At 39.2% G+C, this 144,179-nt stretch overlaps 1 protein-coding gene and 1 long non-coding RNA gene across 2 annotated transcripts; one reads left to right on the top strand and one right to left on the bottom strand.

Annotated features, from left to right (window-relative positions):
* Positions 1–75,414: 75,414 nt before the first annotated feature.
* Positions 75,415–89,635, bottom strand: LOC112976735. Its single transcript, XR_003257121.1, has 3 exons — positions 89,546–89,635; positions 87,836–87,915; positions 75,415–75,494 (listed from the first exon to the last, which is right to left on the bottom strand). It is a non-coding gene; the product is annotated as an uncharacterized LOC112976735 (long non-coding RNA).
* Positions 89,636–89,833: 198 nt separating this feature from the next.
* On the top strand, positions 89,834–134,376 carry GATB (glutamyl-tRNA amidotransferase subunit B). Its single transcript, XM_026088247.1, has 13 exons — positions 89,834–89,976; positions 92,712–92,862; positions 106,664–106,777; positions 109,883–110,081; positions 111,042–111,164; positions 114,409–114,522; positions 115,626–115,710; positions 116,459–116,503; positions 118,462–118,651; positions 124,901–125,034; positions 125,455–125,533; positions 131,161–131,295; positions 133,877–134,376. The coding sequence occupies exons 1-13, from the start codon at positions 89,834–89,836 to the stop codon at positions 134,003–134,005; spliced, it is 1,641 nt and encodes a 546-aa protein (XP_025944032.1). The 3' UTR covers positions 134,006–134,376.
* Positions 134,377–144,179: the final 9,803 nt, after the last annotated feature.

The raw sequence follows: 144,179 nt of genomic DNA, 5'->3' as shown, positions 1-144,179 counted from the left end.
TTTTCAGCTCAGAACGCTATTTATATTTAAAAGCCTCTGCTGCAATGGCATGTGCAAATAAAAAACAAGGTGAGGCTTGGCAGGTGAGATTCACTTTGGCTGTTATGTAATAAATAGCTACTCTGCTCTCAGTTATGCTGCTTGAAAACCAGATCAACTCAATAGACCAACAATGCTTCAGGCCAGTACATGCATCCTGGCATGTACTGGTACAACAGGAACGGGGAGGAGAAAGAGCAAAAAGAGATACAGAGAGATGGCCAAATGACATCAAATGACTCAATGCCAGTTCTGTCCCTCCTCCACTGAGCAAATTGCTAGCAGGAAGCCAACTGCACAAGTTGTCTTAGCCAATTTCTCTAGCATAGTGTTCRTTATAGTTAAGAGTTTCTTGAAATACAAAATGGAAGACATTTAAGCCCCTTTTTCTATAGGAAGCAGCTCTGTCAAACATATCACAAGGAAAACCCTGCCCTGAGTACTCCAGAATGACTTATTCCAAGTTTGCCTACCCCAATCTTACATATCATTTATTCCATCTGTATTTCAAGGAGTGAGACAAAAAAAACCAAAACCCAAAAACCTAAAAAGTGGACCAAAAACCCTTCAGAGGTTACCACCCCTTCCCATATCCTTTTTAAGAGGATGAAACATATCTGTCAGTTTTATTACCGCTTCCTTTAAATATAATACAGTTCTACATTTTGAGTTACATTATCCTTGATTTCAAGGGTGAGGACGTCAGGGTTTCTTTTTACATTTTAAAATCTACACATGGACATCTCTGTGAATCCAGCTAACATAAAGATGGATTTTCGGGGAAGAGAAATCAATCTTATACTTTTAAAAATCTTAGAGATTCACCAAATATTTTGCAGCACAACATTCTCATTTACATCCGAGACATAATACATAAGCAGGATCCAAAAAAACATTGAGGCCTTATATGTGATCTTCTTCTCTTGAGCAGAGGCCATTTTTTCACGGTATTTTTGTACCCTTGAAGGTTACCTTTTACAGATGCTAAAAGGTAGGGAAAAGGAGAAGGGTTTCCTCCCCCCCCCCCCAAAAAAAAACCAAAAAACCCTTACACCTCTTGCCTCTGTTCCCTGAAGGGTGTGAATAAGAAAAAAGTCCAATAACAAGAAGGAGCAGAATTTACAGAGAGGATGTAATGACAATGAAGAGGCTGCTAAGAGGGTCAAAGGTTATGTGCACAGCAACCCTTAAAAATAATGGGTATTAAAATCTTCAGATATTAATCCAACCTGTGACCCTTGTCACCAGTTAAAATATCAGAAGGTATTGCAACATTAACCACCAGACATTTCAGAACAGTTCAAACAGCCCATGCGAGTCTCATTAAACCTGCCCCCAAATCTGTCACCCAGTACAGAAAAATAAGATGGGAAAATTCAGCATGACTCAAAAGTAAAAGGTAGGTGGGATGAGAATACTTACACTGGCATTTATTATGGAAGAAGATTATTATAATCAGACCCAGCAAACAATCATCTCTCAATCTGTATAGGGATGAGCTTTCATTTTCAGCATGCTAAACTTCTACTGCCAAGAAAGCCTCACAGCCTGAAGGGTATTTCATGGCCATTTTGTTTCAAGTGCCATCAGCAATGGGTGTACGTATGCACTCTCCCCTGTGATTTGGTTCTAGCTGCTTTGTGTTTTGTTGTTCTCCTTGTCTAAACTGAAGGTCTCAGACTGTTTGTATAAAGAAACGAACATCAACAAAGAGCTAGTTAATTTGAACAGAAACCATCAAACACCTGTGCTTATTTACAGTTACACAGGCAGAGTACACAGCCCTTGCATTGCTTTACTCATGAGTCATTCGGAGAAAGATTGTAAGAAGTGAGAACAATACTGGCATAAATTAGACACCAATGTATTAAACAGGGCCAGTGTCAGCAGTTTTTTTAGAATTCAAAGCAGTAATCCCAGCCAGAAGCAGATACTACAAGACCATGCCCTGCACTGAGTTGCAAGCTGATTATCAGACTTCCAACATGATAAGCAGAATACTTGAACTACACTAAAGAAGGTGCCACAGCCCTACCCAATTCACACAGATACTATAGAAATACTGACCTGCTGAAAGAGAAAGAAAGCAAATAAGCTGCAGGTTATGCTAGCCTTCCTCCCAGCGCTCCTATACTTTCTTTTTTTTTATTAGTCTCCTCCTCTTACACAGCTACCTTCGTGCTAGCTTTGTAGTACTGAATACTGATGACACAATATCCAGTGCATCTCCAATCTTTCCCTTTTATTTGGGTACTTAATGTCTGATACATACCCTTCCAAGATTAGTTCATTTTTGGACAAACTAGGTATTTCAGCCTTGGCTTTGCTCTTCTCTGATATTAAATAATAATGTGTGCAGTTCCATTTGGGAGTACAAAGATGTTAGCAGCTATACTTTACCATTCAGAGTTCATGAATGCAGAAAAATAATATAACAAATGACTGAAACTGGACAAGTTGCTCCAAAAGGCTCCAAAAGTTATAATGAATGTGTTACAGAACAAGTTTTGCAACAAAACTAGTCTTCAAATTACAGCATTTGTCTTGAAAATTGTATTTCTTTGATGGGAGAAAATTATTCCAAAAATTACTCTTCTAAAAGTATGATGTTTAAAAAAAAAAAAAAAAGTGGCACTTAAATATTTTTCCTTGTAAATCCTGGCCCCGTTCAATTTCCTAATGGATAGTATCTTTGTGTCATTGGTTTCAATGACAGCAGCAGGCCATTACAGTGCTAAAAGAAAATGCCTATAGTCCTCATACTGACCTTCAGCACTTATCTTCTTCACTCATGCTTATGAGCTCTTACAGGCTAGAACATCTTCTTTTAAAGATGAACATTTCTTTAAGTCAGGAAATACTGTTAACTACTACCTCTTGACTTTCTCCCTTTGAGGAAGACAAAATTAAATCTCTCCAAATGCACGGAACTGTCCTTCCTGTTAAGTTTATTTGATTACTAGGAAACCTTAGATCCAAAGGATGTAAAAGAGATGAAAAGCAACATTAGCTGATGTGTATCAAATCCACTCCACTTATATCAAGCAGTTCTGAAAAGTTATTAGTGCTCTGCTGTGGAAAGAATACAGGCTGCTTCTACAACATCCTTTCATTATTCACTGACAAAATTCATGCCTTTACAGTGTAATATAGTCCAGGCACAGACAAAACAAATATTGGGGGGGTAGATATTTTTTAGACAGAATGTAATTTAAGCAGTGACACCAATTTAGTATTGACTGCTTCTGATTGAACTTAGTCACTTCATTACTAAAATAAAGGAGCTACTATACTTAAAAAAAAACAGATATATTTCACAAGAAAAATGTGAAAAAACTTACCGAGACTGGCTCTTCTAACGAGATTTTAAAATGCGACAGGAAATTCATTTAAATTAAGATATAATGATTCTGAAGCTGCCACTGCTCCATAAAAGAGACATCTATCATAAGGAAGGGATCTTTTTGGTTAACTAATGCAATCTCAGAGTCTAGCATCAGGGAGTCCACATAATACTTTCCATACTGCTAAATTTTGACACCTGCTGAGCTTGCCACAGTACCTCATTAGATAAACTCTGCTACTGTCTGACTGTCCATAATATCAAAAAGTATTTCCTAAGCTGAACTTGATCTCTTTTAAACTCAACCAATGGTTCCTCAGTGTATTTTTAGTATCAGGTTTAACATACTTTTGTCGTTTGTTAGGTTTTTGCCTTCCAGTTGTTTTTATGCAGATATATAAGTCCCTCCTTTACAAAACTGAAGGGCACTTCCAGCTTTCAGCCAGAGATGAGAAGTGCTGCGTTCTCACCTCCTGGCCTAATCGGAAGTGGAACTGGTAGGCACACAAGATTGGCTGTAAGTGCCTATATATCGTGCACCATCTTTATCCATGCTTCTCCTCAATACTCCCATCAGTCAGATCAGTTAGCAGTTCTGCTATACTTTGGCCTACAAATACACATAGCAATCCCTTAGAAAATTTTAAGGGAACATTGATTCGACTGAAGGAATTCACTGTGCCACTTACTGTAAGTTCTCCTTCTGGCACACGCCCTTGCAACTTTTCCCTCATATGCTCCTTTCTGCACCATTCAGCAAAGAAGCTCCAACTGAGACTGTGCCAGGTGATGCAATACCTATAGTGGAAGAAGCAGGTAGCTGTATGACTGTATCTTAGGAACTCTCAGCTATGCAGGGACCAAGACAGTCCTGGCAAAGATTTAAACAGTCCAGGAAGCTGTCTCTGATGGGCAGCTCCTCAATCCACATCCCAGAAGGTTCCAGTGATGGAGCACAAACTCCACTGAGCACACAGCACCAGTGCATTTCAGATCCCAATACTCATGAAGTGTCATGGATGAGGCACCGCACTCTGCTGCCTTTGCAGTGCTAGTCCTAGCATGGGCTCATCTCGCAATGGATTGAAAAAATGCTCCTGCTACCTAAAATGTTACCCTGTTCAGATGAACACCTTCATGGGTTTCTCTGCACTTTATATCACAAAATATACTACATGTCTTCTGCTAACTGCCAGATCTACACATCCAGCCTAGGATTTGAAAGTCAAAGCATGTTAATCGGCAATACTAAGGTACTTTAAATAGGGCTAGACTGCCACCTGGAAACCTGACTGCTTTCAATGGCAACCCTGAAGAGACTAGTAAATGTTCAGTTGATCATGTGTGACACAGAACCAAATCCAAGTCCCCTCCTCACCTCCGCCCCAAGCCAGGACTCCAAACACTCCCCAGAAAAAGTACTATTGAACCACCATGCAAATTTCATAGTTCACTTCTACATGCTCTCTAAATACTGCTGAGACTCAAGTTACCGTGTCGCTTAATGAACCCTGTACTTGAAGCACTGACTGTGCTACAGAGCATGCTCTCTGCACCAACACCTGATCACGTCAGTCAGCGCCCGACCTGGGCCAAACCGCCACGTGCCAGCGCCYGGGTAATTCCTGCATTTCACCACATCCACTAACAGCTGAGAGGTACAATTCTAATTTCTAAAACTGCTACTAAGCTTTAATTAACAGAAAATTGGAGTCTTCATATTTCAGGTGCTATGGAAATGTCTAAAAGGTCAAGTAAAAGCTTYTCCTCTTCATTTGCTTGGATGAAATCTAAGCAAGAAAAAGGATTATCAAATTAAAAAATTAGTGACTATCAAAATAGTGTTATTTTCTATAGACTAGGGACTCAATTTTTTTTTTTATGGTGGCAGATAAAACACATACAAGATTGGTTTACTATGCTATCTGGTAATATATGGAAATTTAATTCATCTGTTGTAATTGCTCTTTCACTTTACTATATATTTAGCTGTCCTATTCATTTATAAGCTGATGAAATATTATCCAAACATAGAATGCTACTTTGGTAGATGTTTTGGCTAAATAGCTAAGGATATTGTAGCACAGAAACATATCATATATCCTGTTTACTACAGCAGAAAGACAAAATTACTGGTCCTGGAATTTCAGTTAGCTGGAATTCCTGTGTTCAGGAATTTTCCCATGGCTGTTTCTAACACGGAGGGAGGTTTGAAAGACAGCCTTCAGCAAGCTAGCCATACGTTCTTCTGCTCTTTGTTCCTCTCAAGTCTGAGACTTTGGCACAAGAGGTTAAAGTATCTCCACAGTACTACTGCAAAGATGAAACTTGAAGGGAAATGCAAGAATCAAAAATAGAACACACTGATTTCACGAATTTGAGAAAATGCAAATTCTTCACTGACTTGCCCAGTATTTAGTTGGCAGTTCTATGCCTTCAGCCATGTTCTTTAAGAACAGCTGTTAATGGCATGCACACAGGGATACTGCAGAAAATTAATAAGAATCAACCAAAGAAGCAAATGTGAAGTGGCAAAGTGGCTTTTTTTTTTTTCTAAATGGCATCAAACTAATGTGTGAACTCTCTCATTCAGAATTAAAGTAGCTTTAATCCACTTCCAAATTTCAACTAAATTCTGAGGAAAGTGCATGCACATGAATTTATTAGAAGTTTAATAACCCAATTGCACCCTCACACTATTTGGTAATTTGCCTAAGCAAATTAATGCAGTCAAGACCAACGATTCGCAATCTTCCCTCACTTGCTGGATATGGCATTCTTCAAGCTCTCGCAAACTCAGGTTCAAATACATTCAGTGCTGTGCTCAAAGTTACACACTGCAGGCAGAAGCCAAAGTCTGTTCTGAGACACTCCAGACAGAATAGTATCAATTCTTTGTAATAACAATTCTCTGAAACCACAAATAAGACTTAGCCAGGCAAGAAGATGGCACTTCTTTAACATATTTTTCTCCCTTGCATGCTTTCATTATGGACCAGCTGTGGTGCRTGATCTTTCTGAAGTATTTCATACATGCAATGTAGTTCACCTTTTTCAGGAACTGTACAGCTATTAATGCTGAGGCCAGCAACAGAGAAATAGAAATCAGGTGCGCACTTCACCCTGTGGGTCAAGCCAAATCTAGAGCATGCAGAGTCCGCAAAACAACAGTTTCATTGATTCTAAATTATCTGTATTCTAGAATTTCAAACACAGTTGTCTAATTCTAAAGTAAAATAGTCATTCTTAGAATAAAACAAATCTTAGTTGCTTAGCTTATGCACTATACATTGATTTTGAAACCAAATAATAGCATATTTTGAGTCATACTCTCTAAAAACAGGACTGAATATGAGGTCATAATTCTTAAAAAGATTCATAATTTGCAATCTGCATATTCAGATCAGATACTACAACACTGAAATGGGCAAGAAAACTGGAAATAGTTAGGGATCTAAAGACACAGCATCAACTGTTTCGCCCACAAAGTAATGGTGAATGCAACATCTATTCAGCTCAAAATTTAGTTACTCTGTAAGTCATATAATAAATGACTCTGTTCTTTAAGAAAGCAACAAACTAAAAGATCTAAGGTGAACCAAGTCCCATTCCTAACTACCTAGCTATACAGTTTGGTACTTCCCACAGGATAAGTTTGGGATCATGATACATCCAAGCCTCACAAGGAGCTGTGCATTGACACACAACCTGAAGCAGGGAACATTGTAGAAAACTGGACTATTTTCAGTCTGTTATATTCTTATACTGCTAAGGAACTCTGTTCATGGACAAAGAGCCCAATATGCTAGATATTGCACAAACAAGATTTTTATTTTTATTTTTTTAAGAAAGTACAATCTAAGAGAAGACAAGAAGCAGATGATCAGGGGAGATCAGTAAGACAACTAAATGCTTAGTTTAATAAGCAGCGCTCTCAGCTCACTAAGAAAATGGTGCTTTTTTTTGTAGGCATCCTGACAGAGAACTTAAGATTGGATTTAAAGTGTGATAATGAGGTAGCTTTGCAGCTAATTATAGGGAGTATCTTCCAAGCATAAGAGGCACCCTGGGAGAAAACATAAAGGTGCTTGTTTAAAAATGAAGTGAAAATAGAAACTAGCAGCACCAGCCAACAGGATCATTCAAAACTGAATGAAATATGGTAGGCAGAAAAGTAGACAGCCTGAAGGGCCTTCAAAGGGACAACTAACTTGTATGCAATGAAATTCAGCTGGGGGAGGGAATCAGGAAGAAGATTCAGGAAGGTTGGTACCACCAAGAAAATAAAGGAATTGTTTCAGCTGTGCAAAATTCCCCCAAAGTACTGTGTAACTTTTCCCTCCACATGTATCTCTTCTTAAAGAAGCTTACAAAGGAGAGAGAATCATGAGTCACTCACTCTATCTGAGTCAAATCTTTATGATATAAGATAGAGATAAACGGATGAAGGTAGAAAGCAAAGAATTCTCTTCCTGCCGCTAATGATGTTTGTTAGGATCCTGGAACAGTTCATGGAGCTGCAGACTCCAAAACGCACTTCTACACTCTCCTGGTTTGACAGGATATGTTTAAAAGAAGAAAAAAAAAAAAGTGAGAAAACTTAGTCAGACATTAATTCCTCCAAATTTCTATAGCAGCTGAAAGCCAAGACAATAGCAATAGCCGTAGTTTTCATTCCTGTAGCACTTCTGTTGCAACAAGAACAATATATCGATATATTGTAGTAGAAAATTTGTGTGTTGAGTTGCAATGTGGACTGCAAGAGTAAGGAACCTGAGCTAAAGGCATGTGGTAAAGAGCTCCTTACAAAAGAAGTGCTACAAGCTGAGACCTTAACAATTAATACCTTATCCAAATTCCAACTAAGGTGTAGCCTAAGTCTACACTGGGACAATATCTAGCACTCAAAATCTTCAAAAACACCAAATTGTCCTCAAGTAATCAATTAACTTACTTAGGGCTTGGGGGAAGGTTGTTGAGTTTGTGTGGGGGGGGGGTTGGTTTTTTTTTTTTTTTGCATCATTCAAATTAATTGAAACTACTATTTTAATTAGTTTCCATTACTATTTTAATGTTTTGCTTTCCCCAAGCCCTGTGGAACTGATGTAAGAAATACTCAGGGTACCAAGGGCAGACACAACCCTGATCCACATGAAGGGGTAGAGGGCAGAGATTACATCTGCAATCACATCATGGGACAGGGCAGTCTGCGCCCACTTCCCAAGAAATTCATGTCTGAGGAAAAATATTTAAAAAACAACAACAAAAAACACTATTCTCTCTGGATCTTGCCTCTGCAAGAATGATTGCTCAGATTACCTTTGGTTTTTCCAGCCAAGAAACTGGACACGGACTACCTAAAAACTTTCAATGGATGGACAGTGATAAGATAAGGAAAAATAACACCAAAACAAACTACATTAACAATCATATTTTACATTACCCTTGGCAAATCGTCTAGGAGCCATGCCTCCAGATGAGAAAAAACAAAAAAGTCTTATTAATTAATGTTATCAGTAGAACATTCTTATCTTAATGCCAGAAGATTTCAGGACATGATATTTTTAAAAGAAATTAATTACTCCTTAAGCACCCAGAGGAAATTAAGAGGTACCAAGAATTTCAGTCCTGCCAGCCTGGTGAAAAATCAATGGCCACAGTATTATCTCTAGCTTATCAACTCTCAGGAAAACACTCACAGGGGTACTTTTTTCTCATATGTTGATCCACAGTTTCTAAATGTAACCAGTCTGAAAGTACCTATGCTGGAGTCTTAATTGCTTTGCTTCAAAACTGACAAAAGATCTGGAAGCTTCCTGTTCCTAAAATTTTGCCAGAAATTCTTTGGCAGTGATGGGCTGGACGAGAAGTGAATGACTGATCGCCATTATTGCTAAAATAAAAAAGTGCTATTTTTATATTTAAGCTAATTTTTAACCTAATCTCTCTTTGGTGGACTTCCAAATTCTTAACAATTTCATTTTGGATTTTATATTCAGTTTATTCTCATGATGCTTTATTTTACTCTCAACTTTCTAGAAGAAGAGCTAAAAACCACAAACACCCTGAAACTTTGGAAAATACACATTCAAATACATGTGCAATTATTAATCCATGAAGTAAATGTGTAATCAGGGTTGTGCTTTGTTAAACTCTATCCATTTTAACAGGGTAACGAGGACACTTGCAAGTGAAAAGCCCAAAATAGAGAAAGGGAGCTTTTAGAAGGTATTTACTCTCTAGGGTTTAGCTAGTTAAGCCTATAGGGAATAATCCCAAACACTCAAGATAGTGCTAAACTGCCCTCTGGAACAGCCTCCTTCTCTCAACACTGATTACAGATGCTTATAGAGTGGGGCAGGTGAATAATCCCAACTGTGCCAATTTTTCCATACGTATTTCCTGAGCCAGAGGTGTTTTGAGTTGGACATTCACATTTCTCTATTTCCATGTTGAAGATATGCTTCTATGACTAAAATAATTTGGATTTAATGAGAGCATCTAAATTCACCTCCTATCTGTGCTGGAAGTGATTATCTTCAAACACATGTAATAAACCATAACTAAACATAGAGAGACTGACTTATAGCTTTGTTGACATTCCTTTTCTTTGTCACCCAAGATGAAGATGAAGGCATGGCCCATCTTTGTGTGGTTCTTTGCACAGTTTTCTGCTACTTCTGCATTGCTGCAAAATGCACACTATGAGTTTCAAATATCTTTGTTTTCTCCATTATAGAATCTCAGCAGTTAGGAAAATACAACAGAACCACTGAATACTTCCCATTCTGCTTCTTGGACACATTCTAGCTGCTTTGCATTGTTGTAACTTGCAACTCATAACGGGACCGCCTGAAATTTCCTCTTTTGTAGGGAGAATCTTTCAGTGGTAGAAAGTTACTGTTGGCAATAGACATCTAGGGTTGCGCAAATAATGGATTTTTCATTTCACAGCCAGTGGGGAAACATATATAAAGTAGATATCCACATATTTCATTCTTCTAGATTCCAGCTGGGTCCCACTTAATACATGTTTCTGTGAAGCAGCATGACTTGGGAGCCTCCACTGATGCAATTACCTTATTGCCTGGGGATAGGGCATTTTCCACAGCAGTAAAGGATGTAAACACAAATTCTCTCAAGACAGATGAAAGAATTCAACTTGTTTTCTGGCTGCATGTTTTATCCGCTGGATACACAAAGGGCAGCACTGTCATTGGGCACTTTCTCCAAGGACTGTTGTCGCGTGAAAGGGAGGGACGGAAGGCCCTTCCTTATCTTTATAATTTACATTTGCCTGCCAGAGCCCCCCTGTTTGAGGACTTACCCTGAGACAGTTTCGCAAAGTAAAAAGAATAAGATTTTATCAAAGCGACAGATACAACAGTTTCGGAATTGCCATTGATAAATGCACTTGCTGCTACAAATTTTCTTTCTATGAGCTCAAACTAACAATTAAGCGCTTTCAATAATAATATATTTTCCCGGGTAATGTCCRACGTTTGTCGGAGGCRCAAGTCTTACCAAAGAGGCRTCCCTGTTTGGGGGAGGGGAGAAGGAGGCTYGYTCGTCAGCAATCTCCAGTGAACAGGTCGGCGGTTCAATTTTCTTCCCTTCCAAAAACTTTAGTGAGCTGTCCTCTCTTTTCTAGTTGCTGAAGGTGGGATGTGGAAGTGCRGCAGTCATACTTCATTGGCCAGATTGCCATTTGCGCAGTTGTTGGGGGTATGCCCCCCCCCTTATTTACATATTGTTATGCAGCAAAGGGCATGATTTTTAATATGGTAAGCAGGGATAATGAGGCTAGGGGTACTACAGGTCAACAGTTAGTCTGTGAGCAGCAATTATTTTTTGGGATGCAACCCTTTGTGGTCATGGGTGGACCGTGATACCTCCATACCGTTCCCTCCTCCGCYGTGCAGCTGGAACAAACTGTCTGGCCTTCACCAGCTAGTTCGTTACYCATGTTGCAAAAGGGTGGTGTGCTCTGGCTGCCACGTACTGTTTTTCCCTTGTGCCCCCTTATCTTTCTCCCTGAATTCTCTCTTGTTCCCACAACTGTCCACTGAAGCTCTTCAGGTTTGCAAACAAATGGCCTACCCTGAACATACAGCTGTACTAGTACAATAGTACAAGACAACAACATGAGAAACAGCCAAATCTTCCTCATAKCAAAGAGAAAGTAACATCCATGCAGAAGGTCAGCCCTGACCTGCGGCTACACTAGCGAGATAACCTGAGAAATGGTGGAAGAAAGAAACATTATATAAAAAACAGAAGAACAGTACTAGCTTAATGGAATTGTTGGCCATGGTAAAAATTACCTGGGCAATCATTTCACAACACCAAATAAAGGTGTAAAATCATTATTTTGGAGGGGGTGAGGGCAGTAAAGGGGAAGAACTTGGGAGGGGAAAAAGTGAATATAATGGGTAGTAAATTCACACAGCCAGAATTGATCAGGATACCTGTCAAACAGTCGTGTGCTTGATCACCATGGCTTGGACAGGTCAATAAACTCGCTGCTTCCACCATACCTGCCTTTGACTTACTTCCATGGTCACAAGTGACCTGGCATGTTTTCCCCAGCATCAATGAGGGAATACTTGAAGCACTCTAACATCAACATGAGAATGCCTGGAGGGAACTACTTAATAACATAACCATCACCTCACCTTTCCTCTCTTAACAGAAAGTATTTGCAAAATTTGACAAAACCAGGTCAAATTCACCATGCTGCAAAAATTCCAGACCATGTTTTTAGCAAGCTTACTGTTCAACAGAAATAAAAACTGAACTGCTCTTCATACACTGGTCCTTTTATAATCCTCAGTGCATGGACCTTCTACTGGAAATACATAAGCTCTGTTATATAGAAAGTTCAGAAAGCTTACAAAAAGGATATTGTTTGCTACATTCCATAAAAAGAGAAGTACTTATGATGAGGGAGAAGAAATGGAGTGCCAATTACATGCTTAGCAGCAGGCCTGTCACAGACAACAGCACTGTTCTCAAAATATTGACACCAACTCCATCTCAAAAGGAAACATTTTCTACTAGGATAAGCACTCAGAAAAACCTAGAGACTTATCTAAATGTGACTATAACATTCAAAATGCCTGGGATCCACAAAAAGCAGGCTTTTAAATCTCAACTTGCTCTCCCATATGACCTTATCGCTTTCTTGGTTGGAGAAAATCTTTTGTCAAAATGATTTGATCTTTGCTGATTCTATATCTTTCTGATTTTAGCTAATAATTCTTTTTTTTTTCCTTCCAACAAGATAGTTTCCAGTTTGATGCACACTTTAGACTCATGTAAGTTTTGAAGTGCTTAAGTCAACGCTGTCAGCAAAAGCACTACCCGCAGCCTTTTGCATCTCCCTGTACAACTCCCTCTCTTCTTCTGGCACAAGCACTCAGAGAACAGGATCTAGAAGCTATTCTGGGGTAGTCTAAGTCAGTTAAGACATTCACCAGGTTATTTTTTAAATTCAGATCCATTGCTAGATCTCATCCATTGCACAGCCACACAAGTTCGTTCTTTATGCACAACAGAGGCGGCAGCACAGAGGTCCTTCTACTGCAGTGCCAGTTTATTATGTCAATCTGTGGGACATGAGAAGTTAAGAACTGAGAACTGCCCTAACTGCAAGACATTAGAAAAACAACAACAACAACCACCAACTGAATTGCTCTCAGAATTACACTCTATTTGAAACCTACTTTTATAGATTAAAGTGGTTTGTAGTAGTGATGCTTGGACAAAAGATTGAACTGCTTGTGACTGTTTGCTTAGTCTGCAGTTCTCTCTCCATTATAAAAGCCTTTTTTGCATGCAGATTTGCACAAAAGTCAGCAATGGCAAGTTTGCACCAATTCATTGCTGGTTACTTCTGACTGAGTAGCTGAATTTACTCCACTTTCAAGCTGAAATAATCTTAACTAAGGACAAATAGAAGCTTTCACTGCCTATATTAAAGTTTTGCATTAGTATAGCTACACCAGTGGCCAAAGCCAAAGCAAAGGGATGTTCAAGACATACACTTTAACTCAAACTGAAATCTGTTTTCTCTGTTAATCAAAGGCATTTCCGGCTTTTCTATTTATATTGCATCTAGGGATCTTTTCGACCTGATTTTTAAAGGTTTGGCAGGTGCAGTTTTACAGGGAAAAAGTGAACAGTACTTCAGGGGAAAGAACCAATCCTTGGAAACTCAGTTTCTTTCTAGAGATCTAAGTTTCACCTCAACTGTATCATCCTCACTTAGGAATAGTTTACAATAGAACCACTTTTAAAATTAAAAAAAAAATACAGCTTGGTTACATAATCAAACCAGAGGCTAAGCATTTTCTCAKCAAAGACGATGCAATTTGAATATATGACCTACTTCTTTATTTCAAATAGCTTAATCATATAGCGTACAAAAGAAAACACACACACAAAAAAGAATCCTCATAGCAGACTAAAACTCCAAAAGAATTTTTAAATGCTTTTATATTTTCTACTGTATCATGAAGAATATTACATGGAGAGACCATAAATGGTAGATTTCAGTTTATACAAACTTGCTCCAAAAGCTACAGATGATAACATTTTAAATGATCACAGATGAACAGAAGACCTCACCACTGGAATGTGTGTCAGGAAATATGGGAAGAATGCACAAGAATTTCCCATAGTACCTCTCTCTGGAAGATATGCTTCCTTACCTGATAAATATGTCTTAACAGTAGGGTAAACTTAATGAAATGCAATGCCATTTGCACAAACGAGTCTAGAAATCTCACTCCAAATGTGTGGGGTGAGTTTCCAGATCCCAGGCTTTGTGCAGCCTTTGCCATAAATCACAGCAGACCTGCAACCACGCTCATGTATGCACAGCTGCTATGTATACTTTGCACATGCTATGTGGACCTTTGGCTTTTTTCCTCTTTCAGTTGCTAGATACCATCTACAAGAACACTTATTTGAAAAGGAAATCGTTGTTCTTCAGATTCAGAGGCCTTATGGCTTCTTTCTCAGAGAAACAAAAAGGGTCCATCTCTCTGAACAGAAATAACAGTAACACTGCTCTGAGTAGGAGATGTCAACAGAGGAAAGACTTAAAATAAAAGGACAATTACTCAAGGGTGTAAAGAGAGGTGAGGGAAATATTCAATTAAATCCTGAGAGAGGACTTGGAACAGGCCGAATGTTAAGCACCTTAGTACTCCTCATCTGTGGTGGATCATGACACATTCATAAGAGTAGCCTCCCTTTTTATCACTGTACAAGATACACAGTCACAGGCATTTTCGTGCTCTACCACTACATCAGCAAAAATTCAAAGTATATGACTCCTTATGGAAGTATTAAAAATACAAAATCCCTCAAACACAACACTCCTTCTGTACTGTCAAACCACAGTTAAAACAAAGCTTATTCATCTGATTTTTTACAACAAAATAACTTTACAGAAAAAGATGCTATTTCATATATAGTGAAAAGGTTACTTTCCAATACCTTTAACTAAGGCATCATCTCTTCTAAGGCACCAACAGCATTGTGTATTAGAGCAGTGCAATGCCCCTCTTAACTTTTCGTCAAAAATGGTTATTAAATTTCTATTTTCAATCAAATACAGTTTTGACAGGTTTTTAGAATTTGCTTGTAGGCACTAACCTAAAGGAAGAAGTTTGCCTCCCACTCGAAGCAAATGCTGCAGCCTTTTACTAGCACGAATAAATGTTCTACTGAATAATGTCAACCATGACTCAGACTTGCTTCCTCCAAACAGAGATTTTAAGATTTGGTATTTGGGAAGCCAAGCTTTTCTCTGCAGTCATTAAGTTGGAAATTTCCTTCTTTTCCCCCTTCTTTCTTCCCCTCTGTTTGAAAGTTGAAAACTAATACTCTCACATCATCATTTCAGAAGGAGCTGGGCCTTTAAGAAAAAGATCAACTAAGACATACAATAAAGAAAAAAGGAAAAAAGAAAGAGAAACACTAGCTGGCAGAAAACAAACCACAAGCTAGACAGCATTGTTTCTGTGACTAATATTTAAGCTCTGTTGCAGCTTTACAAAGCACAGTAACAACAAACCTGCAAGAATTACAGTATTAGTAACCTCAAAGAAGACATTGTTCATTGTGGAAGCCTTACAGCAAGCTCTAGCCTTCGCAGCAAAACACTGCCAGTTCTGCCACGCTGAGCTGAAAGGGATTTCCATATTTTAAAAGACCCACGYGTGGAAAGTAAGCTATAATATTTGTTTGCCCTTTAAAGAACAAACATGCACACAGAAGAACAGGTTACATTAACACAGAAATAACCCAAAGGTTTACTTCCTAATTTTGGAATGCTTACTGGTCACACTTTTCCAACTGGAAACTAAAGTAGGGAAAGACACCTAAGAATCTGCCTAGAAAAGAAAAAAAGCCAATTTTCAGTCCTAGAGTTAGGAGTTCAAGTAGAGATAAGATATCAGTAATTCTAACTACTTGTTCAGTGCAAATCACATAAAAAGTCCACTGATTAGCTTTAGTTAGAATTAAAGCACCTTGCAGATGCAAAAATAAATACAGAAGAGCCCTTTTTTGCAGGTTCAGAATGCTGTTCCTCCAGGTGGGCTGGACTCAGCCCAGCTGACAGTATTGCTCAGTGTCATTAAAGAGATTATTTTCATTGGATCTTGGAAATGTAGGACAATCCACATAGTAGTGTCAGCTCTCTTAATCAAGGCCTTTCCAGAGAGTTGTCTGACACTATATATTTGCATCAGGTCAAAGCTCTCTCATATGCATGTTAGACAAAGTAAAGAGCATGCTGCACTTTCCCATCTTCTCTCAAAGTTTGAAAGGAAGCATTAAGAACCAGCCTAAGAGCCCTTTATCTGTCAAATAAAGATCAAAGATAGTTAAGGGCCTCTGGCACATAAAGATCAAGAATAGATAAGGTTCCCTGGCAAGGCTGATGGTGCTGTCTGTCCCCATCCAGCTCTAAAAAGGACTGCTATTAAAAAAAAAAAAAACTTGGAAAAGTTTGAATTCATTCCCTTTAAGATCCAGGAAGTTCACTATCTGTTTTTCCTGTCAATGATAACTTCTGCTCTTTCTTTTCTCTTATATTCTCTAATACTTGAATGAAAACATCCCTGCTGACTGTTCAGTAGCAGGCTACCAGCTTACATTAATAACAACGCTGCTCCCTCTGAAATTGTTGTATTCCTGTTAATTAAAAAACAAGCAGCTAAATGAAATAAGCAGGCAGACAAAACTCTAAATTATGTTTGCAGCCTGATCAAAACTCAGACTCACAGTCTGAATGTGTTTAGAGCTGATGTTTGAATCCATCTCCATGTGCGTGGATAACTGAGACCTGATCATAAATAAAGGAGTTGATCATAGGGAAACAAACAAACAAACAAAAGGCCCAACAAAAACAAAACCAGAAAACTTTAATTTCTACTGAACATTTGGACGACACTAGGAAAGAAACTGGAATGTCTCTAGAGACTGCAGTTTGCGGACTCTCTATTATAGTCTGCGATACCTAAACAGATGACATTGCTAGGCTGATTAGAAGTTACCCAGCTGAACATTTTGCTGTCAGAAAATGTGATTAGTGAAAAGTGAAATACAGTATAATTGACAATTTTTTTTCTAGGAAAAAATACTAGAAAAATGTTTTGTTTCATGCTAGAAAACGAGATTTATAAATGAAGTATTTAAGAGTAAAACATTTTGATTAACCCCCAGAAGTATGTTTAAGAATTGCATTCACAGAATTTTTTTTTCTATTATTCTATTTCAGAATAGAAAAAAAAMCATGCGTTTTGATTATAAGGAAAAGTTTCATTCCTTCCCATACAAATACATCTCTCAATAACTAATATAGTATCCTCCTGTTTCTCATCCTTTAACAGGTGTTTTGGGAATCCCCAGATTCGCTGCCTCTTAAGAGATGTAGCTCCATGGAGCAATGAGAACTACTGAGCCTGCCAAGCCTCCAACAAGGACTGTATTTCAGATCTAAGACTCTCCATTTCAATGAATATTTTAAGTGGGGGGAAAAAAATAATCCATCAGTATCCAGACACTTGTGAAATACCTCATTTCACCATTTTTATGCTAATGAAAAGCACAGAGCAATTTCAGATCAGACTTGTTTCTTTATATAGAGCCAAGCACAAAATACAGGTGGTCTCCACCTAACTACATTTGGACAATTCTTCATTCCAAAACAGGAAAGTCACCTTCATTTGAAAGTATTATAGCTGTTGCTCAAAAAATGGATTAAAACCCACTCAACAACCAGTCTATATCAAAGTTGTGACTAACAGTGGTCCTCAGCACAGTGAAACAGTGCACAGAACTGATGATACCAGGCTAGGGGAGAAGAAAATTTAACTCCATTAATGAATTCCATTAAAGCTGATTGTAGTATCTGTTACTAACATCACCAAGACATCTACCACTGCTTTTCACTAAAGATGTTTCCTCGTTAAGTTTTAGCACTTCTAGCAAAAACTGTCTCTCACAGTACACTGAATGTTTGTCATTCCTCGAAGTTTCTTCTTTGGAAATAAATCATAGAAATCATTATATACTGCAAGACACATTGGCATCTGGACAACTTCTCTCTCTTCCTTTAGACTCACTGAAGCCCATTCAAAATTTCCTAAAAGCCACCGTTTTAGAGAGAATGTACTGAGAACTGTGGCTGAGGTACCCACATTTGAGTAAGAGGGTGCATATCAATAAAGGGCAGGATTGTACCAAAGTCAAGTAGAGAATACAAACCACACAGCAACGTTATGCTTTACACAGATTCAATGCCACTGGTTGTCACGGGCCTGTAATGGCACACCAGTTCAATTAGTGACACTCCAAATTTTCACTGTATATGCATTTCTTACGAAAAGGCTCTGTATTCATTTGAAATTTTTCCTCCTTTGTTTTTTCATCTCTCCCACTCTTGGTCATTCCCTTCTACTTCCATTCTAGAGCAGTGTTCAGAAGAAGACTCACTGAACATGGCTCGGAATTCAGATTTAAAAAGCTGGACTCTGTAAGATCCACTAGAGAAGCAGACACCGTCTTTATGGCCAAAACCTTGGGAGTCAAATTTGGGCATGAGTTATAGAATTCTCAAGTATGCTGCAGTGTACTTTAACCATCACAATTCAAATTATTCATATGCTAATGCATTGTAAATTATTACAAAAACTAATTTACAGAGCAGATAAAGGTCATGCAACTATAGAGAAAATAGAAGCAAATGAGGAACATTTCATTCATTCTCAAAGACAAGAAAACTGCACAATATGGACTGTTCTTCAGAGATTAAGGTAAACATGTTTTCATTAAGCAGGTAAATACAGCAAAAAATGAAAATCAAACCTATTGTCTTGCCAGTTTTAAATGGTTTTCTTTTTTAATATCTTTTTTAATAAGGTCTTATTTAGACCTTATGAGCCTTTATTTATCTATCTATAGTTGAACTAATCACACAGTTCTCGGAAATGCTCATTTTTAGAAGTTTGGCACTTGGTGCCAGAATTACAAAGCTTTTTAGGTGTCTAAAAATACAGACGGGTACCTAGGTTTTGGTTTTCAATTCCTATCTAAAAAATAAAAAGTGAGAGCCCTTCTCAACTCTTTGGAATAAAATAAAACCAAGTAATTGACTTAGGCACCCATTTGTAAAAGATTATTCTAGTTTGTGGATAACAAACGGTGAAGCACCTTACTTGGAGCTGCCAGCAGGCAGCTAGGCTCTAGGAGAAAGTGGAGATTAAGATGAGATAACAGCCATCGTTCTTTGCTCTGCATGGCTCTGTACTCAGCATGTGGGTTTCTTTGCRCCGCCTTTCGGAGGTACCTTGTTCCTTCCTTTTCCCTGCATACTTTTTAGGAGTTTTAAGAACCTCCTTCTAAATTCTGGATTCCGGTCCCCAAGCCAGATGGCTAAAAATCAGGCCCTGCAGTACCTAAGCTCTTATCAAACAATTCTTATTTCACAAAAACATCCTTTAACATGTCATCAGGGGATCTATATTTAGAAAGATAGAGAGGAAAGATCTGGCAACAAAAGAGACAGTACACATCAACATTTTGTGCATTAGAAGTGAAGCTACATCCTTCTTCATCACAAAAAGATCAGAGTCAATGATTTAACTATTTGTCCACAGGCAAAAATGATTAAATCATTGATGTGGACACTTCCTGTGTAAAATGATGGAACAGTTCACGTGGAGAGCATATGTATTTATCATGACTCAGTCAGGTTCCAAAAAAGGTATGTGGTGACATACACACCGCTACCAATGTCAAACAGTGAAGAACTTCTATAGCTTCTTCGGCAAAGCAAAAGAACAAAACAAACCAAGAAACCATGAGATAGCTAAAATACACTGAATAATAAATGTGAAAGGTTCACTTTATGCCTGTGAGATGCCATTTTGATGGATCTAACAAATCTTAAGTTTCAGAGGTGAACTGAAATGAACAGAAACACTGTACATGCCTGCAACATTGTTAGATTTTAAATGTTTCAAAGTGTTTTAGGGAATCACAAATGCTTAGGTTGCAGTGTCCAAATAAACTGAGCTTGAGAGGAAGTGAATCAAAACTGTTTTATAACATGTCTAGAGAACTCTCAAAGAGCCAGCAGTATACATAAAATTCAAATCACATTAACTCCTCTTAAAAACAGGGCTACACAACTGCAGCAAGATCCGTCTCCTAATCCAGTAACGAAGCTGCTGCCACAACGCCGCTGTTGCTTGCGAGGCAAGTGATGCCGCTGGAACAGGACGGCTTTCCTATCTGCAAGCCGACCTCTTGCACAAGCGCCCTCCCACCCACCTCTCCCGGGCCATGTATAGGCACATGGGCCATTTGCTGGTGACGGTCCACACGATAGCCCTCCCAAAGCTTTCAAATTACCATGTTCAATGCAATAATAAAAGAGGATGTTTCCAGTTAGTTCAAATTTAATATACTTATAGTATTCTGCTCCTGTAAAATTTAGAAGCATATAAATAACAAGCCATTATAGTGACAACTACAGAGTTTCTATGTTTACAGAAAACTGGCAGTTCATAAATATTAAAACGTGCTGTTAGCTACAAACTACAACATATAGATGCTATTTTTCCCTAAAGATAGGAGAATACTAACCATCACTGAAATAATTCATTATTTATAGACCTTTGAATTTTAAAGCCACATGACTGCGCTACAGTTTTTTCATTAAAATTCAAAAATGTATCTGTTTGTTATCCCTTTGATGAATGTGCTGAAGGCAATGGATCCTGTTAACTACTGCCGAGAGATTTCCCAATGATGTAGTGGTATTTGCCACTTTATCATCAATACAGTTTTTTAAATAAGCCCTAATATTGCCAAATAACCATCATGTAGCTTCATTAAAGTCAAAACATAGGGATCACAATTGGACATGGCAATTATGTATCTGTAATTTGCATCCAGCAAGTGTTACAATGGGGAGAAATATACTCTAAGGCAAACTACCCTTAAGGCTCATTATAGGGAACGTCTAATGTTTCCAGAATTAAAAAGGAACCCAGTCAAATTTGATATCTAGTCAAACTATGCTTTGAAAGTATTCTGACAGCTCCCAGAGTCCTTCAGCTAGTTTATATGACTTTTGCAGTCAGATTCTTTGCCCTTTCAATCTCACTGGGTACCACCCACCTTAAAAAAACAAAACAAAACAAAAAAAACTTTGTTTTCCTTCTTGTGATGCCATCTATCAGAAAGATCCTGATCACAAACACAAATAGACTAATAACAAATTACTGAAAGTAATCAAAACACCAAACTGAAAAATCAGGAATATTTTCTATAGTCAATCTCCCTGTGCTATAGTAAGTTTGGGTGTTATAACAGCAGCAGTGTGACTGTCCAGGAGTCTATTTTCTATCCAAGTTTTAGATGATTCTGACATGAGGTTTTTAAAATAGGAAGCTCGGGAGGAAAAAGTTGTTCTATCAAGGTTTGTTCAAAAAAGAATTTGTGATCTTATCTCAAAAATGGCTTCTCCATCAAACTCCAAGCAGAGTTTTCTTGAAAGATTTAATGGAGATCTAGAGATCAGGACCAGACTGGGAAAGACATGCTTCGAAAGTTTTATTGACTAGTAAATTATACACATCAGATCAGTCTAGCAGGCTTAAGCCGACTTCAAAGAGTTGCTAAATGACTAGCAGGGAGCTAAGCTACTAGATCCAAATTTTCCTCTCAGTAGATTCCCACTGCGCCTTCCCCTTTCCTCCTGTGTACAGAGGAACTTCTGAGGATTTTAACAAGCTGCATCTACGCTGTCCTGTTACAGTGCCCAGGTGTATCTTTCAAAGCCCAAATTTCCTGCCTGCCCACCCATGCTGTGCTGGCCTTGAACCTCACTCAGGGCATCATAAAAGCAGCCTTGTTAAAATACTGCAGAGGAGAAAGAAAGAGGGTGACCTCAGGAGCCTCTGGCACACAACCTCCATCAACCTGGATTCCTTAACATGCACTGCCCATATCCTTGGGCCTTGCTGTCCCCCCACTCCAATATGCGTCACCCTTCTTCAAATAGGCATGCCTGGCTGACCTGATGTTGCCACATCAGGAACAAAGCAGCTAGGAAGTCCACTGTATCCTATAAGAAACCTTGAAATTCAGTGCAAGCAGGTTATACATAAAGAGCTAGAGCCTGCCTCATTTCTACAGTGATGAGAGAGAGGTGCTTAGGTAATCTGGCCCCAGTGTCCAATTCCACGTCCTCCTGCTCACCAGCTTTCACACATGGCACCCCACTAGGCTGCAGCACTTCATCCAGCACTTAGCCAAGGGCTAACGCTATTGCGAAAACTGCCAAATAATCCAAGTCTGCCTAGCAACCAGCAGCATCCCACTGAACTGCCAGTTCAGCACATCTACTACCATTTTGTCTTTTATCAGCCTCTGAAACAGGATGCTCCGGCACTGCCCCTCTCTCTGGTCATTTCTGAACAGGCACCAATGTAGTCCACAGCCACTGTGCACAGCACTCAAGCACACAGTTTGGAATAAGCCTAACAGAAATAGGTATTATCCACATTATACAAATATTTCCTGTGATGGCCAGAACATATGTGCCAGCTCAGACCCATGAGATGACAAAAGCTCAAAGGGGATTCAAGAAGTAGATCAGTGGTTGGTGGGAACTGAGTACCCACCTGTTAAGGATGGAGCACTTCTGTGTATACGAATAGAAGGAACTTCAGGCTATTTGGGAAGTTTCAAGCAGAAAATAAGAAACTAGTGAGCTTAGGTGCCTCTAGCACTAAGCTTTTTTTGAGCAGGGTGTTTTAGTTGACAGATTTGGGTTTGCGTATCTAATGACCTCTGAAATTTTGGGGGGGAATCTGGCCCCACTGCTCCACAGGGTTCCTAAATCCCAAGAGCAGTATACTTCCCAGGTGGTCCTGTTCCTCATTACCAGGCCAAACATTTAGAAAATATAGTATGTTTTTTAGCACTAAGGATTTTCATAGACCAAATTCTAGAAAGAGTCAGAGTAGGTATAAAGGAAAGGGTAACAAGTTTCATGAGAATGMTGAGTTTGAATCTGAGCATTCCACATTATTCCTGTCACTCACTGTAATTCCTTCTTCGCTTTTCTTAACAAACAGACGTACCAATGATCCACCAAACAAAGGAAACTTCAAATGTACAGTGTTGTGCTGTCTCCTGATACACTTCCATAAAAYGCACAAATTCCCATCTGAACAGAAAGTATTCTGAAGGCACTCATTCCCCATGTGCTCAATTATGCCATTAAACACTGAACTATCACGTTTACAGGTGAAAGTTTCCAAAGCCTAACTCTTATAATTACAGCATTATGAAGAAAAGAAGGAAAGTTTCTATTGGTAAAATGCCACATTCAGTATCAGACACAAGTACAATCCGTGTAAAAACAATTACAAAGCCACTGCTCCGTAGCGAACATTTCTGAGGCCTTAACAGCCCACTGTTCAAAATAACTATCATCTCCATAAAAATACATGGCAAGACAGTTCCTAAAAATGAGGCAAAGGCGGCTGGGGAATGAAGATGGCATTGTCAGTGAACAGTGTAGACTTCCCTTTCCACTCCAAATGAGATTTTTTTCATAATAGGCTTTTAACACTTTTAAACATCCTTTTAAAATATACCGATCCAAGAACGGCACATTGATTGAAATATATTATCAAAGATACAGAAAGGAAACTAGAGCAATCACCAAAAAAGCCAAATAGAATGCTTTGCTGGTACATTACTGTGAGTATCAGATGGTTGAAGGAATGTCCATTTAATCTTAAATTTAAATTTCTTGGACACAGAAAGGTGAATTTTGTTTTTTTGGGTGACATTTCTTTTTCACTGAAGTTTTTGTCGGAAAATGAAAACGATTGTGCTTCCCTCTTGCATGGAAAGCACAACCTTAGCATGGAGAGAAGTGAAATGGCAGTGACAGCTGCACAGAGTCGTGCTGCTAAGTGTTGTGTCACACGCGGCATCCAGGAAACACCTCCACTACACAGCATGCATCCATGCCACGTAGCTTCCACTGTATTAACAATATCTACTTCCCTGTACACACTAGGAAAAGAGTGGGGAGAAAGGGAGCTCTTCAGGCTAAACAACAGGGAATCTTTCCTCCATATACAATTAGGATGAAGATAAAAGGATAGCATCAGCATACTGTCACCAGCAGTTACTCCCCTGTTTCTTCACCTAGTATTTTTGTTAATTTAAAAAGGGTACCAGCAATGTTCTGTTACAAAGGAAAATCAGTTAGCTTCTGGCAAACAAATATGCCTGCCACAGAGGTGAAAATGCTTATTACTCCCTCAGCACATAGCTGAAACTTGGAAAATACTGCTTATAGAGAAACTCCTTTGTGGCAATATCTGAAGTATGGGTATCTTCAGAACTGCTTAGAATGGTCTTATCAAACCATCACCTTGTCAAAACTTGAATAGTTTCAGATTTTATAACAATCTTGAATCCGAGCCCAGGTTGTCAACAATTTTTTAACTCAATTGTGAGAGAATCTATACTTTGTTCAAATCTGGGCTGATTTCTGGAAATTTAGAGTTGAACCCAAAATTCAATGTCATTCAAAAAAAAAGAAACACCTTTAGAAATACCAGAGAATCCATTACAGGGATCTGGAGGCAAAATCAGGAAGTTGAGGTGTATTCTAAAAGTACTTTGGGGGGAATTATCTCTAGCAAAATCTCTAGAATTCTGCATTATTTGAACCTATTACAGAAATATCACATGAACTAAAGCATTTTTAGTAGAGTTTTTTCACAACTCAAAATTCCAAGTGATCATGAAGCAATCGAGAAGAATTTGATCTTTTCTTCTTTTGGATTTTTCCAGAAATTAGCAGGAGTAAGGACAACTCATTTGAGGATGCACTAACTTCCACTAGATTAACTGCTCTACGTTAATTTCCCAAGATAACGCCATCCTGCAGTACAGAGACTTGAGCTATTCCATCACATTAGCTTCAATAGGATGCACTTCTCTCACTAGAGAGGAGGAGAGTGGAAGAGAGGCAGAACTAATGTAGACTAAGAGTGCTTCTTTCACATCATCCACTTTTAAGCACGTTAGAATTCCACAGATCCACATAGACCTCAAGAGAGCTACACATTCAGCGAACGCATTCTCTACCTTTCCAAAAGAAGGGGCTGCATGGGAAAAAGCCTCCATGTCCTAAGCGTTTTCATGTAATTCTGCTCATTACAGTTGGTGAAGTTCTCCTCCCTTTTACTTCTGCACAGGAGATAATGAGGCCCTTCAATAATGAGCATGGAGGAATCTGCCAGAATCTGAATTTGCATCGAACTGCAGCCAATAAAAAGATTTTCTTGCATAAAGGGCAACTGCTATAGAAAAATGTGTATATTACCAATGGCAATTGGTAATATACAAAGTTCCAAACAACAGTTCAGAGCACATTATCATTTAAAACTTTCAAAGGAATTTTGAGAATCAAAAGCAAGATCAGCCTGTAGAGCATGCCCAAGAGCCTGCAGTCAGTTAATGAAACATAGAGGAACCTCCGAATTACACTGCAGGATGAACCTGATGGCCTCAGCATCCTGTGGAAAAAAGGGTGCAACACATGCACTGCTCCACTGTTTTCTGGAGAGAAATACTCAAGATATTGAGTTAAATTCATAGCATATAAAATGCATTATATCAGGAAAATACTATTTTAGCAAGAAAGATCAAGTTATCTTCATATGAATTTATCCTTGCTAACTGTTTAGATCAGCAGCTGATTAAATCATAAGTCCATTTCCTCTAAATCAGATGCAAAGACAAAAACATGAGGACTGCAGAGTCTTTTCCCCTAACTGTGTGTCACCTCCTTTTAAGATCTCACAACATCTTGTAGTAGGATTCAGCACAAAATGGCTTAAGAATACACAAGCTGACATAACACTGACACAAGCTGAAACAGCACATTATATTAGATTTTCCTTTTTTTCTCCCTTATTTCTTGCAGATGTAGGCTTGAGCAAAGTAAGTTTCAATGTGTGCCTCCTCAATTGAGCTTTCTTAAGTTCAAGAACATTCAGAACAAGGATAGCAATCCTGAAGTCACCTCTGCTTTATTTAATTTCTAATTTATGCAGAACAAATAATTGGTTCTCTCAATCTCTCCATGCTAGCTAAAACAAAAAAATGTTGAGTTTTGCAAATCCTTACCAATTCCCACAATAAACTGTGACAACAGCAGAACTACAAACCTCAGATGCCAGAGATCAGTTAATATCAGTACAGACACCACAGTCTTCCCAAGGTTTTCCTAAGCATTTTTCCTAAGCATTTACCAGCATTTAATGAATGGTACCTGTATCCCCTGCACTCTGTGTCAGGTGCCCATATAGAATCCCAGACTCCAAGGATAGCTAACTTCTGGATTATAAAATGAGAGAGGAGGGCTGGGGAGGTACTAGCTACTCATTCTTGCCAAACATAGGAATTAATAATACTTTTCAAAAATAAAATTCTACCTGTACAACCACAGTGTAAATTTGCCAGCTTCTTATATCAGCTATTCATGCCTTCTCCTTGTGCTCAATTCTTTCACTCCTATTAGTTTGGTTTTTTTAAGTCTACTGAGACTATTACACTGAAAAAAGGAGAATCATCTTATAATTTAAGACATGTAAGTTGCTATGTTTTTGGAAATTGAATAGAATTTATTAGGGACATACATTTACCATTAGCTTCTGATCTTTCTGGAATTACCTATTTTTCAGAATACCATAATGAGAGTTTTAACAAAAACTGGTTCCTGTATGCTTAGGCATTAATTCTTGTGAAATGGAAATCATCTTATCTAAAAGAGGATGAATAGCATGTAAGACATAATGAATTACCTTTGGTAGAAAAAGTTTCTTTCAAAAATATCAGGCAACCAAGATGCTTGCAATAGCATCTGCTCTCGCTTTTATGAATGGACTTTTCTATTGGGTTCATTTTTCTTTTTGCATTTCCTTTTTAGCACAGAGCCCAATCCAATACGGAAGTGACAGATCTCCTGCAGGATGATGAACATACTTCAACTTCCATTAAAACAAACATGAATTGAGGGGCTCCAGCACATCTTAGAGCCCATTCACATTCTTGCAGGATGAGTCCCATGCATATTATCAGCATTTCACTGCAAAAAATAATTGTGTAAAACGTTAAAAAGTTAAAAATAAGAGAGAAGTCTCAATGAAAAGCCTACATCTGATTTCTCTCAAGTCTGCACACAAGTCCAAATTTTGCAAATAGTCATGTCCTTCCAATGAATCTAAACAAACCCTTGACTAAATTCATGATATTTCAAAATCACTAGAAGTGGGGGTGGGGGAAGGCAACGTGATGCACGTATACTGTGCTTTTTGTTTTCAGAGGACAAACAACAGGGGCTTTCTGAAAACTGGATCCTTTCAAAGTAAGTCAAATAGGACATGCAAAACCGATGCATGCAAGAAATAATAGGCACTATTGATATTTTTTCTTCTGGAGCTCAGGAAAAGAGCTTCAAAACCCAGAAAACTGAGTTGTACAATTGTACATCATCATTAAAAGCCAGTAAAGAACTCTAAGCTGGATACATGCATGCAAAACTAAAAGTARAGCCAAGAAATGTTCCATAAAGAAAGCTGCATACTTCCTCAGCCCTTGTGAATGAAGGTAGCTTACAGTCTGCTTTGTAGCACAACGTAGTAGAATTGTAGCACAATCTAGTGAGCGCAATGCCTCTTTGGAGTTCAAAGTTATGGGTGTTCAGAAGCATAATTTTCAAAGTCACATTGCTTTGACTGTTCATATGTCTAAAGACTAATCAACTGTGTCAAGCTGACCATTAGGAAAAAACATTCATACAGATGACAAGATGACAGATGTTTTAACACAAATACAATGTCATCTTAAAAAAAAAAGAGATATGACAGGTTTATGTTTCAATTAATTAGAGAAGTTTTAGAATACAATAATCATTTTCAAACCAATGAAGCCTGTTAGACTAGGAGTACAGTATTTCTTGTTTTAAACAGCCATTCTACTCTCAAAAGCAAATGATCTAATAAGAAAGTATTACTTTTAAGCATTGCAATCTGTTCCCTTTCTGTATTCAACCTCTACTTACTGAAGTAAGGGTTTACTTCTATTACTATCATTTACTTTGAAAAGTCAGAGACTATAGGAAAGGGAGAACACAGAATTTCATTTCAAGTATTTTCGCAATCAGCAAAGTAAAATAATCTCCAACCATATAATCCTTAATACTAATGATACATAAAAAAGGAAGAGCTCAGCCTTTGAGATTCAAAACTGAATCGGCAAGTCTAACAAAAAGCTGAGCTAGTTACAATGTCAAAACCACAAATTCTATCTTAGAGCATAAGAACTGATACATTTGAGGGGAGAAAAACCTAGCAAGCAAGACTCCATATTTCCATTTCTTTTGCATCTTTTATCTAAAGGCTCAAGGCTTCACTTTCAGTAGTATTCACCTATTCCATATTTCACAAGTGTACCACATTTCACAAATGTAACTTGCCCCAAGGTCTAAGCTATGGCTTTAGAGAGTTTCAGGACAGCCCAGCAAGTGTGAGATTAAGCTGCTTCTCACTTGGTATTTAGAGTTTGGCACCATACTAGCATAAATTCATGCCATAAATTCCAGTGGTCTTCTAAGGATACATTATGGCACCAAGCAATTATCATAAGAAAGCCCTAGCTGCATCTTTTTCTTTGAATGCAGGAGCTAAGCCAATGTCCAGAAACCATTGGCATGGCTGAATAAAAGTCACGAGTACCTCAGGCAACTTTACACTGCTGTAAAGATGCAAGGGGAGAAGTATGCTATGGCTAGTGAAGTGCTAAATACATAACACAAAATTCCTAATATTGAGCACATTCTGTTTGGATTTTGTTACAAAAATGGATTAAATGTTTTTGCAGGCAATGAAACTGCAGTTTTCCAGCATGAAAAACTGCCATCACCTTTTGCCTGGGCAGGGAACATAAAACATAACAATTAAGTTTCATTTGTCGAAACTGATATAGAAGTCCCAGTATCGGTCTGTTGCAATACGTTAGAACGTAGCCTGAATCTATCAGCAGAACTAACTTCCTGATTAGTGTTTATTCACAGCTATCCAAAGTCACAGGAGCCTTGGAAGCGTAAGCATTCTGTCAGAAGCCTACTCAGAAGTTTGCACTGTTAAAGTCAAATTTGGTAAAGCTTTCCTTTTTCGGTTTGTCTTTATTTAACAATATGAGCTCCCAACAACCACACAAATGCAAAAAAAGAGCTGGGGTGGGCACGTCCTTTCTCTTACATCCTCACACAATAGCAGGACACAAATTGAATTTCAGCACTACCTAATGGAATTTTTTCTTAAAAAAAAAAAAAATAAACCTGAGATGTGATCCCAGCATCACCTCTCTCATGAACCAATGCACAAACTTGCAGAGCAGGAGAGTATAATCTGCACTATGTGAAGAGTGATGCAGTTTAAGTTTACTCCCACAGATCACCGGTGATCTACAAGAGTAATTCTTCATATTGACTTGTCACATACAGATGAGCCTAAGACAAAGGAAACAGTTTTTCCTTAATTAATCTACCAAAAATGTCCACCTTGTTTACTACAGTTGTTCCTGATTTTCCCCCACTAAGATTAGACTCTACCATACAAAGTTCATATCCATATATATGTATTACTCAAAGTTTGGGATATTTGTTCAGGTCTTAAGCCTGTACCTAAAAGAAAGAGAGACAAAGATATAGGATACAGCTTAGCTAGTACAAGTTTGTCTTGTGGTACTTAATGTTGTCATTTTAATCCTTCTGAAAAATGTTATATATTTCAGGGTCTGGAAAAGCCAACTGTAGAATCAATGTAAGTGATACTATTGCTAACTATGATTTTGCTAGTTCCCTAAATATATGTTTTCTCTGTGGAGTCTGGTATCCATGTAATAAACATATATTACTCAAGCACCATACAACAGAATATGTGAATATAATACACAATAATAATGACAATAACAACTACTTACATAGGTGTGTGTATATACATATATATATATATATATATATATAAATCTTTAAAACCCTGTTTGCATTGTATAGTAGTTTCAAATAGTGGAAAGCAAAGATAACTTGATAACTTCCGCATACTGCAGCAGACCTGTGCTGAGACTCTCAGAAGGTCTCTTCTGAGAAATACAGAAGCAGAATATAGATGGAACACAATCAGAATATAAGAGATGATACCTTGTATAAGATGAAAAGTTCATAAAACTTCATATTGTGTCATCAATGAAAGCTTAGTGCTACAGAAAGAGTATAAGAAACAGTGCAAGCATAGTGTAATATTTCCTCTGAAGTATTTATTATCATTAGCAGTTATAGGACTTTCCTAAGTATAACATTTCCTCCAGATCATCATGTTTAATAATGCCCAACAGCTGTTCCTTCCTAAAATTCTCTAAACCCTTTAAACACATTTACAGCTTTTGGAATTTAGAACATCCTATGCCATTTGATGAATTCTAAAATTTAATTATGTACTGCATTAAAAAAAACTTCAAGTATTCAACTTGATAATTTCATAATTTTTGTGCTATGGAAAATAGTTAGCAATCTTTCCCTAGTCACTTTTTCTATGCTATTCACAATTTTACAGGTCTGTCACACAAATTCTTAGGTTCCCCCTTTTCTAGGCAGGGCAGCCTTAGTCTGTTCAGTCTCTGCTCAAGTAAAAACTATTCTGTACATCCCTTTGTCTAGTCTAGTTCTACTGTATGTTTTTTGGAGTTAAGTATAGTAAAGTATGGGGTCATACCATCTCCTTTCCAGCTCATTTATAAATATGTTAAGTAGCAAAAACTGAAGTATAAATGCATTAGAAGATTCTACTAGTTACCTCTATCCGCAGTGAAAGCTGACAATTTTTACCTCAGCTTCACTTCCTCTCTTTAAGTAACTATTCATCAATTTGAGAGCTGTCCACAACGGTTTGTGAAAAGATTTTTGAAGCATCTCAGCACACTGTAGCCAGCATACCGCTCTTACACACAGGCCAATCATGCTCATTAACACATCTGAAAAACTCTAGAAAAAAATCTATTAGATTGGTGAGGTATAGTTTTTCTTCAAAGGGGAAAAAAATCAAAATACCTTTTATAAACATGTTTATCCATGTTCATAATACATAATTATAATTCATTTTTTTCTACTACTATGCCCAGGGCAGAGTCAAACCTTCTGGTTTGTCCTTCCCTAGAGGTCTTTAAAAATGTACATCACTTTCATTTCTTAATTCTGAGACCACTGTAAGTAATAGATTTCACATTTTAGCTCAGTAATTTCATAACTGAGAGATACTTTAAGCTCTTGAGTGGACAGCCTTTGCCCTGGAGATCTGTAAATATTAATTTTAACTTTTTTTATTTTTTTGTGCATTACCTCTAAAATCTCTTTCAGTTACAGTTCAAAAGGAGTAGATCCTCAGACCCATCTCCTGTAAACAAAAGTTCCAATGCTGAGAACATACCCACACTGTCCTGTACCACAGGAGTGAATGTTAATGAGTCTAAATTTGGCTAGAATCACTGGAAAGAAAATAAGATCACGCTGCACCTTAGATTAGTACAGACTACACTTCAGCATCACATTACTTATCGGCTTGCAGTCTGTTCTCACAGATCCAACTGCTGGAGTATGCTATTAGATATTTAGACCTTCTGTAGGATTTTGGGGGGAAGAGACAGTATCTTCCYGTGTATCTACAGAAAGCACATTGCATCCCAGTGAGGCAAGCAAAATGACAAGAAGAATAATGTAACCAAAGCTTTTGTCCTCAGTTACAATATAATTTCAGTTTAATATTAACTCACTCCAGTGGACTTTCTCTGAATTTTTATTGGTATAATTAAGACCAGTGTAGTAGCACTAAAAAAAAAAATAATAAAAGATGGTCGCATTATGAATTCCAAATACTATGTATCTCAATAAATATATCTTTGTATTAAGATGATCATCACATATTTAAAATCAAAAGGACAAATAAACCCTGTATGCCAACTATCCATCCATCCATGTAAAATAATCTAGGCACTGCTTTAAAACCTAAATGCCTCTTCTTAATCCTGTAGTTAAAGTCACAACCAACTCTATAAATTACTCAGTATGTGCCATTGTTGGAAAGGTACTTGACTCTCAAGTTCTGCAAGAGTGTTTTCAAGATGCAGCTTTTGAAGCTTACAAGATAGAAATTATTCTTCGGCATTATGGGTTCCAAGATCTGCATCACAGAACCAGGGATGCAAGTGAAATTTAAGGTTTTCATTGGCTAATAAATACTAAATGTAGTATTTAGGCTCTACAGAAGAGAAAAAGAGCATTCAAAAAGATCTAACCCTTTATAAAGGAGAGGAAATACCTGTTTCCCCATCTGTAAATGAGGACATAAACACGTTAAAAGTGGGCTGTGTCTGTATKGGACACATACTGGTTTGGAGCAGTGTTGAAGCAAATCCCCTAATCATCCCCAATTTACCACTCAGTGACTTTGTCCACAGAGTGGATTTGGGTTGTACAAACAAGATACTTTTCAGAGGAAACTAAAGTGAGAGATTCTTCCAACCCCAATGAGATTGAAACAAACGACTGGCTCTTAGACAGCCTGGAACTACATACATGGTGAGGACACTTGGTCCAAAGGACAAGACTAAAATCTAGTCTGAAATAGAAATCCCCAGAGGCAATAAAGTGGAGATGTAGGAGCCTCAGCACCTACTTCTTTTCTTACCATTCTTATTGTACCAAATGACTTGCCAACATAGACAAAGCCTTACACAATCAGAGAGGTAGAGCTATGTAGAACTAACAAATTTCTGTACCAGTGCCTCATTCGAGCCATTATACTGCTGAAGATGTCAGTTAAAATACATTCTATTTTGCACAGAACCAGGGATAAGGAGGAAAGAAGGTGTCACGTGGAAGCTAATCCTTGAATGACCAATATAAATAAAATTTATAAACCTAATAGTAGTTGCAGTCTTTCTCCCTCCCAAGACCAAATTTTAAGGACAGATAGGAGATAGAGCTAGAATTTTGGCTGTGGCAAGAAGGTGAGGATAATCTATGAAGTATATGTGCTACTTCCTTCTTCTCCTAATCCTTTGCATAGCAAGCAGTGCTAGCAGAGTGTTGTGCCCTCAGAGCATAATTATGTCAATACTCCTTTTGAATCACTACAGTTATACATCTTATACTACACAGAGCTCCACATAAACATTCAGCTGTTGCCTTTGCATAGACTCTGCAGTATGATCAAGATTCTTTGCTAGGAATTATTTTAAGGTACATCTGAAATTAATTTCAGCATTCAAAACAGACTGTTCCACAAATTTCTGAATCATTGCATTGAAAAACTGCATCCTTGTTCATGTTTGTGGGGTTTTTGCCATTACTGTTTATACTTTCCAATTCTGCCAATTAGATGTACTAAAAAAAGTCCTAATTTAAAATCCAATTGCTTTAATTCAATTGCATCAACAGTCAAAAGATGTCTCAAAATTCTGGAGTCAGAGTTAACCAAGTTTAAGTATTTTTCAGACAACTGGCAGTGAATTAAGTAAATGTTCAACATTTTTATTTGCTTGTTTTGAACCCMGATAATCTTTTGTTCTTTTCAGTTGACTTGTCCTCTAGCACTCACAAATTGAAAAATAGGGATCAACATCATTAATATTCTTTGTACCTCAACTATATATTAACACATTTTTCTTACTGGGAGTACAGAATTTCTATATAAATCTTAAAGAGGATTATAAATATAGTAGCACATAATATTTCTGCAAGAGTTTTATCAGCCCTACAGGTGAATAAGGTGGAGTGAACGTGAATGACTTTTCAATTTTATTGTTGCATGGTATCATTGGCAATTTTTTAAAACTTTTTCTCCCTGCTACATTTTATTATGGAAATAGGTAATTAGAGTCAGATCTATGTCCCACTGTAGCATAAGCAAATTTTCCCACTAATATCAACAGGAATTGAACTGAGCCCTTCAAGAATAAGTTTGTATAAGAACAGTCTTTTTAAAGATTCTTCTAAATATCCTTCTGAACCATTCCTTATGTATTTATACTTAAATTCAGGGCTGAATCTGAAACCCTATTATCTTTTGTTAATTAGCATTTTAACCTCTGGGTGGCTTTTCTGAGTTGAATTATTTGGAACTTTCTTTCAGATTGGTACCTTTCACTAATTTTACAGCATTTAAAATGTTAAACCTATCTTGCCATGCTAGCTATAAATATGGTACTCTGACCACTGTACCAACTGTGAGCACTCAGGAATAGGACAGCAAGAACGAGAGGCAGAGTTTACACTCTCCCTACTCCTCTCTGGTTAAGAAATGTATCTAACACTGTATTTCCAGAGTTGTTTGTGCTTCTCAGCCTTAAAGTGTGAAATCTCCTTTTTACTGTCCTGAGAAACAGAAACAAATTCTCAACACTACAGTACTGTTCGACCTTCATGATGCTTCTCAGGAGCTGTTTTATGAATACATACAACAGAGAGAAGCTCTTTTTTTCCCTTTTCTTTCCTCCCCTACCTCCAATGGGTCAGATGTTAAAAGGCAATTCTGAATGACTCTTCCTATTGTACAGCTATGCTTTTTAGCGAAAGGAAAAGCATAAGCAGCTCACATAACAAAATCTATAAGGTTGGTGTCTCACTGACTTGCTTTACCACTAAATAGTGACAAAGGCTCTCCCTGTAGTTTTCTTGGACATTAAATTGACATCCAATACTTATATATAAATATGGAGAGACCAGAAATTAATGTAGAAAGAACAGTGAGCTGGAATGTCAGGAAGAATATATAAACTACATATAATGTGTGTCCCGAGTACTCCAGCACAATATAAACACAGGGTTAGTRGAAATAAAGACAACAGTCTTCAAAAGTTTTCCCTAGAGATCAATAATTTGTGAGCACAAAGGATATTAGTGTTCAGTGGATGCTGAGTTTGAGATTTATCATGCTCCAATGGGCAAAACAGACAAGGTTAACTCTTGGGATCTGGTCCAGAACATAAGAACTCTATGCTCCCTCTGCAATATACTGCCTTAACCAACAGTGTTTATGAGTGCGTTTCTTGTTAGTGTGTGAGCTCGACTCCTTTAACCTGAGAGCTAGAGGAATTGCCTCTGCCCACAATGCTGAGGCATGGCTATTTCAATGCTCTAAATATTAAAATCTACTGCTAAAATTACTCTGATATTTGTGAAGACAAAGCATCCTTGGAAGTGGTTGGCTCCATGCAGAGATCGAAGGATGGAGTTAGTAAAGACATCTGCAAAAGAACTTAACCTGAACATGAAGCCTCCCCCTCCACCAATAAGATTGCTAAGCACGGGGGCTATACAGATGCGACAGCTACTGTCCTTAAAATGCCATTCTTTATACCAACATTTATAGTATTTACTATTTGACATCACAGTGCTGTAAAACCCCTTCTGTTCATTAGAGACAGAAAGTGGAAGTTACACCACAGACAAAAAAGGATAACTTTCATGACAACAAGAGGAATCAGCATCTCAAAAGATATTTACAAGATTCGTTTCATCGTGGTGTGTGAGAATTCGTAACAAAATTAGTATTTCAGCATGTTTCCTGAAGACATGGGATGTCAGAAAACTGAGCAACTCTCCTCCCCTTTCCCCTTCTCTCCAAGGGCGGGGTGGGGAACAGGATAGGCTAAATGCATGCAGGAAGTGTGTCAGTCAGGAATTAAAACAACCCTCTTGAACACCTCAGTTGAAGCATTGTCCTTCCGAACTCAGTAAGTCCTGAATTGCAAGACAGTCCTTTACTACATGGCCTTCTCTTTATCAAGCGGAACAAAAGCAAAACTCACTTTGTTGCTGGTGTCGGAAATAGCAGCTCCTGTCAGTCATTAACAGGAGGCGCAGATACTAAAGAATAGGAACATGGCAAAGAAATAACACCAGGTCACAAATTGGAATGCCCTCTGCAAATCCTATTCAACTGATCAAGAGTGAAAAGGGTTAAAAGGAAAACTAATATTGTATAATGTCAGGACATTTTGTACTCTGAGTTCTTCCAGTATATTTGTGGCCATAGTTAAACTAAGAGTGCCTTTGTAAGTATTCTTCATTGCTGATAGTGTCCTTTTCTAGTGCTATTCAAATCCTTTAAGTTTTCATGGTTTGGCTAATCCTATTTCTTTTTAAATTGCATTAAGACCATTAAGACCCTTCATATGTATTATGGATAGTGAAAAGAATGAACACACACCTTGCAAAGACAGCAGAATGAGTCTCCCACATGAGGGGAGACAAGCTGGCTAGAATCCAGCACAGCAACATTTAACTTTGGTACACTGGTGAAAGACATGGTTAAAGGACTGGGTAGCCTCCAAAATACTTTCTAATGCCATTACTGCAGCTCTGGTTATACTAGGTTCCATCACCTGTCTAGGCAACAGACAATACCATTTTTCCAGTGTTTTGACATCAGGCATTATAAAAGTGCTTTACCAGCAAGAATACAAAACCTATCACACATTATTCTTGCTGATGACTAAAAATACTATAAAACACAGACTACTTGGTTTTATGGTGGATGTGCTAACAGGCTTCAACTACAGACATTTTTGCTTGCATTACCATAGTATCCAAATGCCATATACTGTTGCAAGTCGAATAGCTCTAATTCATTATTTTTATACCTAACAGTTTGTGTGACCAGAAAATCACTAGAGTTTGAAAGTAGGTATGCTGCATTCCACATTACAAGTTAAATTTTTAAATTACATTCAATGAACTTGAAATTATGTTTAACAACTTGTATAAGGTAGCTCACTGATAGCCCTGAAATCCTTTGCTCAGCTACAGGTCGGTACAACTGTTCTCCATAGTGACGTATCAAAACTTCTGAACCCTCATCTACATGCACTGCCTTCAGGACTTAATAGGTGCATCAGTCAGTGACCAGCTTGTTCTTGACAATTCTGCTGGGGCTGAAAAGAAGGACTGGAATTAGCACCATTTGGGATGATAAGCTTTTATAGTGAAGACATCTCTTCACCAAGAAATGGTCTGGTATCACTAACCCACTTCACAGTGGCCATTGAAGTTAACGTTCTCCACCTGCTAACATGTTAATTTATGGCCACTACTAGGACTGAATTTAATTGAGGAGTCTAACAATAAAAATAGCCACACTCCATTTCCAATCCTTAAACTGTCTAAATTACCCCTAGTACCTTTTCAGATGCAGTCTTTACTTCTGATAGGGCAAGTGGTGCATGTTGTTACTAAAACACACAACTGAATGATGTCAGTTCTTTCATATACACAGCTCTCTTGAATGCTCTGAAGTTTGAAGTTTCACCTGCTGAAAAATGCTAGCCTGTGTATACACAATTCGTGTACATAGTCCAACATGCTATTAAATTTTCAAGTACTGTGGAAAACTAGTTTTCCTAGAGATTGTTTTTCCCTCCCAGACCATGAAATTCTTGTGCGTAAATGTGTCCTCAGCATTTTCTGAGCCATGTAATGGATAGGTTTCTCACAGCTCTATTCAAAGCAATGTAACTTTTGTAGTTTTCAAGATTATAAACCTCTCCTTTGTACCACAAATCATCACAGAAAAGTTTAGTGTGATAGGCTGTGACAGACCTATGCTATTATCTCCTAAATCAGCAGCACTATTGCTTTCACTGTATAGCGCTATGCCTGCTAAGTTCAAATGATGATGACAAGATAAAGCGAGTTCTATCAATGGCATGCTTCATATCCCCCCCAGAAGAAACATCGTTAATACTTCACTAACACAAAAATAGAGTGCTTTTGGTATTTAAAAAAAAATACATTTTTCTTTTTTTTTCTTGCTTATGTTGCTTATAATTACTGCACAGGAAGACGTATTAGCTAAGAAAACAGCATCTGAAGTCACACTTGAAGTCACCACAGTTGTGTTCCTTCAATTTTAGAGATTATGATCCTCGAAATTACAGACAAGAATAATATAATAAGAATTGTAACATGGATAGTAAAACCACCCTGTATTCTAGTTCTCCATGGGTCCAACTCTTAGAGTGAAATAAATATTATTAATACAAAGAACAGTAAATCTTCAGAAGGCTTGGACTGGATCTTTTAAGCCAATTCCTGAACACTTAATTAAACAGAGAGTTAAGACATTCAGCACCTTGCAGAAGACATTCCATTTTTATCCTAAAAAGGTCAAACATTTTATTTCTAAACCAAAGCTAAAAATTTCTGGTGTTGAAAATTCTGGGGTTATGCATACATACTATAAACAAGCTTCTGAAGAAGAGAGATACAGTTACATGCAGAATAAACTGAATTTAGATTAACTAATGAAGACTATCCAGAAAAGACTGCCCCCAACTAGTAGATACAGTAATGACTGGGATTTGGATAACATGCAAAGCAATCAGTCCTCTAATTTACATGATCAATGCAACACAGATGAAACTGGAATTAGTTTATGGAACGATTACTTTCACCATCCTTTGAATTCAGCATGTCTGGAAAATGCTCACAATTTCAGGGTTCCTGGAAGAAACTATCGGTGAGACTTATAAATACCACTCATGGAATAAATTTTGCTGGCCTGGACATTAATTGTTTAGGATTTACAGGATCTGACTTTTCTCCTGAGAAACAGTGATGTGACTAAGTAGGCAAACAAACCAATGTGCTAATTAATGATCATATGTGTTGTTAATTTATAGCCTGATACCCAGTGTCGGGCTCTCACTGTAGGTAACAGAACACCTATCTCCTCTCCAAATTCAGGTTGCATAGTTGCATCTTATTTTTCCCAACCTTTACCATTTTAATAGTCTCCTGAAAGGAGAGAAAGCCCTACCTTCTAAAACAAAGTGAAGAGAGTGAGTTCTCTATTATTTTAAGTATACAACATAGTATGTATTTCAGTTTTACTTCCTTGTTATTGACTTGCTGGTCTAGAGTGAAGTGCGACAAAATAAATGAAATAGTCAGAAGTAGGGCATTCCTTGCAACAAAAAATCTCCACAGGAGGAAGACAGCAAGAACTGGGCCAACAGTTGAGAAGATGGTTTTCTTCAGAGGCAGGCAGAGTTACACTGCTGCCTTGAAAAAGTCTAGACACTAAAAATACATCTTGAAAAAAAGGAAGGAGGAGAGAGTGATCAAAACATGGGTCTTTGACAGAGTGACCACTGAAAGTCTCAGGAGTACAGCTGACTTTCTCCCTCATGCACAGATGGTTACTGGGCTGACTGGAATTAGCTAAGAATTAAGATTAAGGTGTAAGTAAATAAAAGCATGCTAACAGCAATCAGAAATAGGGGTTAAATAATAAAGTCTGGTATAACCTCAGTGAATAAATAATATTTGCTTTGAAGATGTTTCAGTCACTTTAATCAGCTACTGGTCACCGGCTCCCAAAGGGGAAGGACATACAAATGCCTACCACTTTCATTAGCACAAAAGGCCAAATTGGAGGGTTATTTTCTAAACCTAACTTTAGTCCAAGAGGAATTATATTGTTTCACCTACAGAGATGAGATGGTGGCTAACCTGTCACCTGAAGGTTGCAATTAAGAAGAGGTGAAAAGGGAAGGGCACCGGCACTGTCATCGCAACAGCAACCTGCGTTAGCCTAGTAATCCAATCTAAAATGTACTGAACTAGAGGGTTACTTTATGAGAAAAATGCAGCTGAGTGTTGGAGAGAGTCCCCTGGTGAACAGAGGGGAGAGATAGCAGGTGCAATATGTACTCATATCACCAAGATAATGCAATCTTAATACAGCTAAGCTTCAAACTTCTCACCACAAAATTATTCTTTCAGGGCTTTCAATCCTTCAAGGATACTGTCTCACATCTTAAACAAATTGAATTGGCTATATTATTACTAAACCATCCAATGAGTTTACCTACTTCTACTGGCTGGCTGTAGGTACAGCTATCCCACCCATCCTTCCTTGATGCAATAGAAAGTCTGATGCATTACTGATCCCCTAGTATCTTTAATGCGCTTGTTGAAAAACAAACTATGAAGTGTATACTCAGGTAGGGCCTTACACCCACTCATCTCTTCAATTATATGAGCAATTACATATATAATCATCATATAATTGTCATTAAATTCCTTCTTACAAATTCCCAGTGACACAAAAGTGCTTCAGTTAGTAAAAATGAAGGAGAACTACACAAAAGTACAAACAGATCTGAACATTTCTGGGGCTGGGGCAACAGGATGGCAACTGCAATTTAACTTGGGTAAATTAAGGCAATCACACAGGCAAAAGTGATCTAAACTGCTCATTTTCACCAATGGAATCTGACTTGGTAGAGCATTTGGAGGAAAAGACTTCCAGTAGTTTGTATCGATAGCAGTGAAAATACCCAACACAGAAATTAGAGTCATTGAGGCTTAACTATCACTCCTAAAAAGCTCGTAAGATCTAAAACCAAGGCAAAAGCTTATCGGACTACTAGTTGTGGGTGAGCTCAATGCAGGAGAGTTGTAAATTTTTGGCCACTGCAATTTATTTACTCCTAGAGCATTACAAAATGGGATACAGTATATAGACAATGTTTACTTCTTAAGCTACAACACCAAGTAGAAGCCTGATATGATTAGTACCTTGCTCTATAAAAATTTCACTTCATTTATTTGAATTGCTGGAAACTGATTTATGGATGGTCTTGGTTCTCAGGAAAACAAAATGAAGCTGTCTAATCTAGATCTCCAAATACCTATGCCAAACAGAATAAAAGCGTGTGTCAAGCTTTTGTAGTCTGAATCACAAAAAACTAAGATCTCTACTCAGTGAAGAAAAAAAGACACATAGAAAAATGAGAAATTTATTTCAACCAAGAAAGTTCACGAAAAACCCTCACAAAGAACAAGACCCTAAGCAAAACAGCAAATTTATTACCATTTACTATGTAATGGATGGTTGGGCATGTAAAAACCTAGCAAACAAAAAAACATGTCTCAGTTATTACAACCATGAGGGGTGATTTAAAACCAAAGAATTTAAAGAATGGAGATGGTACAGGTTAGATCTCTGCACAGAGATGCAAGAGAAGGAAATTTGGTTATTTTTAAGTACCTTTTGCATCGCAGTTCTGTTGTCATCTTTCATGTTTCCCCATCTTTCCTGTCACTTATATCTGCTTGTATGTATAGGAATTAACGCACTTTAATACGTGCTCAAACATCATCTCCCTTTTTATTAATATGGGAAATGAAGTGGAATGACAGTGATGTTCTTTGCACACATATGTAAATATAGTTAATTTTTCCACCTTTTTTTTTCACCTATATACTGATAAGACTCATCTGCTGCACTCTATTAAAGGAAATATATTAAGACTTCATGAAGATTTACTAATGCAACAGAAGTTTGTCCATAGAGACACGTCATTTTCTCAAAAACTGAAACACAGTTCATCTTTAGTATTTTTCTGTCAGCATAATTTCATTTATCTCAGCAATTACCACAAGTCACAGTAGTGAAAATGAATAAAACCAGTACTACCCTGTATCAAGCTGAAATTCAGAGATGGAAAGCGGGGTGGGGGGAAAGGAAGAAGGGAATTTGTTCTAGAGATGATGAGTGCACTACTAGTCAAGTGTACAATTTTTTTTTTTATCTGAAATTTATGGTTTCCATCTAACAATTTAAAAATTATTTTGTCTGCAAATCTAATTAAAAATGAGAATAAAATATTTCAAAGTACCTTGAATATGTTAAAGAACAAACAATACTCCAACAGGAACATACAAGATTCCAAAAAGCAGAGTTCATATTCCACATATTCCATCATCATATTATAGTGACGCGACTTTACAAGTTTTTATGAAAAAAGGGTTTTTTTTTCATTTTTTTTCCTAAACTTTCAAGTATATGTATTAGCTTAAGAGTGGTTTAGACATAAAACAATAAAAAAAATGTTGAGAATGAAGTTTTGAAAGGCAGGAAGCTCCATTCAAGTCTTTGAAAAGTTTGTGTTAAACAGTAAGTTTTACAAACATTTTATGGTAATGATAGGCAGGCATAATTCCACAATGAATATATGGTATACACATGTCTAGGTATCACCTCTTAAAAAGGCAGCTCCTTTTCAACAGTGGCAACTTTGCAAACTCCATCTTACTGAAACAAACCAAGTCTGACACACCTTCACTTACCTCTGAAGGAACTTTTATTACTACGGAATAAGAGAGAGATTTCAGCCACATCTGACAAAAGTCACTAACAATGCTACTTCCATTTAAAGCAGCAGATGGTGATACCATAGATGAGAACACATTTGGCAGGACAAAGAGGCATCTGCCCAGCTGTTGAAGCCACATCATTTAGTGGCCTGCAAAATTCAGTTTGATTATGGGAAGTGAAATCAAAACAACTAAGGCCAGGGAACGTTCTGACTGCTGCACTTAATAAGTATGACAGCAATTCTGCCTGCCCAGAATTCTCACCCGTCTCCTAGAAGCTCCGTTTCCCCCCCCCCCAAGACACTGCTGCTTCTTTTGCAGTTTGCTTTGTAAAAGATGGGCTCAGTTGTTCATTCTGTCCTTTTATTTCCATTGCAGTAGTTTATGAAGGCTTCACTTTATAAGACCAACTTTGTTCCATATAGGCACCATGCTTGTACAGAGCTTCACTGKGCAACTTCTTCTGTAATCTGTTGCCAGTATCGTCATCATGCCTGTGGCACTATGATATATAATTTTTCATTTAAGAGCTAGATTCAAAGCTCCATGAAATCAACAGAAGAGTTTTCTTATAGGACAGTAAAGCACGACCAAGTAACAGGATCAACGATCAAATTTCAGGAGTAACAGAAATAATTCCATACCTCCAGAGTTCCTTTATGCAGCATGTGAAATATTGCCTTTGACTAAGCTGTGGTTAATTTAATACAAAAATCATTACTTTTGTAAACAACAATTATCATTTAAAAGTAAAATTCAAACCTGTCCTATTTGCATACAATTATTACATGCATTCTAAAATGCCTTCTCTACATTAAAGAGGAAATACAGTTCTCACTGAGAGTATTTGCAGTTCTGTGAATACAAACCTAATGGAAGTTATAAGCACCACAACTCCAAACCTACATAAAAATGAACAGAAAGCCTCTGAAATCAGCAGTAAGATTTATTCACATGGAAGTTTGCCCCAAGAATCTCTCTTCAATAACAGCACCTTCCCTCTGATTGCCTGCCATCTCCCTCTCTTCCCTGCCCCTGCAAATAGCTCCTTTACTCCCCCCTAAACCTAAACCACTCCCTCTGCTCCAACAGGCTACCTGCTTCTGATAGTCTCCCTGGGTTGCTTGAAGATGAGGGTATGACAATACAGTACTAATAAAAAGTATCTTTAAGTACAGCTCTCCTTTGGTAAACAGCAAATCTTTTGCATGGTCATACACGTAGGGTCAAGTCCAAGCCCATTCCTGAAATGCAAAGTATGGACAGGAAATTATAAATTCCCAGACATCATGCAGTTTTTATACTTTCAGATCTGTGTTAAAGTCCAATCTAGAAAAGACAACCACTGAGGGATTTACTTTTTATAGGCTAGACTGCTGCCTTTCCTTGTCAAAATCTCCTCGGCATACTTCATGAAGAAAGAATATAAGAATATCTTGCAATACTATTATGATTATGGCACATGCCTCAGTCTTCCTACTTTTTTGGTAACATTTTTAAGACAAATAACTGAGTTAACATTCTTATGCTAAGATTAAGATAAACATGTGGACATTTGCATGTCTTGTCTGATGTGATTTGCAGTCAGTCTTTAGAAACAGAATGAAACTCTCCCACTCATAAAAGCATACCTTGGCAGGGAATGAAACATTCCCCTCTTCCCACACAGGCACAACTGTACATTAACTTTTAAAATCAGGAACACTCCCTGCAACAAGGATCAAAGGAACCATGTGAAGAAAAGCGCAGAAAATGGAATGGAAGATATTCTTCATGGACTTCAGAGAGAAACATGGGTGTTTCATCAGTCAGACTTTACTTGGGCACTCCGCACAAACAATTCTGACTTTCTGTGATCCAGAACTGTAATTGCTGGTTTGGTTTTAGAAAAACTACTTTGCCTAGCTTTAATTCATCACTAGCTCTCTGACCTTCCTTAAGAAGTAGTCTCCACTGACCACTAGCAAAATCTATGTCGTCTGAAATGGAGACAAGCAAGGGTACTGACCTACAGACCCAGTCTCACAGCCGAAGGAGCCAGGGTAACGGAGGCTTCCTAAGAAGCTCTGCTAACACTGACTTCAGGAAATACTTGGAGAGGCTACATGAACGGCAGAAAATCCTCAGCAGAAATCTGCCACTCACAGATGGTCATATAATGACAAAACCTGAACCAGCGGCCAAATCAAATGGAGCTGAAGGTTCAGGCCATGCACACTTAACCTGATTTATCAGGCTTCCAAATCATAGATTTTTTCTGCTTCATCTTACACTACAGAATCTTAAAGTACCCAGCCAACTAAAAAAAAAAAAAAAAAAAAAAAAGTCAAAACAGAAACAAAAAAACCAAAAGAAATCAACACACCCGGAAAACCAAACTACTAATCCATTCTATATTTTTCAGTTTTTGGAAAGCAGAAATAACTTAATTGCACAATCTACCAAACTGCATGATTTACTGGACACTTCATTATTTCATATAGATGCCTTTTCCCTTTTGTTCATGGGGTGCCTAAAATGCATAAATCCTCAGTGCCTATATGCATTCATTAGATAATGTAATACTAATCAGCCTTCTCACAAGCAACTAGAAACCTAGCTGCATTTCCAGGGTGAACACCCAATACTACGAAGTGAGAAATCAACACAGCTCACTAGAATATTCTGCAAGACAAATGCTGCTTCTACTCCTGCCTCCATGCACCTAGCTTAACACAAAGTAAGACATACCACCCTAGTGGAGAATGTCTCACCCAGAGTTGCAGCAGAGAACATACTGTACAAGCAGGCTAAAATGTCAACCCAGTCAGATATTTGATTGCATGTACTTGATAGAAGGAGCTCAATTTCCTGTGCAGCAAACAAGATATTCTCGACAAAGTTGAATATGCATTACAGTTGGCACAGATATGATAGCTTATTAAAATGAATCATAGTTTTACAATTTAAAATAGGAATATTCATAATTTGAATGCCAAAAACAGTATTGTACAGTTCTAGAAGAAATACTTCTTGAAAATAGCATGGCTAGAAATAGAATTATATAATATTTAGATTATATATAAAAGACAGACTTGATCAAAGACTGTTTCTGCACAAAATAATTTGTATCACACAGAAGAGGATCACAGTGCTGTGAAGCTAATGGTTTTAGTTGAAATTCTTTTCCTTAGCCTATACTAACAATGTGATAAGCTCTTCCTGGGATTCAAAGTGCCATGTATCAGGGAACCCCAAAAATTGAGCCATGCCTCACCTCCAGTCCAGGTGATGGAAGGCCTTTATCACCCATTTCACAAATCATGGCAGCTATCTCCTGCTACTCTGTACTGAATCCCAGCCTCCCAAGCTAGAGAAAYTAGAAAAAAAGCTCATCTCAGGACTGAACACACAGCATGTGGATTCGGAGGTTTTCCTGCCTTAACACAGGACTGTGGGAAGAGAACAGAGTGGCTCCCTCATAAGCTAGACTCTTTCCAAAAATACAAGACCATTACAAAATAATAGGCCTTTAAAAATAACTTCTATTTTCGGTTTGTCTAAAGTTCTTTTTACAATTCCCCCTGCTCGTCCAGAGCATGTGAAACAATGATGGTACCATAACAGCTATATACTGAGCAATAAAATTTTGGTCTCCCATTGCAGGCATCTTGATGAGAGTCTTGAAAGAGATGAAAGTACATGCATTTGTATGAAGTGTATACACCTACTCGTAGTTTTCCCCAAAATCCCCACTGCTTGCTTTTCTGTCCTAAGCCAATAATATATGTGGGTCCCAATTCAACAGCAATGTATGCATACTCTATAGCCATATAAACTCCACATTCTTGTATCAGTTAATTTTTGTCTCAACCATCATCTGCAGCTCAATCAGCGAGCCAACATCAACCCTACCACTTCCCCTGCCTCTCGCCATTCCGTGTGAGAATACTTGCTTTTCCCTTACATTCTGCCCCATAGAGGTTTTTCATCCAGTTTTCATGCACTCATCTTACTCTTCTAGGTCTGACAAAAGGCAGCTTCAGGGTGTCTTTTACTATCCTGGGGTTTTCATGGGGAGGAACTTCAAAGTACTTACTTTCTCAGAGCTGTTACATGCCTAGAAGAAAGGGCTGGAGAAGAGTAAGGATTTGAAGGACAGACAGGAAGGAGAGAGAAAGGAGAACCGAAATTTTCAGAGCTGCTAAACCATTCCTGCTCTGGTCCAACAAAAGCTCTGGCACCTTCAGAGAAGAGAATCAAAGAACAGTTCCAGCTTTCTCAGTAGCTTGGATGAATGACTTCTCTTTCCCAATGGGCAGCTAGGTGAGGAATGCAGCCTCCTACAGCTTCAGACCCCTGCAAGAATCCTATGTTAAAGGCTACATCACGTTAATAAATTGGGATAGCTTGCCAAGTTCCCCTTCAAAGCACAAAGACAGGGAGCAAACTCAGCAGATGAAGATCCCAAATTATAAAGATTGGCTAACCCACTTGCTCAAAAAGCTCTAGTAGTCAGGAATTTAGCAATATCTAAATTGTAATGCCCCTTTTGTGATATACCATACGGGTGGAAGAATACAACCCCAACCTAACAAACTAGTTGATTTTTTTATTGAGGTTTTCCACCACATTTTTGCTTCTGAGGCCTACTCCATTCCTCAAGGAGTTAACACTGAGCAGTTCATTCAGAAAAAGAGGCACACAGACATGCAAGCAGTATAAGTATTTCTCCACATTGAAGGTGGAAGATTCTTTCAGGTTAGAGCTTCAATACTCCAAACTCAGACTCCTCCTGATACAGGGTCACAAGCCAAAGCTCTGCAGTTTGCCACCAGGCAATGTTCACCATTCAGTGCCTAATGCCTTGAATACTTCAAGGAATCTATAACGAGGCAGAAAAGGGAGATGACAGACAGAGGGTCATCTTCAGCCACAAAGTATGTTCGTGTTGTAAGCACATGTCTGGAACCTGAGCTTAAATAATAACTTAAAGTTCTGTCCAGCCCCTAGAACAGCTTCRCCCTGACTTTCACAGATTCTCTGACTGCAAAGTAATTTTCATCTACTACTCAGTGATCCTAGGATGAAATTTGAATTGGAATATGTCTGTCCGTTGGGTACTTTTTGTTTGGAGGAGTTTTTTTGTTGTTTAGAGTTTTCTTCAAATAGCAAATATTTTTACTAAAATAATAAAGGCAAATACAAATATTAACTATATATAACATATAACGTATGAAATAATCAGTCGTATTTGACCTTTGTGGCACAGATTTACTTTCCATGTCCTTTTAAGGCTATTTCAATATGACCCTAGGGCAAATAACAATGAAAAGCTGGCCAGCAGGAAAATGCTTTCAGTGTCTGTCTTAGCATCACAGTCAAGAAATAGCTACACTGGCATCCTTGCCAACTAGATTCATATGTCAGCTGCTACTTGGATTATTGAGAAGCAACAGTCCAAAGAAGCCGTCCTAGAAAGGATTGCAAATTAGTGGATCCCCATTCTTCATTTCAAAAATACTTTGGAGTACAGCATGAAGGATCAACTGCAATTGAACTTGGGATATACCACTGCTCTACAGGCTTGGAGCAATGCAGCATCCACTTAGGTTTAATAGATAGCTCTCTTTAAAGAGTTAATCTGAATACCAAACACAGAAAAGCTTACTACTTATTACAGTTGTAGCGGCATTTCTGTATGAAGAAAGAGTGAAAACTACAAGATCTGTCCCACAGCTACAAATCCTCTTCCTAGTTCCAGCATACACAGGTAGCTCAGTTAATAGAGAAAAAGGAGGTGCAGGTTTCATTTCCGAACATGTTTACAACAACAGTTATAGGTCCATGTAAGCTCTTCCACTATGTCCTCAAAAGGCTGTTTAAGAGACAGGGCATGTTAGTTTTAAACCAAAACCAGCTTATGTTTGGTCAGTTTTGAGCACAGGCAGAGCAAGTCTGAGGACATCCATACGTTATACCTCTCATAGAGGATGGCAAAGAAAGGATTAGAGGAAGCAGTGCCGGCTCCTCTAGTCTTGCAACTCCCATCTCAATTCACTGCTTTTCTCCAGTCCTTTTTAGGTTCCCAAAGATGTTATTTCAGACCTGAGTTCTTACTAACAAGTGATATGTACAACCCTCACCTGATCTCTTCAGATTTTAACTTTCACTTCCTGTCCTCCTCCACATCCCGTTTCTACATAGTGAAATCATGTCAATTCCACTGCAGAAGACTTTTGCACTCCTACAGTCCAGAAGCTAGGATGTACACCTTATAAAGGTTAAGATACTTATTTGAGACGAACTGATCTTACTACCACTAACACGTATACAGTATTCCAAATCAGGTTTACTGAAATTGTTGCGAATAAACGAAAAACAGCTCCACTCCACGCTGGAAAGTGAGAGTGAACGTTCTGGGACAAAATCCAGCAAAGGCACCTTCTAAACTAATAGTGTYATAACACAATGTATTAGAGAGTTGCACAGAAAAGTAAATACTCTACACAATTAAGACACAAAATATTCAGACAGCATTTGTCTCAGTATTTAAAGATCAAAGATAAAATTATTTCAGACAGGATGATTCTTTTCCAAACAACGTGCTTAAGACTGTAAAAATGTCCATTTCAGTTAAGATACTGGTACTGGCTTTTGAACATCACAAGTTTGTTAATTTTATGTAAAGCAAAATAAAATTATATTCTCAATGGACTCCAGCAAATTAAATGAAAAGATTTCCAGCAGCTAATTTGAAAAGGGATATCATTAAAGCACTGTGTTGAATCTTATCTGTAGCTACCACTTAAACTTCTAGTCACGACACATTCATTCAAAACAAAATAGCAGATTGTAATGTGGGCTGATATCTGAAGGCATTTCATAAGCATATTCATGTTGAAGTCTAAATTTTACATGATCATTAGAGAGATTACCTTTGAACTAGTTACAAAACCGTTTTTTCTTCTTTGTTCTGTCTCTGAACAAGCACATGGCATTTCAAAGTTTAGTATGATTTTTCTTCCCTTTACTTCATTGACTCGTTAGCTAAAATAAGACACAACACAAAACTGGAGATCATTTTCTCTTCTAATGGGGGGTGGGGGTCAAACCACTCAAATTACACAGCTTTCAAATTCACTGCCCCAAAAGCCAGGTTATTATCATAACAATTACTTCCACCCTTTTTTTGTTGCGCTAGGACTATGATTTTCCTCTGCCTGGTTGTATCCTGGATTGATGCTTCAATATGTTGTTAGATGAAAAATTTGCTTTGACACTGTCACTACATCTTAAGCTAGAAAATGAATGTGGTTCTTAATCAGAACAGACAAAAGTACTGTACCGTTTGATGAAAATTACGATTTCTAACTGGCTCTGTGTAAACCGTTCTAACCTAATGCCAAGCCCTTGATGATAAGTGCTGCTAGGAAACATTATTGGGCAGCTCTATGCATGCAGACGGTTAATTATGACTTCAGTGGAGAACAGTTCACGAGATTATGTACAGTTACATTGCAATTAACTCTTGTTTATCATTTCTTACATATCTGCAATGTTAGCCTATGTGTGGAGCATAGATACTTTGCAAATCATTTTTAGCTTCTCTGCTCAGATGGGCCAAAACCTATGAGGATTTGTATGCCTTTTCTTTTTAATAGGAAAAAGGAAATAAATCATGTTCAGTTTACAACCAAGCCTCCCTCTGTCTCTGGTGCTTGCTTTCATGATTCCATATATAAAAATCAGCTAGATCTCTGCATACTATAGCCACCTGCTGAAATTTCAACACCAAAATAAGATCTATAATTGGATATACAAAAACAGAAGCTCTGAAATTACAGCACAACGGGCCCAAAATTTGCAGCAGGGATAGTGGAATTCTGCAGCAGTGTTTATAAGAGGCTGTCAGCAGTTGTACACCCACAGAATCTACTATTAGCAGTAAAAAAAAAGAAAGAAAAAAAAAGCCCACGTACACAGCCTCCTACTTTCAGCAGCTCTAATTTTCATCGCCCTTGTGTGAGCTCTTCCCTGTCTTCTCCCACAAAAGGAGTGTGTAGGCTCCGTGCTGTACAGAGGGAATGCACAGGGCATCACCATTTTTTCATAGCATATGCAGGAGTTTAGAAGGAAGGAGAGACAAGAACATTTAATTCTTCACAGCTTCCTTAAAATAAGGCTGAAAAATACTGTGACTTCTAGAGTGAAAACATCATTTTTAGTTAACTTCTTTTTAATTAAAACATTTACATTTATTAATGTTTTGAATTCTCATATAATTCTATGGCAATTAAAATCTACAAGCAAGGCACAGATAGAACATTCTAGTCTATTCTTCATGCACAATCTTAGTCTGTAGCTTTATTTACACCTGAGCACATTAGCATTTTGTTTCATATCTCCCACTGAAGTAGCAACCCTGACATAGCTCCTGGTACAGAAATAACAGCAGAAGTGCAAGGACAGAGTCCTAGGACTGTATCCACTCATCAACTAGGTTCAGCCAAATCAGGGTTCAACGATACAACGGTTAGAATATTAGCGGCTACTTTGCTTTAGTGATCCCCAGTTGCCACAACATACAGGAGCTTTAAACCCACTGGGAAACAAAAGGAAATACTCTCATTGCTAAGGTATCTCATGGCACGGAGCTGGCATGTCATGGCACACTGCTTTTGATGCTGGGGAGGTGTCCAAAGCTCAGCTGTGTCCTAGTCCTTCTCCAGGGCTGCTCCAGGTGGCCTCCAGATTCTACATGTGAGAGCAAACTTGACAATGCACCAGCATATATTGGGAATCCAGTCCAAGATCTCAGAGAAAACTTTGCTTTCCTCTACTCCAAATGCTGATGCTGAGCAGAGAATTGAGACTGCAGCATCTACAGAGTAGTACATTGACCATGAAGATCTTGATCCAACTCAGAATAGGGATACAAAACTAATCCAGACTCTCTTGAACTTAAAGCCCTAATAGAGAACACTGCATATAGATTTTCTTTATTCTCTTTGCTCTTTGAGAAAAAGGTGCTAGAGTTTTCCTTCACTTGCTGTTCACCAAAAAGATTTCACAAGTCAGAGACCTTGACTTGTTCTGCTAAAAGTAATTGGCAACAGGCTTCTGTCATGAACCCTCACACTTTATTTGCAGAGGTGGGCCAGCAAGACATCAGCTACCAAGCTGCCAGCTTTAACCAACTGACAGCAACTGTGCCAGCAGCCCCAGACACCCACGCGAGTTTTCAGCTGACCTAGAGTACAACCTCCTTTTCTCATTGGCTGCCTTTCCTCAGGAGGCAGAAAAAACAGCCAAAAACAGTCTGCTGATCAAGTGAGGTAGATCTGGGCATCGTATGAATGCTTCCCCTTGGACTCACCAGGAGGTGCTGGCCACCATTTTCACAAGGACTGACAGTAGCTCTGACCTCTAGAAAACAGACAATGCTCTGGGCTTCTTGCCCTTTATCTCTGGCCTCCAAGAGAAGTAATGGCCTGTAGTTCCATATGTCTTTTCCTATAGGACAAGGAACATACAAGATCAGGAAGGCCAGCTAAATTGAGGGAGGATTGGGAGAATAAAGGCAGACAATAGAGGCAAGGAAAAAGAATTAATTACATTTTCAGGACCTGAATGAAGCTGTAAGATGCACACTGCAAGGCAACATGTCATACGAGCCTCTGTCTTATCACTTCAGCTGTGTGGTCCAGAGAGGGCTCCTAAAACAAGGGTCAAGAGCACTTCACAGTGTGAACCTGACAGCAATGCTAGCTAACACTCAGACACAGTAACACTCATTCACAAAATGAAGAAACTCAGAGTTCAAAAATGGATGAAACCCCATTTTACATTGTAAGCATATACAACTTAAGTATGAAGTCCATAATGTTCTGTCTTTGAATTCAGGGGTTGACAATGCTATCATTAACATTGGCTTGCGAGTCTTTCAGAGTGTTGTGGTACTGAACGTCATTTTAACTCGGGATTTGTAGCACAGCAGGTGTGTTCTAGGACAAGAAAGTGGAACTTCCATATAAAAAGAATGGCTGTTTGGGGCCCAGGCAAGAGAATATTTACTTCCTACACCACATTCTTCGAAAGAATCTGGTCCTCTGCTTCTGCGGCCTGCTTTCTGAATGCCACAATACTTTCCTCAAATCTTAAGTTGGACAAAACATAGAAAAGTCAGCTCTAACAAGCTTATCAAATTACCATTTTTTTGTTCACTTAGTAGCACTTAGTATATTTCTCACACATCTTCAGCCATGGTAGCTTTTATATTATTTATATGGAAGTTTGAGCCTGTACTGTTTCCTTACCTTTGCATCAACCAGAGAGCACATGCTGTCAGTTACCACAGCTCACAGAGTACTTTTTAAGTTACAGCAGCTGTCTGAATAATTTATGAATCCTAATATCTTAGCAGTAGTGATTAAACTTAAAAAATGTCCTTTTTTCCAATTCTATGCAAACCAAAGTATTATCACCCCCATGTATCAAAAAAAGATAAATTGGCTTAGAGATCTATTACATTGTATCTTTATGCTTTCTCTTGTTTTGGCTCTCATTCTACCCATTCAGTATGTCAGAGGGACAACCACCATTGCTCACTAGGCAGGGCTGATTGAGAAAGGTGAATTTGCTACCAGCACAATTTCCAACACATGCATGCCCAGCTTTGGCCCACCTGTTCTCCCTCCCCTTCCACCCTCCAAACTTGTGACACAGTACTGTCCATTCCCCAGCAGTGTGCCCACCATGATATTTGTGCTTCCCAGCCCCACCTGAGCACTCCTCCTTTCCACCCCTCTGTGGCCCAGTTGTTCAGTCCTCAACCTGTTTCACCTAGCTAATCTTACCTTCGTTCTTCATAAATGCCCTAGCCATGGGCATGGCATAAATATGATGGCATAAATGCCATCAGACCAATTAGCCCAGAACCCTGTCCTTCAGAGTGACATTAGGAGATGCTATTTAGAAARAACATGCAAGCCTGCCATTTTCTGCAATCCACCCCAGCATCTGCAAGTGTTGTATGAAGGATGTGAGAGGATACAACGCTGCCTAATTCTTCAGTATCCATTTATGGACCTGTCTCTACTTGAGCTAATCTAATCCCTTTTCAAATCTGCTGATACTGTCACAATCTCCTTACAGCAGCAAATTATTTCAGAAAATTCTCAACCGATTCCAAGACATTCTTGTGTTGTAATTGCTTGTTCCGAGTTTGGCACTATGTAGGGATAGTGTAATTATTTTTTACATAGATACATTAACTCACATTTATCTATTCTGAAGCTCGATCTACCACCTTCCTCCTCCTYCTTACCTCCCACCCCTGAGTTTTGTAAGGTCCTTCTAGAGTTCCTCACCATCAGCATATCATTTGACTTCCCAAACAAGTTTAGCATTATCTGCAACCATTGGAGGTTTCACTGTTTACTCCTTCTCTGAGTCACTGACAGTGATGTTACATAAAATTGATTCCAGCATTGATCCCTGAAGATCCCTCTCCTGTTTCTTTTTCAACTTGAAAAGTGACTACTGTTACAGTCTACCACTTGCTTCTTGGCCTTTAAGCAACTTTCATTTCACAAAATAACCTTTTCCCCAGCCCTGCGACAACTTACTTTCTGTAATAATCTTTGTTGTGAAACCCGTTCACATGAGTCTTTGCTGTTTCTTTCATCCTGGAAAATGGGATGGGGAACTGCTACAGACTTTCTTCTCCTCACTTAGAATGACTACGATACTCAGGTTTCCTCTGCATCCCCTCTGTCACTCAACTTCCTTGACCAAGTGAAGCATGGAGGAACAAAGTAACCAGGCTGTTGCTTCCAAGGGAACAGTGATATTCGTAAGGGCAGGAAACCAAACTCTTAAGATACTTGCCTCTATCTGCTCTTGTGGGAATGTTACAATGTTGCTAGGAATAGGTGTCATCTTTCTCTCATAGCAACTTTGATCATTGGCTCCATTTCAGGAGATGCAAATAGCACAGGCAGACAAACTGAAACATTTATTCCCAGTGTGATTGGAACCTCTTCTCCTATTATGATAAAACTAGCATCAACTAGTACTGATGTACCAGAAAGTACTTATAAGAGCTGGCAACACAACCTACAGATGAAATCAGTGTCACCCTGTGAGGGCACACATGACCATCGCACAGACTGCTCAAGGAGTCCTGTCAAAAAGTTCTGTTCTTTCAGGGAGTAATTTTTAGGAAGATTAGCCAGGCAGGTGCAGCTCTGCACCACATGCAACAGAACTGAATGCTGTAGTGCCCTGTGGAAAAATGACTCATAGAAAAGGAAAAAGGCATTTGGGTCAGCATTTATTGAAAACTAGTAGGTGGAGAACTTGTTTGTACTGAGAACTTGTTAAGCTGGAGGAGCAGCAAACAAGGTTTTTTTCCCCATAATCCTGTGCCTATAAGGACATATTCCACTCCTATCTGATCCCTTTCAGAGAGGAATGGTCCGGCTTTGTCAAGAGGAAGTGCATAYGTCATTGAGACAAATATATTTCTTTATTAAATGAATTCCTGTATGTAAGACCTATTCCATTTAAGCTCAGAGGGAACCATACTATGCCAATGGCATTTGTTTACTTTTTGATCTACTAAAGAAAAACTATATGCACACTATCCTGAATGCATCTGATTATTCTTGATAGTGTTATCAGTGAGATGATGAAATGGCAGAATTCTTTGTAAAACAAACGCTTGGAAAAAAAAATGTAAAAGTGAAAGAACCATGATGTTTACTTTCTTAAAGAAATTATGTTAGAGCCTTGTGAATAGTGGTTCTTTTCTTCACTGCTCCTTTCTTATCAGTCATTTCACCCCTTTGTTGTGTTTGTCTGTTAACCCCAGCTGTGATGTGCACTTGCTGCTTGACTAGCTAAATGACCTCAGTTATAATAGCTATGGATGGGGGAAAAAAGGTCAGGAGTTTACAGCACGTGGCCCTCTTTCTGAAATGACAGCTTCAGTTTGCCTGGAGCCAGTGGTTCACATACATACAACATATGATTACTCTTTAAAGAATTAAAACATTATCCTTGAGAAACAAGAAAAAAGAATACATTTAAAACTGGGAAGGAGCTATTTCTATGAGACAATCGCTGCTTTCAGGTCCCACTGGGAAACAAGAGAAGTTTCACCTCCCCATAACTGGAATCGCTCAGAGAAGCGGATGCTAAGCACCTTGTACACTAAGTCCTACTTGTCCAGTCTGCTATACTATATTCTAGTCCAGTGTCTTCAGCTTACCTCACTGCGCCCAGCCCCTACAGCACCTGAAACTGCCCGACTACCAGGCCAATGTTATACTACATCTCATTTCCTTTGAGTCATATTTTTTATATCTCTAATAATGCCCATTTGGGTGAAAGGTGCTTTGTACTCCAGCAGTTCAATGAAATTTAAGATTGTAACAAAACTTGCTACGATGCATCAGATTTGATATTCATAACAAAGTGTTTAACAGGAACATTATTATTTATGGAGAAAAATGGTTCTGAAAATAAACTCCTACGCATGTTTAATGTCTTCTTCCCTTTATTTTTACTCTAGGTAGCAGGAAGGACTTAGAAAAACAACACAACCCAAAACAACGAAAAATGACTTGATATTTTCTAATGACTAACTCCATGCAAAACTGCTTTTTTTTCCATTTTCAGTTCAAGAGTTCTTCAACCTACTGTATATCAATAGATAAAACACGACAAAAATGTTCATTCAGAAGGAATCTTAAATTAAATTCCAATCTAATAAAGGCCATTTGTCTTCTCTATGACTCACATCCAAGAATGAAGAAAATACAATGTAGATTCTCTTTGTCACAACCCCTTTTTCATTTCTTATTTGCTAACGTATATCAGATTATTGAATTTTGGAAAATGATGATGAGAAGATTTGGTAAGTGCTTCACCCTCAAAGCTTTAATTATTATTTTTTTAATTATTATATTTGAATATGCTTGAGTTTCAAATAAAGTTGAAGTATTTAAGAGGTGAAACGGCATAATTAAAGTTAACTGAAAGATGCCTGCACAGCCCAGTTGAGGCCGTTTTTCACTTTATACCCCCAAACAGTAATGATGTGCCTACAGGTTACCACAGGAACTACAGAAAATTCTCTCACTTAGAACAAGGCAGATTTGGAGGGATACGGAGTATCACATTGCTTTTAAGAGGAGATCCACACCCAGATCATGAGCCTTGATCCCTAGTCCACCACAGAGAAATGCCCCCCAACACTTTAGGACACAGTGGAACTGTGGAGCATGAGCTCCTTGGATTTGGGACAGGCAATACTTTCTTTGGCTGTGAATCAACATGGGAACCAGAGTTCATTTCACATACATGTTGCTGATTTTTAGGACCACAGAACGAGCATCATGTTGGAACTCAGAACTTTTCTACATTAACAGGAGTGTCAGCAGAGTCATACTTATGAGTGGCACCTCTATTGCTGCTGGTGCACATTAATGCTTTCTGTTTACATGAGAAAAACCAGGCTTGTTCAGACATCCTGTTTACAATCTGTAAAAGCCCACAGCCATCCTTTAGAAACTAACATCTGGTAACAACTGCTAACTTCTTTCTGCTGTTCAACCTAAGTGCAGCCTGCAATGCACTGAGTAGAGATTTTAAACTATATATTTTCATGATAAGTAAAAGGAAAAAGCAAACAACTAGTGTGACACACTAGAAAATGCCACACTTCAAACTCCTCAAACATGATTAGACAACATTTAAAAGCTAAGAGTTAGATTTAGGTCCGTGTGACAATGGCTTCTGCTCTCTAAATCCATAGGTTATTACTCTAGTGGATGGACTGGATTTTGCTAAGGGAATTCCCTCAGTCAGTAAGTACCTCTTCAAATATAGGCACTAGCAGTCAAGAGCAAAACCTGCATGAGTTATTCTAGCCAGACACATCAGCTCAATTTTGGTTGATCCTCACCTGTAATTTACAGCTACTCTCCTTTTTTAAAAGTCTTGAAAGGAATAAGCAGGATAAGTGTGACTTCCCTTCCCCACAATGTAAATAAGCAGATTAAAAAAGACTTCAATAAGTTTTTTTTTTTCTTCCCCCCTCAGAAGCAGAGAGGTTAGCAATTAATTGTGGAAATGCCTCACAAAACACTGCACTGTCACCAAAGAAAAACAAAACACTTGTATTTATCACAGATGTTATCATAAAGTTTGACGATGTATTTTGGGTTATTCTTGACTAGGCCCAATGCTGATTTCTAGAGTTCACACCACCATGGTACTCATTTAGCTAGATAAACATGCCAGCTTTGATCAGTGTATACACATGTTTATATATATTCATGTACTCACACATTCACACACATGTATGTGCCCTCATGTGCATGTTATACAAGAAAAACATGAGGAATTGGTAGGGGGAAGCTCAGTACAATCATTCACTTCGGTATGGAAACTACCATGTAAAAGGACTGTCTCAATCAGTTGGGAGCATGACTTCTTTGGTTTGTAAACAAGGTATTTACAAAAACTAATACAGTTTACAAAAGCAAATATCGTTGGCATATTAGAAATATGTCACTTAAGAATAATTACTTAATTTGTGAGATACCTTAATGTATACAAGGTGTCTTCAGTTAATTTAACTTGGAAAACTGAGAAGTGCAGTTAGGCCTAGCACAAAGTTTTCAAAATCAACTCAGTAATGAAACATGGATAAATTTACACATTTATCAATATGGAACTTAACCCACTCAACACTTATATTAGTTAAACACGCAGCTGACATGTGCCTTTCCTATGAATATTGGTGGATCAGAGGGGAAACACTGTTATGGTCAATACTACGGCAGATGACTTTGACCGGCAAATCAAGTTCTAGACATGAGCTCTACCTGCAGTACTGCTTTCTGCTGCATCCTGTGACATATCACATATCTTTTTGCCACAGTGTCCCCAGAAGGTAAACACTCACTCACCTCAAAGTATTGTGACAATCAGTTTATAAGCCTCATATACCTAGACAGCATCAATGTAGAGGAAGACATTCAGCACTTTGCAATTATGTGGTGATCCTTGCAGGATCAAACCTAACTGTAAAGCTCTTTGAAGACCATATACTTACTGACTAAATGTAGTCTACTTGAGGGCAAAATTTCCCTTTAAAAGCTTTAAAAAAACCCCAAAACTATTTCATATATTTATTAGTCAAATCATCATCTGTGCCACTCATTTACAGACTAGCAATGAAGATCTGACCTCCAGATTTTCAAACTATACTAAAACTAGAGTCAGAGCAAATAATGAAGAATAATACAATTGGATTCCAAAGGATTTGGATCATTTAGGTAATTAGGCCAGCAGATGGCAAATGCAGTTCAGTGCTGAAAAATGTAAAATAATTGGTCTGGGAATATGTGCTAAATGGAACAGTCATATAGCATGCTGATTAAGAAAAAGGATTATTTGTGGAGAAAAAAAAATTAAACCATGCAGGCTTGCATACAAAAAAAAGAAAAAGGAGACAGAGAGAAAAGCTATGACAACATATCAGCAAATGAATAAAATATAAAAAGAAAATGATAGAAGGTATTGGTTAGCTCCTATGAGGCATAATATATGTGAACTATTTTTATGATCAAGAGATTCAAGCAGGAAGTGATTTAATTAGGTAACAAGAACAACTACTATGAAAATGCAAGTATAAGCAGAAGCATTCAGCACCTTACAGGATGTGTTTGGCATCACACAGCATCAAATCCAAAGTCAGTAAAGTTGTCTGAAGATCAAGTACACTAGGATAAAACTAAGGCCTTTTGAAGTTTAAAACCAAAAGCCAAAACAAGCCTGGATAAAGCAAGAAACACTAACCTACCTGATTAATAATCAATGTCTCAATGTAGAAGTGACTCAGGGAGACTTCTTAGTCTCCCTGTTGGAATTACTGGGTTTTGTGTATGAGAACAAAATGCAAGTTCCTGGTCTGAACTAGGCAGACCAAGGACTTGGGACTTTAGTCTCTCTAAACACAACTCTAATCACTGCATTATTAGCTATTCTAGAGCAAGCCTCTCAAATCTGTCCTAAAGTTAAGGTCCCTTTTCTAATACAAATTTCATCAAAACTAATATGATCTTATAAAAGGTTGAAAATGTTGTTTTTGTAAAGACTGCAACAAGAAATTGATCCTTTGAAAAATTCACAACCAGCTACACTAATTATATACATCATAGGTGACCATGGCACATTATTTTTTATGTAGATGTAGATGTACTGGTTCTAAGTACTGTATTATCCAAATAAGATAAAACACAGCAAATGGTGACAATAACAAAGAGTAGGCGGTAATTGGATAAGGGATGCAGCTGTGAAAAATCATTGCAGGGTTGTCATTTCTGGTACAAACCGTTACTTTTAAGAAGTAATACAATACAGATGTGAAGACTAAGCTAAAAGAAAGATTTGTGGAGCACTGAGTAGTAGGCACTGGTACACTTAAAGGATGTTATCACATACAACCAACGACATTCTAGGACAATGTGAGTTATGAGGAAAAATGCAGGCAGCCAGGGCCCATTTTCATTGAAAAAGATGACAGAGAGATGTGACAAAATGGAGRTTTTTGGAACTACCTACTGTTGTTACAGAGTTATATTTTTCACACTGGCAAAAAGAAAAATTTTTAATAAAATCAATCCTGTTTGTGCCATCAGATTTATTTGGAGCTCCATACAATGGGAGCAGGATTCATGTCCAAAACTTCAAAGTTACAAAACAAGAACCAAAACTTAAAAATTACAATATAACAAGTGATGTGCAAAGTTCCTGCATATACTAGGAAATAAATACTGATATACATCACTGAAAGTCTCAAAAAAACCATAGCTTATCAAAGGCTGTAGTGAATTCTTCATCAATGGAAAAATTGATGAGTATGACAAGATATCTGCGAATCTACACAGGGTGATTTGATTGCTGTTTTTTTAAGTGTGCTTATTTAAAACAGAAGAAAACAACAGAAGGGCTATAAAGAGCAGACAGGTGGGATTAAGATAACAATAAATATTAAAAAGCACATTCCTAATCCTAAAGTATCTTTTGTTCTTATAAAAGAACTCCAACATTCTTCCCTTACACTAATAATTCCCGTTTTCATCTTAACCCGGTAACTTTATTTTGTACTTGAGCTATCATATGAAAGTGCTTTGAGTGCTTTTCTCTGATTGCACTGGCAGAGTTATATGAACCATTACCTATCATTACCTTTATTTCAAACCTGTCACTTCTTCCTCTTTGTAGCCAACAAGCTGTAAGGGGAAAAAATGCAGTCCCTATCAGAGAATAAAATCACCCACACAAAAATGAGCTGAAAGGAACATGTGAACAAAGAAGGAGGAAGGATGAAGAAAGGGAGAGATGAGAGTCTTGACAAATCTGCTCTCTCTGTGCAAAGGACATTCTACACTCCTGTTATAAAAAATAATAATAATCAAAAAACCCCTAAAACACAATGCACACTGGAGCTGGCTTCTGCCCATGATTCTCCTTTCTCCTGCCATGCCTTGTACTTAAAATACCTCAAACATTCCACAAATATTATGCAAATAAAAATAATATTGATACCACTGCCTCACGCATGGAAAAACGTACATAACTGGAGCTTAAGTGCACAAGACAAGGTGCATTTCCCTGAAAGCTGTGCATCTCTTATGAGGTGCTTTTCAGTAAACCCTTCATGAGCCACACAATGGGTTGTGAGCCATTAATGTTAATTAGATGGCCCCTCTAACTCTAGTGCTGCCAGTGACACGTTAATGACCTCAAAATACACTTGTATTTGGAACTTTTTTCCCCCCCGKGTGCGTGCTAGGCTGCCTTACCTCTGTAAAGCTGTGGCATGCTCCAGCTGCTGCTGCACATGTATGGAATGCCATTCCCACATGCAGTAACATGCACTGTTAGCCAAACACTGAAGGAAATTAACCATTATACAGAGCACTGCAGATAAAGCTCAGAGGCTAAAACATGCCAGTAAGCCTTGCTGTGTCCGCTTGAAACGCTCAAAGAAGCTGTGTGCATTTGCAGATTGATGGGGGTACTGACAGACAGACCATCATGAAGGCGGCCAACTTAATGCAGCAGAAACTTTCCAGAAGCTTGTTTAATCACATTCAATGCATAAGGTTAGCAAGTCTATTCCTTAACATCTAAAACAAAACAAAACAAAAACAAAAGCAAAACAAAAAAACAGTCAAATTCACCCCAGTGTAACACCCTAGAGCTAATGCCACAAACCATGGTATTCCACCATCTCTCAGTAAGCACTTTATTAGGAGGTGAAGAAATACAAAGGATCGGTTATCCATGTACTCTAGCAGTGTAATGGAAGCCACCAGAAATAACCAGAGGAAATAATGTAATGAACTGGCAAACAGACAGTTGAATTCACTATTATTCCTCATTTGGCCATTAAACCTCTACAGACCAATCTGAGAACTCACATACTTTTTCCACCCTAGCATATAAATGTAAGAAAAAGAAATCCAGCAAAGGCAAAGAATAACATGCAAGTAGCCTTTGAAAGCCAATGCCTCTTGAAAATACTAGAGTATTCAATTGAATTGATTGACAACAAACGCCCAAGTTTAGTAGAGAGTCTGACAACTTTTATCTCCAAAGCTATCCAAAACAAAGAAGATGAAAATATTGGGGATGTGTGTTAAGAATGAAGCCAGAGCGTCTGCCCTGATAGGCATGTTATTGGGCAGCTGTAGGGAACTGTAAAGAGTTGGTTGAAGGAACCTGTTAAAGAACATGAACAGAGGGAAACCTTACAAGACTTAGCAACAAAGAGGATATGCAAACAGTGGCAGAACACAGACAGGGATAGCTGAGTCCAGCTGATACCTTAAAGACCCTCTGATGGCACAGAAAAAGAGTTCAGATTCAGAAGCAGATTTCCCATCTTGTTTTGAAAAGATTTATACCCATGCTTTACAGTCCACATACATGCTGCTTCTGGGCTATGACTTATTAATACCTCAAATAGCAAAACATAATCTGCAAACCTACAAAAATCTTTTTCCTCAAGGTTGCTTGTTGCTTATAGGATCTCTTCTGTCCTGCCATTTCCTTTGAATGATCTAGTGCAGTTAAAATACAAGGTTCAAATCAGTTTAAACTTGTCCTTTTAGTGTGGTTTTAGTAGAGGTAAAGAAGTTTCCACTTTTTTCCCCCCCAGGATCTAGCTAATGGCAGTCAACAGTGCTAGGATGTGGGGAGATTTCCGTGACAAGGATAGGGAGAAGCTCAAAGATAAGATGTTCCAAGAGCACAGATGGTGCTCTTGAGAGAGATGGTGCAAGAAAAATCCTGAAGGATTAGAGAAAATAGTAGCTAAAAGCAGAGAAAAGTTATGATGATGGCAGTATATATTTCTAGGAGCTAATATGCAGCTTGTCACACACCCCTAAAAAATCACAGGTTAGTATGAGAACTAGAATGCAATAATGACATTGTGCATTTCACCCAAAACAGAATTCAAATTTGAATTTTATTTTCATTTCAATACATGAATATGTTCATTGAAGGCTACAGGACTCTGCTCTGACTACAAAAGATGCATATAAGTTGCATAAAGATGCATATAAGATGCATTAAAAAAACCCAACACACCTATTTCAGTGCTTGGATCCAAAAGTAATCAGTGAGAGTCAGAGAAAAATACACCCACTCAGGCAGGAAGGAAAAGACCTTGAAGAAAAGAGAATGAGGAAAGAGGAGAGGGAGAGAAAGCAGATCCCAAAAGCAGGAAGAAGTCTGCAAACTGCACTACAATGACAACATTGTAATTTGCTCATATTGGCTTTGTTACAACATGTGAAACACTGTTCAGATACAGTTATAGCAAAATGCATCCTGCTATAAATAAAGGAAATCTTTAATTTCCACAGGAAAAGGTCAAAACACAGCAAACACATCAAGCCATTGTCTGTTGGACTACATACAGTCAGAATATATCAAGTCTTATTACCACTATTACTTCATTTGAATTACAACAGCACCTATAGCCCAGTGGGCAACTTCCAATGATTCCATCAGTGCTTCAGAGGATTCCGAACCTAAGGCAGTGCACACAAGAGGGATGGAAGAATATTAAAGCTCGCCCTTTCAAAAAGCGAGTATCGGCTTTCTCCACTAGCACTCCAACTAGCCAAAAAATAAGAAATACCTAGTCCATGATTTATATTATTCCAACCTTGGGGAAAATCTATTATCTATTCATAAATGCTTCCCTCTAAAGAGCAGCATATGGGGGAATGAGAACTGACTCAAATTCTAATAAGGTCCCACTGAATAGATTTGCACTCCCGTCATGTGCAGTACCATGAGTGGTCATGGAACTTAAACATCTGATACACACATATCTAATGTGCTCAGACTAAAGAAGAGCAAGAGACTAATCAGCAGGCAGGGAATATGCTTTCCAGAAGGGCTCCATTTCATGGGGCTCCACTAAGTGGACATCTGCAGCTGCAACACACACTTGCACGTTCTCTTGTAGTCTGCAAAATGGGAAAGATAATGCTGGCTGACAGATAGCAATCACACTGACTAACTGCTTCTGGCATTTGTGCTCATACAGAAGGAGAGATGTTAAAATACTGCCCTGCAAATGAAATTGAAAGCCCAAAATGTGCTGGGATGCAAGCAAGTTTTATGAGCATTTCCTTCAGTGCACAACATTTGAGAATTATGTACTAAGCCTTTCCAAATTTGACTTGAGAGTTGGACAGGACCAAAAATCCTGAAAATGTGTATAAAGAACCTGAACTCTTTAGAGGAGAGGAGTCCAACTGTCATGGCATTCCTTTCCTTCTTTCTTTMACTTTAATGGCCTTTATATGCATATCATTTAAAGACACTACTTTAGCAGAGTTCCTAGTGAGGGCAGGGAGCACAAGTTATGCACATGATGCTTCTCTGCTACACCATGAATTTACAGCTGGAACGCTAGGTGAGAATAAACATCAGTCAGATGGAATTAACTTCTCTTCTGCAGTCTCTGTTCTCTGGGAGCTTTTCAGAGGCAGTATGCAAACAAGCAGCTTATGGATGGAAAAGAAAGCCATAGTCATAAATATTGTCCCTGGTATTGTTTGTGTTACCACGGTGCCTGAGCAACACAAGCCATTCTGTTAAGCACTATACGAACAAAGGAAAAAAAAAAAAAAAAAGTCCAGTGCACCACAAAGCACTATCACAACTTAAATACAAGACAGCAGATGGCAAAAGAGAGGAAAATACAAGAAAATAATGGGATAATATTGGCCAGAACAAAGAGTGGTGATCTCAGCATAAGAGCAGCCTATCTGTCAATAAACTTTTGTAAACACCACCGTAGAAGAAAGTTTTTAGAAGGGATTTGAAGGAGGATGATTGGCAGCTCTGTGCCTGTTAATGAGAAAAAGCATAAAAGAAAAGCGTTTAAAATTTTAAATGGGTTATGGCGTTTGGCAACTGGAGGCAGGAATAAACATTTTAATAATGCTAGAGATGCGATAGGTGGGAGAGAATAAAGAGCCTTGAAAACAGATACCTTACATTTAATGTGACAGATTAGATGGAGCTAGCTGATGGAGTCAAGGAAAAGTCACAATGGTCAAAATGAGAGCTAAGGAAATCGTATTTAGAGTAGCAATTATCATTGACATGAATGGGTCAAAATTGCATTGCCAAAGCTAGGAAAAAGGATGCTGGCATAATCAAGGGATATGAGAGAAAGAAGTATGAGAATGGCTGGCAGGGAAAGCTAAGGGTTCTATTTTAGCTATTTTGAGCTTCAGCAGGTGCACAGACAGACCCAAGGAGATAGCAGATAGACCAAGATCTTAGTTTGATCACAGAAGCAGTAAAAGACTTCTGGATCTCATCAGCATAGGGAAGGCATACGCACTTATCTTTACAAATTAGATCTTCAGAAGATGAGATTCTGAGAGAGAACAGAAGGCCAGAAAGAGCGAAGCCTTTACAGACTATGGATGTGATCTGGGATGATCAAACAGACCGAAGTAGCACTAAGATTCAGGAAGCCCAAGAAAAAGAGTTCAGCGTATTCTATGTACTACATAAAAGCTATGACAACAAACATGGGAAACAAAATACCAGTTGTTGATCCTGAGCCTTATCATTTCTGTGTGTGTGTGTGTGTGTGTGTGTGTGTGTATATACACATGTGAGCACATATGCATGTGTGTTAAAATTTAGAGAGAAACTAGAACCTCAACTAACAGATTGCTAACTCTTGACTGACAAGGGAATCTAGTAACCATATGGGGAAAGAGCACAAGCCTGACCAAACCAAAGACTGGAGACAATGCACACAGCTTGTCAATATTTAAACTACATTTTCTAAATAGATTAGTAAAGAAAAACAAACACAGGAAAGTCTCTAGTGTCACTTGCCAGCTTCCTACATCCTAGATCTCTTAGCTGGGCTTTATGCCAAGACAGTTTTTAGTAGATTGATTCCTCTAGACAAAAGAAATAAATTCATGCTTATCCTATTGGACCTCACAATGACATTTACTACCAGCCATCACTACTCTCATATCTTCTAGAAAACTGCAGGGCTGAATGGAGATGCCTGAAATATTTTGAGATCTTTCAATTCACATGAACCCAGGCATCCACCATGAGCTGCTGCTTCTCCACTTCTAACACCCTCACCTGAAGGGTATCACAAAGTTTACTCCTTTCCCACACCCTGTTAAGAATCTGTGTTAAACCCTACCGAACAATTGTCTTTTATGCTAAAGGCTAGTGACATGGTATAACTCAAAACCCTACCAACCTGCAGACATCATCAGTTTTTTTTTCATATTTTTTCTGTCATAAAAATGAATCTGTTTTCAAATTTTTAAATGACTGATGAAAATCATCACATAGATGAAGATGATGGGGAGAGATACAAGACACAGCAATGATGAAAAAAAAAATCTGTTTTCTTTGGAAGTTCCCAGAATACTGAGTACCTCAGTTGTCAGATAATTAAAATCTCTCAGGCAATCTCATGGACTTTGCATTACAAACCCAATATAACTGGACAATACAGAAAAGGCTGAAGACTTGATGCTTTTTTCCCCTTAGTCTTCACAGGCAGACTCTGCTCACAGATCTCTTTTTGTATCAGAATAGTTTGGGAAGGAGAAGTGTAGCCAGCAGTGGTGGAGCAACAAGTTATGACTTCTTATAGAAGTCGGATGTTTTCAAGCTCACAGGACTAAGTGGAACACACCTAAAGGGGCTGAAAGACTCAGCTGATTGATAGTAGTAATACCAGTGTTACCATTAATGAAAATTCAGTGTGATCAGGTCACAGATGACTCAGAAAAGGCAAGCATCAGGCTGATCTTAAGAAAAATAAGGAGGAGGACCCAAAGAACAGTCTCATTTGAAGCCATGGAAATCACGGAGCACATTGTCTTGGAATCCRTTTCCAAACACACAAAGAACAAGAAAGTAATGAGGAAAAATCAGCTCTGAATTATTAAGGGTAAAACATGCTTAGCCAACCCGATTGTCTGCTATGATCAAATGACTTGCTAGGTGGAGAAGGAGAGAGTGGTGAATGTAATCTATCTAGATTTTAGTACTGTTTTTGAAAGATGAGAAAGTATGGGCTGGAAGAACAGACTGCTAGGTAGGCTGAAAATAGGCTGGACTGCTGGGCTCAGAGTACTGTTCAATGTACCAGACCAGCTCAGCATCTGGCTGGATGTCAGAAATGAGCAGGGTATGCCAAGGATTCACACTGGATCCATAGTATTCAACAACACTTGGGCAATAACAGTGAGAATCCAGAAAAGTTTTTCACCTGGAGTGGAATAAACCATGCACCAGTACACGCTGGAAACTAACTGGGCTGAGTTTCAGCCCTGCTAAAAAGAACTYGATGGACATAGCAGACACCAAGCTGAACACGAGCCAAAAGCATTCACTCACTATGAGTAAGGTAAACTACACACTGGAGTGCACTAGAAGGAGCAAGGCCAGCAGACCAAGGGGAGTTCTCATCCCCTTCTACTTGGTGCTGGTGAAGCATCAGGCATCTCTGCCCAGTTCCAGTTCAAGGCTAATATGGAGAATTTGAGAACATCCAGTGGATGAGCCACAGTGGAGGGCCACAGATATAGTCATGGGCTTAGAGCACATGATTTACAGGGAGTGGCTGAGGGAACTGGGCTTCTGTAGTTAGTGAAGAGGAGGCTAAAGGATGTTAGAAGGGATACAAACATAACAATCCACACTCTTCTTGGTAGTAACTGATGATATAACAAGCTTCTGTGGCTTCAGAGCTTCCAACATGACATTAGGAGAAAACTTTCTGACTATGAAGGTAGGTAGTGCAGCACAGTAACAGGTTACCCAGAGAGTATGTGGAATCTCCATTGCTGGCAAAGTTTCAAGAGTAGGCCCAACAAAGCCATGGTCGATCTGTTCAAGTGTTGGTAATAGCTCCTCTTCCGGCAGAATGTTGTACTAGAGGATGTCCCAAGATCCCTTCCAACCAACACTTCTACATTTCTGTGAAATAGATGTCAAATAATCATGCCAATAAAGCACAAATCTGCTTGTGCCACTCAAGAGCTTTTTGTAGTTCAAGCAGCTTCTTTGGAGTTCTTGACAGCACATTGCAAATTAGTGTCTTAAAGATGCTTAATTTATGCCAGAGGATCAACACATTCCCCAGGCAACCCTCCCTGCACCCAACAAAGTGTAGACAGCTAATATAAAAGTCACTTTTGCCTCCCTCCTTTTTGTCGATGCAGAACTTTGCCCTGCTGAATCTAACGAACAGGCAAAATATCTCCAATTGTTTACAAAGAAATTAACAGGAAATACAGTATAAACTCCATCTGCACAAGGCCTCCAAAAATTTGTGCTGACTTACCCTGAAGACTTTTTTGTGTAGGTGATGATAGGAAACAGGGGTAGAGATCAAAGTAGAGAGTGTATGTTTCCCTTTCTATATATCTAGTACCCTGTGAAGTTGCCACAAAAGGGGTTTTGCAGTCCTGAATAGACATTGCACAGCATTTGAAAGCCAGGCTCTTCATTCTGTGCTTCCTTCCAGCCCAGACCTATAAGTTCACCACTCAGAGAAGAAAAAAGCCAAGACCCTCTACATGCAGCTGCTCTATATGTCTGTAGTAAAACTGCCAACATCTTAACTCTCATGTAAACAGCTGTGTATTTCAGTTCTTTCTCCCATAGGCATAATAAGTATTATTAAGACTAGGGCAGGCAGCAGATTTTTAGAAGGCACTAGATATATCAATGGTAAGTTTGAATAGATTTTTAGCTTGCCGCAGTAAGGCACTAAAATATAACAGCCTCTTAACTGACACATTGTTATCAGTCTTATTATGACTTTCTTCATGCCTGTCAGTGGATTATGGTAATTTTTTTTTAGTCACAGATCTAATCAAAGTAGAAGACTGAGCTACTGACAGACCAGGAGAGATATAACTGCTCACATACTATCACAAAATTTTAACACAGACAGGAACTTCAGCATCTCTCCTCCCCCTCTCTCTTCTTAGCAAAACTAAGCAACTTTTGGAACAACAGGTTCCCTTTCTACATCAAACAAAGGAAACAAAGCCCAGTGCTTTCCCTCAAATAAATACAGCATTCAGTATAGGCAACATTCTTCTAGAAAGCTGGTACGGTAAGAGGACCTTACAGGTTTGCTTGATATTGCCTACTGCCATTTAGAAACGGTCTTGTGATCACTACTGTAAACTAATCTTAAAATCTACCTGTCCAAAACACTTGCTCTGTTTATTTCTGAGGATTTGGTCAAATCAAACCATTACATACCATAGCAAAAAGCTCAAAGTAAGGTTGAAATACCACTTTTTCATTCAAGCAAGCAAGCTGCGTTTACCGCAGTCTCCAAAGTCCCAATGGACAGCTTTGTGCAGGCATTACACAGTGGCTCAGAGCAGCCAGGACTGCAAACACGTGCTCAGTGTGTGCAGTGTGTGTGAACAGGCATACATCACATGCAATGGATACAATCACACTGCAGTTCTTTGGCTGTATCACACCTGGGTGAATTTTCTGTTTTCCTCAAGCTTTGTGGGGTCCTATAAAAGTAGATAAAAGTACACAGAAGAGTCCAGCATGCTACAGCTATATCTTACAGAGCATAAAACGGTAGCATTTTAAAACAGGAGTTCTATTGTAATTCCTACTGAACCTGTAAGGGGGGCAGATTAACCACTGTGAAAGCTGAATTTATGCATTGAGCTTGACAGTAGACAAAACATTACATTAAAGCAGTTCACATCAGCTCTCCTATAAGACTGAGAAAGTGGAGGAACTTTCGCTTTCCATTCTGTTCGGGACCACCTTGTGTGCCAGCTGCAGTGGTGGTCAGTGTCCCAATGCATCTCTTATAAAGTGCACTGTGACCAGTAACATGTTTCATATTGGCTACTGAAAAACGAGATCATATTAATCACAGCTGATTAATCACCCCTAGAAAAAAAGGACTGAATGAAGAATGTAAGACTGAAATACTGCCTACCAGACTACCTACTGAACACTAACCTGATAGATGGTAAAGAAACCAAATGAACCCAGATAGCAGACCGGTAGCCATGTATTATCTCACCAGCATTCACTGTCACCAATAGCGCAAGAGAAAAAGTGAGCAAATTAAACAGCAATACAGGAAAATAACATGCCCTACTGCCTAAGACAACAACAGCAAGTTCTTGATGAAGTTAGTAGGAATGTTGCCRTAGCATGGACTTTGATCATATGCCCTTTTTGTATAAAAATATGTTGTTAATGTCCTGAAGCCTGATCTGATGGTGAGGGACATTTCTTCAATAAAATAATTTATTTTGTTCTAATGAATAGGTAGGATATCAGAATGCTCAGAAGTACACTATCTAGCATTGTAAAAGTGTATCTAATAAAGAACATATGCACGAAGCAAGAGCAGCCTTTCCTGAACACAGCAGTATCATAGCCTGTGAAGTTGTCTCTTACATTTGACTATTCGAAGACTTTTGCTTCTCCTTTCCCCACTTGTTTTTATTCTGCATCAGTTAGACTGCTACAAAGGCTGTGTTCACAAACAAGTCTGGGCAAGTGAGCTAAGGATTTAATCTTGACATAAAATAATATAAACATGTACTACATGTAGACATGTAGTTTAAGTGCTGCCTGATAGCATATTCACATTATTTGCAATGGTGCAAATCATACCCAAAGAATTTCTTTATACAGGAAGGAAAACATTTAAAAATCCAAACTTGTTTTCTATGGTGTGCAAGATGAGAAAAGTTTCATTTTTTCAAAATCTGTTTAAATTCTTGGCTACTTAAATGACCATTGTATTATTAGTCAAGTGCAAAAGCAACAATAAGAATTCCCAGTGCTTCATGGGTCACAATATTGGATCCAAAGCCTATTAATGCAAAGGTGAAGTATTATCTTCTCATTGACTTCAAAGGATTTTGGCTCAAGACCATAGCAAAGGGCATGAAGTGAAACATTGCAAAAACGCTTGATATAAACTAAAACACTTCAAGATTAAAGAGAAATTATTATGACACTGGATGTTCAGCAATTACTGGTTATCAATCTAACACTGTAGGATTTAATGCTATTTTCTACAGCTCCTATTCTACAATGAACTGGGGTTATCTGTAATAAAAATTCCAGTAAGACATTTCACCCTGTTTTTGCAAAGCCTTAATCTTTCCTCTGTTTTTGTTGGTCTTCCCCATCATCCCTCCTTTTTAACAGCATAACAATTTTGGAATCTGCTGAATCAAGCTTAGACACAAGCAAGTCAAAAGGTAACTTGAGGGCAGAAAGCACTGAATCAAGTGGAATCTGAACTATTTTCCAAATAAGAGTGATATGCTGTTGACTTTTGCAGCTCAGTGAAAGGCACTGCTAACAGTACAACAATGGGATTTGAATTACACAGATAAACAAGTACCTTCTATTAAAATCTGTCCATTTATGAGTCTCAGAATTTATGCTATTCTCTGGACCTGACCTGTTAATTTCATTTACATATCCTGAAGCACATACTGGGGGCAAAAAGGGTTTTTAACAAATTATAAAAGTGGGAATTCTTCAAACCTTCAAAACAATGTTTAAATGAAACTTTTACAGGCATTATTAGTATTTCACTAATTATTATCATGTAGAAACTTTCACCTGATCTTTGTTCCTACCTGCTGAGAAAGGCAATAAAAAARGAACCATAGAAAACTTCTGTAAAGACAGGTCTTACAAAGAAGGTAGACTCTCATCTCTAGATGCGCTTCTCTGGAGTTAAGATGTGTGTTGTTCAACAACCACTTATCACTAAAGTATCTGCTTCATTCAGGAACCAAATTCTAACTTATCAGCACTACATAACATGAATTCTAAGTAGTGTTAATGAAAGTCTCTTAAAAGTACAATTTCCAATAAGTCAGCGATAGGCTCTGGTGGTTTTTTGTTTGTTTTTTTAATGTTCCTTGTAAATAGGAAAACCTATTCCAACTGGAAGATACATCTTCGAAACTCATATCAATACTCACCTTTTGTTAATGCAATAAAACTCCATCTAATTAATGTATGATAGTAATAAATTTGTGTTATTGATACTAGAGATTAGTAGATGCACAGCAGTGATGGGTAAGGTATCAATATAAGAAAGCATTACTCTTCTAAACAAAAGCCATGCCAAATGCCAAAATTATGAAGTACTGAGATCTGGGATTGCCAGGGATGCTCTAGTCTTATGTGCCACACTAAACCACATACTGCTTGTATGTTCTGTTCTGGTCACACTGTCCCCACATCTTTTAATGACCTTCTTCAGCCACGCACTTCAATCCATTTGTTTTCATGGGCTAAAGTACAATGGGATGCCAGCCAGACTGACTGGCAAGGAAGTACTACTACTGCTTAACAATGCAGTAAAAATAACAATATTTTAAATCCACTTTCCCTGTGAGGTATTCTCTTCCTTCCTAGAGGTAGGCTTCCTGCAGGCATCTGCTCATTTATGTCCTGGAAGGTTTAGCTGACTGCATAGCATATACTTCTGGATGATATTTCTCATCATTACAGCAAGAAAAACTTCTGAGTGAAAAACTCATTGTAAACTGTCCCCTTTAAGGATAAATGGTCACATTTTAACATCTTTTAAATTCCCTGAAACAGAAACTTACTTTGCCCTCTCCTCTGCTGCTATCCCATAGTATTCTGCTTGTAAAACTGGCACAGAATAGGCAATCCACTTTATGCTGATTTGGGTCCAGTAAAGGAATAAAAGCTAACAGAAGGAGCTGAGTGGTGAGAGGCCTATGAATGAAATCTGGATTCCCTGATATCAAGTGTGGTTTCACTGATGCCTTCAGGGGATCCAGGATTCACTCTTAAGGTTTTTTTGGGGGCTTTTTTCAAGATTCAAGAACACGGATTATTCAGCTTTGAAGGCCACAAGACAGAAATGGCACTAGAGAGAGGTTTTTCTTTCTATTGTTTTCCCTGTACAATGCACCTAAAATAACAAGTATCATATGCTACTTATTGGAATTGAATCAATTATATCAGATTGCTATGTTGTGTTCAAATACATGAAGCCCAATAATGAGCATTTGCTTTATTGTTCATCCTTTTCAGAAAACAGAGTCTTGCGGGAAAGAGATGATCAAAATAGAACACTATGTTACAGCCTGTGTGAAGGGCTTCTGCTCCAAAAACAGTAAGTACAACTGTCTCTCATTGTGGGGGAATCCCTTGCCAACATAGGCTACTGCTGATTAGTGAGCAAATACAGAATGAACCACCTGTATACCACACAACAAAATTCTGTACATTATCACTTTTAAAGATCCCAGTGTATCAGGCCACAGATAGTGCTTAAAAAACACAAACCCACACACTAGGGCAACTTATTGCATTTCACCTCAATTATGCAACAATATATGCAAATCACAGTCACTGAATCTCATGACAGCAATAGTTCTTTTACACCAAATCCACAGGATTGCAGTAACAGTAAAAGTAAATATTAATTCATGTCATAGTCTCATGACCCTGCATCACCATCTCTGAGCTGAGGAGCAGCTGAACAGTAAGAAGCCAAGATATCACACATCTTAGTCCCTAGGGAGTAGGTCTCAACAGCTTTTTGGAGGCCAAGGATGCTGATAGAAATGCCTACATCACTGAAAAAGCCTCTTAAGTCTTGGGCAGTTCCAAGACTCCTGTGACAGCTGGCACAACTTCAGCCTCTTAAGGTTCTTTAAAACYCCATACTTCAAAAGAAGAGCAAGTCTTCAATCCCTTCTTTCCAAAGCTGATCCCCTGTACAAACAATGTCTATGCTATGGCCTGGCAGGAGATCACCTTCTTTCCAACTATATTTACTAGGCTGCACCAAGATGGTTTCTCAGTAATTTTGGGTAGAGGAGGTCATACAGCTATTTATCATATGCAGATTAAGTGCCCCAGACAGACAGACAGATCTTGCTTTCCTACACAAATTCCAACCCATTACAGAGTCTTCTTCCCTAGTCATTTCCATCTGTTTGTTGCTGTTTTCAAATACAAAGGATTGATCCTCCCTAAAGCAACTCCTTACACACATGCATATTCTGATGTTCAAATTTATACTCAGATTTGAATCCTACAAGGAATCATTACAAAAATGAAATGTCAGAAAAATTATTATCTAGAAAAGAACAAAATTCTAACAGACTAGTTTGGCACCTACAGGAATAAACGATTGACCCATATTGTGGAAATTTTGTGATCACCACCTCTGACTGCAAGACCAGTGCAAATTTGCAAAGGCAGATTTTCAAAACAAATCTCCTCTTCCAACTTAATTCAGAGGAGGAAAAAAGAAAAAACACTGTTCTGAAAAAAAACCACAATCATCTTAATGTGCCACGGAGGAGTCAAATGGACTAAGAAAAGCATTAAATTTCAGAAAATCCTCTAGAGAAGACTGAGATCCCATCTGATTTTTTAATTCTTGTCATTAAAAAAAATTGTTTCTGTATTGAAACCATTTTCTCTAACAGCCAAGGGACTGGAAACTTTCTTCTCTCAAACAGAACTGTTAGCCTGTTAAAAAAGACTGTATGTAATTTCAAATAGTAATTGAAACACATTAGGATCACAAGCTCCCACACTTACGCAGGAATAATCAACTGCTCAAGTACACAATGGAGAACAGCTGGCTAGATATCAGTTCTGCAGGAAGAATCTAGTGATTACATTGGATCACAAACATGAATGCAGTAATATATTTGTTTCAATACCATTAGAAATGCAGATGTTCTGTTTGTAGGCATAAACATAAATATAGGCTGAAAAGTCAGTGAAGGCACTTCTGCTCTGTTCTGCACAGTCAGCATGTGAGGCCTCAGCCAAGTTATGGATTCACATCTGGGCACCACATTTCACAAAAAACACAGACCATCTGGAGAGAGTCCACAGAAGAATGACAAGAATGATCAGGGATCTCAAAAATATCAGGTATAAGGAAAGACAGAAACAGGACAGTTTAGCTTAAAGAGAAGACCACCAAATGGAAATGTAGTAAGAGTCTTGCTGGATTATAAAGGGCTGCTGCAAAGAGGAAGGGAGTAATTTGTTCTGCCTGTCCACTGGGGACTTGCTGCCTTACCTGCAGCAAGAAAGATTTGTGTTAGATATTAGGAAAAATTTTCCATTAGTAAAGATAGCAAAGGACTGAAATAAGTTGCCTGTGATATAGGAAATCTCTACTGTTGGAGGTGCTTAAGAATGTTAGACCTGTCAGGAACAACATCAGTGTAAGTTGATCCTGTTTTAGAACACAGCACAGACTCAGAGAACTTCTTGTGATCCAAGAGTATTTCTTGATACTCTCCATATTCTCTTTCTTTTCAAAATTTTTTGTAGCACGTAACTGTTGTTCTTTTCAGTCCATCTCCACTTGCTGATCTAGGATAGCCTAAGTGCTCATTCACACGCTACAACTAGTGTGTGCAGAACTGTGAGGCTTGAGAAATACCGAAAAACAATGCTTAATATTAAATTGAAAAACCTTTAAAAATCCTATAGAAAATACATGAATTTGTGGGAAGAAAGTAGTCTAAAGGAATAAAGTAATAACTTACGAAGTGTGATCCACTGTAAGACTTCTTTGGGGCTGGTAAAGGCTTGAGAAGCTTCTTGTTAAACCAAAACTACGCATTATTGCAGCTGAAAAGCAATACATCAAAGTTGTCAAGTTATCCAGTGTACTGCGCTTCATTTCTCGCTTTCAAAAAATTTGAAAGCCTATGTATATTCTAGAAAGACATACTATCATCTGGCACCTGACACACATTCATGCACATACTAATTGTGTTTAGGAGCTGAAATAAAGGTAATTAAGAAACAAAGTTCAAAAATGACAAAGAAAGAACACAGTAATATTTGCCTGCCTTATCCTTCTCTGTGTTCACTTGCTGAGTAATCACAGCGCACTAAACAAAAAAATCTTATTCTCTCTTCTCAGAAACATTTAAGAATCTTTTTTCCATCCCTTACACATGGATTAGCAACAACTGTATTATTTGTGGGAGAAGGAGGTGGTAGATAAAAGGGAGTTAACRAAAAGGGGTTATTAATGGACAGCATAGCAGCATTCATGAGTATGAGGCAAATGGGGCAGATACTTTGCTAATGGATAAAAGAATTATTCAAAGTGTTGCACACTGGTAGGAAGTCTCTGGGGTTTTTCTCTTTATAAAAATAGCTGTTGTAGCACTGTACTGATTAAACTCTTAGCTTCATTCTGTTATTTATTTGCCAGTAGAAACGGACAACCAACAGGATGCCTACAGGCTCCAGTAGGTATGACCATAATGAAATTTGATGCAACTACACAGGACAAAGTTAATCAATATTATAGTTAGATTGCCACTTACGATTATTTTACTTAAAAACCTTGCAACACTATATTTTAAGCTTTTCTTATCTTTTTAATATTGGAAGATGTATGTGTGCAGTTGAGTGAACAGTCCCAATTAATATGAAATCTTACAGGCCTATTTGTGCAAGCATGGAATTACCCAGGTTAGAAAAGGCTGCAGGTTTAGGACTGAAATATTCTTGCTCAAACTTTGAGATAAATTCTGCAATGAGATAACAATTCACAATGAACTGTGCTACCAGCATTTGGGACTTCATCTACTCTTGTTGGGAAAGAGTCAAACATATCCATAAGGAACAGTAATTTACATCTCAATCTCACTGAATTCAAAGGATGAGCGTGCCATTTGTTTTGCCTGCCTGTGCCAACCCACAGTAGAAGCAATTAGCTTATTCCACCGCTGGAGCAAACATACAAGCAGCACAAGTGGAATCCTACACAGGATAGCAAAATCATGCCTATACCTCAGCTAGCCCTTCTCAATTCCAGCATACTAGCACAAACCTGCTCTCTGTGTTAAAACGCCAGAGCATGAATACACGCCTCAATTTCTTCTGCAGACGACCTGATGGTACCTCTGGTTTATGGGTGAGAAAACAGCTATGGTAAAAGTTGTCTGGCCCCAAGACTTGGTAGCAGAGGTGACAGAGAATAGAACACATGCCCATACCTCAGTTGCCCTAGTTCAGACTATTGTTTGGTGACAGTATTCAGACTGGGTCAGACTGTATGAGGTCATTTACTTCCCTCTGGCATAATTATGCAAGAATGGGTAGGGCACTCACTTTCCTTACGCTAAGGAGTTCCCAAATTCACAAAGTTGTGGTTGAATAAACCACATCCCTCTGCTGCTTGCATTTGCCCTCCATTACCATTCCAACCCAGTTGAATGGCTTGCAATCCACTGTTAGGCTAGCACTGAACTGTCCAAATACATAAATTATATCCCCCCMCACACACTTAAAAACCCTAGAGAATTTTTTTTTCCTGCATTTAAATCAATGTACCACCCATTACATGGGCAGTGAATCCAGCCCAGAGTGTTTGCCTATGGTAGTGAGTATATAACTAATGAACTGAAGATTAGGTCGTTAAATAGTAGCACAATGACATGAGATATAAAGTACTATGAGAGTACTAACCTCTACTAATGATACATTCAAGAAATTTGGGAATGAGCTCTGAAACTGAAGGTCAAAACATCTTTGAATCTAGATATCAAAACAAATATGCAATTCATTCATCACTAGCATGCAATACACAATTACTGTACTAAATCTCCAGTAAGTGCTGTGACAAGTCAGTAGTCCAGCAAGACCCAGCCTAAAGACCCAGGCAAAAGACATCAGGTGTTGCATTTGCCCATTTGCTACTAGATAGGAAAGCAGGTGCAATCCACTCATGAAAACCTCTACCCACTGAACAGACTTTCTGGACAGGATACCAGACTAAATTGCATCAGTTTTATACAGCTGAAATGCCACTGACCTCATTAGACTGTTCTTTGATTTAAACCAGCATCGATGAAAACCAAGGTGTTAGAGCTTTGATTGTACCAGAATTTTGCTGGCTGCCTCTGATTTTTGGAAGGAAAACATTCAGCCACTTTGCTGACATGTAGGACTGTTGAGAAGCAGTTTGACTTTTGCTATAATTTAGAATAGCACCAGACTGGCTTTAAATTACATTTTGATGTAATGGTACTTAACCAGTTTTTCCCGAAGCCATGCATTGCCAACACTTGGTGAAACACTAGCAATACTTTATTTCTTCAGTCAAACCCTTACTTGCCTCTTCAGCTTTCTCACACCAACTGTGAGACAATCTGCCTAAGACTGAACTAGCTGAATATTCTTTTCTATCTGGAAAATCCTCAGAGGTTTAATGTTCTTTTAAAGGCCCCCAAAATACTGCCTTGTGCATCTTTAACGCTGCTGTCATTGAGATGCAAACCAAGCGGGGTTTTGTTTGTTTGTTTTGCTTTTCTCAGAATGAAGTTTAGGGAGCTTTCCTGCTTCAGCTATGGGTAATTATGCTAAAGCTGTAAGGTTTTTTGTTTTTGTTTTTGTTTTTTTAATCAAGAGTCAGGAACACCATGCCTCTCCTGAGTGAGCTGTCATGTTATCTGCACCAAACCAGATGTTAACTTAGAGGTGTACCCTGGAACACTGTGCTTACTGCAGATATTTTCTCACATACAGAAGCATAAGATAGTGATATGATGCAAGAGGGAACAATATGAATTTATAATGATCTAAACCCAGACCTACTGTAACTGTGCTGAAAAAAGTGGAAACAATGCTGTAAAATCCAGGTGGAAGATTTATATTACTATTATCCTCTAGATGATTCCTACAGTTGGATAAAGAAAGCAAATATATAAAGTGATTTTCAGCCATCGCTTACTAAAATTAATTTCAGAGACCTAGCACAGAGGACAAATACTGAAGGTCAGATTTTTTTGGTTTAATGAGTAGGTAGATAAATAGCATTTGTCAAGTCATGTTCACAAAGGCACTTAAATAGCAGTATGCGAGATGGACATAAGAAACTTAGCAGGAGCCATAGGTGAGACTGGGTTTCTTGACCTCCTCAGCCACTTGACAAGTTACAGTGGAGGGTCTTTCTCTAGCCTGCAGAGCTTCTGGGCAAGTCAAGCTGAACAGAGTCTGGCAAAGAGAAGCACTGCTGCTTACACCTCAGTTTCTAGGAGGCACTTGCTGCAACTTGGTGATAAAGCTGCTGGGCTTACCTGCCTATCCTAGAAGTCAGAGTCATGTTCAAAACTCCCAGTTGTCTTTCCCAACACGTGCTTTTCTGGTCTGGACTGCCTCCTTCTTTCATGTTAGTGACTCCCTGCCATGCCATGCAAGGAGAGCTGGGCATTTGCTGGGTTCAAACAGGTGCCACTGAGGTCAATGGAAGATTTCTAGGATAGATATGAAATTAATCCAACTATGTGTGGTGGATGATACAGTCCAGTATCTCAGTCCCTGTCTAAAACCTGCTGTCAAGATGCATTTATAGTTTAAGTTTCAAAACAGACAAAGGAAGTGAGAGAACTCAGGAGTACTTTGAGTCTTGGCCAGAAACAGTCAATCAGTACCATAGACTGTACGTGCGTCTACATGTATTTGAGCAGAATGAGTAGGGGCTAAACCAATGTCTCTCTCAAGCCGGGGAGGTAGGCTTGCAAGAAAAAAAAAAATCTAAAATCATTAGTCTAGGTTTTCTGTCACGTCTGTGCTCAACATGTTTCTTTCCCTCCTCAGAGGAATTTAGAACAGCAACCTACAAACTTTTGTGTCAGTGGCAAACAATTATAAAGGTTCAGCTAGGTTCTGACCTGGTCCCATTACCATAAGAGACATTTCTGTGCAAGAGAAAAAGAGGACAGATGATAAAGAGGAAACTCTAGCTGCCATCACTGTTGTTTATCTTGTTGAACTCATCTCACTAACATCAGGGCAGATCACATAAATTACCTGCCCTGGGCCTAGTGAGTTTGGCCCCTTGAGTTTTCATGTTTGGTATAATCACCAACTTGATAAATTGTGTGGCAGTCACTCATGCACTGCTCATTCAGAGGATAAATACAGGATAGTTAGGTTTTTTATTTATTTATTTTGCTCCTAGAGGCCAAAGTCTATGTATATTATTAGTTCATTCCTAAAACCAACACCGGACTGACTGAGGCAAGTTACAGGTGCCCTGGAACCTTTTGAATAGTCATGGTATGCTCCTGACCTGGTTTATTTCCACTTCTTTCAGCAATGGTGAATCAACAAGTTTCATTATCAACTGCAAATACTGGTGCCATCCTCTGATCTCAAAGATTGGACAGTCCATACTTCCTTCATAATCATTTACTTTATAACATTTCTGCAAAGTTTGTGTTAGTTTGTAGTTCTGTCTCTTCTGATTCTAAGGTACATTTTGATATTTGGTAATCCATTTAAAGTCCCAGCTTTGCAAGTCAGGCGATTTCATGAGAAAACACTACTCCTTAACGTAATTTTAAATGTTAACTTTTCACGTTAAAGTGAATTTAAAGAAAAGTTGAGAATATGAATTTTAATGGCTTAAAAAATAAAAGCCAGGTAATTAATAAACCATTAGTTACTATTTCTAAAAAGAAAAAAAAACAAAAACAAAAAAACCCACACAAATCAGTTTTGTGATCTGGAGTGGGTGCAGGGGGTTTGAATTGTCAACACTGAGAACTATTTCAATTAATTCACTTTGCATTGATTTGGATCAGTACTTAAGTGTGTAACAGAAAAATCAAGACTGGACATCTAAGTGAATACAGCAAGCTTGTGAAAAGAAGCTTTGAATGAATAGCTTAACTGGACACCTGCAAAATTAACTTGTCAGAAGTAATTACTCTATATGTGATAAACCTGGAAATGTTTCATATCAACCACAATTTAAAATAGTATTTATGCTATTTCTTGGCATTTAAAGATATATTCATAATGTGCTATTTACTATGCTACTACTGTGCATTTTCAAGTCTCTCAAGAACCCTTTGGTCCAAGGAGACAACAGATTCATTTTGTGTTCAGTTCACAAGAGGTTTAGCAGATACAATCTACACTTTTCATTGGAATTTTCTCATTATTCTTTCTCATATTTCTTCTCCATAAGTCTGAGTAAAATCTTCCTGACTAAATGTATGTCTTTGCTTTCTGCGTATAACAAAATGAATTTTAAAAATAAATGACTATTAAAACTGGAACACATTCAGTGAATGGGAAAGATCAAGTATATGTGACCACAAACTGGGGAAGCAAGACTGTGTAATTACAAGTCATCAGAATTTGCACAGTAACTACCACAGAACACAGATGGTAGATTACCCCTTTTTCATTGAGGGAGTAAACTACTTCGCATTACCTAATGCTATACACACACATACAGATATTTACAACGGAGTATGTCCAGACCTAAACACCTCAGAGCACATCTTGTTGTACTGCTCCTATCCTTTGTCTTTTCTTGTCACTGAAAGATTTTCAGTAGTAGTATTTAATTTCTGTCCATTTGTTTTGTGTCCCCCCCCCCCCAATTAATGCTCAATTCCACGTTTCAGAACAATTTAAGAAAGCAGACATGATTCAGGGAACAGGGCTCCAAGAGGAGGTTAAATCTTTTCCTCTCAGGACCTAAGAGAAATAGTAAGCTTTGTGTGATTCTTACAGTGGTATTAAAATGCTTCCTGACCTAGACAGTTCCTGTCTAATACCATGAGATAGTAGATCTAAATTGGGAAAAGGAAATCTCTTGATACACAGATGTATGTCTTTCATCCATGCATAAGAGAGCTGCATATCTATTCAAAATAGTGTCTCACTGAATTTCCATCTCAGTAACACAGGAAGTAGTAATCCAAAGCATGCCCTTGATGCCAGATACACCACAGAGCCTTCCAATACACAGTTGCTACTGCACTCCTGGCCTAGCATGAAGGTTCTTCTGTACATCCATTATCACAAAAACATATGAATTGTCTAGTGACTGGTAAAGTACCACTTCTCACAGTGATACTGCCCTGATGAAAAATTGCTTTCTATGCAATCACCTCACTTACATGTGCTCTAATCTACACAGTAGCAGAAAAAGATAGAAAAGAGAGATCAAAAGTATTGCTAGAACAAAAGCCAGCAATGCCATCTCATCATTACTACTACTCAGGCTACTATGGTGAGCATCAGGAGGAGAAAGAGAGAAAATATTACTGGAATAGATAGAAAGTGGTGCTACCATACTACATGTGCCAATAGTTAGAGAAGAAAGAGGAAAAGAAGGCCAAGTCAGAAAGGTTGGTCTTTAGAATCCCGAAGGCAAAGACATTATCTCAATTATCTAACACACGCTAACTCTTTAGATTTTGCTTTAGCAGCAGTTTTGGGATCAATCCCACACACTTTATTCATGCAAACACTTGCTGAGGTCTTGAAAGTTTTGTTTGAACAAGGCCTGCAGAATCAGCCTTCTGACACAGTGCAACTACACTGTGTTGTTGCTGGCTTGCACTGAATTCCTTGTACATATTGCTACACTGGACAAAACAAAGGAAATATAAACTTCAAGGATTATTCAGTTTATTAAAACTTAATGAGCCATTGCTCCAGAATGTGCAAAGCAAGCAATATCTTTTACATTCTGGCTTCAGACTGCGATTTACTAATCAGTTACTGAAGATGAAGCACCTCAGTCCCACAGCAGTTATTGATTGATAGGTTAATAAAAGCTTCTACAGAGAGAATCTCACTTCCATAATTGGAAGTTTAGGGGCAAATCTGAGATGATGTAAACAAACAAATAAACAAAAAGCACATTCTTCTCTTTCCTTTTAAAATAATAATAAAAGAGGCATTCTACTGTCAATATATTTTATACACTGGCATACAGCTTTAACATTGCTGCTGTTCACAAGACGGTACAATAATTTATACTTTTTGTAAAGATTAAAAATGAAAAACAGATGCACTTTTATGCAGTATGTACAAAACACCACCCCAACAGTATTTAATGAAGTCAAATTATCACACAGAAAACCTGGCACCTAAGTCATCAGTTCAAAACAAAATAAAAGGAGTTCTGGGCAGAATGTTTTTGTCATCTCTTTTACTAGTCAGCAGTGTATATAGATCCCTTACTAGTGGGCAGCAGTTCACATCAGTCAGAATGAACTGGTGGTGTTGTGGAATGCCCGAGGACAGAATAAACTACACAAGACAAAATACTTGATTCAATTTTGGAAACAACCATTTCCGTTAGGACACTACACACGCAAGTAACAAAGCAAGAAAGCTTGTGCTGCTTTTGTGTGTTCCGAGCTGTTTCTTACTTAAATGCACTCATTCCTCCAGGTTGTCCCAACATGACTCTGTTCACAAGCACTCAGTTCATGCAAGTAAACAACATCTTTACTGCATTTACAAGGCCCATGAAGAAGTCATGATCAGAATTCAAAAGCAACGAGCCATTTTGAATCTGCAAAAAAACCCCGTGTCCCTCCACCTAAGCTACTAAATAGTGCTACTGAATTTCTTCTGCATTTCATTTATCACTTTGGTATGATAATATTCAGGTTTTAYACAGGAATAAGATTTATTCCTATATAAATATATTCAAGTTGTGAAATGAATGAGTAATTTCAAGGGCATTCTCTTTTCATTCTCAGGAGGAAGCCCAGTACACATTTTTTGATTTCAATATCAGAAAAGTTACCAAACACATAGGTATGGCATAAGTAGAGTACAGAGGAGGAAGGGGGTGGCGGGGGGGGAACACAACAACATTCTTGCTGCCTACTAGAAAGAAAAGAAAAAAAAAGGAGAACATAAATCGGATATTGTTTCAGCTGCCAGAGGCACTATGAAGAGCTGAGGAGAGAAGTGCTACTATATAAGTAATAAAAGTAAAATTTTTAAAGGATGTCCAAGAGTAAAGACATCTATATCCAGCAGGATAAGGGTTTCAACCAGAGTTCTTTGAGTCCACTTGGGCAATGCATAAGGCAACATATAGCTGTTTACATTTGAGGGCAAAGAAAATACAGAGTCCTGAAAAAAAATAAAGCCCTTAAAAAATAAAAATCACACCTGAGCAAGTGAAACAGAGGTCCATGTTGCTGCATGGAAAAATGGTGAGACAGAGCTGTCTCGCTTCAGGATCTGGAACTTTATTCAAACTGTTTGAGCATTTATCTTTAGTATTTTCCCTCTTTTTCCTTCATTTACATTATTGCAGTAAAAGCACAACAAAGATTAATCAGAAAGTTTCACCTGGTCTTCAGAAAATTAAAAGCAATTCTTGCTGCTAAAACAAGAAAGGCAGCCCAAAGCAGCACTGTGACAAGTCTCTGGAGTATCATTTTCTTTTAAAATGTAACCTCTTCAACTTGTCTGCAACCTATAAATAATCCACATTTTAAAAAGAAATCCCTCTCTGAAAAGCAGCACCCTGATGGGATTTAACACTTGAGACTATTTTTAAAGTGTTTTTGATTAAAAAATTAATTTTAGACTAAACTAATGTCATTATTATAAACGGGCTTACTCTGAGTATTATGTTGCTTGACAACTCCTTCAAACAGTTCCTTGACTTATTTCATGACAGAGAAAGTCAATAATAATTGAAGGTTTTGTTGATTATTAATGTCATCTCTTAGTCAGGGAAAACACTTTGATGTGCATTCATGATTTGAATGTTTGACTAAAATTTTTGCTCTTTAACAAACTTAGCACCRTCTTTGTGTCTATTTTTTTGCTGGGGTGGGGTTGTCAGCTGGAATCTTATAACTGCGTACATGTAACTGAAGCCATAAATATTTTAAAAGGATACCAGAATGGACAATCTATATTTCAAGTGCTGTTTGGAAGGTATGGTTTGTCTAAAACTAAATACTTTCAAGAAGCTGCAAGATTATGTCATGCTACCTTCAGAAACCAAAAGAGATTAGGATTTAGTCTTGTGCCTTGTACAACAGCTTTTAGCTCCTTCCATTACATCCAGGGGTCAAGGGAGAAAGTTCTTGACTAGTATTGCGTTATGTGAAACCATACGCTGCTGAAATCTTATATCCCTGACCTTATATATAAAGTCATAGATAGTCTGAAACAAGAGTTGTAACAAGAGTTGTTGCGCTTAATTTAGGAAATAACAGGCCTCAGACATAACAGCTCTTTGAAACTTCAGCGAAAACTGCAAAACAGAATACACAAAAATGAAATGCAAAAAAAAAAAAAGAGAGAGAGACAGGAATAAGTTAGTCTCTTCCACCTCTGCATATTTTTTCCTCTACTCCACCTAATAAAGAACAAGGAAGAATAAAGCGAAAACAGAGGTTGAGAAGACATTTTTAAATGTCATCGTTTTTACGCAGATGCCAAAACAATTAAAGCAAATATACCAGTAAATTTTAAGATCAGCTGAAAGGCTATCAATCATTTTCTTCTGTGTGCTCCATCATAGGCAGTACATATGCAAGATCTGTAAAATAAATTTATATTTTTTTCTCTAATTTGGACACTTTAGCCAAGTCTCTGCTGTTTCCAAATGTAGCTCCCATTGCTTGAAAAAGATAGCATTAAAATCCCCAAACAATACAACATATTCCCTACAAAACTGAATAGCACCTAAACATAAACCTGATACATTTCCTGAATTACAGCTCAGATATTTAGAAAACTGAGTACATTGTAATGGGACCAAAACAAAGGGAGCAATCATCCCAGAAGTAAATGACAGATTTCCAACCAAAGGAAATGAATGGCTGGGTGGCTAGAAACTACCAAAGGTAGTACAGGCTCACAATGTGAAATTTCTAATAACATAGTCAAGAAAGGACACCAATAGAGCACAGGGATACTGGAAAAAACTCTTACACCTACAGTATCTGAGTATCACTTCAGAAAAAGAAGAGTTTAATTGACTGGACACTAGGATTAGCAGTAGCACCTACCATAAGGCAAAACCCGTAGTGCTGAATTCCCTCAAACAAATGCTGCCTTTGCTTCAGAGTCCCCCCGTCATAGTAAGCCCAGTAGCTACTCTGCCCCCAGCTCACTGCCCATAAACACAAGGTGGGCACTCTCTCCCAAGCGAGGCACTAGGTTCCAAGATTGCCAGCACCTGATTCAGATCACAGGTGCAGACACCAACTCATTGCAGCACTACAGGGCAATTACCAAGGGTGAGAATGAGTCTACTCTGAAAAGGTAAGGCTCAAGTACAAAATACACTACTTCTCCTTATCTGAAGATCAATACAGTACAGCCTTAGTACAAGTGGTTTTAATGGCTGAACCAAAGACTTAGATACTCTCCTACAATATGGCCTCAGAGGAATAGCGAATTCACTTTCTACATTTTTTTAGTATCTCTATATTATTATGTATTTCTGTTACTGTAGAATAGAATTTGATTACACATATATATTTATTGTGGTGTTCTTTTCCTAGTTGAGTCTGATCCTTTTTTGTAAATCACGAGTAATACTACTTTTATGGAATAAAATAAAATGTCATTACCTATCCGACAATAGAAATTGATGCCATTTTGTACATTAACATACTTCAGTGCAAAAGTCTGCAARCCATGAGGCCTTTCATATCACTCATCTATCACAGAATGAAGGCAAGCATACACATGGTCAGCAGATCATACAAGGCAGCTATATTATCTCCCCAAATGCTTCCTCCTGTGTTCAAGAAAAATATCCTTTTTCTTTCTGCAAAATCAGAGGCTTTTTTTTTTTTTTTTTTTGCCATCTCCCACAGCTGGTAGCTACATGAGTTGGACCATCAGTCCAGGCTGACATAGAAAATCATTGCCCTTATTAGTTGAAAGTTGCAGAAAAAAAAAAGTATTTCCCTCTTTACACCTGTAGAGGAAAAAAGGCTTTCATGGTGTACAGGTGATGCTAGGGACCTAGAAGTTTGAAAACATCCTTTACCACAGTTTGTTTCCAAACTTAATAATCCTCTTCATTACTCTTTCCTGGAGGTCAATAATAATAATAATTTGATAGACTACAGATCTACTCTTCTAAAAGCCACACCCTCCATTTCAAAATCTAACCAAGGTTCCTGCCTGCTCCTTATTTCACATGCTGAAATAAGACACTGCAGGCAGCCTGAGAGATATCTAACAAACACCTCGGTCTGAATACCCCATTCCCTGCTATACCAAAAGGAGATCTCACAGTCCACAAAAGGACTAAGTATGCATGCTAAACATAGCTTGCAAGAAAGCAGAATTTAGAGCTCAAGCCCTATAAATTGAAATTCAGATAGATCTTCTTTCAAATAAGTGGGACAGATCGCATGTTTATGGCTTAAACAATATGTTGTTGGGCTTTTGTCCTCTACAAAGTTCCAATTTCCTCTCAGACATTGATTAAATTCCTATAGTAATAAGAAACTCAGACTCACAGCAAACTGTCCCCTGGGTCTACCCTCTCTAAGACAGAAGTCTACATAGTTAGTACTGAACTACCATTGTGCAAGTCTTCATACAGTACTGGAGATATTTTGCTATTTCAAGCCACAGCAGGATCTATAAACACACTAGAAAGTGGATGCTGCTGCCCAGGGTACATAAGGAACAAATAAGCAGCCTTTTCTATCTCAAAGTAAGCTGCTGGGAAAGGCAATTATTCCCTGCTTGTCTGTGATTGATCAGCTTCCTGTATATGGATGTGCAAGCTTTCATTTATTACCTACTTGGTCACCAGCACACAGCTGCAAAGAAAAGGGGCTTTTTAATGGAATTTTTTCTGGGAAGGGTATTAAAATAGTGTGGAAATGATTTAAATCACAAGCAATGTCACTTTTCAATCTTCTTCTGTAAGTAAGACAGGACCCATACAGCTGAAAGTTCCTGGGGAATAGCGTGGGATGTGGAAAGGGGCTTTCAACCCTTCTATGCCTTCTGCTCCATTTTTAAATAGTATGCACAAAGGGCAGAAGCCTATGCAACCAAGGCAGAGTAAGACTTTAAGTAACATGATTTTAATATTCATAAGGTGTTAACTTCTTAGTGATTATTTATGAAATCTTCTATTACATCAGGATAACAGGCCTAGAAAAAAAGTACTATAATCCAAAACTTACCATTTTTACACCAGTACAAACATTTTAGAGTCATATTCAGAAGCCATCCTCACAGCTGGGCTGATATGATCTGCCGATCCCTACAAATTATCAAATAATAATTAAAGCCAGCATTCATGGTTGGCAATTATTAAAGGAATTAATTTGTTGCAGAAATAACAATAATATACTAAAGTTTCAGCCTGAAATGCATTCTTCTTAGCAATACATTGCATGGGCCTAAGTCCAAAAGACCACAGGGTTTTCCTCATATCAGAATTATCACAAAATCATACACCCACTCCATTGGGTTAAAGATTGCTATACAGGCTTTTCACTAGGGTGTTTGATTAGTCTGAGAGCTCCCTGATAGGAGAGGAAAAGAGACACACTGATGTTCTTTCATTCTCCAAAGAGCGTCTCAGATGGACCTATGGCCAGTTCTTCTTTACAACAAAGAAATTTTGTCCTGATCATCCTCTTAGGTACAGGAAGGGGTATTCTGCAGGGAAGGGAATACCATAAACTGCAATCCTTAAATTACATTGTTCAAGTAACTGCAGATCAGTATCTGCTACAAATATCTCTCAACTGGTTCTTCTTACAGAGGAACCTCTCGTTACTTTAACTCATTTAAAATATAAATATATGTTAGAAAATTAAAAGTATGAAACAAGTGTTACAGAACATTTTCTTAATTGGGTAAATTACCTTCTACACGATTCTGAACCCCTCAGCATCCCACATTTGAGTTTGAGACAAGAGGGTATAAAGGTTGTAAGACAGTGCTTATGTGCACCACTGTCCTCTGCTGGAAGAAATCAGTCTTACTCATATGTTTGTGACTGATTAGCTTCTATTAGTAGTAGCTGACATAAAGCAAAGATGACATAAGCAACAGCAAACGTACATTCCCATTTAAGCTCCACAGGCCTGTGGTTTAGGACAGAAGGTTGTTAATTCTATTGTCTGTGCAATGTAGCTGTGTAAACAGCATCTGAGATGTTTGCATATATCCTGGACAGTGATCTTTATTACCATGTATTTGTACTGCAGTAACACCTCCGGGCCCTGCAGAGATTAGACCTCACTGCTCTATGTACACAGAGTTAAGATCCAAGACTGCAACTGAACAGTACCATGTTAGTAGCAGAAAACAAGACAGACAAAGACAGGTGATTTTAGATGCCCAAGACTGGCAAAACACCATCTACAAAATACAAGCTGGTTTTGTATCAGTGTGACACCAACAGAAAACCATAGAGAACCCCTTGGAGAACCTGAGGCTAAGGCATTTTAAACAACAGCTAATGCAGAGACACAAAATCAGCATCTCTCACTCCAGTGCTTCTAGGATGACCATTAATGTTCTCAGGACAGGCACAGAACCTGTAGAAACAAGTATCACAGGCTCCTGAAACCCCTTCAAACTACAGCGCAGCAGCTTTGCCTGTGACACTGCCACATCCTTCTGTACAAGGGGAAGCTCTGCCCCAGAGGGAGCTAAGCAAGGGAGCCGGGCCTGCGCCCGCCCAGCCACGGGCCACCGCGGCACAGCGCCGAGAGGGCAGGAACGACTTTTCCACAGCGACGGCAGGGCACAAACCCCCCACGTTCACCACAGGCTGGGCAGAGCTGCTCCTCACCCAGCCCCTGGAGAAGGAGGRGAGGCGCGAGCCTACGGCTGGCTCCGCGCCTCTACCCTGCGGAGCGGCAACGCCGTTCACCCACCCTTCGCCTCGCCAGCAACTACTGCGCCATRAGCAAGGCCCTCCGCACGCGCCCGCCGCCGCCATCAGCCGGCGCGAGGAGGTTCGGTTCGCCCCGCCCCTCCCCACCAACGGCTGGCTCGCGCCGGGGAGGGGCGGAGCCAAGGCGAGCAGCACCACCACCCCGGCCCTCCCTCGGTCTGGCGGGACTTGTAGTTTTCCTTCCCGTGCCTCCGCGCAGCGTTCCCGCGTGCCGGACTACATTTCCCAGGGGGCGCTGCGGCAGCGGCTCGGCTGGTAGCGAGGCAAAATGGCGGCGGCGGCGGCGGCGCGGGGGTGTGAGCGGGTCTGGCGCCGGGCGTGGTGGCGCGGCGCCGCGGATGCCTTCCCCGCCCCTGCTCGGGCCGTCGCCTGTAACGCGAGAGGCGGGGCGGCGCCGGCGGGGGAGAGCGGGTACGGTGCCGGGACGGTGCGGGGAGAGGGGCTGCCGGCCGCTGGTGGGGAGGCTCCCGCCCGCAGCGCGGAGCCGGGCGGCGGCGGCCGTTTGGGGCCTGCAGGGTCGGTTACTGTGTCACAAGCACGTCCCGGGGCGGGAGCGGCCGGGGCCCGTTTTAAATAACCCCCTTGTGAAGGGAATGAGGCTTGAGGGTAGCCGGCAACACGCTCTCAGCGTGCATATATCTCCCTCCCCCCCCCAAAAAAAAAAAAAAAAAAAGATTAAATGGTAGTAGTGTATTCACAGTGCGGCTGTGTGCCTTTGGACACGTTTGTCTCTGATAAGGTTCCCGTACAGTGCAAGCGATTTAAAAAGTGTTAGCATTCATGTATAAGGAATATAAACAGCCCTTGCACCAAGGACTGCACAAATGCTCGTAAATATTTTTTCGAGGGCAATTCTGGCTTAAAGGAAACTTTCTTATCTAGCGGAGAAATGTGAAACTTTGACAACGCTGCCTAGAACTGAGCATTTTATTCCCGCTGCAGCTGAAAAAGAGTTATGGCCTGTGCCGAGTTCTCATGTTCTCCATTTGTCAAGATTCAGGTTTCTCTGCACAATTGATCATCAAAGTAAAATTATGTAGACACCAGCAGAAGTTTGCTTCTTTAGATTGATTCTTGGAGAYAGAAATAAAAATAAACTTTAAGCAAGCATGGCAAGAAACTCTAGGTTTCTCATCAGGCCTGCAAGTGGAACTCAGGGACGGTTTGAGGTACATACCTTAGTATGTGAATGTAAGTCAGCACACTGATGAAGTGAAGCTTGATGCAATTCTTAAAGCCAAGGTGTGAGGGGGGTGCATTTCTAAAGAATGTAAGAAAGAATGGGAGGAATGGGCCTGCAAAATTAAAAAAAAATAAAATCCTGAGATACCTTTATGAATAACTGAAAATACCAGAGAAAATAATGGGATTTGTAAACTGAATATTGTACTAAGCAAAATTAAATACAGAATAATCTGATGTGTTTTATTGTCACTCTTAACTAAGATCAGAAATCAAAATGTTAAATAGGTGGTTTAAATATCCACTATCTTGCTCTAGCGCTAAAAAGAGATACTGCAAACAGAAGGTTGTGCAAGAACTTATGGGTTGTTCTCTTTTCTACCTTCTTGAGTGCTTTGATCGTTGATGAAGTGCTATAACACTGACATCATACTTGTTTCAGATTTAGTTTACTATTTAGAGAAGTGTGAGCTTTTTACATTGGTCAGAGTTGTTTCAGGCCTATTGCAGGGAAAAAACACTGAGTTTGCACTTCATTTTACACTTCAAAGTTTTTTTTCCCAGCCATAAAAATAGATACTTGCTTCTTTTTATAATGAAAACTGATACTCCAAGTTGAAAGATTTATTTTTTTATTAGTCTGGTCCACATTTATCTTGTCTAAGAAAGCATCAGTATGCTTTGTAGTGAATTGATAAGCAGCCTCTTATTGTCTTTGCAAATTTAGCCCCCCAGTCCTGCAAACACTTGCATTTGTAGATTACTGTATTAACGAGAGGTGTCCAAGTTATTAATACATATGGTAATACGTGGTTTGTTTAATTGAAAGCATTGGAATCAGGATTGGCTCCTTAGGATCCGTAGTCTGAAACATAGCTGAAAAGCTTTTGTTTTTTGTTTTAATAAAAAATGTAAAAGCTCATTTAAACATCTGAAATTTACTCTTTTATGATAATATCATTCTTTGTAAAGGAACAATATAAATCTGCATCACTAGTTTGGTGTTTGTAGGGATGTCCTCAGCTGTTGGAGGACAGAGAACCAAAATCTTGGCAGTGTATTATGTTCACCTTTGGAAGGAGCACTGTACTTGATATATTTGTTTAATGCTTTTCCATAGCTCACTTATCTGCCATAGCTATCTGGGTACTTATATTGCTGAAGTATCCTGTCATAGAAATGTGATTTCATCACTGAAATATTATTTGTGCCACTTCATTTGTACAAGGCCAGATAATTACCTGCAGAAACTGTCAAGCAATTCATACCGTAAAGGTGACCCTTTTCTCTTGTCCTTACAAAGGTTATGGATGTGAGAATTGCAATTACTTTTCAGATGATATGGAGAAGCTTTATTCTGTTCAGTATGTTCAGAGAGCAGTAGCTCTCTAGTTGAAATGGTGATTTGTGTATTATCAGATTACTAATGTTTATGCTAATATGCTACTAACATTGCTCTGGAGAGCCACCTTTCCCAGCATGCAAGTGACTAGCTGACAGAGAATACATAATTTATTATGCCACCTGTCTGTTGGAGATTTATCAAACTACATGAGAAGTAATTGATATTTATGATGATTTTGTGATTTTCATGGAGTACTAAATTAGGGTTCATCAAGCGAACAAGTTGCCTCATTGATTTCTATAAGATTTCTCATGTAAGAAAGAGTTAAAAGTTTCAGACCATTATGTTTTCTTACGGCATTCTCTCCTATTTAACAAAGACACTTTGCCACGTATTTTCCCTGTGTATACATTGTGGATTAGTTTCTGGTCTCCAGTACTGTAGCACAACTTCTGCCATGACTGTAGATGGATTTACAACTCAATTTGCAATTTTTCTTTATAATTACAATTTTTTTTGTTAAAAAGGAAGAGTTTTTTTAACTCTTGTATCTTTCAGGTGATTATAGATGTTAACATGTCATTTGTACTTTAACTATATTTCCCTTTTCCTTTTTCAGTCTTGCTTCCTGGGTACCAGTTGTGGGTCTGGAAATTCATGTGCAAATTAGTTCCAACTCAAAACTTTTCTCTGGTTCCCAAGTCCAGTTTGCAGCACCTCCTAACTCCTTGGTATCTTTCTTTGATGCTTCTTTACCAGGAACCTTACCAGTAAGTTATGTATCAATTTAATTTATGTCAGATTTTATGTCAATCATTTAGTTCAACAGATGACTTTGAGTGCAGTTCTAATAGTTTGTTCTTCCTAAGATTTGGCTGTAGAAGTGCTTTTATGTATTTTTCTGTTTGTTGATTGTGTGATAACATGAGATGCCTAGTATTATTTCTTTTCAGTTTACCCTCTCCTTAGTTATCACTACAGATATTTGATATCTTCTGCTAAGGATAAAAATAAGGAGTGTCTCTTCTACATATTGAATGACTAGCAGTATTTCTCTCAGACCAGAGTTGGGTGTATTTGGTTAGTATGCCACACAGGAAATTCCTTAAATATGAGAAGGTACTTAAAATCATATGAGAGAAGAACATCTTAGATTTCCAAGTGGCCATTTGATGTTACTTTGCCATATGCGTGTTTATGTAGCTGTCATTTGCCATTTGGAATGTCTCACTACGGAGTTACTTGGTTTCCTAAGTAGAAGCTCTCCGATTTAGGAAAGAGTCAACCATTCCTATTTACAGTGTAACATAATTAGAAAAAAAAAGAAGAAGAAATATATGTGAAGTTTTGCAGACTAATAAGTTGCAATAGCATGCTAGCACTTAGCAATGAGAATTTATTAATGGCTGCATAATAAATTTTTAAAGATATAGTTTAATTAATTAAAATTGTTTGTTGTTTGTGTTGGCCAGGACAGTGCTTCCATAGAATTCTCTGGAAACCTAACATGTTTAATATAAAAATAATGGTTAGAAAGTATAACAGGCACTCCTACTCTGCAGTGAAAATAAACATTGAATAGACTTAATGTTGCATTGTGGAACAAGCATGCAGAGACTATAATGGGGTCAAATTATTTAATGCAAGTGTGCTTTCCTGAATACATTTATTAGAGGTGAGATTTGGATTCCAGTTTCAGATGTACTTTTTTAGTCTATTTGAAGCATTTCTTTTCTTCACCATAATGTAGCCTTAAATAGTATTCTGAAATTGGAAATTAACTCATGGCTAGATTTCTAGGGGCTTGGTGTATGCCATGTGATGCTTAAAAAGAGAAATAGTTTGATATGTTCATTCTGTATTTGCAGAGATATTGAAACTTAATGAAGTAGAGTTTAGATGCTGATAGAATTTGGATTTGACTCTGGTTTCAGCGTCAATTCAGGGCTGATTTTCGGATCTAATTATATAGAAATATTGAAAACTCTCCAGAGAGAATGGGAATCTCATGCAATCATTTGGTTTTAGAAGAATGTAGTTAGACTTGAACAGGGAAAATGAGTTCCTTTTGATTGGGGGTAGGTCCTGGAGTTAATAATCACAAAATTTAAACTTAAAGGTTTCACGATTCTGGTTTTAGGTCTTCTACTTAACATTTTGGTAATGCACAGAAATCCTAATAAATTGTCTAATGCTTATCTTCACTCAAGTTGAAAATCTGCTCAAGAAAGAATAAAAATGAGTATTTATGGAGAGTTTCATTTTTATAGACATTACTATTTGTCCAGGGTTTGTTTTGGTTTTCTTTCCTCTGTTACAGTGCTTTACAAATGAGGCTTGGTATGGCCTTTGTGAGAATGTCCCAAAATACTCTGCTTTGGCAGAGAAGGTAACTGCACCTGATAAGCCAAAGTCGGATGGTTAAGTTAATTGAAAAGTAGTGATCCCATGTTCGCTTCTACCAGCTGCTTCTATCTACACAAAGAGAAGATTTTTAGCATGGCAGTAGTTGTGAAAATAGGGTTGAAAGTGAATGCTACAAAATGCATGCTCTTGCATGACAGAATGTGATACAGAATCTTGTCTTTAGTCATGGCTTTATTTTCCCATAGCACTTGAAAATTAATGCAGACCAATGTTTTTTCTGGCAGCAAACAGGTGGGCTTATTAGCTTAAAATAACAATGTGTTTGTATATGATAGTAATATCTGAAGTAGAAGAAATGGATGGATTTCGGTAGATTTCGAAAATTTTTAAATATTGGTTAAAAAAATAAAATAAAATCTTAAGATTATTGCCTACTAAGTCTATGTAGAAGGTAAATACTTGGCCTTTCCTTTAAACTCTGCTTTACTGAGGAATGAAAAAATAGGAACAAAGTTTTAACAGTACTGAAGAATGCAGTATTTGTGCTATCTGTAACAGAGAATAGCTGGTGTTATAAGTGTCTTTCTGAGAACTATAGTGACAGTTTTCAGGGTCACAGGGATTTAAATTTACTGTGGGACCACAAGATGGTTGTGATGGAGAACCATGCTAGGATTGCCACTTTCCTGTAATGATTTGCAGTGGGACCAGAGAGAATGGTGCTAACAGGAGCTTTTCCGGTTGTTACACATTTCTGTGCCACTAGTGAGTGTGGGCATGATCCTTTACTGTTGCTGTGCTCTGCACAGGAGAGGGGAAAATAGAAGAATCTACTTGCCCCTTCTCCATCTTTCCTTTTTATATTTTCTTCCTGTATTATAGTATAGCATATTTTATGCTTCTTCTTCAAGCAGGACCATCACAAACAGCATGAGTGTCACAGCCATTTCACTATGCCACTCTCATAATGTACCTCTGAGAGACAGCTACATGCAAGAACAGCCATGCAGGTGCACTCCTTTTTTAAATGAGGTAGAGAGAAAGATAGCTGTGGCAAAGCTTTGATTAAAAAAAAGCAGATTTAGAAGTAGTGGGACTGAAGGGCACATACCATGCTGCTGTACAGACTTCATTTTCATGCCCAGTGCCTGTTAGACGTAATAGAACCCCCCACCAGTAGAACATGTAGCATCTTACTCAAATTATTGTAAGGATCTCCTTTTTTTTTCTACTAGATATGAGCCCTCAGAATTTTATGAACTGTGCAAAGGTATATTTTTTTACTTGGTAGAGAGACTTGCCAGTGAACTTAGCTTGCTGTCTTTAGAAAACCTGACATGAAGAAAGTATTAAGCTACATGTTGGCAGCGTATAGTGCAGCATAGGTAACTGTAGATTGACGTAAAATTCTTCTGAGGATCCATAAAGATCCCACTTACAGTCTGATTTACCCTGTTTGAGAATTATGAAAATCTTTATAAAGATTTATAAAGATGAGACTGGGCTCACAGAAAGCAAATCCAGCTATTCTCATGATTGAGGTGTCTGACTAAAGGTTAATAATAGCTCAGCCACTGAAATAAGATGGTAGATCTAGTAGCTGAAACCTTTGTTATCTGTGTTACTGGAAGGGTGATCCAGTTTCTTTGTAGGCAAGTGTGCTAAGAAGTAATCTAGGATTTACATAACCAAGGTTTAAATTAATACAGATTTGAATGAATGTTAGCCATACAGTCTTTAAGGATTTTGAAATCATTGACACCTTCTCATGCATTTAAACTTCATTCTCTTCACAGTGTGAACTGTGTCTCTTCTATCTTTTTTTAAGATAGAGTTTTCAAAAGACTTGGTAATAATCAAGCTCTGTTTCCAGTGAAGAAAAGATAAATTTCTTCTGACCTCAGAAGAAAAAGCGTTAAGTTCGTATTGAGCACTGCTGTAGAACTTCATGTGAGATGCTAGATATTATTTGAATATGTAATTTTTTCCTGTTCCATTAGACATCCTTGAGAGCCTGAGAACATTGAGGCTGCATCCATCCTTGGCAATAGCATATACCTTGCATATTTCCAGATATCCTGAGTGATAAATTATCGGACTCCCTGGTGAATTTGGGATGTGTTTAATATCCAGGATTTACCTGATGCATTTGCTTTCAAAGGCACTGAGAGCTTTGTGTGTGATTTTGGTGGATCTATCTTTCATCTATACATGTTGGAATGGAAACAGCATTTGAGACTAAAATTTATACTTTACACTTCAAACTAGATTTTTGATAGCTGGCACCTGTTAAATCTGGTGATTGCAACAGCTGTTTTGCCAGCTTGTGACTTCGGTTTTGTTTTGACATTCCTACTGGCATGCATATGAATTTACTCCTTTCTTTGTACTTTGCTTTCAGAAACCCTGCTTCTTAGCTTGCCTTTTGATAACAATCCTTTAAACTGCACACACCTTTCTTGAGGACTTGGACAGTCTTCTGATCTTTGTATGCATATTGGTTGAGCTGCTGTAATCTAAATCTTCTTTTCTTTTTGGAAACCACATAATGCTTAGGTTGTTGTATCCTTCAGCACCTCTTCTCAAAAGATATTAGTGGCAGTGCCAGAAGGAGAGAAGGTGAGAGGATCTTTGTTTTAAACCATTTGCTTAATTCTAGGTTCACTTTAACTGTTTGTAATTTCTTTCAATATAACTGTGATAATTGTACACTAAAGAAAAAAGAGATGTTTTCTTAGAAACTGATCGTACTTATCAGATGGTATTTGTTGCAATCCTTTCTCTCCTGACAATAGTAGGGTTTGTGACACACATCACATCATCAGTGGTTAATAGCTGTCTGTTGCTCACAGTGTCCCATCTTGCTGGACTTGCAAAGTATGTTTGTCCCAGAAAAGAAGCCTCTAAAGAGAAAATCCCATATAGTTTTGAAAAAAAGAGAGAAGAGAAATATACTTTCAAACCATTGTTCTCTGGGAAGGCCCTGGCAGTTCATAGACTCTTGAATTTCTGAGTGAATGATGGATTAGAGCCTGCCTAAATAATGGCATCAGTTCAGCACCGTTGTCATGGTCAGGAAGAGTCTTTGAAAGATAAGGGAGGCCTGCTTCAGGTGATTTTCAGAGCTGGGTTATGGGCTTTTTTCCCCCCATTATATTTCTTCCTCTTTCATAGGAACCTTCACAGCCTGAGATTACATGTAGAACTACTCTCCTTCATCAGGACCTGTGCTGCCAGTAGGTTTAGATGTTAGGGGTAAGAATCAAACTGTGGTCCCAAGCCTCTGGTGAGGCTTGAACAAATGGCTGATGCTAGGTGAGCTGTTTAAAAATTTGGCCAACATTTTCCCTTGGCTTTGTTGTAAACACTTTCTTAATCCTACTGAAGATGAAACTGCAGAAAACTTTGTTTTTTGCAAAGAAATGTTATACCTCCCCAGTTACTGCAGCTGCTTAGGTCAACTTTATTTCATACTTCCAACTATAATGCCATTTTTCTGGAGACACTTCTGCTCTTGTGCTTTGAAGTGTTTGATGACTCTTGTCAATGCTCTTCTCTCAAACATTGAAGGTGTCCCTTGCAACTGTTTTCTCTTACTTTTTGCTGTGTCTCATTTATTTGTGAGAAGTTGAAACATTCATTCTGCATGTTTTAATCTTTTTGTCAAGACTAACAATTTCTTTAGGGCTTTGTCTCCTTAGCACCTCAGAAACTGCTCTACCTATTGAGCTTTCTTCCTTTTTGTTGTTGTTGGCTTTCCCTCATTCATGCGTAACAGGTCCCTCTGGCTGATGTAAACTTGCCAGTTAGAACTGCATTGAATTGATAAACATCTTACTATCACCTCTTTCAGTAGATCCTTCAGTGCATCAGTGATGTTATCTATGTATTTTCTCTTATCTCCTTTTGTGTGGGTTTTTTTTAGTGCCTTTGCTCTATGCAGTTTTATTTTCCTACATCTTTGTGGGGAGTGGGCATTTGCAGTGTCTTGTTTCCTTTCTTTCACATAGTTCTGCTACCACAGTTATTGTGGCATCTTTGATACTGTTGGGCAGCAAGACCATTACATGACAACAACACAGATCAATGACCCATCATCCAGGATTCAATATGAAATTGCTGCTGAAAAGCACACTAGCCTTTTGCAAATAGTATTTCTTAGTGTGCTGGGGATTATCTTTTTGTTAAGTTTGAACCATGGGTGGGTGTTTTTGAGACAAATTATTWTTGCTTCTGTTATCAGTTATTTTGTATGCTTTGGTAACTTTGAATTTGATTTAAATTTTCTCCCAATATGCAGACAATCAGTCTGGTTCCAGGTATCTCACTTTGGGGAACTCCAAGGTAGTATACATATGTATGTGTATGCAAATAGTGTTCTGTGAAGCAAGAATTTCTGTAACAAGTACGGTTCTACCAATTTTTTTACCATTTTGACTTTGCAAAATGACATCTTGCTTCTTCATTCTTTTTATTAACAATTTTTTCTTTGAAGACTTTTAGCATTAAAAAGTGTTTAGGAAACTCTGTCCAACAGTAATGACAGATAATTGTAGACTGGGTTTTTGTTTTCTTCATGATTAGTTGTCTCATGTATAATGTTGCATAACCGTCAATTTTACATATTTTTTTTGAAACTTATGTTGGTGCAGTTAGGCTGTAATTTGTTCCTGGGGTAAAAATAATTTCTTTCATTGTATTCTTCTCTCTGATTACCAGCCACCTTGCCACCTCAAAAATATTATGCCTGTATTTTGATTTTGATAGGGGTTATGTAAGCTTCTGCCATGGGTGTTTTATTAGTTACACATGCAATTTTTGCCATTGAAACCATTGTTTTATATACAGAAACATTACTCTTGCAATTGCACTACCAGCTAATACTTTCTGAACCCTTTGACCAGGTTCAGCCAAATTTGTCTCAAAAATATTAAGTTTATAGAGGTTTTTGTGACTATACTAGCAAACATATATTAAGGGGAAACTCAAATTAGCAATTGAGTCTCTGCTCCCCTTTCTCCACTGCTGTCAGCTTTATTTGGGCTGCTACCATTCAGGTATTTGTGACATTTTATACTCACTTTGGGATCTGCTGTATCAGTCTCATCCTGCTAGTATTTAGATGAAATGGGGAAAAGGTGAAAGGAATCATGGGGGAGAGACTGTTGAGGTCACTGCCTAGCTGAAACAAACTAGGACAATTATTTATAGGAAGTTAGTCTTCATTAGTTCTGCTGTTCCAGAACGACTTACTTGCCTTTTAAGAAGAAATTTTAGTTTCCTTTCTTAATAGCTTTTTGCAAGACTTGTTGCATTATGTGGCCTATTGTTTGTCTAAATAAGTATCTTGTCTCTCTGTGTGATAGACTACTTCCATTTTATTTGTTCCCAGTTTGCATGTGGTGCTTTCTTAAGAGATCTAGGTCAGGAAGATCACCCTGGAGGGAAAGATGGCACGTTTTCTGGTGAGCAAATGAGCATGCTTCAGGACACTACAAATGGGGGAAAAAGGGACAAGGGAGTTGCAGCAAAGGGCTGGGAGCTTTCATTGTACATAAAGATTGCAACAAGGAGCAGAGAGCAGATAGCCAAGATTCAGAAATGATGGAAAATGACAGCCACTGTGTATCAAAGGTGAGAATTTGTTGCAACTCAGAAAACCACTGAGCTGACCAGTACCAAGCCTACAAGCAGAGTCATCTGCAAGCATGAAGTGGGCAGCAGTTGGTTTATAAACCCTGTCTATTTTCTGTCCTACGTACTTTGAATTTTCTCTAAGAAAAGCAGTCTAGGTTACATTGAAGAAGCCAAATTTTATTCATGTTTAAAAGCCTTTTTTAGCCTTTTTGGGGAGCTCACTGTAGGAAAAAGGTCTGAGAATGTCAATTTCAAAGCTCTGGTTGACTTTAGATTTGATCACACTCCCTAACTTAGGGTTTAGCTATTGCTCAGTCCTCTCCCTCCAGAACCAATGAACTGTTTTCACGGCATCTCCCTGGGTCAGATAGCATTAGCAATATTTTAGATTTCAACAGGCGTTAGAGAGGAAACATCGTTAGGACAGGTGAAGAAAAGGCATGTATGTGGCAGACTCAGAAGACAATACTGTCAACAGGGAGGGCACGGATGTTAGGGAGATACTGGACTTTATGAAGGTAACACCACAGAAACGTGGTGTTTGATTCTGGATGTCATGAGCTATTAGATATCCATTGCTTCGTTCGGTCTTCCCTGTCAGTTCTCCTGCTTGGAACCGGCTCTGCATGACAGAAGTTTGTTTGGTTTTAGCCACTGGTAATGGGTGTCAGGCCCAAAGATCACTGGTTCAGGGCAATGCCACTGGATCAGCTGCCTCACTCAGAAAATACATTTTTTCCATTTAGACCCTTGTGCCCTTTGACCATGCAGTGGTCTGAATGGATTTTTTTGTGTGTGTTTTTTTAGTATACCCTGTCTCAAAGGACCAAGAAACCCAGAAGTTAGGCAATAGTTAAACAGCTGTGAATCTGGTGATACCATCCAGTTTTTGTACCCCCCAAGGTCAGAATTTCTCACAGCTGCTGGTGAATTTATTTGGTCTTCACTGCCACTGGAAGATGCTTCCTCCTATTCTAAGCCTTGTGATACAAGCTCTCAAACTAGGTCTTCAATTTAAAGACAGTATGCCCAGTTATCTTTTTGGATACACATGGAAGTAATGTATTTGGGAGCTGGGCACTGTTAAGATGTCCGAGTTCTCTGGTTTTAAGATACACCTTGAGTGTGAGTGCATCACTGAAATCCAACTTTGCCAACAGACAAGGTAAAGGATACTAATTTGTTTTGTGTAGCAGGATGTATCTTCAGAACCAGATTGCAGAAAGATGAAGTTAGAAAATATATTAAGATTCTATTTAACAAAAAAAGAAAAGATCTTCCTTGGCTGCTTCAGCTTCTCAGTAGCCATTTCATTCTCTTTCTATTAATTTAAGATCTTCATTTAAAATGACTGCTGCTGCTTCCGCTGCCCTCCCCCCATTTCTTTAGGGATAAGAACATAATGCTCATCTTAGGGCAGGAAGTATGCTATGGAGCAGATGCTCTACTGAAATGCAGGAGACCTAGACTGAAGCTACTCTTCTTTTTAAACTTCCCCTGCAGTTAGAGACTTTATTTTTTGGAACATGTGGGCTCTTTGCAGGCCAAATGAACAATAAGGTTGGGATTTGCTTGTTCTTTTTTAAAATTTTTACTGTATGCCTAGAGGGAGGGGTCTGATTCTAGACCTGTTGAAATAAGTGGGTCATTTGGGATATGGTTAGCCCTTAATTTATTTTAATGTTCATCCTGAAAGTCATATTTACAAGATAGTTGTGGCCTTCTGTGTGGGTAGGCAAACGCCAAGGAAGAACTCTGCATTGAAGTATTCATCTGCAGTGTCAGAGTGAAGAGTCGCAATCACATTTAGACCGAGTAGATGTGGGAGCAATTTTGAGGTTTAACTTATGAATGAACTTCAAAGAACCATATATTAGAGCAAGTTGGGACTTTTAACACAGCAGAATGATAAGACTGAATATATCCATTAGTGGAAGCAAATAAAAATTAGAGGGATATGCAGTAGGAGAACCTGGAAATATGATTAGATATATCTGTTGAGGTTTCTAAAGATTACTGCTTCGTCTACAGAGAGCTGGCTAAATACATTGCACTAGTTCCTACTTCCAGCTGTTACTCTGGATGAAGAGCAGATAAAATTAAATATTTCCTAGATAAATAGTCCTGTAGTTAATTACAAGATGGTGATTTCTTCATGATTATAAATAGGAATGAAGGTCTTCTTGGGATAGCCAATTAATATGGAATTATTTTATTAAAATGTGTGACCTGGAATCAAAGAATTTTAAAATTTCTAGGGAGTGGCTCTGATTTTACAATGTTTAATACAAGAAATACACTGTTCCATAACTTAGGACACCAAGGTGCCACTGCCATAATAAATATTTTTTAAAACAGCAACAAAAATAAACTTTTTCCAGGAAAGTGATTTAGATTATTCTTTTTTTTTCACTCATCCTGTGTAATATTCATTAGCAAAACAAGGAGGCACGTACTTGTTCTCTTAATATGTAAAAATGATTGTTTACTAAATATAGAAGCATGTATCTTCACCTAAAAAGAAACCAACTTTCTTTAATGTATTAATACAATGAGTAAACCTGTTGTTTAAAAAAACCCAACATGTTACAAATTGACTTTTGCTGGGAATTTATGCTGTTGAAGGTATTGTGTACAGTCTTGTATAGCTGTTGAATAGCCTTGTATTTAAAATTAAGATCTTCACTAAACTGACCTTGCAACTAAAGATGATAAATTTGTAAAAGGAATCTTTCCACTTGTGGAGAAGATGTAAAGAACAGATGAGTATCAGAAAAAGAGAGATCTTTGATGGATTGTTCTTTCATTCCTTTGGCTCTCAGTTACCGTGGTGCTCTAGCAAGATAACGGAGTTACATGGGAAATGATGCTGGTGGTGGGATGCCACTGTGAAGGATTTTCATGGATTTCTAGTACAAACAATTAAGATTTTCTCTTGTGATATCTTTCTTGGAATTTCTTGAAATAAATACCTATGAGAGATGTCTCCATTTTAGAAGACCAGAAATATTTAAGAAGGCTTTCTAGACTCTTGTGTTTTGTCCGTAGCTATTCCAGGAACTACATAGCGTTCTTTCAAGGCCAGCACTTTGCTAACATACCAGACTGGCAGCTTGTCAGTTCAAGCCAGTAATTTAAATCTTTGGTGCTAGTCAAAGCTGTCAACTTAATAACAGCTTACTACATAAACAAGCTGGGAGGACTTATTCTAGGTCATTAGTATGGGAAGTTTCATGTACTGAATTGATGTTTGTCACTGCAGATTATTTGAAAAGCTAGACTTGTTCCAAGGAAAAGCAGTAGTTTGCCTAACCATCTCTGCTTTATGTGCACAGCTTTGATCATAAAATACTGGAACAGGTAGTAGTAAATTAGTCACTTTGGAAATGGAGAAAAATTAAGCAGATAAGTTTTGATTTTTAAGGAAGTAGAGGGTCATCAGATTTTTTTTAGAGTCAAACAGGGGAAGGGAAGCAGATTGACATGGTAGACATCTCAATATGGCACTGTGGAAAAGATTCAATTTGCAATGTCTTTTATCGCCACAGAGGTCAATAAAGAAATAGCACAGAAGGTTTTGCTAGTGCATGAGTAATGATCCATATACAATGATTGGGCTACTATGATCCAATCCATTGGGGACACATATGCATCACATTAATCTAAATGCTTAGTAGTACTGCAGAGAAAATAATCAATACTTCACTTTTTTTATACCAGTTTTTCCCCACAGCTAGCAAAATGGCTCACCAGCAGTAGTGCAGAAGCTCACTAATGTAAAATATATTGTGGGGATTATTTTCTTCACCCTGAAACATCTCTTAGGCTGATGAGTAAAATATACCCTACCTTGTTTGAAATAAAAGCAGAAGAGCAAGTGGTCAAGGGTGGTAATTGTTGTGCAGTCACTAGCAAAACTCCACATGTGATTGCCAAAGCTGTTGTGAGACTCTGACTGCAACTGGTAGCTTGGGTTTTACCTTGTTCTCAGATTCAGAAACAGTCATAATCCCTTCACCATCGGGAAACATTTACCCGCTGCTGCTCTTCCACGTGGGCGCTAATGACACCAAGGGCAAACTGGAGACCATCAAGCAGGATTTCAGAGCTCTGGGGATGGTGGTCAAGGGTCTGGGAGCCCAGGTCATCTTCTCCTCAATCCTGCYAGTGAGGGGGATGGATGAGAGGAGGAGGAGACGGACTTYCCARRTTAACRRCTGGCTGYRCYGCTGRTGTTGGCAACAGGGTTTTGGTTTCTATGACCATGGGACCCTGTTTGAAGATCGACAACTGCTTGGGAGAGATGGGATCCACCTCACAAGTCAGAGCAYGTGTGTCTTTGCCAGCAGGTTGGCCAAGCTGGTAAGGAGGACTTTAAACTAGGAAGGATGGGGGAAGGGGAGAGTTATAGTGCCAGGGTAGTTGGCAGGACGCGAGGCAACAGGCACAAACTGAAACACAGACAATTCCATCTGAACATGAGGAAACACTTTTTCACTGTGAGGGTGACAGAGCACTGGAACAGGTTGCCCAGAGAGGTTGTGGAGTCTTCTTCTCTGGAGATATTCAAAACCCGCCTGGATGCAATCCTGTGCAATGTGCTCTAGGTGACCCTGCTTGAGCATGGGGGTTGGACTAGATGATCTCCAGAGGTCCCTTCCAACCTCAGCGATTCTGTGATTCTGTAATATTGGGCATTCGTTCACTGCTTTGATGCGGTGGTGTTCTGAGTCTACCCAGTCCTTACAGAGCCTTAATGGGTTTTGGTGATGACCTGTTAAAAGGGCTTGACTGGCATATACCTCCCTAACTTGTAAAGCTGAATAGGCTTGTGCCGTAAGGCTTTAGAAGGAAGAAACATTGCTTATGTAGTTAGAAATGTTATGATATTTTACACATTCAACAGCTGGACTAACATTATGATAAGCTTCCTTAAACAGTTTAAAAAAAAAAAAAAAAGCATTTGTACTGTCTGGAGGATAAATGCTATTTTCAGCATGTAATTGCTGAAAACAGAATCATGTGCTAGGTAATGAACTGCAGCTATGACACTAAAATAAATTAATATTTTGAAGTTGCCTGTTTTACTTTAGCTTACAGTCACGACTAATTGGGTTCATTTTGCTGCAGGTCAGTGTTTCTAGGGGAAATCGTTCTTTCTTTCCTCTTTCAAAATTTGCTTTATACGTCTTTTAAAATTTTTGATAAATATAATCTGCCCCAACAGGGCTGTGTTATAGGTAGACATATATAGTTAGATGTGTTCTAGTTAGCTCTGTATAGTTACACTAAAGATCTGAAGCAATTTTTAAGTTTCTGTAATATGAAGAATTTCTGTTATTTTTCAGTGCAATTTTGATTTCTCAAATAGTAGAGGACTAAAGCAGAGAGTCCTTTTGCAGTGAAGAATTAGGTGATGGGAAAAGTACAGCTGCTCATTCTGTTCTCAGAAGTGAGGCTGGTGTGTCTGAAAAGTAAATACTCAGAAATAGTGAAGAAAATAATACTTAAGATCTACACTTTCATTTTCTGCTGAATGTAGATGAAGTCTTCTAAATTCCTGTACCTGATGTGCCCCTTTAATGGTCCTGGTGGAAATTGACTTCTTGGCAGCTATACAGAGCAAAATAAGATGGATAAAATTGTGCTCTTGTTTCAAAACACAGTAAATGTGAGCAGGTCAGAGTTATATTAAGGCAAATTCAGTCTTTTTTTTTCCAGTTTTATCAATTTAATGTTAATTGAACCAACTGTTAAATTAGTGAGAGTACATTTGAAAAAAAGCGTTAACTTTGGGACCCTGCTTGTTAGTTCTTTTTGGAATGGAATTATTTTTCTCCTCAGAAACCTGAGCCTGCTGGGAAGGTAGAACGGTGTAGCACTGAGAGTGCTGGGTTCACAGGGAGAACTGCAGCCCCAATTCAACCCCTTCATTTCTTCACAAAGGCCTTGCTGGGTCTTCAGATCATGTGGCATTCTGCAAGAACCTTATGCCCATGGGTTCCTTGGGTCCTGCAAATGCATGTGTGCCTGCAGCCATGGGATTAATTGATGTCTCTGGTTCTGCTTTAGCAAAGCATGTAAATGTGCTTAATTTCATCCTTGTTCAGCAAAGCGCAGAAATCTGTGTGTAAATTCTCATGAATTCAGTGTAGGTACAGGTGTTCTGAAGTGTTCTACTGAAATGGCACCCCAGTCCCTAACTCAGACTGCCTGTGTTCCCAGTGAGGTGACAGCTGGATACAAGTCAATTATCATTTGCTGTGATTTGTCATTTGTATATCTTTGAGGGTGCAAGCGTACTGGGGTATTCACAAAAGTAGCAAGCCAGAAGAGTGCACACCTCCTTCTGTGGCATGACAGAATGTTTTTTTCATCTTAAAACTTTGCAGATTTTTAGCTACCACTGCCTTAGTGATGAATAAGAACTACCCACACAAGGAAAGAGATATAATGTCTGCTGAAGGCGAGCAAAATTGAGTATACGCTCCATATAAGGCAGCATGTGGGATGTGCATTTGTTACATACTGAGTATTTGAGCAAAATCATGTGTCATGTTTCCTTAGGTTCTCAACAGGAGATGTGTAGAAGCAGCAGTGATGACAGGCCTGGCACTCAACTGCAGCATAAACAAGAAGTCCTTGTTTGACAGAAAACACTATTTCTATGCAGATCTGCCTGTAAGTATGCAGTATAGCTGGTCCCTTTACAGCTGTAGGAAAGGTCAAGTCTGGAGTATGGATGGCAATAGGGGATGAGTGAAGAGATGCTTATTCTGTTTTCAGTCTGCTCACTCCAACAGGATGCTGCGCTGTGCTCTGATGAATAGACAGCTGTACCCTGGTGCTCACTGATTGAATATGATTGCTCTGATTGCTGACTCCTTGCTTAGCTGCACGATTCCAGTGGCTTAATGTAATTGAATTGGGAGCTGGAGCTGCTCTGCCCCTTAAGTTTTCCATTCCTGGCATTTAGTACTAATTGTCTGTTAGGGTAAAAGCAGTCTGGTCATAGTCCTTCATTTAAAATGAATGTATAACAAACACAGGTTTCAAAGGTATAAATGTAATAGTGTGTTTTTGCTGTGATTAAGGACCTAAAAATATTTAATTTACCTTTAAAACTTGCCCAGTCAGGAGTTCCAGTAAATTTAAAAGTGACTCTTTGTATGGTTTGTTGGTAGCTTTCTTGTTTGGAAGAAAGTATCACTGAAAGTTGAATGCATTTTACTGCACTTGGTGTGGATGTAAGAATGGTGAAATCAGTTAAGAACCTGACTTCTGTAATTACAACAGGATGTAGCAGAGTTTGAGCCTTTTTTCTGTTTTAATGACGTTAAACCTTTCTAATTATAAACATGCATTTTTTTTCTGTCAGTGTGTTTGTTCTGATTGTTGTTCAACTTAACGCTATCCCATCAAAGAGAGGAACACTAGTTTTAGTTCCTCTCATTTTTGGGGTGAAGATCTGATGACTGCTTTAAAAGAAAATAAATCTGTTTCTATTTTATCTGAGAAAGATCAAGCATGCTAGTTTATCCTCTCTTCAGGTGAGATGTCTCAGATATTCAGAGAAGCAGAGTGGGAGATTTCTGAGGTTTCAAATCAATGTGTAAAGGTTCTGTTATTAACCAGACTACCTTCTCTCCCGCTGTTTGTTCTAGCATTGGAAATACTTTCAAGTCACCTAGAACACATATATTCAAATACATTTGATTCCCACCTTGGAAAGAGAATGGTATTACAGTTGTCCACTTGAGATCTGGATCTCAGAGGAGATCTGGGTACTGTTTTCTTCTTTGTCGGGAACCCATGACTCTTAGCTTCCCTTCTGTGAAGTTGACATAATTGCTAATTTTGCTTGCAGGGATACTTGATTAATATTTGTGAGCCATCAAGAGTTCTTATTGTTGGGGGTTCTGTAAGTACTTCAGTAGTGAGCTATTAGGAATGTGAAACACACCACTTTAAATTATTAGTGCTTTCTTTTAATTGCAATACTATCTCAAGGGTAATTTCCAGACCTGAAGGAGAAAAAATCTGAAATAGCAAGAAATAAACACAACTTTCAGAATTCCTTTATACATCATAAAGAAACACCAAAATCATCACAGATCTGTTTGCAAGCTGCCTCTGGTGGTTCTATTAAACTGAGAACAATGTCAGATTTTCTTCTTATGATTTCTCCCACTAATAAACTACTGCATAGAAACTGTATTGAAGAATGTTGCCATATGAAAGAAATCCCACCCATTTGTTTAGAGGAAGAGAGTGAGGTGAAAGAGGGTGTGCGCACACCATGTGCTGCTATTGCCTGCTGACATGCACTGCAGAATCCTCTGGTCAGATGCGCATGGAAATTTGGGTCAAGGAGATACTGACACATTTTATTAGCTTGAAACATGTAATTCTGGTTTTCTAGTGGCTGGCTTCTGTTGTTTGAAACACTGTCAATAAACTGCCCAGCCTGCATTTCACAGTGAAACGGTCTAGTCAGGAACCCTGTAATAATATGCAGAGTTTAGGCTAATGAGCTGTATAGAACAGATAAAATAAATCCTACTCTTAAGGTTATTTGACGATGAGATTATTGTTAGTCCTGAAAATGGGGCATTGGATGGTAAATGGGATTCTTATTATTTATTGTCACTCACTGTTTGAGGCTTTAAAAAAATCATTTTATTGAGAAACTGTAGGAGGTGGGAAAAGCTGTGTGCTTAGCATAAACTGTATAGAGTCAGTTATTTTATTTTTATTATAGTGATTATGGCTACAAGGTCAAGCACTTCATCGTCTATATAAACTGAGCTGTTCACTGTGCCAGATCGTTGCGCTCCATCCCACCACACTGTCACCCTCTCCAGACTTTTGAGTAACATCCTTCCTCCTTGCAAAACAAACAAATACTCCTCCCAATTCATTAAAATCAGGCAGGTTTTTTTTAGTTCTCACCACTGAGCTTTCTAGCAAGGAGGAAGAGATGGGGACTCTACCTCAACAGAGTAAATTATTCACTCCTATATTCTTAGGTCAGTGCAGTGATTCCAGTACTTTGTCACTGCCAGCCTTTTGTCTGACTGGCAGCTTCCTCCTTCAGTGGAGCCCCAAGTCTGCTATGGTATTTATCAGCTGTGTGCCTTATGTGGGGTTGCCGTGTCTAGCTTGTAAATTGCTGCATTAATGAAACTGAGCTTTCTCATTTTCTTGATTTTTTTTTTTTTCCTTCCACCTTCCTCCCTTTCCCCTCTGCCTAACAAATAGGTGCTGAACAGGTAGAGAGGGAGAGTCAGCCTGAGAGGAAGATGAGTGATAGTCCAGGCTTGGGGGTGAGGGTAGGGTTAGTGTCTTCAGACAAGATATAACATGATCACAGAATCCCAGGCCTGGAAGAACCTCTTTTAGTCCGTTTCCTGCCCCAAGACAGTATCAGCAAAACTTATGTCATCTGTGGCAAGTGTTTGTGCAGTTGGTTATTGATCATTTCTGCATTAGTATAGTATCTCTATACTTGCCCTTATTGAGGAGGGCTCTCCTTTTTTTCCCAGACCTACAACTTGTCACAGTTACTTTGAATTCTAGTCCCATCTTCAAGTTTGTTTCCCTTCCAGTGAAGCAGTAAAGCTTGTGAATTTGCTTGTGCGTGCGTTCTATCCCCTCACTTAGGTCACTGTGGAAAATGTTGCATCCTCCATATTGTTCTTAGTCTCTAGTATCTGCATTTGACTGTGCTGCTGCTTTCTGTAAAGTGAATATTTTATTTGACTATACAGCTAATTTTGTTGACAGGCTGGCTATCAAATCACTCAGCAAAGAGTTCCTATTGCGGTGAATGGGAGTCTGTCATACAGTCTCTGCATAGACAACAAAATGAGCCAGATGGTGACCAAAACCGTGAGGATTAAGCAAATCCAGTTGGAGCAAGACAGTGGAAAGAGTCTCCATGATGACGCAAGGAGCCAGACTCTTGTTGACTTGAATAGAGCTGGTAGGCTTGGATTATCTTCCTATTTTTTCCTCCTTTCTGTGTAAGATGAGTCTTTAAAGGTAGATGGGTGACAGGGAACATGTAGAAAATTAAAACAACCTGATGTTTCTTTCTCTGAAAATCAAAACACATCAAAATGACCATTACGTTTGCAGCAGGGGAACGTTTGCATTTTTTTAATGGCCAGTGGGCCTTTCTCATGGTTGTTGGCTGATGGCATTTGGCAATAGCAAGTTAGAAATCTGTTGGCTCCAGTTCCCAAAAACTGTCAGTCACACACAGCCACTCAGCCCAGAGAGCTATTTAAGCTCTTGCCACTGTAAGCACTGTTTAAAAAAAATATATATCACAGACTCCTAATGAAGCAAGTTTGTGTGTAGAAGGAGTAGCTGTTGGAATCGTCACTGCATGAGTCAGACATTTCTTTTAATTGCTATCTTTGAAATAGAAAAAGCTCTCTTTAAACTGTAACCTACATGAATCAAGTTAGTACCCAACACAGGCAGTAACCTGGATGGCGTAGCCTATCTGAGACACAGTGATCCAGTGTTCATTGCTCATATTCTCTGAAAACTGGGTCCTGAAACTAAATGCTAGAGTACATCTGTTTATAGTTCTGTCTGTTCCAAAATTAGTTTAAGAAAAATCAATTTGAATCTGAAATCAGACTGACTTTATAGGAGTTCTCTGAAAGAAAGGCAGAGGAGTGTTTCCTTCTGTTCTGCATGTCATCAAGGGCTGGAGGAATGTCCGCAGTTTGCCTGTTCCTTTAAAAAATAAAAGGGGGAAAAGGTTTTGTAGCAATCTGCAGCTTGGCCCATTGTGACAGTTACTAAATAATACATGGGTTTTATTTTTTTCAAAAAAAGCCCAAGTGCTTTCATGTGTTTAGCCAGTTGCACTCTAATATGCCAAGACCAAAAGCTCTTGTTGGAAATCTCTTGTCTCTTTTGCTGATAGGAGTCGGCCTCATGGAGGTTGTCACGGAGCCTGATATGTGCTGTGGGGAAGAAGCAGCTGCAGCAGTCAGAGAGCTTCAGCTTATTCTTCAAACACTTGGGAGCAGCCAGGCAATCATGGCAGGTATGGAAGGGGGGAAGGGCACTCTCCCTTGTCACCTGTAATTCTCTGCATTTCCAGGAGTTTTGCAGCTTCTGCTTATTTTGCTCTACAGTTGCTTAACACAGCCTTTTCTTGCTGCTGCTTTTTAAATCCTCAGAGCCTGTCCTCATGTCTGCCATGCTTCAGGTGTCCTTATGGGCCTGCCTTCCTCTGCAGAGCTTTGCAGTGTTAGATTTTATGTCACCTAACACTGATTTTCAGGATAAATTAATAGGCAGGAATGAACATCCAGTTCTTGTGGTGTTTCTCCCTGTCTGTCCTCATCTTGCTTGCCACAGAGCTGCAGCACAGAAGCTCTGTAGTGATGATTAGTTATAGAATATGAAAGTTATGGGCCAGAGTCAGTGAGAGCATGGATCGTGTTGTAAGCTGTGTGACAGGTCTCAGTTGGTCACAAGATGGGTGTAAGCAGTAAATCTGTATTGGTGTCAGGGATGAGACAGAGTAAATGACAACCCATGGTGGATCTGGGTACTGGGATTTATTTAAGAACCAGTGATATTAGAGATTTTACTTGATTATTTCACACACTCCCTCCCTGACCCCCAGCATTATGTTTGCTAGGTCTCAACTTCCTTTCCCAGTAGGGAGATCGCTGCTGGGCTGGGGAGATCAGGCAGAAAGTCATGTCAGTTCGTGCTCCACAGCTGCTTGCAGATACCAGTCTTGGGCGTTACTGGCTAGGGTCCCTGGGCTTCCCCCAGCATTCATCTCTATGCATCTCTCTGATCTTCAGGATCTTTCCCCACTTCCAGGATCCCTCCTCCAGTTAAAATCTTCACCTTCTTTCTGAGACCGCTTCTTCTTTTTGGGAAGCCCTTCCTTTGACACCAGCTCTTCTCTCTGGAACCATAAGACCCCAGCTTTCCTAATCTAAATAGTCTGCAGAAGCACAATGTGTGATCAACTTTCTATTTGGTGGTTCTCTCCCTCTCTTTTTGTTAATTGGAGGATTCGGGATGTGCACTTTTGCTTAGTCCTAGTGTTATCAAAATTTACAACCAGCTCATGGTTGCAGCTAGCAAGTAGCAGGCTTCTGCTTGAGAATTCAAAAGTACAATTTTGGTCATTCATCCTCAGACACATATACACCCGAATATGTGCTGCCTGTTAGTGTTCATAGTTTAAGCTATTTTTTTGCCTATGATGGTTGGCCTTACTGATCTAGCAACAAATTCAGGCCGTAGTATAAGTGGATGCATCTCCTAGAGAGCTGAGTTAGAGCAGCCCATGTATCACCCAAGACTAATGTGACCCAAGAAATGTTGGCTAGGGATTTGAATCTAATTTAATGTAGCGGGGGAGGTAATAATTGCTGGACATTATATACGTTGACACAGTGCCTTGCCCTGCCTGCTTCTTCTGTCTGAATCTTTTCTCATGCTAGTTTTGCACACATCAGATGGGGGATGGTAGTTAAAATTAAGCACCCATTTTGCGCACTTCTTCACAGGCCTTGGTAGACATACTCGTATATCATCATTTATCACTGCTGAATTTGGCCTTAAGAGTTCTGTTGGAATTGCACTATGGTATCTTTTGATACAATGAGATTTCTGACTTTAAAGGAGAACTCCAGCACTGGAAATATTTTCCCTCCAGTATAGTTGGCTTTAAAAGTGTTTGGATTTTTTTTCCAAGTGGTGTTTTTAAGAGCTTTCTACTGTGGTTTTCTCTCACCATAATTACTTGTTTTCAAATAAGGGCTTTACTTGCTCTCATTTTACCTTCATTCTACTTGTGTGTTCAGTGAATAGAAACACCCAGTTTTATCAGCTCTTATTTCATTAACAACAGACAAATGAAAACATGATTTCATTGCAAAATGATTAAGTGGGAAAAGGAGCTGGACTTACAGGGAAAAAGCCTTTTTAAGAACATGTGGTGCCTGGCTCTCCTTTCACTTATGGTTGATTAACTTCATTGTCTTGTCACATTGACACCTGCATCCAAGTAGAAGCAGGTCGTGTCTCAAAATGAAGCAGGGACAAGACAAGAATATTCCTCTGTTGGAACAAGTACTCGTTTCACCCCAAAGAATGAGCCCATGCAAAACATTTCTCTTGAAAGAGATGTTGGGTCATTCCAGCACCTTTGTCCTTCATTTACATGTCTGGCAAGACTCTGTGAAGACAGAAAATTAATGTGCTGACATCCAGCCTACTTTTACAGAGTGTACCAAGTCCTCTCTAGTCAATTTACATCCATTGACCTGAATGGGTTCTAAACTGTAGACTTCTTTGCAGGTTTAACACTGAGCTGTTTTGCATTTTCTTTAGTAGTGCTATTGCGTAGAAACATCACGTGTTTTGTTTCTTTTTATCTGTATTTGAAATTAAACAACAAAGAGGAAGTCTCAAAATGTTCTCTGTGCAATATGGGAAAAATGATGTGTCTTTTATAGTGTAACCTCTCACGTTTCTTTTTTCGCCTCGGTTGACTAACAGTGGTAAACTTCTCTCCTTAGAAGGGATGTCTTTAGAGGGACAAAACTTGTATGGATAAAATTCTGAGTTACTTGTGGTTGAGTCATTAGCCCATTTTTGGACTAAAAGTGTAGGATTTTTTTATGTGTAACTTTGTATTTGGTTTCAATTTTCGGCAGCCAGGGAAATTTCTTTGGGGAAAAGATTGCAGTTACTTGAAGCAGAGGGAAAAAATTACAAAAAATCCACTGTTTCTGACATTTTGTCCTTGAGCTGTAAATTCCCAAGGACACCTTAGTAAATCTGTTCAACATAACTGTAAGCTTTTGTGTTCCATGCTAGGGTTGTATATATCCATCAAATTGTTATTCCAAAAGGTGTTTTTGCGCTGTTTTTAGAGGAATGGAAGCTTTCAGTCCATCACTTTAAATGACTTGTCTAATTCTGCCCTTTCTTTAAGGGCTGTGAATCACAAACTCTTCTCACTATATGGCTTAGAGGATCTGCCCTTTACTGCACTATACAGTTTTCTCAGAGGAATGATGAGCAGTAATATTTAAAAAGGGTGGTAATCCCAGAAAATTTTGAATGATTGGATCAGAGGTTTGAAGTGGAATCACAAACAGAAAGCTATTATGAGATGATTGTTACTAATTTCTGAACATATGGAAGTCCACTATTAATGCTCTGCACATAGTATGCAGTTTATTAATGCATGCCAAGGTTTTCATTCTAGTGTACAGGGCAGACTATTTTGTTGATGAGGTTTCCTTTTACAGAGGGTCAGCTGAGAGTGGATGCCAATGTTTCTGTGCATCACCCTGGAGAGCCTTACGGAGTGAGGACTGAAGTGAAGAATATCAATAGCGTACGATTCCTGGCAAAAGCAGTAGGTAAATGATGGTAACTTCATTACTGGAGCACTGTAAAAGTTTTATGTGGTCTCAGTAAGTGAAATATGTCAGGGCCCTGAGTGCACTAATAGGTCTTAATTGCCCTGACTACTTTCACCTGGAACTCCCACCCATGCACTCTGCCCATGAGTCCAGGAGTCCCATTTATACTCAGGCCTGAACTTGGCCTGAACTACATCATAGGTGTGCCTGTTTCCAGTCCTGTCTCCTGATGGACCTTGGACCTACACTGTAGTTTTGTGTCCAGTCCTGTTGCTGGCCACATCTCCTGCTGCTTCTGACTGGACTCCCTGGATGGACCCTGGATCTGATGCACCCCCTCACCCTGACTGAGACTGTTGATGGACCCTGTTACTAGCACACAGCTCAGCCCATGACGTTCAGGCCCTGTGTGACTGCCCCCAGTCAGTGAGGGCACTGCTTGTGCTGTGGCCCTCCTTGGCTCCTGGCTTGTCCCCCTTTGTGGAACAGCCCTGCTCTTGCTGCTCCCTGACAAAATATATCTTGGTATGGGTTACTCCAGGGGTAGCCGCCATGTTAGACTGCAGTTTTCTTGCAGAGGTGACCCTATGCCTGCAAGAAAGCATGTTTAGCTCTGATCTATATGATCAGTAGCTCTGTGTCCTCAGATGAAGCTGATTGCTTTCAGCTGAGTACAATAGATGATGTGTGTGAAGTTCAGAGAGCATGCAGCTGCAGCTTGGGTGTGAGCAAGAAAGGATGATTATTACTTCTCCAAAACAAAACTGACATGAAGGAGATGAAAATTCTCATTCCAAATACTGTACTCAGCCAGATGATAGGAAGGTCACTAGGAATGTGGGGCTTGGCTGCAATGCTTGGGAGAAACATTTTCTGTTTAAAGAGAATGAAAGAAGATGAGGAGAACATGCAAAAGAAATAGTGCTGGAGAGAAAGACAGTGACTCATAATTCTGCCTGTAACTACTGCTGTTGATTTCATTAAGGTTAAAACAACAAACTTTTCCATTATTACATAGCAGTGAAAAAGGAAATAGTCAAGTGTATAAAAGCTAAGAGTGCAGTATAACTAGCTTATTCTTTTTCTTTTGTTGCTGTCAGACTATGAAATACAGAGGCAAATTGAAGAACTTGAAAATGGAGGAACAATTCTGAATGAAACAAGATCCTTTGATTCCAAGCTTGGGTGAGCTCTTATTTTAGAAGAATATTGGTAATAGCAGCTTTAGAATGCCAGGGATATGAAGTGACATGATCAGGAGAGATAACATGGGATCACTCAAGTTCATTCTTTTAAAGCTAATGTTCACAAGCATAGTCCTATCACAGATAGTAATTTATTCTTAAGGTTGAGGCTTTCACACAGCATGTCGCGTGCAGAGTTCTTGCTCTGCAGTCTATATGGACAAGACAGGCAAATAGTGGGAGGGGAAATGGACACAGAGAAGTGAAGTGACTTCCCTATAGACCCATAGTGTCAAGAGATTGGCAGATTTGGGAGCAGACCTAGAATTAGGCCACAGCAGCTCTCCATGTGTACATGTGGTGGTCTCGTAGATATAGCAAACTTCTGAAAAGAAAATTAAATTCATCTGAATTCTGTGATTTTTTTTTTCCCTTCATTAAAATGTCCAGTGAGGATTAGTGGGAAAGGCTGTACAATAGTGCCCCAGATGCACTCACTTTGTAGCCTCAGAACTAGCAGACATGTTTTACTTACTTTACCAAGTGAACATCTGGAACTAATGATAAATGCTACATCAAGCAATGTTTGGGTGAAAATGACTGCCCTCTTACATACACACTTTCTTTGAAGTGGCTGGAGGAAGCTCTCCTTATCTTTATAAGGTGATGTTTTTGCTTTGTGTTTTTGCCAGAAAACTCATTCTGTAGCGTACCACATACCATGTCTTACATATGTTGTTTTATTTTAGGTGCACTATACCAATGAGAGATAAAGAAGGAAAACAGGATTATAGGTAATTTTTTTAAAAATAAAGTTAATATTTCAAGAACTGAGATCTTATTTCATCTCTTGCATGTAGACATGAGCATGTGAAGTCCATCAATATAGTATGTATTAGAAGTGTACCTTCCACTGGAGGGGAAGGAGACCTATCAAAATCGGTGCTAGTCCAAGCAGTTCAGATCTGCAACTGTGTCTCATTCTGCTAAAGTCCATAGATCTTTCCCACACACTACAGCTGGAGTGCATTAGCTCAGAGTGGATAAGTTGAAGGTTTGTTTTGTGATCAGTAGACGTGTATTCTTAGGAGTGCCCTGACATAATAGGAACACAGGAATATTCAGTTAGTAGACCATGCCTCTTTATGTTTAAATTCTGTGATTGTAGGCACTGTTTGAAAATCCTAGCTACTGTTGAAGGGTGTCAGTACTCACAGGCAGGTGTCTACCTTAAGATCTGCCTAGACCTACTTAAGATATTATCCTGCTAAGAACTTCCTGCCTTTCACTAGTGTGAGATGACAGCCATCACCATTTGATTGCTTACATGGTTTGCATGAGTACTCTTTAATCTGCTTTCAGCAAAGTCAGCCAGGCTCAATCAAACAGTAACTAGCCACCCAAGAAGGAGCTATCCAGAGAGGAAGGGGACCAGGCGTGGTGACTGTCAGGTGGCAGTGCTGCTGGGAGCAAGTATTGGGACAGCACTGCAAAGCAGAAATTTAGGGAGCTGACAGCTGCTGAGTGCCCTGGAACAGGAGGTAGCCACGGTGGTGTCTGGATGGGGAAGAGTCAGCAGCTCAGTGACTGTCAAGGGCTCTGGGCTCCTCTTCTCCAGGCTCCCCTTCTCCTGCTCTGGGCATGCCTGCCTTCTTCCCTAGTCGGGGCCATCTTAGCACTGATCCAGACAGTGGTTCCCTGGTCTTGCATCTCAGAGACAGTCTTCCCGTTGCTCCCCACTCTCCACCAGAATTCATTTCCTAGCTAGAGAACAGTAGTTCTGCAGGAGGAACTTTTAGAGCCTCTTAACTTTGCCATATCTGTGTTCCTGGTAAACCAATGTATATTCTACCACTGATCTGATCAGAGCAGAGCAAGGATTTTGGAAAGAACTCACAGACTTTAAATCTGCTTTTCAAATTAGCATTTGTAGAAATGTAGCAGAAAAGGCAGTGGCCATTTTAAGAATTCCTTAATGTGATAGTGGCAGGCCTGACATTTATTTAACAAGATTAATTTGAGCAAATGTTTAAAAAAAACAAAATTCAGAAGAACTTAGGCAAGACTGGTGAGTCTGAGATATTTCAAATGAAGACCTGAAAGATTATGATAATCAGTATTAAACTGTTTTTCTGATTTTTTGTAACTTACTGCTGCACATTATACATTTAACTTAAAATTCCTATTTAGGAAGATTTGAAATAAAAGTTACTACAGTAAGCATAGAGTGTGCCCAAATATTCTTTATTCTGATATTTATGAAACCCTTATTTGATCATGTAAGAGTGAGGTTTCTGCTTCAATTGCAAAGCTATTTGAGTAGTTTGAATTGGCCTTCTCTTTAAGGGAGCCTTTTGTTCTGTGATGGCACCCTGCTAAGCACAGTAACTTTGCTTTTAGCACAGCATGAGGTTTTATCAAGATTTGTGAGGTTAGGATGGAAAGATTGCAACCTGCACGGATCACTCCTGGCAGTTGGCTGCCGATCTTAGTTTCTTCCTGCCAGTCTACTCCCCTTGCTGTCCAGATCCACAATTCATGCTCCATGTCAAAAGAAATAGATTGTTTCCACATCTTTTTTTATTATTATTAATTTGGGTGCATTGTTGTTTTAATTGCACGTTTTCTGTTATTGGCTCTTTAACAATCAGTGGCAGATAAAGAAAAAAGGAGCTTTGCAGCAGATTTATTCCTTGGTTTTGAGCTTCTGACTAAAAGTAATTATAAAGGAGTTTTTCTTCATTTTCACTAGGTTCATGCCAGAGCCAAACCTTCCTCCATTGATTCTGTATGATGCTAAATCTTTGCCAGTTAATATGAACCATCAGCAAGTGGTAAATATTGATTGGATTCGAGAGAGACTTCCTGACCTCCCCAGTGTGAAGAGAGCAAAGCTTGTTGAACTGTATGGGATTCTTCCTGAACACAGCTTCACCTTATTGGTAGGTCTATTGATCAAGTGCTAAAATAAACCAAGAAACTTCAAAGTTTCACTGTTTTTGAAAACATTCACAAATGTCATATTAACCAGCTGTCAGCACTCATGGATTTTTTTAGTTGGAAATATGTCTACCACATTGCCTACTTTGTACCTTGGAGCCATATACATAGAATGGTGGGGAAAAAAAGAAACTACACTGTGTGCCTAGAAGAAGCATTTCCTAAGCAAAGTGCAGGCAAGTAACTGTTACTTAATATTGATCTTGCCTGTCTGCACATGGACAAAGCAGTAACTGACTGCAGCAAATGTACAACTTCCTGCTGACAAATCCTTGTCTGCAAGCACAGGCTCTTCTTGTCTTTGGGTTGGGTACAAGGCTGGGCCCGTTGTCAGTATATAACAAATTGATAGACATCTTTTCCTGACTGCAGAAGGAAAACCTGTAGTTTAAATCTTTCAGCTTCATGTGCCCCAAACAATCTGGTTTCTACATTATTCTGAAACACCCAGACTTAGTCAAATATAAAAACACAAAATGGCTGTAAAACATCAACTTTGACCTCAAAATGCAGTTTACAGGGGATAGGTTCAGAAGAGGGCATGGGAAAGGAAAGGATGTAACAAATGTGATGTAAATGAGGAAATGGCAGCAAAATCTCATAACTTCCAAAATTATTCAAAAGAACTTTCAGCCTCTTAAATACTAACTGCAGTATCTCTGCCAGTGATAACTCTGTGTGGGCATTAGTGTATCCACCTGTTGTTAAACACTTCACCTAGCCAGCTAACCTGGGGCAGTGTCCTCCTTTGGTTACCTCTGTGATCAGTGGAGACAGAAAAAGAAAGACTTCTTCAGCATAAGATTCAGAGCAGAACCTTAAGTACTTTAAATTGTCCCCTGGAGGAGTTTCTTTCCTTTGACTATAAATGCAGGGAGAGTAGTGCATCTGACTTAGCTACCTAATATCCCTCCTTTGTATGTCTGTATTTTAATACACTTCTGCAGAAGGTGGTTCTACAGAAAAAAGTGATTCTTTTTCTGAAGAAAGCTGTTAGGAAAACTGCTTTTGTGGTGTTGTGCCGTTTTAGGGAGTTGCAGATCTTTTACTGTTTGTTGGGCAGATGTGTTATAAGCCTCATCAGTCATGAGGCTGCAGTGATAGCACTGAGAGGTGTCAAGTAGACAGCAGTATTTTACCTTTTATTTCATTATGAAAATTGCAAAAAGTGATTTAGCAGCCCTCTCCATGCATGCATTTTCTTCACATCAACAAATTTCTTACATATAAAAATAAAAAAGCTCAGAAGAGCAGATAGATCCAGCACCCCTTTCTTTGACCTTTTTTTCTTCTTCTCCCCACCTCCTTTCACTTGACATCAACCTACTTCTTGCCCTGTCTCAGTCTTGTATCAATGGCTTCCACTGTGCATTTTCTGCCCTCTCTAGCAACTAGCCCCATATATTTGCCTCAGCAACTCCCCTTTCTTTCCAGCTCTTCTCTGAATTCTTTTACTGCCTTTTCTTCTTCTCTCTTTAATTTCTTCCTTTTTGTAACATGTAAGATAATGAGCAGGCTCCAAGCAGAAATTTGGGATACAGCTTGTAATAAGATACTGCATTTATTTGAATGCATGAGATGAACTAGTTCTTCGTTGTGGGTCTTCTGTTATGGTGCATTAGGATGTCAGCATGTATACTCTCCATAAAAGTTGCTTGCCTGTTCACTGGRAGACTAGTTAACCTTAATTCATCTGAAAATGGTACGTCCATTGCTGTGTTAAGCTTACCTCAGAAGTTACAGAAGATTGCTGATAGGGCCAGATGCACAAATCTAATGAGCACTCTTTCAGGTTAGGGTGCCCAGGAGTGCTCATTAAATAAATGGCAGTGGTAGAGGAATCTCTCTAAAATGCAAAATCTCTATTCTGTGCCAACTTGTTAAAGAAAAGATTATGCACCAAAGTTACATTGAAACAATGCCATACTTCAAAATGCAAGTTAGTTTCCTAGCTTGCTTCATTATGCCAAATGTATACAATAACTGCCTGTATGTACTGCAATATTGAGAATGACAGCCATGAGACTTCTGCTTTGCCTAATTACAAGATGAGCTGAAATGGAAGGAGAGCTTTAACTGTGAATATCTTTATATCTCAGATTTCTTAAGTGTAAACAGCTAGATTTTTGATAGTTTTACATAAATTGCAATAATAAATGAAGATTATGATTTTCTTCTTGCAAAATCCTACTTACTCATAGAGATACCATTCTTTGAGCCAGGTGGACTCCATAGTTTTGGGGGACTTGATTTATGCATGCAATTTCTACTTTGCTGTGTAAATTGTTAGGCTGTCAAATACTGTTCTTCAGTCAAGAAGGATCTCTGAGAACTTTGCTAGGTATGGTGGTGTAGTATTTTGTCTTACGTCCTATTGAGACAAACCCAAAAATTTGTTGACGTAGACATTAATGTGACATTTTGTTTTCAAAAAGCATGTTGAAGTCCAAAGAGGCTCAGCCAAAAAATAGATCAGTTGTCAAAATACAGCATTAGAAAAGACTGGACTCATCACTTGCTTTCTTGTCTGAATTTCAGGTCTTCTTCCTGCACATTTACTATATGTGTGCTTACTTTGATAACAGTGGCAGTTGCACTTGAGCTCTGGCTTATTTTTTTGGTGGAACAATTACATTTGTGAGCCCTTTGAACACTCGGAAGAGGGATGCTGTAAAAGAAGTCTTTGACCATTTTGTTTATGGCATGCCATTCACACATACATTGGTATGCAGGTGAATTTATGCTTATTTTTGCAACCTAAATCATTTCATAAGAAGCTACATGAAAAAATTAGAACTGTCTTTCATTGACTGCTCTGCTTGTCTGCTTTAATAGGCTAAATATTCTGTTTTTTTCCCTGACAATCTGGCACATTTTTGCTGCAGTTGTTACCTCAGAATCAGTTGTTGTGGGAACTGTGATGGTGAAAATGGGAAGAAGAAAGCAGAAAATGAGATTTTATTTGTGAACAATGATAGAGCTTTCATCTTCAGTCTTTTGGGAAGCATCATTGGTCTTTAAAAGCACAGGTTTGCATTACAGACCAAATGTCTCTAAAGATGACATCCATGGTATGTTCTAAAATAGTGTATTGTTTTAAAATGGTTAAAAAAACATCTGAAATCACTCAGCCACTACTTTTTTGACATCTCAGTACTATTAAATGATCATTTTAAACCATGTTTAAGAAAGAAATTTGCATCTGGTTGACATATTGTATGCCAGATTTCATGCCAATGAGATTCTAATGAGCAAGTTGCAATGTATTTGGCGTGCAATGAGAGCACCAAGTGGCCCTCCATCACAAACACAGTGCTGTAATTCCAGAATTCTGTTTTCCCTTCTATGAAGATTAAAATATGTTATTCAGAATTAAGTGAGGCAGTCAGTTAACGTTCCTGTAAACCAGAATGTTATGGCTTGCAGTGGTTTTCAGCTCAGATCTGTCACAAGGGACAGGTTTGCGTGTGTGTGTGTTAACTCTTCATAACCTATGATGTAGAAATACAGAAGCAGAAATACCTAGTGTGGACAGAACGCAGGAAACTGGTGATGCTTAGATTAGTAGGGAAGGATGTAAGCTAAGATTTTGATGATTTTTTTTTTTAAATGAGGGATGGTAGAGGTAGAGCTGCCCCCTGGTTATTTTTCCCTAAGCTTAACAAGGTCCTTTCTCTTTTGAGTGAGAGTCATTGAAATTAATTTGGTACTTTTAGTGAATTTGGCCTGAGAAAAGTTGACCAAAATGCACAGCGGATTAAAGTCAACTTAAAGCAGTACAGAGTATCTAGAGATTGAAGATAATCAAGTTATTCCTGCAATTTTTTATATGACAAGAAAATAAGGAAAATGTTTCTTTTCTGTCACTCATTCTGATGTTTTGACATTCTGCCTTATTCATTTCAGTCTAGCATTGCTGGGTTTTCCTACTCTTTGGCTACAGAAAGTGACAGTCACTTATAAAAAAACAAAGGATTTGGGGGAAATATGTCCATTTTCACGTGCAGAAGTAGCAAGTATGGGGTTCAGTGTCTGCTAGCATATGTAAGTCTACCCTCTAATTGAGAGTTCCTGGCCTTATGTCCTCTTGCACCCTGGAAATCATCTGATTAAAATATGAGGACTGAGTATGTTTGTCCTTGATTTTCAAAGGTCTGGCAGCAGGGTCAGAGCTGTAACTGCAGCCAGGCTGCTGCTATCCAGCAATCTGAATGTGCTCGCTGCTAGAGATAAGCTCCCTAGCATACACATGGTAAAAGTGTTGGACGTGCTGCATCTGAGCTATGTAGTCTGCATTCAGACATGTGGCAATTGCAGACATTGGCTTTGTGTGCATTATGTTGTAGCTAGACCTGTTCTGTGTAGTGTTTGTAAAAACCCTCTGCAGCACTTGTAAAAAGAACAAATAAAAAGAACCAGCAGTAGCAGTTGTTCACTTCTTTTCCTAACTGAACTGGACAGGTATTTTTATGGAAGTGAACCCACTGTTTTAATAGTCTGTTTGTTTATAATAATGAAACCTGAGGTAAATTAGAAAAAGTACAATATTTAGTAATTTATCATTTGAATAATTCCACTTAACACACACACAATTGTTAATCAAGTTCAGTGTACTGTGATAACCACATCACTCCTTTGCTGTTTTAAAGTCAATTTTGTTCTTCTAATATATTTAGATTTTATATTATTTGGTTATTAAGTTACTGCTAATTAAATTTGAAAGAACACTGGAAAGGAAGGGAAGTATGTGTATGTGTATTACGTACATAAGTAGGGGGAGTTACTGGAATTACCTGGGTTCACAGAGGACCTCAGTGGCTAACCTAGGCTAAGAACTTAGATTCTTTGCTCATGGTCTCAAGGTAAAGGTGAAGGGCCTGAGTGTTGTCTCACCAGTTTTACAGCACATCAACCCTTTAATCTCAGCACACTTTGTTTTATTTTACAGTTTTAATGGAGAGCAGAAGTAGTCTGCAGTCTTCTCAAAAGCCATACATCATTACCAATGAAAGAAGAAAACGTGGTATCTAGAGCTGTTGGAACTTTGTGTGTGAAAGTTTTGAGGAGAAAAGTCTGAGATTCTGTATTTTACAGTGACAGATTGACTTTAAAGACAAGGGCAAATGAGACTGTTTTGACGGGTGTATTTGAGTGGAAAAGTCAGGCTTTGGTTTGGCGTGTACCTGCATTCTGTTTGCTCAGAAGTGGTCACAGTGATCTGGCTGTAATCAGTATGTGCTTGGAAAATGTTTTCGCTGTGATGACAGTACACTTAGATAATTCATTGGCTGACTCTAACCTACTGCCTCTCACAACTCTGGAGAACGGCTTGCCCTCCTGTGCATTTGTGCCATTGAATGCAGAAGCCCAGTGGCGMACTGGGTTTGGATTCCTCCTTGAAAAGGTAGGAAGTGTCGTTTAATATCTCTTCAGCCTGCAGCAGACCTCATGAGTTGTGTGCTACAGTTAAAGATCCATCATTGCTTTGATAACAAACAGTACAGCATTCATCAGACTGTGCAGTATCTGTTCTTCTTAAAACAATCCCAGATTTCACTTAGGCTATAAATTGAATCCCCTACTGTCGTACCTTCTGAGCATTCAGTGTGCTGTGGAAAACCTCACACAGTTTCTGTGGAAAAAGTAGAAAAATAAAACCCCACTTCTTACAGTATGAACTTTCCATATCATTCAAGAATGAACTCTAAGCTAATCTTATTCCATCAATCCAAAAAAAAGAGGTGATTGCAAGATCAAAAATGAAATACCTGTAGATAGTTTCAGGAAAAATCTTTTCTTGATAAAAGATAGCATAACAGCTTGTTAGATGGGAGCATTATACTTTCTAGCATTATATGTATTTTCTAAAATACAAGAGAAGATGGGGCAGCTTCTCCCCAGATGCTAATTTTAGGGAGGAGTTAAGAGAAAAAAAGATTGTTCCTTTCCTGGAAGTTGCCTTAAAACACGGAGACAGGCTGACAGATAAGCTGTACGAATGTGTTCTAGACATAATGGTTTCCTTGCAGTTACCTTAATAAAATTACCCCAAAGTCTTTGTGACTTTGCAATGAATTCCTCAAATCAAGTTTACTTTAGCACTGTGTATTTATACTCTGAATATAATGTGTAATGAAAGTAATCATGCTTTTACTTCACTATCTTTGATGCATTTAACTTTTCTTAAACAGAATGAAGACGGATTAGCAGAATACTTTGAAAATGTGATAAAACAGACGCAGATGAAGCCAAAGAAAGTGATCGGCTGGATTCTAAATGACCTGCTCAGTTACTTAAAGCAGCATGCCCTTACAGTGAAGGACAGGTAAGGCTTTCTGATTACCACAATGGTAAAGCAAAACTTCCTTTTCTCACATATCATGAATAGTATCTTGTCACTCCTTTGCTCACTTTGCTTTAATTATTATCTGTGAAGTTTGTTACTCCAGGGAAAACTATTTAGGCCTTGACAGTGTTGTGATGAATGAAGTTAACCAAATGCCTTCCAGAGGAGAGGACCATTTACTTAAGAGTAGTAATCAGTGGCTTTCCTTCTTTGAAATATGACAATGGTAAGAAATAATCAGGCAATCAAAAACAGACTTTAGAAGTTGAATATAGTGTATCATGAGGAAGGATACTAGCTTGTCATGCTAAACAGTGTGAGCTTTAGGCAAACAACAGTAGCCTGGATATATTATTTATCCTTTATGTTCTGAGGTAACTTTTACCCCTTCTTCTGTAGCCCAGTCAGTTCTTTTCTCCTGGCTGACCTTCTGAACCTTCTAGAAAGAAGAGAAATTTCTTCATCAGCAGCCAAACAAGTAAGTACCTTTTCGATTTAACTGTGCTTTGAATGTGTGGCTGCTTACTCTATTTATGTAGCAATTTTTTAAACAGCATGGACCAGTACATTGGTTGCTTTAAAAAGTAAATTATTTAGAATGTTGATAAAGGATAAATTTTATATCTATACTATATATGTATAATAGATGATAATGCCTCATGCGCATATAGTCTTACAGATATATCTGTATATTCAGCGTTAAAAGGGGTCATAAACCAAATACTAGATTTAAGCAATGAGAACTGAAGTCAATTAAACAAATCCTGCTTCCAAACAGGCTGGACACTAGATCTCAGGTTGGTAGTTAAGAGAGTCCTGAGTGAGAGGTCAGTAGGAATTAATCCATGATTTGCAGTTAGACTGAGAGTTTCAGCTACTAGATACTGTGGCATACTAGGTGTTACATTCCCCAATGTTAGCATATGGAAAAGGATATAGTTCCCCTGGGCATACTCACAAAAAGAGGTCTGCTTTGGCATACCGCTTGAGTCAAAAATGGAGCCGTCTGACCTTTCTTTGATTTTCTTCTGGCTCCTTTGAGCAACTGCTATCTTTGACCTCTTAAGCAAGTATTGTGGGTAAAGCCAATTTTGCCCCCTTTTAAAATATCATCTTGCTTAGGGACAGTCTGAAAAATCATCATGAGACACATTTGTGTATGAAATTGTGAGCTGCTTATGATAAGTGAGGTGAGTGCTCTGTGTATATAGACACTATTTTGAGTTTTTTTGTGATAGGGAATAATCTGTCATTCAAATTCTTGCAGGCTCATTTTATGCGGAATGCACTGTCCTTTCAGATTAATTAATATCATTTAGATAAGTACATTAGATGACTGTTGCATCTCAGGTGGTCATCAGTGAAATTGTTAATGAAGATATTTAACTTACCTTGTGTGGTTTCAAGCTTTTAACACTCTGAAGTATAGAGGGCAGGTCCACCTCTCTAGCACATATGCACATATTGATTCAGTCCAAGTACAGCTTTGGAATAGCACTGGGGTCAGTTCACTTTTTGCATGATTATAAACCAGGTGTAAGAATTGTAAATGTGGCTGTTCACCTTACTTGGAGGCACTTGCACTTAAACTTCCTGATTTTCTTTTTTTTTTTTTTGGAGGTGCTCGTGGTTCTTAATTAAGTTGGTCTTGTGATTGCTTTGCTTCTCTGAATAGCCAGCTGCTTGTTACAGGCACCATAAATATGGATTTAAATGTCTAACTTCGGGCATATGCGTTTGGAAATTTTGGATTAGAAATGTAAAAGCTTCAGAAAGGACATAAAATATTAATAGCAAGTGCATTGGGATGCACAGCAATTCTGTGCCTGCAGGTTATGGAGCACCCATCAGTTTGGTGTCTGCATTTGAGAGAGAAACTTCATAACTCCATTCTTAACTCTCAGCTTCCTTGTGGAGGTAGAGACAGGGTATTAATGCTCTTTTAAAGGAGATTTTTGCCTTGTAATACATTTGTATGCCAGCACTTCTGAGAGGTTATGAAACATCAGGAATTTCAGAGAGGCATCTCTTGTTTAATTACTGACTCCTTGTAATGTGCATGTTCTTTATGTTCTGAAATTGGACACAGAGTAATAACAGTAGTGGTTGCCATCACTGAGTGATGCTATCAAACTGCAGGAACCTTGCCACATTTAGAAAAGTATTTTGGTTGCCTAGATGTCAGAAGAATAACAAATGTTTATAACAGTTCTCAGCAGCAGGCACGGATACTGGATGGCCTGAGGGCAGAAGGGGCTATATATACACGACAGCAGATGAATTGCAGCACTTGGGGTGGAGGAGAATGAACTGCAGTGGTAGAGACAGATCCAACAAGAAATGATGGAAGGGTTTGATTGGGTGAGCTCACAGACATGCATGCGCATACATAGTCACTGCAGGAAGCTGTTAACAGTTTAAATTTTTTAACAGGTTTGTGTTCAGTCTCTGCTGAATAAGGCATTAAAACCAGATAGATGAAAGCTGTGAGTGCTGATTATAAGCACAGAACATTGTATAGTAGTGTGTATATGCCAAGGAGAGGGCACTGTGTGCTTACATAATTACCACTTAGGTAATTAAAGAGCTCCCGCCCAACTTGCCATCAAATACAGCATCCTACTCCAGAGGTTTCCAAAGTGGTTTCAGACTGACATGGCTGTGCAAAGTGGAGCAGCTCCCAGCTCTGCCTGTGTGCGAGGCTGTGGGGTGAGCGTGTCCCGGATCCGGGCAGGCTGCACAGACACGTGCTGTGCCCCCGCTCCAAGAGGCCCCGTTTGGAAGTCTGCCTGTTTGGGGCCTCCTGGTGCTACTGACCAGGGTGCGAGAATAGGGCTGAGCCTGGGTTGACAGGGCCGTATGCCTCAGATGGGATCTCAGTCCTCATTTGCAGGGTGGGCAGTGACTACATCCATGGCGTAAGGGCCCTGCTTTTGAGGTATGGCATTGTAGGAGGAGGGTGGTTTCTGGTCTAGGGAAGCAGAAACTTACCCCTTCTGCTGACAGCCACGCTTGAGCAACCCAGCGTGGAAACCCTTGTCACGCGCTCATCAGGGAGCTAGTGCAGGGTGCGGAAGAGACCAGACCCCAAGTCGAGTTTGTTTATGCAGTTGTGTAGGTCATCCACATAGGAATGCTTTGAGAGACCCATTTGGCCCCCCTACGTACAAGCAGATACCAAGGAGATAAGTACAGTACACAAACCTAAACAGAACCATCTGCTTTGACAATTATGGCTGTACCATCTGGAGCACTGGACCCGGCCTGCCACTTGCTTTTGTCAGAGGCTGAGGGACAACTGCCAGACATCAAGGCTTTCCATCACTGGAAGGGAGAGATGCCCACAGGCCTGGCTCAAGCGGTAGTGCCTGCTGCTTCCCTCCCACCTTTGGCAGCAAACCACTGTAGATAGAGTTTCCAGTTGGAGCCGTTCTCAGGCACAGCAGTTAGCTGGCATGTTCACCAGTTGCAAAATGTTTGATATGATGCCTGTGGCAGCCAGACGTTAAGTCCTGATTAATTCATCTTGACCAGTGAATGGTTTGCTGCTATGCCTGCGTAGGTTGAGACAGCAGAACATCATTAAAATCTAATCACGCTCAGGCAAGAATCAATAGTAGCAACTATTGAGATTTCAGTGATGGAAATGAGGCTTGAGATTCTCCTTTTGGCTCTGGAGACTTCAGAATTTGATCCCACTATTCTGGTGCAGGCAGTTTGTGTAAATGAGTTGAAATCATTTTTTAAACTGCTTTCTTTAGATTTGTACTCCCTGCCAAGTAGAGAAACACATTTTTAAAAGCACATCTTTGACAGGACTTGGCCACATCTCTTTCTGCTTTCCTACATACCTGTAAACAAGCACAGTCCTTGATAACATTGTTGCTCTACTAGCTAGTGGATATGTTTGTTACCAGATTGAAAAGCACCCGTGATGCAGATGTCGCAGGGAAAATCTGGTACCTTCAAGGTTTCTAATGGGCAAGCATTTCTCTCTGCCAGGAGACGTTTGGCATAGGAGGAGCAGGGACTCTGAGCTGGATCTCTGATTGTCAAGCTGTCCTGCCCCTGATCTAAGTCAGCCTGATGTATGAGGTGCTGCTGAGTAACTCTGCCATGGCTGGCTGCTTAGCTTTTGTTTGTTGCAGTTTCCCCTCCCACAGCATCCTGCCTGAATACTTACCAGTCCTAAAAATGACTTCTGCCTTTTTCCCTGAAAGCGATATGACTTGTTTGTTGGCCAGTCTCTGATTTGTGCAGTGCTTCAGGCGCTCCAGGGTGTTTTGCTGTGGGCTGTGTTGTGCAAAGAGGAGGCAGCGCCTTCTGAGGGCTGCTGTGTCGCCCCAGTGCCTCAGGAGGCCTCGAGGACAGAGAGCTCCTGCCTGGTCCCTTGGGGAGGGAGTGGCTGGGGGCTGGCTGTGCAGTCAGGCGATGGAGTGGGACAGAAGAAAGGCAAGCAGCAGCAGACAGGTTGAATCTCTTTTGGATGTATTTGTTTCTAGGGTATTTCAGGTAGTTCTGGTGTGATGATTTTCAAGTACTGTACTAAAAGGAAGGGCTTGTAGAAGATGTCTTATATTGCATTGATTTTAGATATAAACAGCTTAAAGCTTCACTTATAGTGGTTGTAATTCTGACTACTTATCAGTAACTCTAATATTGTGATCTCTCTTTCTGCCCTTCACCCTCTTACAGAGAATGCACAAGATATAGCCTTTGCAGTACGGCTGTGTGTCATTACCCTCTCTTGAAGTCTCTAGCAGAGCAATACGATCTCATAAAAAGCTTTGGGGGTACAGCAGGCAAACAGATCTATCTCCTTGCAGGAGCAGTGTCAATACATGATTCTTAAATACCTGCTGTAGCTATAAAATTGTTTCACTGAAGGTCTTTTGTACCAGAAGATTCTGGTGTGTTGAAGAACGTTGCTGGGATAGTTAAATACCATCCCACATGCTTCATTTTTCCTAAGTTGTCTTGCTGCCCTGCTAATTATTTAACATGCAGTTTGAATGCCCCTTCTTCTCTCCCCTTCCCTGCCTCCTCTTCATCCTACAGTAAGTACTTAATGCTGAATTTTTGACATGACATCCATTTCTAGACCAGTACACAGCGATGGCCCAAACATACAATTACATCTTCAGTGCAAGATCAAGCACGAGCAGCTGTTTCAATAAGAGTTTTCTTTCTCTCCTCCTACCTTTCTGAAATAAGAGCAGAGGGAATACAGAAAATGACTGCCCCAGAAAATTGTTTTTTTATAAATGTTCTCCTCTTTCAGGTTTGTTCTAGGGCAATAGCCCTGCTGCAGCACAGGAAAACACACTAACATTAACTAGTAATTATTCCAGAGGCATAGGTTTAGCCAGCATTCATGTACCTGGAGGTAATACAAAGATGAGCTGGAGCTGCTGCATAGATTCTGCTTGGCACTATTTTTCTTCTGCTTTGTCCTATGCATCCTCATTACAGCTTGCTGATGAGGATTGGTAATGGGATGTGTTAGCTGGGATTGGACTTGGTACAATGGTCAGCTAATCGTCAGTTCCTGTGTGGAGACATTTGTCATGGAAATGCATTTTCTTACTGTTCTCAGGCAGTTCTTGTGAATAATGTGAGACGAGCGCCAGTCCTGCCTGAGAAACAAACAGCTTTGCAGTCAGTGACTGCCATTGCGTTTCCCCCGCTGCCGGCGAGGGAGGAGCAGCAGCTCCATGCAGTGTGCGCAGTATGCGCCATCGTAAAGCAGGCACAGCAAGGTGCACCGGGGTTACGCTAGGCAAACTTTTTTGAACAGCTATCACTGCTGGTAGCAGGCAGCTCTGAGGGCTGTGGTAGGCTGCAGCGCACCATTTGTGAACCATTAATCTGCTCTTAGGCAGTATGTGAAAATATATTGCTTCATTTCAGGCAGCAGTAATAGAGGGAGGACAAAAGAGCTCTTTCTGTGAAGCATCGGATTAAGTCTTGGGTTTGTTCACATTTAGACCACCTGCTCTTGCTGTTACTAAAATCTGACTTCTTAGTTCAGGAACTGAAATACTGCATGTAAATGACATTGATATGTAAAGACACTGACCATTGCTACTCACTGTGATTTTTCAGGTGCTTGAGGAATTGTGGAAGGGGGAAGGGAAGACACCTCTCAAAATTGTTAAAGAAAAGAAACTTGAACTGATCCAGGATCAAAAAGAGCTTGAACAAATCTGCCAGTCGGTGATTGATAGACAAGAAGATGAGGTGATTATGATGGTGCTGGGAAGCTTGGGCACTCTGGTAGTCTGTGGCACTAAAAAGGGGATTTAGATGGCCTTTTTTTCCCCCCTTTTGATTGGTATTTGAGCTCTAGAGCCAGTATAGGAGTTATTTCATGTTTTTATAGAGCTGCTGCTCAGTTTTCATTGGGGTCTTTTTTTCTCCTTTCATATTTTACTAAGTGTTTTTTTGGAAATTGGAGCATACACAAAATGAATAGCAGAAGAAATTACCAGTCTGGCTAGTGTGCCAAGTCATTCTGAAAGACCATAAAAAATTATTGTAAGAAAGCAAAAGTGTGGAGGTCTTTTCCTCTTCAGCTGTGCAGTGTACTGCCAGTAACCTGACCTGGCCACTTGGATAAACATAACTCTGATTTTTGTGTCATCTCTTGTGATGTTAGGGCAACAGTGTTAGACTGTTCTGAATATGAAGACTGAGGTTATCTACCAGCAAAGTGTATATTAGTTATGGAATTAGAGACAGTAACAGAACTGGCGAGGCAAGAGTTTCACTTACATCTCTCTTCCCCATGTTGCCTTTGGTAACACCCGTGTCCCTGACTCCCTTCACTGCTGAAGGGACGAGGCCGGCTGGCTCTGCAGCGTGACAGGGTCTGTGCGGTGGGAGGAGGGACTGACATGGCAGCAGCTTTGGGGGTCTTGAGCTCTGCTGCTCCTGGGCTGTTGCAGCAGTGTAAATGCCACAGGGGGGAAGACATGGGGTTGGCTCGTCCCCGTCTCCTTTGACGGACTTGCAGCAGCCTGTCATTCTAACAAGCTCTGAGCCAGGAAAAGGAAGAAAAGCCTGTTGAGTGTGCAGGGGAGGAGTGGGAAGGAATCTAGATGGTGTCTAACATCTGCTTTAAAAAATAAAATGGAAACAAGCGCATATACATTCTCTGGAGCAAAAATGTAAAAGCAGGAGTGAATAGCTTACTTTTAATATAAACATTGTCTAGATACATTTGCCATTTGGAAAAAAAGCATTAACATCTTTTGAGAACAATACCACCCACCCCAGATCTCATTGGGGGGTGCTAACAGCTCTGCAAGAGCTTTTGATAAAGAAAATGAGCTTGCAGTAGGTTGGCCTGACCTCCATCAGACTGACTCATTTGCAGAGGCTGATAAAAGTGCTTCTGTATTTTCAGCCTAGTACTGAAGCACAAGTGTGGATAGAAAGAACATTAGAACTGATTGGGAAGTGCAGAAGCTGAAGGTCCATAACTACACTCCCATTTCAATAATAATGCCTTCTCTGCAAATTTAATTCCTCTCTGTTTTCCAGTGTTTCAGTCAAGCTGAATGCAGTAAAATGGCCTCACTTTACAACTTTTTTCAGGTGATCTTTCACTAAGGCAAAAGCTGTTTTGAAGGCCTGTAATTCAGTGCTTTAAATTGCTAAGAGAGCTTACCTTACAAAACAAAGTTAGCTGAGTACTTGCCAGGAAAGAAAAGGTATGCCTTGCTGTTTGATGGTATCCTTTTCTTTAAAATGAATTAACTCACAAACAGTTGCTTAAACCAACACTGAGCAATTTATGAAAATGCAATATCTAGCCTGTATGGTACTCTTCCCCATGTAGGTGATTTCTAGCAGATAAGGAGTAATGAGTCCTTTCCATATTGAGACATTACAGATAAAATTTCAAACTGCCAATAATTCAGATATGGTAATGAGTAGTAATATTTGCGTTTGTGCATGCTATCGCCGTAGTTGATGGTTCATGTGTTATCAGTCCTCCTACCCTTACTATCTGTGAATATGACCTCCTGTTTAATTGAAGCTATCGTGTTTTGCCCGGTAACTCTGCCAGTGCAGAGAATGTCCTCCCTGCCACACAAACAAGACGAGGGCCAGAAGTCTGTGTTCCACCAGTGGCATCTCCTTTAGAAATACTTGAAAGTGAGTTTCTGACTCTGCCCCGCAAACCCCCCCCCCAATGTTTTTACTTCGCTTTTAAATATGGCCCCTGATATTTTGCAGGTGATTGATTGATTGTGAATCAAACACTGGCTCTCTGATAAGTCATATTTCTCATGAGTAAGTTAATTGCTTTGTTACAGAGAATTCCTTGCTTAGAGGAAATACCATGATGATACAGAAATACCTAAGTCTTCACCTGAAGGACATCACAAATGTTATCAAATAAGTTGTCATTCAATGCCAATTATTCGTTATAACTGACCAGTACATTGAGTCAAAAACATGATATTGGGGGAAAAAAAGTCCATCTCATTTTTCTGGCTCTTTTCCAGGGAGTCACTGTTTGACTTTCAGAAACTGTTTAAATCCAAAAGTATTTTCTTGACTTTTCCAATAAAAGCAAATCTATTAGTTGTAAGCCCTGCTGCTGTAGAGAGTTGCTGTTGTCTCATGGGAGCGGAGCAGGAGCTGCACAGACCTACTGCAAAATTGAAGGCAGTTTTTGTAAATAATAACCCCAAAACATGGTATTCTACAACTGTGGTGCAAAGGACAAAAATATTCATACCTAGGCTGTGAATGAGTGAAGATGTCCATTTTTCCCTGTAACAGTGATGTCTGTCTCTTGCTTTTAAAGGTTATGGCAATAAAAGTAGGAAATCAAAAAGTTCTAAATAAGTTAATTGGACTGGTTCAAAGAGCAACACGAGGACGATCCAATCCTGTTCTGGTGAAGCAAATACTGGAGAAGAAGCTGTCAGAATAACTGCACAAATGCCTACAGAAGGTGTCATTTGCTTCGTTCTCTCCCGTTCGGTTCTGTTCACTGCAAATGAACTTCGGTGACTTAGCATGAAACAGGATTATTTTCCCCACATCGGTTATTCTTCCAAGAGTATTAAATTCTGGCCTTCCCTGGATGCATCTGCCAAAGGCAGGACAAAAATCAAGAAGCATTTGGAGCAAAAGAATAGAAGATGATACAGACAGTCATCTCTGTCTCCACTTTGGTGGGGCATTCAGAAATGCCATTTCCGCCTAAGTGGGGGGAACAACTTCCCAGGGCAGTCCGTGAGTATACAGACAACTTACTTAAGTTATACTGGTCAGTTTTGTAATAAAGCAAGTGTAAACTCAGCTTTTCTAGCTTCCTTTTGTGAGAAGGGAAATTCACAGATCTTGAATGTGAAATCTAGTGGTGTACACTAATAACTCGCTGTTAAATACCCAGCTGTAGTTAAAAATGGTCACACACACCTCCATGCTTGGCAGAAGGGAAAAAGTATGCAATCCCATCATCTGTCCTGGTTTGTGACAGAGATGGAGAAAGGACAGGGTCACTGGCTGCTTAAGTAAGTGCCTGAGGCTAATGCCACAAGATGCAAGTGCCCACATCCAAAAATTAGATTGTCAAACTTTTTGCTTGCCTTCTCTTTGTAGGTGCCCAGATGCACGCCTCGGATACTCAGGCAAAGCTGTTTCAGTCCTGCGAGTGCATCACTAATGTATACCTGAGCCTTCTGAGATTCATTTTGGCCTGTGAGGTTCAGTGTAACCATCACATTTCTACTGGGCCTGCACAACCTGCAGAGGAAGAAGGTTGCCCTTCTTTTATACAGTAGCTCAGTGCATGGACCATTCACTCCAGATTTTTTCTCTGCAGGAGAGAACTTGACCCTGCGTTTCCCATACAGCTGCTCTAAGCGCGAGGCTGCAGGCTCTCCTTTGGTGTGTGGCTTTCTGCTGTCACTTGGACCTGCACCACTCTGCGGAAATAACTGATCATTCAGTTGGTGTACCAAAAATAAGCAGGATTCAGCCTGGGTTCTAATGTCTGCTCCAGTATTTAATCCTATGTAGTTTCCTAAGTGTTTTATGCTAGTTTTTTAACTTCCATTTTTCAGCTCCTAGCTTGAGGTAGCCAYGGAAATCCAGGGTTCTGGAGTTCAGCTCCCAGGGCCAACCAGTGGCATGTTTAAATTCTGCAGTTGATCAAATTATTAATAGGAGGCCCAACTAGAGGCAGCCATTCAAGTTTACATTTAGTAGGGAAAGAAATCCCATTTAGCACTAGGGGTTTGGAGTTCCCTTTTGGATGCTGCTAAACCATACATTTTAAAGACTACGTTTAGCTCATGCCTCAAAGATGCTTCTTCAGGATTCTGCTTTAGGATGGACATACATTGTCAGAAGAGCGCAGCTGGTGTACCCCTGGGATTTCAGTCATCTCTGCAAACGCAGAGTTTGCAACACTAATTCAAACCAGCTCACTGGCAGCACATTCTCAGAGTGGTAGTGCCAACATCTCTCTCAAGGACATTTTTCTGTACAAGCAGGCTCATGGTTCAAGTTTGGATTCTGAACTAGAAAGCAGGCAACCCCCCCCCCCCTGCAGTTTTCAAATACATTTAATGAATAAAAGGTATACCCATAATAACATAAAAATAACACAGTTAAAAAGTTATAACAGCTGACAAGAAGCAGTAACATGGTGAAATTTCCCCACTGTTGCAATCAAAAACCTTGACCCTTAAAAAAAAAAATCATTTAATCCAACATCCATACAAAGGCTTTTTCTAACACTTGTCATGTCATGAGCAAAAAGTAACATTGTCTTTTACACAGTAGTACCCATTTTGTTCCAACAGGTACATTTTCAGTCAATAGAAGCTTTAGACTATTCATCAAACTTTAAGTTTCAGAACTGGAACTCTGTTCAACTCTTGCCATGGCAGAAAGAAACCAAAAGGCACAAGGACTGCTGCATGAAATCTCAAATCCTAATTTAACAGTACTCCTCAGCCTACAAAAAACCCCCCTTCGTTCCCAAAAGGTGGTCTTCCAAGGTTAGTGCTTTTTGTTGCACAGCCTGATGCTGCTGTGCTGGGTTTACCTCTACTGTAGTGGGTGCAACTTAAAAAACACACAGCAATGAATTGGGAATAATTAAGCTGTATTTAAGAGAGAGAGAGAGAGAGAGAGAAGGATTTCCACTACTGTAGCATGGCTACTGCTGGTAAATGTATTTTTAATGGCTACTTCCTTCTCAGACACTTTTTTCCCTAAGTAGTTACACTTTGTAGAGTACAAAATCTGTTAAAAAATCATAAGCCAAGTTCTATATGAGTACAGCACTAGATCTTTGAATGAATTTACTGTAAAATCTCAATCTATTTTCACCTCCACCTGCCAGACACAATGAAGAATAAGAAAGATAAAAAGGGATAATTGTAATATCCTTCCCCTATGAGAGAAGGAAAAGAGCAGCTATAGTCTATACATTTTGAATTATATTATGAGCCAGGCATTGCTGAATTTTTAAACAAATCTTTTGCAGACACACACAAAATGTAAATTTTTTTTTCTGATAATCAGAAAGTGTTTCAAGTTAAACAAGCTCAAGATGATGATTCATTTTAAAGCTGTGGAGATACCAGCTAGCAACTTCAAAGCAGTCTTAGCTGGCAGTGGTAGGAGGTGGAGAGAAGAAAGCTCAGCATGGCGAGCTAACACTGCTCCAACTATTGCAGCCTGCAATAGGGCTTGTCAGTCATGTTACACTAACTTGATTGAAGCAACATAAGCAAACACATTACCCTTCTTTGCTTGGCAAGGGCCTGAAACACCAACCAGTTAAAACCACCATCGTCGCTTTTTCCTCTGTCCTAAATGGAGCTAAGGGCAAATTCTAAGTACTCCACAAGTGAGCTCCGCACTGTGCATAACAGCTTTTGTTCATATGTGTATAGCAAAGTGTGTATATCCAGTAGTTTACAAAGCACATAAGAGACAGAAGCAGCCTCAAGGAATTTAATATCTGCTATTGTAGAGACAAATACAAAAATAAACACAGGATAGGTGGGGCCAGCAGGAGAAAATGCAGGACCTGACTATGAAAGTGCTCAGCGTGAGAACGCTTTGCAGACCCAGAGGCTGTTTTAAAGGTGGTTCTTCCAAGGCTACAAACTCAGGAATTAAGACTGAAGCTCTGACCCTAACTTTCAAGTCTTAGTTACAGTGGTGCTCCCTGATCTACTGCCATCTGTGCAACAGGCAGGGTGAATTAAGGACAGTTTCRTGCAGATTTTGAGCAGCAACCATCCACAGAGGGCTGAGGAGAATGCTTACAAATTAGAAGTTGACACCAGACACCGTCATGACAATCTCATCTAATCGTTGATGGAAGTCCTTTAATAGGTCACTCCTGAGGCAGAGCAATGATACTTTCCAGCCTGTATAGCTGAAGTATCCCGAAGAAGAGGAGAACGTTGACAAAAAAGATACTGGCAATGCTGAAATAGTGAAGAAAGAATCTCTAGCGCTCAGCCTTGGCTGCAGAGTTTAATTTTAACTGTGTTAAAAATAGAAGCATATGATAGGAACCTTAACCAAAAATTTACAGCGAGAGTGTTCATGCTGCGATTCCACTGCAGCCCCTTCCCACTCCGCTTCTGTGGCATGGTGTCACTCCGCTGTAATGTTCCCATTTCTGTTCTGAGCATCCCTCTATCTACACGCTTGCACGGGCACTGACCTCAGCAGCACCTTCTCAGCGATTTATGGCCTTGTGTGTATGCTCAACATGTAGAGTGTTTTTTTTTTTTCTCTTAAAAACAAATTGGGTTTTCACTCAACTCTATTCTCACACTGCTCRAGGGCAAAGACAGAATAATGGGCTGTTCTTTTTTGCCCTTGTTGCCTGCACCCTCCTTGCAAATGCTGTTTTCAAATACTCCAAAATTCTTTATATTCTGCCTCACATAATGGCAATAGAAAACCAAGTTACAGCAGCTAGGAGGTCAAGATTTATCTTTTCATATACAGCAGGAGCTTACCTGGATTGCATTGGCTGTTCAGTGCAAGTTTCCCCAAAAGCTATAAATTTGAGCATAATATAGAGAGAATTCTAATATTACACAGTGTGAGGAAGGCAAAAAAATACAAAATCCTGAGTTGTCAAGACCTGTGATTTGCTGTGCCTTTATCTGCCCATTGCAATGGCAAATTTAAACTCTGCTGCCATCTAGAAAAGCTTCTGGGCCAAGCTAGACCAGGAATTAGGGATCAGGGCAGCAGGAACACAGACCCTCCAGGAATGCTCCTTCTTTCCCGGCTGTGCTCCAGCACATACCCCACATCAGGCAGTTCAGCCTCAGCCCTCCCGCCTTACCTGCTGCGGACTGCCACCAAACAGGGCAAAGCTCTTAACTCTTAAGCGCCCAAAGAGACAAGAATCCCAACTACATTTGAATTTTAGTTGCAATAAAGCAAACCTACAGTGGGGAGCAGGCGTACTTGGGTGTTGCAATGAGACAACGAAGGTGATGCATGCAATCCTGCACAAAAGAAAGGGGGGTTTAATGGGCAACACAGTAGTACATGGTCCTAATGAGTACTAAGGAGTCTTCCCTCTAGGCACTGAGTTAGCCCCAGCCCCTTACAGCCTCCTGGAGGGCATACAAGCATTTCACAACCATTTACAGCATCTGCTGCCTGGGTATGTGTGGATGAAGAAGGACCTGCCCTTTGCTGCCCCTCCCCTTCCTCTGTGTGAGGTCCAACTTGTGACCCTCCAAATAACTGTCTCACCTGCTGGCTTTTCCCCCAAAAGACATGTGACCTCCATGCCAGACCATATATAACCCCAGCAGCCAAATACCACCAGTGATGGGCAGCCAGTCAGCTATTTCACACCGTATCCATTGCCTTGGTCATTACAGCCCCAGAGGAAGGCCTGGAGTAGGGCTCAGTACTGCCACCTGCAGAGGCTGCGCTCMCATGAACTAAGCCTAACACGGGTGCTTGAAGGCTGATAGTTTCGCTATTGGGAATGCTCCCTCCATTCGCAAGCATTTTGTGCAAACAGAAAGCAAACGCTCTCCTGAGACATGGTCACATCAACCACAGCTTTAACTGTCCAAAGCACTTGAACCACTAGGCAGGCATAATCATCAGCAAGTTATATTTTATTTTCTCATTTCTAAGGCTTCAGAGGCCACATTTTCAGGTTGGTTTTAGAGGCTAGGATTTTTCCACATTGGAGCTTAGAAGCCAATGCTGTTATGCTGGAGTTTTACAACAGACGCTTGTCAGAGCTGCCAACTCCAAGCTGCACTTGGACMCTGAGGGACACACAAAGAGACCTGAGCAGGGAGTATCGAGCCCAGGAGCCACTCCCCCTCCTTTGAAGATGAGAGGGCATTTTGTCTGAGCCCTGGCCAAACTGACACAGCAGCACTGAGCTGGACACAGTTTAGTTGTCTTGGATTTAACTCATCCACATTATTTTTTTGGTCTAAATCCAAGCTAGTTATTTTAAAAACAGACTGCAATAAAATACAGCTGCTATGGAATTGGCTTCATCCGAAATGTAAGTTTGCAGGTAGTTAGCCCACAATATCTAATTGTATTCGGGCATTCTGCCGAAGCCCCAGAGAAAGTTATTTGGTTGAGAAATGCAGCCTTTGCACAAAAGTTCCATCAGGGCTTTTAGCCCAGAGACTTCAGTCTTAATTTAATCCAGCTGCCACACAAAAAACCCATTATAATCAATGAACAAAAAGAAGATTTGCACAGTCAGCAACAAACCCCCACTTTAAGTACCTACATATTTGAGACTACAAGTAATGCTCCTATTCATAAATAAGAGGCTTCCAACCGAGCATATAACAAATGGAATAGATTGATGCTAGACCACATGTTTAGAAAAGCTGAGGCCCCCTGAAACATAAGTCATTTAGTCATACATTTAGTCAGAGCTGAGCTTTCATAGCTAACGAAGTCACTGAAATAGTGCTGCATTCTGCGGCTGCCTTCAGCCCGAGAGCTGGCACCACTGTCATATTATCTGAATACCTATTTATGCAAACCTGATGCCACATTAACAAGGAGCAATTTTTACCCTCCTTCACACAGTTCTCATTCAAAACATTGCATGGCACTACTATGCAACTGGACAGTTACCATAAGATACTGTCATACTCATTTTTGAACTTTGCTATGAGCGTTTTATTTCTGCAACTAGTCCCTGATAAGTTGAGGTAACAGAAATGAAAATTCTTGCTGCGTTTCACAYGGATGCAAATGTCCCCTGCTAATCCGTGGTGTTTTACCTTTGGTTTGCTCATTAATGTAAGCAGTCTGAGTGTCATGTAACTTCTGTTTCTGCTGATAAAGCTCAAAAGGTGCAAGGAAGAACATACTGTAATTATCTAAATCAGATCTGGACACAGCAGCAACATTACTGTATTGTGCCAGAGCTTTCTGAGTTAAAAGAAAAGAAAGAAGAAAATCTCAGTATTCTACTCATAACTGTTACAAATGTAATAGGAGCCTTCATAAAAACTGCAGGCATGACATAGCAATTTCAGTAAATACAGCACACTAAATTGCTTATTAAATCACGCTGCCCTCAAACAGGAGCTCTGGCTACAAATTCAAATGATAAATTATGTCATTGTAGTTACTGTAACTGCACCATATCAGACAGCTCCTATCCTTTTCTTCCCAACCCTGAGATTTTAAAGCTTCTGAAAGGAGCTGAAACAACCTTGCTGGAGCATGAAACCTTGAGACAGGCAGGCACAGGCCATGAAAGCGTAGCGAATGCTTCAGCGCTGTGCTAGATGATCTACTTCTATTGGTAAACAGAACTTAACCTCTTGAACTTAAACCCTTGGACTCTGCCAGATGCAGTAGTTTGTTTGCAACCATTTCCCTCCGGAGGGGAGCACAGGCCACTTCACCACCGTGCCGGGGCAAAGGGCAGGCTGAATGGCGCTGGTGGCAGAAACACAGTCCAGACTTACTGTCTATCCTGTCCTGCTCCCATGTAAAAGCAAGGCTTCTGCGAAGGTCTGAAGTCCATCCCAATCACCAAGCTTTTCCTCCCTTTCTAGGAAATGTACCGATCTTACTTTCTAAAAACATCATAATCACATCTAACAAGGCAAATGCACTGAGCAGGCATAGCAGCACATCATGACTGAAGTCAGACTTTGTAAAAAGTGACAAACCCTAATGAAAAAGGAAAGAAGAGAAGCAATTTGTGAACCAGATGCTCTGAAGGAATGGATCTGGATGTGCTGGTGAGAGGGACTCCCCCTGCTACGCACACTGCTGTGAATTTTCCCTCATCTCCCTGGGATGCAGCTGAGAACAGAAGCTTTCATTGCTGTTCTTCCAAACCAAATTAAAAAGTTAACTGGACTAAAAATGCAGTGCATCTTTTCACATCTGGAGCTGCAACACCAACAAACAACCTGGTCTCATCTGAAACCCCACATTTTTCTTTAGGACACATGTGGAAAGGACCAAATTAAAGAATAATGCCTAGAATACAAAAATAAAAGGGCAACGTAGGCCCAGCAACACAGAACATGAACTGCAACTGACCGTATAGGTCCAAAGATCAGCACACACAAAGGATGACACTGTTTTGAATTAAAGTTGCTGAATTCTTTAGATGAACTGATACAAACTATATGTATGTGTGTGCTGGGACTATCCCACAGTGCATCCAAAGAGAGGTCACAGGCAAAAGAGAATGGCTACAACTGTTTTAAAATACGAAATATTCACTTTATAGATATGTTGCAACAAATAGCTGGCTGAAATTGTGGTAAAGATTCCTTGCTAGAGCAGAACTGCTTACAAACACTCAGCAAAGGCTACATCATGGGAAATGTGGCATTTACAGTTTGAAACATACAGCAAGAGACTGAAAATTAACTTTGGTATCACTGAGCTGCTACCTGCGGGTTTTAGAACAGATCTGCCAACCCGAAGACACTTCATTCATGACTGAATCAAAGACGATGTGCAGAAGAGAGGGTCTTCTGGTCACACGCGGAGATCCAGGCTGTGCAACGCTTCCTCTCCACTCTTGGAAAGGGCAACATAACGCTGTGTACTGCAGGGGCCAACTGACCGGACGGCAGCATAGACCCCACTTTGGAAATAACATATTGGTAGGAGGCATAATAAGCCATTATCTGAACTGGAGTGAAGGAGCTCACTAAACAAGCATTTGGTTGAAGAACTTAATGCACAGAGAGATGATTCGTCTCTGAGGATCGACATTTTCAACTTAAATCAGAGTCCTGAGCCAGGGTCATTGCACTCGTCCACCTCTCYCTTTTGGGGAGCTGACCGACAGATTTCCTTTTTACATGGAGACATTGTGCGCGCRCACAGTCGTGACCGCAGTCACAAGAACTCTTCCACACACGAGTCCGGATTTCAAAGGCCAGCTTTACCCTACTGCATGAGGCAGGCTCTAATAATTCCTTTGAAATTACTTCAGCTTATGAGGTAAAACCTCCCCTTCCTCAAATTCACAGATGCTTTTCTGAGCAGTCCACACTTTAAGATCCCCATCTACCTTAACAGGCCCACTGAACTGAACATTGCCATGAGTTTGCACATTTGCTAGGAACACCAGTTAAAATTAACAATCCCCCAAAATATCACTCCTTCCCAGCAAATAAAGATTCTTATTTGACAATAAAAACAAGGAAAGGGAGTGTTCAGAAATAAATTTACTGCATTGAACACTGGTCTGCAGAATTTTTCCCCCTTCTTTTTTGCTCCTTTTTAAAAAGTCCTTTAAAAAAGGATTGGACTGCTTCTGCCATTCAGCACTTGATTCCGAAACATTAAAAGTTAGCTGATCACATTCCTTTGGTAATTCTTCTTTTGTTCACATAAAGTTGCTACTAAAAGTGGTGAGGAGCACAGTAAGTACTGACCCTACCTACACAATGCCACCACACTTTCCGCATAAGACACTACTGAACCCCTTCAGGCTAGGCCTTGGAGCACAGGTTGAAATAATAGTGGGAGAAGAACCCGCCATTTCCTAGGACAAGGGAAGAAAACTTAGTTTGCTTGCTGCTCATTTCCAACAACAATGCAGGAAAAAACAAAGAAAAGAAAAAGAAAGGAAGAGCTCTCTTAAACCTGGATAAGCAAGTTTTAAGAAAAACCCTACTGCTTCATTTGAGTTTCCAAGGAAGCTTGTGAGGTGAAACAGGGCCATGTGGAGGTAAGAAGATGATTTACAGGATGGTGATGCAAAGGTGAATCGTTGCTTAGAAAAAAAGACAATTTAGAAAGGACAGAGAACCAAAGAGTTGGCTGGGAAGCAAAATGAGGGCCACAGACAACACTCAGTGGTGGCAGATGTGAGGGCTGTACAGCAGACAGGTGAAGACAGACCCAGAGAAGTTCTTGAGGTGGTTTTCTTAGAGGTACACTTTGGGATTTTTCCTTGGTATAGCCTACAGCTGTCTGACATAGTGAATACTTCTCCCAGCTTGTAGATGAAAGGTACAACTTTTCAGAAGCATCTAAAGAATTTAGGAGCCTAATTTGCACCGCAAGTTCCATAGAAATGTGACCTGAAATTAATTAGACACCTGGGGGTATTACCTTTTCTCTTGCAATCTCTGAGAAAGTGCATTTGAAAATAAGGATGTGATTAATTGGAGCACCCCAGCACTATGGATTTACAACTAGCAGGAGCATTAATTTATAGATGCATTATTTCTGACTTTCATTTCTTTAGATTTCCTGGGGTTGCTGCTGGTTCCTTTCCTGGACAAAGAGGTTTACGGCTTTCTTGAACTAAACCTCTCTTTATGTAGAGACAACTACAGCACACTGGAAGCACAATTATGCTACTAAGATAAGATGAAATGCGGTGGTGATGCACCAATTCATCATGTTTGGGTTCTTCTAATGAAGCCCGTTACTCTCAGATGAGAATTTTCTCAAGCAGTTAGTCACCAGCAGACAGCTTTCCTGTTACTGCTTTGTTTTCTGCAGCTGGTGAATAGTCTGGTCCTCCCCTCACCATCCCAAAAGTGCAATATTAGGAAAAGCCAACACCTAATTTAAAAGTAAACAAACCGTATTTAACTTTCCCCTTAACCACAAAA

The sequence above is a fragment of the Apteryx rowi genome, unplaced genomic scaffold (genome assembly GCF_003343035.1).
Source record: "Apteryx rowi isolate R43461 unplaced genomic scaffold, aptRow1 scaffold_76, whole genome shotgun sequence".
Taxonomy (NCBI): Eukaryota; Metazoa; Chordata; class Aves; order Apterygiformes; family Apterygidae; genus Apteryx; species Apteryx rowi.
The sequence above is the reverse complement of the archived record's forward strand: the minus strand, read 5'-3'. Positions and strand labels throughout refer to the sequence as shown.

Coding starts and splice junctions, on each gene's coding strand:
- GATB (XM_026088247.1), top strand. CDS start 89,834: ATGGCGGCGGCGGCGGCGGCGCGGGGGTGTGAGCGGGTCTGGCGCCGG. Junction 125,035..125,454: donor GCCCTTACAGTGAAGGACAG/GTAAGGCTTTCT, acceptor CTTCTTCTGTAG/CCCAGTCAGTTCTTTTCTCC. Junction 131,296..133,876: donor TTGATAGACAAGAAGATGAG/GTGATTATGATG, acceptor TTGCTTTTAAAG/GTTATGGCAATAAAAGTAGG.